General features: G+C 36.5%; 1 protein-coding gene across 1 annotated transcript; it reads right to left on the bottom strand.

Annotated features, from left to right (window-relative positions):
* Positions 1 to 29427: 29427 nt before the first annotated feature.
* Positions 29428 to 119558, bottom strand: ksr2 (kinase suppressor of ras 2). The gene is made up of 21 exons (XM_088935892.1): positions 118820 to 119558; positions 103100 to 103240; positions 101680 to 101830; positions 92154 to 92189; positions 91336 to 91840; positions 73825 to 74006; positions 61566 to 61635; positions 59360 to 59443; positions 56384 to 56451; positions 55090 to 55110; positions 54660 to 54778; positions 53478 to 53646; positions 52703 to 52744; positions 52188 to 52254; positions 49444 to 49492; positions 48668 to 49035; positions 42517 to 42613; positions 42222 to 42355; positions 34237 to 34371; positions 32416 to 32545; positions 29428 to 31708 (listed from the first exon to the last, which is right to left on the bottom strand). Exons 1-21 carry the CDS (start codon positions 118994 to 118996, stop codon positions 31562 to 31564), a joined length of 2892 nt encoding a protein of 963 aa, XP_088792018.1. The 5' UTR covers positions 118997 to 119558; the 3' UTR covers positions 29428 to 31561.
* Between the last annotated feature and the right edge of the window lie 1043 nt (positions 119559 to 120601).

The following is a 120601-nucleotide window of genomic DNA, read 5'->3' as shown; positions in this document are numbered from 1 at the left end:
CTTTTGTCACCAAAACCCACACAAGTGCCTAAAATCTAATTAGTAACAAACCTTTTTTTTTCATTTGCTTTTTAATTTCACCTGCACACATCTACTCACAATAAGCAGAGATGTGTTGGAACTAGACATACAACATTAATTATTGATATTATGTTGTTTGTTCAGATTATATCATTCAAAAGGGTTAAGTTAGCAAAAGCATTTGATGAAAAAAATATTGCCCACATTCAAGCTATCTAATGCTACTACACCCCCTCATTTTTTTCTGTGAATTACTCTCCTTCATACCGTTCCAAATTCTCTTTCAGATCTTTTCGGATACTGAATTTAAAGCCATAGTGTTAGAGTCTGGCGTCTGTTTCACAATCTCTAAGCCAACCAATCATACAGCATATTATTGAATGCATTACCTTATAATAAAGCTTTCTGTGTGAATTTGTTATATTTGTTGAAGTGTGATATCCATGTTCAGAACATATTAGATCATTGTTCCAAAAATTATAAGATTACAGAGATCTTCGAAACAATTATTTTAATGTGAGAAAAATAGCCATTTGTTGAAAAAAAAAACGGAACATCAGATAGAAGAAGGCTGGAAATATATTGTAGATTTCAACATGATACCACGCAAACGAAACATGCTAGAAATTGCAAACAGTTATCAAGTTAAATTCTGCCAGAGGTGATCTGCCAGTTAGAGATAATCACGTTGTATTCAGTCGATTCTGAATTTGTCATGTTTAAAATTGCCAAGGACGTTTTTCTTTAATAAATATTCCCAACTTACTATATTGCTGTAGAATCGTCCTTGACTACCCATTATCGTAAAAATATAAAAGAAACACGTTGATAAATTCAGAATTTTTAACATTTTCTGTTAATTTAATTCACATTACTTTTACAGACTGCAATGCAATTGTTGCTCGAACCATACTTGTAAATGTAATGGGAGCACACAGGTGTTCAGCGGTTTGTGGTATCTGAATGCAGCAGGCTTAAATTTTTTTCAATGATATACATTTTGTAGACAACTGCCATTCTCCTGCACAAACTCAGTGCAACGTTCGAAGTAATTACGAGCTAAAGGACTGAAGTCGGGAAGAGCCGTCAGTCCAAAGCTTTCTTCTTATCTTCAGAACAGAGGAATGCGACCAAAAGTAGTCTACTTAAAAAAAAAACGGACAAACGCATGACAGGCAAAAAGACAAGAACATCAGCTAAAGATATTAATACCTCAAAACATAAAATCATAAAGTAAGAGAGTAAGCCAGTTTCGAAGCAAATCCTACTTTCAGCAAATTAAGTCAGAATAACTTACCTTTCCTGAAGACAACCTCTCTAGAAATAAAGGTTTCCTGTTGCTTTCGTAACTCTTCTAGTAATCTTTATCAGAATTAGGCTGGTTTGTTTCCTTGAGAGAGATCTCGTTATCTGTTTAGCTTTTCCTCACTTCTTCGAACTGTCACATTAAAAAAGCGGCGTGTCTGCGCGTCTCTAAGATGCAGGGTGCAGTATAAATATGTAACACGGGGGACTATGATGAGCTCAGAGTGGGTCGTGAGCAGGAATTTATTCTACAGTGTACAGCCTTCATTCCTGTCATCACAGAGACGAATTACCCCCTAACGTCCAACCAGTGTGATGGGTGTGCATAGGTAATATTGCAAAGATGTTTAGCCAGTTTGTCAAGGAATGGTAAGACTTTATGAACAGGTAGCTGTTTACAACATTCTCTAATGTTTTCTGTTTTTTTATTACTACCAAATCATAGTTATAATAATGATTCTAAAATCAATAATGAATGGTGACACACCAAAATCACAGACATTCAGGTACTGTATAAGAAGTGCAGAAAATGGATAAACCATTACCATGAAAACTATTCCTCATCAAGTTTATCTCAATGTCACTTATGTGGCTCTATTGTAAAGGTAATATTTAATTAAAGTTTGTATGTTATAACTTTAAATTACAGTGATGGTGTGAATTATTTTATTTATAATAAGCTTCCCATAGTACTATGTATTTTCATATTCACCTTTTTTGTTCATAAATACACAGATGAAGTTCATTTTACCACTGAGAGCATTGAGATATGGGTGAAAGGCTGTATTTATGAAAACAGGGAGTGTAGGGTGGAAAAGGGAAAGAAGGAAGAAATGAAGAGATGGCAAACATTACACGCAGCAGTCTTATTACAAAGAAATTTTAAAATGTTAGTCATTTCACTGTCATCACCTCCTTCTTATGCTTTTTCTTCAGGTTTTCCATTGTCAGTGTTTAAGGAGTTATTTTTTCTATTCGGTGAACAAAAATATGATGTTCATAGTTGATTATTTTGCAATCCTTGGAAAATCCCTAGAAAAAGCCTACATTATTCTACAGGGAATTAAATAGCACCACCATGGACAAAAACTGTGTGATTTTCTTTCAATTGACCCTCATGTGGAAAGGTCACCTTATAACCTCAGCAAATGACATTCCCTTCTGCAAGCTTGTGCAATATGGAGAGGGAGGGGGTGTTACATTGAAATAAAAGAAAGAAGAGCATTGCTTAGTTTGAAAAGCCTGAAGTACTAGTATGTACATTATGAGTGCAAATACTTTACCTTTCCATTTTTACATACAGGTAATTTAGAATAACACCAAATCTGGAAGAGCATGAGTGACCTGTGTTCAATGTCTGATCAAACGTCTTGGATTTATTTAATCTGGAGTACAAAATGCACACTTCAGTGGTCTGGTCAAATTCTAATTATGGCAGCATGAGCTGAAAAATGTAATAGGATAACATACTTAATACTTTGGTGTTAATTTGCTTGCCTAAGGAAATGCTAGTGCCGACTTAAGATCAGTGTTCACCCCTTCACTTACGAGGAATGAGCCAGGGAGGCAGTACCAAGGGTGCAGCTGAGGTGGAGGGAGGGGTGCTAGAAAAGATGTGTGCAGAGTTGTGGTCGGCCAGAGCAGGAGTACATAGGAGTATGTATGAGAGGTGTAGTTTGTAGTTTGACTTTTCTTGTCTATGTAGTGAGCTTGTATTGTATTTCTCTCTAGGCCTTTAAAAAAGTCCAGCATGAATTCTTGAATAATATTTTGTATCTCTCGTTTTTGCAATGCTCCATTAGTGTTTTCCAAGGGTGTTTTTCTTAATTCAAGGAAACATTCATTATTGTAAATATTGTATCTTTGATGTGTGCTTCTAAGAAGTGTGCATTGTTTGGGGAGGGTTCCACAGAGGAAAACTGCCTCCACCTGTTTCCACGACAAAACCTTCTGCTCCATGCCTATGTCCTTCCTCAGTTAGTTTTAAAACTTTCATTGGTTATTTCTGCACAACCTGAGCAGCATATTTAATCAACTATAGATCACCAGCTCCATTAACATACTGTATATGGCAAAACAGAGATGCACATAAGTAATTGAAGATTTTAAACAAGTGCAATATTTGTATTTGTGTCTGTACCAGGTAAAATGTAGATGTGTGGGTCTGTTTGAGACATTAACTGCACTGATGCTTGCACTTCGAGTGCAAAAGCCTTTTGTCCACTAAAAGCCTGAGGAAATAATTCCAGACGATGTCTTTTACTGTATCAGTCATGGACAACCTGCTGTTGTTGAGTTTTAAAAGGGAAAACAGCATGCTAAATAACTGCCAATAAACCTAGATTTTCAATCATATATTTTGTGCGCTACCATGTCGAAGATTTTGAATATATTATGTCTTTAATATATTTACATAATAGAAAGATTGAGATATCAAACTTTTATCTATAAAGCATCAATACAGTAACCAAGATGAATTTTCCTCATCCAAAGTCATCCAAATCTTAGAAAAACACTATTTGAATGACTGCTATTTAACATTATTTATTGCAGTTATAAAGTACTGAAAAGATAATAAGACTGAAACATAATAAAGTATAAGCATTTAATGGTTATCATATTGCAAATCAGTGTATTGCGTAAACCAAAGGAACAGACATAATATGAAAGTCTCCCCAAATTTTGAATTAGTATACACCAGATTGTTTATAAATAGAAACTAAAGTGAAAAATCCTGAAGGTTAAGATACTAAATTATGCATTTCTCAATCATATTATGAATAGAGATTAAGACATTTTTGATACTGTTCATTGCGTAGACACAGAAAAAATGCTCTGGTTATGCACGTAAGTCTCATATGTGGAAAAGAATAGGCTAAATTATTCTTATAGGAGATGACAGGGAAGTGGAACCAATTTTTCAAATGAGATCAATTTCTAGGCTTGATGTAGATGTATGAGCACTGTCAAATATAGTGGCCAGGAAAATCTTATTTGCAAAGGGACTTATTTAGTTTTAGCAAATAATGATGTAGCCTTCATTGCTACTTCCAAGGGAAACATACACACTTTGATGGACTGCAGAAGCCCTGAATTATCCCAGAGCCTCATCCAAAAAAGCAGAGTCTTATGAATACACACTCCAGTCAGTTGCCAGGACAGAAACCCTAAAGCGAAATTAAGATTTTTGAAAAGAATTTAGGGAAGTTTAATGTGAAAACACCAAAATACATCTATCATATCTCATAATCAATGTGATTTCATTTCCATGCTCATTGTTGTAGAACTATCTGAAAAACAATTATATCTTAAGATAAAGGGGATGCTTTTTGTCTAATCATGCTTATTTTACTCCGTATTCTTCATTATTTGTTTATCACAATCTCATTTATGACTTCCTGCATACAAGTATGAGATTACGTACAGTCTAGTCTGGCTATTTCTTCACTCAGTCACAGTAAATACTCTATGCAGTCAACAGGTTGCCTTCTTTCTTGTACTGTAGGTGACCCACCTGGTCCTTTGGTAAAGATTTTCATTTACAGACAAGCATATCTAAGAGGGGGGAGAGGTGTAAATAGTTAAATATACATCAAAAAGCTGAAAAAAAATAGATTTATGATGGTACCATTTTATAGCTGACAATGTGAATTTTTCAATCAGTTTATTGGTAGAATTGGCATTACAGTTTATATTTCAGTTTTAAATACCACACAGATTCACAAATCTGCTCACATAATTCTAGGGGCAGTAAGAGTTAACAGGAAATTCACAAATTAACCAATTATATGTATTTCCATTAAAGAGTGATGGCTTAATAACATACCAGCCATTTGTGATTCTTTAAAGATGTGAATTGTAAGGAGTATTGCATTTACAAGGGACAAGTTATTGATCTGATTACGATTTTTATTGATCATATACAGCAAAGCAGATGTAAGATTTATCATCTAAAAAAGGTGCATCCTAAGTTGTTGAAAAGTGTTCAACAGGATTTAATTCTAAAGACATCAAGGACCGCTAATCATCCCTTGCATATATTACTTTCAAACATTAGTGTACCTTATAACTCCTGGGGCATACTGCAAAGTACCTTATAAAATGGAACTGCCTTCTTTAACAAATCACAGAAAGAACCATTAGCAACAGCAAAATTAGGGATAGAAAAAGGTTAACTTAGAGTCCACAAGCAGATGATCTGTTAGTTATTTGCCTTTTATGGCAGATAAGTGATTTTCAGTAGTGTTTTTCATTTGCAAGTTCAGCAGGAAATTCATTCTGTAACAGATTATTGGAGATGAGAGTATACTTTCATCATGTTGAGATCCTTCATATAAAGCATGTTTAATTCTTCTAGCAATGTGGGGTAGCAATTTGTCTTTGCAGTTCCATAGTTGTTTTTTTATTAAAACAAAAAAAAATTAGAATGAATAGACTTTTTACAGATCTTAATTTCTTGCCTCCCAGAATATAAAGTCAGAAACCACAAAACAACAGAATGTCACAACACATATTCCATAATGTATGAAGAAAGTATTCTGTAAAGTATAGAATCTAATATTAATTGCTCTAGTCATCTACAATTAATTGCTCTAGTCATCTACAAATACCTGGAGAGAAAAGAGGCTTTAATTACAGATGTTTATGAATATTCCTCATCATCTAATATTCCGACACTGTCAGCACTGCAGCGTAATTTTTCCAAGCATGTGTCAGTAGAATGCAAGAAAGTTATTTTTTACACGCAGTTGGTGTGAATTAATGCTTTTGTCTTTGGAAATCAAAAGAGACTGAGAGTTCCCTGCATGTTTACTTTTCAGTACATGTGTGCCTCCCATCCTGATAGTGCTCGACTCTTAATGTTCTGGTCAATCAGGCACTAAATACACATCACTTAGCTGTTTACCGTAGGTATCAATTTTATTTAGCACTTAGGATTTGATATCAGGTTTCTATAGCAACTTTTAATTACATGTACTTAACATACATGTGCACTGGCCTGCCACATCAGTGAAGATTACTTACATCTGCAACACAGATCTTTGCTGTTGCGGTGCTTAATTAACCTGGCAATGGAATAAGTCTTACTTATTCAAGTACAATTGTCAGTGCAAAATTGATTTTATTTATGAAAGAAGATAAAAATAGAGTTTTCTTCCTAATGGCATACCTTTTGAGCTTTAAAAACAGCTCATTGTGGTAATAATAATATTCACCTACCCATTTCACTCTCTTCACATTCTATGTCCTAAATAAATATTAACTTTATTTGATGTTTTGTGCACTGATTTATTTGAATGTCTTAAAATTCTACCTCTGAACTGTTTAGACCACATAATATAAACTTTGATTGGTGACTGTCCAGAGTTCACATATCTAGATATTATTTCAAAATGTATGTTTTGGTTAGATTTATTATTACAAACAGCAATCATTTTCAGTCTCCAACTAAGGACATTAATGCATACAAGGAAGATGGAATTAATTTTAGGGACTTTAGAGATATTTTTGCACAACACAATCGTCAATACTCCTAAAATTGGATAGGATAATTGGGAGAATCTGTGATAAGGTCTGTGAAACCACTGGTTATTGGATCAATTACATGATTAAGCTACGAAATGGTAAAAATCTATTCAAGGTTTTTAAAAAAAACCCAGAGCAGCTACTGAGCGATGCAAATGAATGTTTTAAATAAAATTAAAAACATGAATCCATACAAGCACTCACATTAGCTGGCTGCCTTCTCACAAATTGAAGGCTTGCGTTCTCATTTGTATGATGGTACCGGACTGGAATGCTGGCAGGTTTAAGTGCTTCTTGTTTATTTTTTTTTATATGGCATGGGCTTCAATTTAGAAGTTTGCTGCGTGATGTTCTTCATGCATATAAATAACTGATTGAAATCATAAACAAGTTCACTCACAGGAAAATCAAACCATGTGAAGTGCCTTTAAGTGGGAACAAAATAAAAGACAGAAGCAAATTTAAAGAAACTGACAAATGTTCACATGGGTTTCTGGTACTGTAGGTCTTTGTTTTACAGTGTACTGTATGTATTATGTATATTATAGTACCTTGCCATTGCAGTGTCTTATTGATTACGCATTAAGGCTTTTTAAAAATGGTAAATATTCTTCTAAATATTTCCTATTCCTAAGGCACAACAGAACTGTTGACAATACTGCTGAACTGTAATCTAAATGTATTTTATTTTTTAAGTGTCTTTCAGGAAAAAAGCTATTTTTATAAATCACTGCCAACTTATTAGCTTTGACATAAAGTAAAAGTTTATTGTTTTTTTTTTCTGTAGCATATGTCTTTATGTCACTTAGCTTTTATACGTTTTGCAGTTATATTAAAAAAACATACTTACATGCAGTATCATACCCCTTAAAAACTACATTTATTAAACTCTGAGGTGAGCATTCTTCATCGAAACCAGCTTTTAAAGTTTGCTGGCAAGGAATGCTAAGTGATATATCCTTAAATCAATACAGCATTAGTTTGGACAGCCCAAGGAAAATGTACTGAGAAACATGGGATATCCAAATAACTATTATGTTTGAATAGCAGCTGACAGTCCACTTTTCCTCACATCAAATTAAAGCCTTTTTCTGTGACATTTTGACAAAGAATCATTGGAAACGATCAGAAGAGGACAGAGAAGGTGGGGTGTCTCGTGAGAAAACGCAGTACCAAATAAAACAGTGACTGCGGATAGTATATTAAGAAAACAGGGTGAGAAAATCCATTTACGCCTGCCTCCTTCCTTGCTCTCAGACACTTTCACTTCAGCTGCTTTATGGCTTTATTTTGATGAGGCTTTGCTTACACAGTGCTCATGCTGAGCTCAAGTTATCATTTGTCCTAGCCTCAGAAGGCCACTACCAAGAAATCACGGAGTTAAAAGGTTCTAAAGAATAAGTGAGACTTACAGTAGGAACAGCTTAAAAGTTTGCACGTCTCTGCTGAGGTGCTGTATTATCCTTATTGGGCTCCTGAGAGTCTCAGCGAGTAAAGGTCCTGGGTCACTTTGAAGTATTATATTTCTGATAGAGTCAGGTCTATTTCTCTAGGTGACAATGACTAAAGTTCCCCAAGAAGCAGCACACAATTGGCTGCCCTTTGCTGGAGCTGGATGAGCTACTGTTGGTGGGATTATCTTTAGCTGGCTACTCCACAACCACCCCTGGGTGTTGCCAGGCACCACAGAGCTTGCAGTGCTGTGAATTGCAAAGTCACTCCCCCTGGTCTTCAGATGTACAGCTGAGTTGACCACATTAAAAAAAAGAGGTACTCATAGCTACTCACGCAGAAAACCTTAAATAACTAGAAGAATGAAGACGAACTTGCACAAAAGATTTTTGGTTTCCTATAGGTTTTGCCCTTTGCTAGAATGTTAAGTTGCATCACATTAGAAGAGCATTAATCTTAAACCAGAAGGCATACATGTGTGCCATTATAAGTCGGCCTCCATTCTCTTCATTTCTTTGGAACAGGCAGATAAATGCTGCACGGAATATGATTCCAGCACAGCCATCATCACCCCTGCGGGTAACTCCTATGTGGATATGAAACAGAAGACACCGAGTGACAGATAGCGTTCAAAATGCTAAAAGTTATATAAGGTCACACTACAGATATCTTTTGTTCCACAAAAAAACATCAAAAAACATTCTAATCAGCTTGTGTGGTTTTAAACATTCAATCCAATTGACTTTGGGCAGCATATTAGCATACTGAATTTGGCATACAGTGTGATAGAAAATAAAATCATTGCATGTGTAAAGTGTACACTTCGGAGGTTCGCTGTGTCAAACTGCTTTGTGAAACATTTCCTTTATATCTTCTCATTCTCCATCAGAATGCAAGTAAAAGTCCCCACTGACCAATAATAATTTCATTTCAGTAATCAGCCAAATCCTAATGAATATAAAGTAGAAGCATTATTTGGATTAGTTGCTTTATTGGCTTAACTCTCTTGGCTGAGGGAAAGGCAACATGACTATAAGGACGAAGATGACAGACTCCCCCTCCTTTCGCAAGGAATGAGCCAGAGAGCTGCTGCAAGGGTGATGATGGTGTGGAGGCAGGGCTAGAGGCTGTGTGAGTGGGAGCTCTGGAAGTAAGATTTTTATATGCAGGAGGCTGGAAGTGGGTGAGATTAGGGTTTGACCTTCTTTGTGTAAAACTGGATTAACCAAAGCTATATTTGAAGAGACCCTGACTTCTGGTTTCATTGTCCATTGAATTTTTGCAAATGAAAGTTGCAGTTGCATACTGTAGCATGCAAGTTACAATTACAAAATTGTAAATTATCGCCCTGCATCTTTGTTCTGCTCTGTTGCAAAACTTAAAAGTTTGCCAAAGGTTTCTCTGGCCTCATGCCCCACAACAATAATTGCTTAAGTTGAATTTTTGCATGATTACCAAAATAAAAAGAATGGAATAAATGCATGATGCATTTCTCTCCCCGATATTAAAAAAGATCATTACAAAAATGTTTTCATCATGAAATTAATTTGAAAAATCTTTCAGGGATTTATATTCTGATTGTTTAAACTAGGAATGGGTGAATGCACAAGCTTGTATTATAGAATCACCAGTCTGAAGAGTGGGCATTATCAGAGACTTAAAAAAAGATGTGTATAAATTCCAGAATATGTCAGGACGACACATTTTTACATGCTATATTTAAATGGTATTGACCATTATCAATTTTCTAGTCATTTTAATTTTATAAGCCGGGGTGCATCTACAAAGCAATGAGGTAAGGAAAGAAGCAATATAAATAACAATGGGAAATTTATACACCACAAACAATGGTTCAACATCATTGTATCAGAAAAGGGCACATCATTCATAGTTGGTTGCACCGATTAGGCTGATCTTTAATCATAGCATTATATTAAGTGATAAGTTCTGCTGCTAGAAGTGTGTAGTGTTTCTGAGAGTGGGTGGAAGGTGAGTGAGGCCTCCTGCAGTGTCAGAAGCTGTAACAAATTGCAACGCACCATTGAAACAGAAATTTCCAGTGTTACAGGAATGAGATTATGGAAGGCTGTTACCATATGAATTTAAGGGCCAGGTTCAAGGTTCAAGGGAAAATGGCACACCCCAAAGTCCCAAAGTGAATGAATAGAATGCACCACAGGGAGAAAAAAGCACCTGGCATGTCTCTAGGGCCTTCAACATATTGCATTTTCTTGCTTTCTAAACTCCTGGAATTTTAAAAACATTATATAAACATTATTAGCACCTGAAGTCTGCTAAATGAGAATATTGTAGAAAAATAATAAGATACAATGCCATTTGTTTTTATATATACAAAATATACAGTATTCTGCAGTCCAGGTTATTTGGGAATTAAAAATGTATTCACTTTAGATTATTGTATTGGTATATATATATAATCATATTCTGAGAAAATGTAAAGTTTGTTCTAAAATCATATCTTTATATGATACCATATCTTTATATCATATGCTGTCTTTTCCAAGAGGGTGTGTTTATGATCACTAATAGAATTTTAACTCTTAGAGGTCTGTCATAATCGTAATACAAATTAAAACAGTTATGAAACATTCCATTATTTACTGTAGCCCTTCAAAAGAGAGAGATTTAGAACAGAGATTCTGTTATCATGAAGTCAGAGGTGTGTCTGTGGATTTCAAGCTTTTTGCATTTTACAGTAATGACTAGTATGACGAACTGCACACTGTTTAAATTACAAGACTGTAATTTCCCAAAACTACGAGCACTGGGCTCTACTTATCAGCGGTTCTCAAGTAGGCTGACTTGTGGGGTCATCAGCTGCTGGGGTTGAAATAAAAGCCAAATGTGATGCAGGCACCTCTTAGGAAATGTGTGGGTTCCGTTGTGTTGATGAGCATCTGGGAAGAGCATGGGTTTTCCTCTCCAGTATAAAGTTACAAGGCCTTTCAACATGGGTTCCTTTTAAGACAAGCAGGCTACGTAATATGGAGTGCACTAGTTCTGTTTATCATGATGCATTTATTACAAATAATTACCTGTATTCAAAATGTCAGTCTGAGTTGAAAACTAAAAATGAAGATCATATTTTATTGCACATGTCTGCTCTACATCAAAATACTTTGAACACATTTTACCATCTCCACAGGGGATTTCTTATAATGTTTTTTTTTTATTATCCTATTATTTTGTGAACAACATCGTATTGTATGTTTTAGTTGTGTACGTATAAAAGCTTAAAAATGCAAATCTGCCTTTTTTTGCATTCTGCCTTTACAAAGAAGAAAGAACATGTTTCTCTTGAGTTAATCTGGTTGCTGAGCATTCGTTGTTTAAGTCACTTGTATTTTATTAACATTTTTTGTACATAGCTTCCACCCATACATCTCTTCTGCTTCCAGTAACCTATAGCTGGATCCTATACCACCAAGCCATTTGCTTGATTCCAACATTAACATAGGTTTCCTATAAAACGTGTTATGTTCTTTCATGATAATCCTTTTAGATTCTGCCAAATAATTTTACCTAGGTGGAGGAGGGGGGGGGGCTTATGCAGTAGATACTGTACATGTTTCTTGCTTGGGCATTTGTTGTTTGTAGGACAGAACAACAATTTATTCTGAATTATTCATACAGTAGTTTGCTTTTTAATAAAGTCGAAATGATGGACTTTTAGTCTAAAGTCAAACAAAAGTGTGAAATTCTTTAACACTATATCTATGCAGTTTTAATTATTTTGCACTTAATAACAGGCCAACACTTGTTTTTTGCAATTGTTTTTTCTAATTGCAAAAGGTTTATTTCAGGCATAAGCCATTAAAATTGCTGAAGAACTTAAAAAGGCTTAGAATTCGACTACTCAAAAGGTAATTACTCTAACAGCATGTTTTAAAATCCCTCTTACAAAGTTACATGACAGACAACCACTTTGGGTTTGAGCAATGTAGTGAAAAAACAGGAATAATTTTCTTTTCTTGTGAAAGGTCAGACCTGTCTGAACTGTGAGAGCTGTATTGTGCTAGAAGTTCCCAGAAAGTAAAGGCTAATCACATTGAAGCTGAAAACCAGTGAAACCACTGAAAGAGAAATGTTCAAGGGCCAAGTTTGTGATGATCTATCAGCCAAGGTGAGAAGTTCATGTTATTCTTTCTGGGACATTAATTCTGAAATATTTTTGTATTCACATGAGAAACATTTCATGCAGGCAAACTAATGTCAAAGAACATTGTTTTTCATAATACATTGTCCAATTATGTTTAATTTAAGCAAGTTACTGCCACCACTAATGGCTTTGTGGAAATTAATTCTGGTTTTCTATGTAAATTTCAAAGGAGTGCTGACAGCACAAGACATATAAAACCCCTAAAAATACCCCATACATTTACCACTATTTGTTTAGATTTAGGACAACTGCAATGCAAAAGTAAATCTTCAAGGAAAAGCACGGCCATCAGTTTCTATAAAAGCAAACGAATAGAAAAATTTAAAAACTGCACATTAATCTAATAATGATTAATAGATACTGGGGAATTAGAGCAAATTCTAACAGATGTTAGGACATGGAGGTAAAATAATCTGCTGTAGATAATGAGTTGCTTCTAAGCATTAAGGTAGCATTAAATTTCCATCCAACCATTCTCTAACCACTTTATCCAATATACAGTGTAGGTTTGCAGGGCGGCTGGAGCCTATCCCGGCAAGCAACATTCAAGGTAGGGTACACTCTGGACAGGACGCCAGTCCATTGCAGAGCACACACAATTTTCCTAGAAACCAATTAACCTACGAGTATGTCTTTGGACTGTGAGAGGAAACCTGAGTACCCTGAGGAAACCCACAAGAACATGAGGAGAACATATACAGTATACTGATGGAAAAAAGAAACACAACATTTTCTGGGATGAGAACACTATAGTTATAGCTTCTGTACTTTCACAAAAAGTTGTCAATTTGTTTTAAGCCCTCTGACCAGCAATACAGCTTGTGCAGTGAGGCATTGCAACTTGCCAATTGCACAAAAGCTCATTAGGTGCACTTTTACCCAACGAGGTCCAGGTGGAACAATGCCTGATCAGGTCACCTTTAAAACGGCCTTAATTCAAAGCTTAGGTCACTGCAAGAAAAAGGCCACACTTAGTCAGTTTTCTGTGAATTCCATAATGTCTCAAATGTCACCATAAGCCAAGGAGAGGGCCATTGGCATGCTGCAGGCAGGCATGTCATGTGCCAGCATTGCCAGACACAGATAGAGTAAACCACTCCACTGTGAACCAACTGCAGAGAAGGTTTCAGCAGACTGGCAGGACAGATGACCATCCAAGATTCGGTTGCCCTCGAGAGACCACACCAGAGCAGGACCGACACATCAGACTGGTCCATCTGAGAAATCGTTCCAGATCTGCCACCTGTACTGCTGCTGAAACTGCCGGCAGACACAATGCCCACATCAGTGACAGGACAGTGAGACTCCATGCTGCTGGCCTTAGAGCAAGGCGACCTGTTAGTAGACGTCACACCTGGCTTTGGCCAGACAGAGGCTGCGATGGACTCATCAGCAGTGGCATCAGGTCCTCTTCAAGGGTGAGTCACTCTCCAGCTTGTTCCTCGCAGACGAGAGGGCCAGAGTCTGGAGGAGAATATGTTGCGTTTCTTTTTTCCATCAGTATAATTCCATGCAGATACCCAGCAATTGAGCCCAGAGCCCCAGCACTGCAAGGCAGCAATGCTAACAGCTGCAGCACCATGCCAACAAGCATTAAGCTTCCAGCAAACAGAAATATATTAATTTTATACAGTACAGCGCGGATAGTATATGGAATACCATTGCAAACAAAATTTATATTTCATTTTTTTGTAAACAAGAGGCTGCCAAAAAAAAAGACAATTACATTTCACTGCGTGTCACTTATTTTTTTCTGTCCAATTCCCATCAGGATTAAAGGAAACAGATTTTTGTCATCAGGTTTCCACAGTGACCATACTGCAGGAGTTCAATTTTAGAATATGAGCTTTGAATTGTACAGTATAATGAGAAGTAAGAAGCTTGTAGTGGGTTAATTTATGCCAAGGTTTTAGGCAGCCAGTCAGAGAACATATTTTTTAAAAAGATGTGAATTATGTAAATTGCCCTATTATTGGGGCCACAAGTTCAATTAGAATATAATTCCTATTAAATAAAATACTACCAGAGGAACGATTTCTCATGCGAATTGCTGCCCTTGTTTGCTTTGATTCAACACAGTATTTCCTTTCACAGTAATTACTCCAGAATTCGTGAATCACGGTTTTCAACTCAGTGTGCTTTTAACTTATATTGTAACTGTGCCATATAACGTTTGCAGCAGCATAACATATATATGTTGTTCTTTTTCGTAACATTTTAAAAAAAAATTCAGCATTAAAAAGCAGCATATTGAGTACTATTTTAAATTAAAAAAGGATCATTTAACCATATTCTAAACAATCTGCTGAAAAAAGATTAGGCCAATTACAAAAATAGGGTCTCAGTCATGTTACGTATTGTTCTGTATTCAAGCAACTAACATATTTAAACATTCAAGACTTGTAAAGTTTAAATACATCAGTTTGAACATTGTTTCTTCAAGGCATTAATAACTTCCAGCCTTAAAACTCTAATGTTGCTACCGTTTAACATGGCAATAATCAAGAAAAAGGCAATGTTGTTAGTGTATCTTGAATGGTATGTATATTAGAAAGCAACAATGTGCAAACATGTAATTATTGTGTATAAGGCACCCAACAAATGAATGCACCAAACATGTTATTAAATTAAACCTTTAGTGTTGATTTAATTCATGTCAGATTGCTCTACATTTGTACAAATGCAAAGGGATAAAAAGCAAAATAAAAATATCAAAGTGTATATTTGCTTATTATGAGATAATCACCTTAAAAGCTTTTGTTTTTGTCATTTTTTTATTTTGGAATAAGAAACACTTTATATATGTAAGCTTTAGATGAGACTCACTGTACGTGTCTACTAAAAAGCATCAAAAACATATCGATTTAATTACCTAGCATGATTCATGCACAAACTGCTACTTTCTAAAGAACAGGTGTGACCCTTAAATCTCTTCTGAACACTTTGCATAAATATGTAAGGGGAGTTCAACTTGGTAGGGGGCCGTTAAAAACAGGATTTAAAGCTGTAACCCCTTCACAACTACACCAGTTTCACTTACTGTATATATAAATGCAATGATTCAGTCTTCCCTACACTTTCTGCTGAAGAAATCTTTTCATGTGTTGTGAAGCAATACACTTCATCAAAGACTTCTTGCTGATTGGTTTGTTATTGTGCTGTGCCAGACACCACACACATTCTTTACAATACCTACTGGAGACCCTGCTTTTACATCTTTTCTTACCTTGAACCCTGAATTAAGAATACTCGAATACCTTGGAGACCTTCCGTACTATTCTTCACACTATTGAATTGCGGCTGTAGCCTTTGGAAGGACTTTCTCAAGCTCAGCTTTCTTGAGATTTAACTCAGGATTTATTTAATCTTGTAAATGTGTGGAAAATAAAAAAGCTTTAAACTTTCACACAGTTGCTACACAGATAAGAACCACCACATTACATGTTTATACTTGTCACGATCGTAAGTCCCTCCTCTTCAGGGCGCTCCAGCATTTTCTGTTTTAGTTGATTTTGTGCGCCTGCCTGTTATCCAGCCCCTCCCTATATAAGCCAGTCGCTTCTACCATTTGGCACTCAGCTTTGGAAGATGGACGCCCGGAAGCCCACCTACCATCGGGTCCAGGAGAGATCCGATGGCATAGGCTCCACCATGGCGTCCTGACCGTCTGGGTCCGGGGCTTGGAGCGCCTGGCTCCGTTAACCCTTTTACTCCCCGTCCCTGCACCGGATCCCGCTCCGGTTTTTAAACTTTGTCTTGTCTGTCCTGGATGGATTGCCCGGCTCTGGACTCTTGCTTTACACCCTGGATTTCCCTTTGGACTCCCTTGGACTTGTTCGCCTGGACCACGCCCCCCCGAACACCAGCGCACCGTCGTCACGCCCCCCCTGTTCGTCTTCCAGCCTAGTTCCTAGTCATCTCATCCCCGTGTCTGTTTCACTCCCTTCCGGACTCTGCAGTCCGTATGGGGTCCCGATTTACGCTTCATGACAATACTGGTTTCTCAGGAATTTGGTTCTGATTAGCAAATGCTGATATTCTCTGAAATAACTATACTCTTCTAAAAACTGTTGTTGATCACAGACATACCATAAGAAACAATTTACATTTTCCATTAACTGGCTTTGTATCACTTTAATTCCCCCTATCAACAGTCTGTATAACCAGTTGAGGTTTCATAAATCACATCAAGGTCTGGTTTAAGTCAACTTCCCAACACACAAATTACAAGCCCAACATTTAATAAAGACAGGGAATTTCTTTCTAAGATACAGCCAGCATCATGCACCAGACTTCTAATTTTCAATTAGGCAGTAGTTTTCTTCTGTCTAAGCCCTTGTATACAGAACTACTGCTGTAAGACTATATAGCTTAGAGTTTGAATCATGAGCTCTGCTGCACAACAAAATCAGGGTTGCGTAAGTATATTACAGAAGCCAGAAGAATGCCATTAAAGACTCGATAATTGACTTCCATCAGAATTACTGTAGATTCAAACTAGCAAAATAGACCATGATTCATGACACAAACAGGGCTACTGTAAGTTAGATCAATTTCATAAGGAATAGTGATTTTTCTGTCAAGAGTCTGTTTAATTTTGCTCTTTGCACCCACATCCTCATTGCCATTACAATTTAAAATTTTTAAATAATAAACATTTCACTTCAGTCTCACTCACTGTCAAGATAGTGAAGATCGTAGTTAACAATATCCACTCATGATCTAGTTTAAGAGCCATTAAAATGTTCCCAGTACTTTTACAGTGTTAATGGTAATTAGTAAAATAAAAAATATAGCAGTTCAATGTTAATCAAAAAGGTATTATTGAAAACTATTTAAATGTGCTTTAGATCTATATTCAAATAAGTGATGTGGAGTTAGAAACCTAACATACTAAAAAAAAAATAAAGATAAAGAATTCAAAGCTAAAATAAAAAAAAACAATTGCAAACTGACCCATTGTTTTTTGGCAGTGCAATTGCCAATAAAAATCTGTTGGTGATGTTTCATAAGAGGTATTCTGCTAAATATACAGCAGTCATGTCACTGATTTCTTTGAAAAAGATGGCAGTGTAATGCAACAGGTCTCAAATTCTTTATTGGCATAAATAAGTTTTGACATCATTACCCCACCAAACGCTGCACAAAACACAAAAAGGTAACAGCATCTGCAGTTTAAAGAGCTGACATTCATTAGATTAGCTGAAATTATAAATATTTCTTAAAGTGTAGAAAACTTTATAAATGTTACTGTACAAATTTACAAGAGTAGACCCATCATATAGTATGTCTGCACCAGAAACAAGTGCTCTTTCAAACTAATTTACAATAAGTAATAGTCCCAGCTCATTCTGCAACAGTCATCAACAGGAACACTGAAAATACACAATGACCTATCAAGCTCTTTGTATTATACAGGCTAAGAGTATAAAATGTAATATTGTAGTTTACAGAGGTTGCCTTTTGCATTTGGCAAAGCTTTCAATGTCACTATTCACACAAAAAAAAAACATGCTACAGTACTTTACTGACACCTGTGACTTAAAACAGTGACTCGCAAAGCAAATCAAAGCCAATGGCATTTCTTCAAAAAGTAATGGACACAACGAAGGGAACATTGATCAATACATTATTGTTATTTTTTTTTGCTGGAATTACAATCCATCAGAGGAAGTGAAAAGTTACATGATTGGTCGTAGGAGTCAAACTATTACTATGAATGATGCTAGTTTTCATTAAGAAAATGACATCAGTGGGTTGTAGTATTCCAATTTCCAAATATTGGAAAGTGGTACTGATTAAATGTGTTTTGAGGACAAGTTACAATGATTCCAGAACACATGTAATGAAATTACCACGATGGAATATTTTATGCGTTTAGGCCTGCAGATGTCTGAATTGTGAGTGTGTACCTACTGTATTTCCATTGTTTTCCATGAAGTATTTTAGCACTCAATAAATTCACTATGTGTTCATTACAGGTATAGTGGGAGGTTTACACTGTATACTGTCCTTCCTTCAATAAGCTGTTCATTAACAAGCAGACATTTTTCAAAAATCAAAAGAGAGAAAAGAAATGTCTCCCATTTCTGAATCTATTCAAGTCCCAAAATGGTGCAGCAATGTGTATTATTGGAAAACAACGGTGCCTTAGATCCAAATTAGCATATAAAATTACACCTCTGCATTTCTTCACATTTTCTATCGCATTACAGTTTGTGACTAGTAAACAGAATTCATTTTACAAACCCTCTGTATATGCATTTAGCAAATCTAAGGAGCTGTAAACATTTCCTGATAACATTTCTGCCAATTTGCTAGAAAGAAAACAATCTGCTTTTGAAGTCCTGTCACTGGTAAAGTCATTATGCCACGTGCTTCCCTCAGTGAAAAGACAGAATTAGCAAACACAGTATCTCGGGTCGTGCATACTTTTATATGCTGTTTTCTAAATTGACAACACTGAGTTAGTAATGTGCTCATGGGAAGCAGAGGGACAAAACCTGAAACAACAAGTCTGATAAGCCTCAGGTCACAGCCCACGCTCACTCTCGGTATCAAGAATGCAGCCACAGAAAACAGAAAACATGTTTTCAACACAGCTGATGAACCTAGAGCTTTTTGGTATGAAAGGGTGCATACAAAAGTTCTGGTTGAGATTGGGCAAAGACCATTTTATGATGAAAAATTCTCACAAAAACTTAAAATTCTGTTAATAAAAAACTAAATACTTTTGGAATTTCTTGTTTCTTGATAAATATGGAATGATCAGAAAAGCAGCACTACAAAAGGGAGCTCAGTCATGTGTTTGATAAGGTTACCTATCTTGCCTTATTTCAATCTTTCTCACTTGGGTCAGTGCAACCTAATTTGTGCAAGGGGAGATGGTTTTAACCCTTCAAAATGCTAGTGCTTAAGCACATTCTCACAGCTGTACTTTGTTTGATTTGCTTTGGAACTTCTTCAATATAATATTAAAGTGAGTCTTTCACAGTAAATTCTAAAATTTATAAGACAAAATAAGTTAGTGAGATTTAAAAAAAAACAACTCAGTATCTCTATTTAGAATGGTCCATTAAAGTATTAGAAACTTTGCTTTGACAAAAAGGTTACTTTCAGTACTATAAAACTAAAAAGCATGAATTTTAGGCCATAAGCTAAAATAATGGTAACTTAAATAGTGACAAATAATATAAATTGTTTTGATCTTCCTTACTTTTTGGAATTAAGATCAAGCAAATAACAAGGCAGGTCTAAACTTTTAAAATCTCTTAAATGCTGTGATTTTAAGAAAATGGTTAAAAATGATTGTGTCATACTGAACATCAATGTGACTAAGAAAGCATTCAATGTGGTCATTCCAGTAAATGCGCTTCTCAGACTCCACAGCATGTGAAGCACAGCTCACAATGTTATAATTAGGTTTGAATATTTGTTACTATTTTAGTTTTCTTTGACCAAATTGTAAATATATGGATTTGTTGTACTGTGACTTTATTTCTCGTATTCTTGAGCAGCCAAACCAGTAAATGTAGATTTGGGAGGAATCTGAGTCTCATCTGTTGCTTCCGAGCGGTCAGTAGCTGACTGGTTCAACAGCTGGGAGACGCAAAACTGACAGCATGGAAAATGACCGACATTCCTCCATGTTCCTCCTGTGCGAGGTCTATATTGGTCAAACCAAGCTGATTAACAGCATCTGATTTCAAATTTTCGGGGGTGTATCAAGAATTAATGGCAATTCCAGCCTTGGAAAAATTTAACACAACGTGACTCAACCAGGAAACCAGCTTTGGCTCAAGTGGAAAATCTGGCAGGATAATATGGTAGCATTGTGATACAATCTGACTAAAATCTTGACTTGTCACACTTCTCATGAAGTTATCTCATCAGTGAGTGTTTGTACATACATATTGTGAGAGGACAGTAATTTCAGCTAAGACGGAGGATCAAAAAGTAGCTCTGCAACAATAGATTTATAATATTTTCTAAGAGGGATCTGTTTTCCCTTTCATTACAAAACCAGCAAATTGTTTGAGCAGCAAAAGAATGTTTTTGACCCAAATCATCTTAATAACAATTGTTATAAAGAGCAAAAGCAGTATTAGAGAATTAATTGTTTTCTTTATGGAGTTCACTCCAGAATAAAAATGCACAAGTGAAGTCCTTCAGTAACCTGCAAATCTACTGCGCAGGCTTCTTTAAGGATTTTTGGTTTCTAGAGTGATAAAAACAAACGGACCTCCAACACCACCATATGAAATATAAATCCTGAAAAATACTTTGCTTGATGTTTGGCCTGCCCATTTTAATGTATTATTTTGAAATGAATACATGGGTAACAAGTTCCTACTAATAAGGTACTTCACATGCAAGGGACTGCTAATGGTTGGCATACACTTATATGTAATTAACTGCCACTCATACTTCACTTTCTCAAGCATTTCATACGTGCGCTTCTCATTTGATGTGTAATGAATCCAAAAATCCCACCAGCTCAAATTATATCTTAAAACCAACATGACTAAATACATCTGAAGTGCAAGTGGTGAATATTAATCAACCCACTTTGAAAACAAAGAAAGAAATTAAAATGTACAGTAACTGAATGTCTTTGGGTCTTTAAAGCTTTTTTTATTGTATGTTTGCTATTCTAAATTAAAGTGTAGTTACTGCACTTGCTTTCAGTTGACGAATGTGTATTTTGTTAGTTATGTGATAGTACAACACATTAATTCTTTAGGATGATGGAAGTGCTATAACTTCAACACCAGCAAATAGGATTTTGTGACAGTCTCCTTTAGCTTATATTGAGATCCCTCTTCTCATTTGTAAGATATATAAGATGAATCATGTGCTCTACTTTACTCTTTCAATTCAGGATGACTTGATACATTCAGATTGGTCTTAATTATTTAATCAAGCAGTTCAATAAGTGCACTGATGCTAACAAGAAAATAAGCAGTTTTATGGCTCTAACGTCATTTTCTTTGTCTTTTAATGAGAGGAATTTTAACTTTACTGTTTTTCAACTGTAACATGAGCCTGTAGCAGATGAAGTCCGTTTTGTGTTCATCATCATGCAGAAAATCAATTTTTTAATGCCAATTATTTTATATCATTTCTGAAAACCTAACGGAGCCTTACCAACGTGTCAAAATAATTAAAATAAAAAATCTCTCTCCTTAAATGTAGAGATTTATTTTAATCTCAAAGTATAAAAGTTACTATCCCTTGTTTTGCAAACGAAGCCATACATCGAAGAAAAGACTCAAAGTTGTGTTCAAAACCACTTAAGAAGACACACAGGCTTTCACACTAAGACTCACATGAAATACAGTATGAAAACCAAATTTAAAAAATATGCAAAATTATAATTAACACACATTGGCAAAAAAATAAACAGAACGAATCCCTGAAATGAGAGAAAACATTCCTTTCATATATTACTGTGCTTTAATGTCACTGAAACAGTAATATCCATCTCATTCACAGTGAAGGTGCTGATGATGTCCACGAAGTTCTGAATAGTAGTGCAACGTTCATGCCATTGTAGGCACACAGGCATGCAGAGAGAACTAAGACACAGGAGAATGGAGTTAAAACAGTTTAGTAGCCACAGCTTTCTAATGAATACTAACGGAGTAGCAAAGGAATAAACTCTGATGATCTTAAATAATTCCACTGCATTCTACAGTATTCGCTTTTAAATCTGTTTAAATCTGCCCTCTGTTGGTACTTCATGGAGGAGAAAATGTCACTAAGATAGACCTGAATTCAAAATGAAAGCATGCAGAATTCATAGGAATTACATTACGTTATTCCTCTGCTATTAAGCTGGAACTGTAGAAATTTCTAGCCATGATTTTAAAGTGTCACCTGACTAATAAGCACTTATTTTCATTTAGAAAAAAAAGACTGATAAAAATAAAGCATGAGGGAAAAATAGATATGTCTATAATTATATTTAATTGGCAACAGACAGGATAAAACTGACATGGTGTAAGAAACCACACAATTTGGAAACATTTTAGGCAGAGAGGAAAGGCTTCTCTGTGCTGGAATCCGCCTATGGCACCCTTAGGTTTGAGTAAGGTGCTAGTTCACCACTTCCAGGCTCCATGCCAGATGGGGAGAGAGTAAAGTAGAAGAAGGGGGGGGGAGGGCGGGGCCTCACGCAAAAAAGGCACAGTCCCATCACTCCATCTGTCACAGCCTACAGCAAGAGAAACAAACAACATCCCATCAATAAGTGCCTTCACACTCCAGCTTCTCTGCAGACAACAGCAGCCCAGGGAAGACCAGGCAAACTAGTACCAGAAAAACGAATTGTGGGAAGAAATAAAAAATGAATACATTAAATAAAAGATTGCCCTCAAGTTGAAGGATGATCGGGCAATTGGGTTTGAAAAAGTGTCCTAGTAATACACTGGTTGAATATTATTTTATGTATTTTTTTAACCCACCCTTACTATCAACCCAGTAATCGCCTGAGAGTGCAGAGACTTGTGAACGAGGGACAGAGTGCATTGGTTGTGCACAAACACTTTTCCGACTGACAGATGGGCAGTGATAGGCAATGCTGTAGGGCAGGCAGGGTCAACATATAATTAACTTTATCTTTCCGGATGAGTGTGTCTGCCTGATGCTTGTCAAAGGCTGTTCTGTGACTCTTTAGAGGTTCACTCAGTCAATTGGATGTACTACAAAAACATGCCCGTGCACAGTTTGAAAAAACAGAATCAATTAAAAATTAAAGGCCAAATTGAAATGGTACTGAAAAGAACATGGGAGAAAAATGACTGATTCAGCGCCCATGTCATCAGCAATCATGTCTTGTCTTGGGTAACGCTGGGTGACTGATGGAAGACGGCAGCTGTTCTTGTTTTCCTGCAATCATATGGAGCTCTACTAGGTGGGTTGCCTGCAGGATAACTGAGAGATGTCCAAGGAGAGAGCTAGCCAGTGTTTGGTTCAGAACACCCCCAGCCTTTGGCCAAACCCCTTCTTCTCTGTCTTTCAGGTCGGAAGTCAAATCTAATATAAATTTGACTTTCACTTGTTTGATATGTCTAATGAGACTGACTTCTGGTGAAGTGCACATGAATTCATGTTTGGATAAAGAAATCCACACAGCTGCAGCAAGATAGCTACTTCTTTCCCAGAACTTTAACATGGGGCTTATAAAGGGCACAGAATCAGCCAGGTTTTAGTTCTCCCAAATTTATACATTTTTTGACATTTTTCCTTAAGAACCTCAATTCATTGATAAGGCAAGACTTAATATAATCAAGTTTCCTGTGGGCCAGTTCTTATAGTAAGAATCAACAAGTGCTTAATCATTCAAGGGCTATTCTCAGAGGTGCCCATGTTATTTAGAAAGTATTGCTCTTATTGGGCAGGCAGCTGTCCCACTATGGGTTTAGTTGGTGGTGCCAGGGTGTTAGTGAAGGGTGAATGAGAGCCCATCCTGTGGTTAAACCAGAACACACGTCACTCTAATTATAACACTTGTTGTGACGGGTTCATTTTTCACATTTTATGTGATGTGCCTTTCACGTTACAGGTCCCCTCTAGGACTCCAAGACCCCCTCTCAGCACAAAGGGCACCTTTTTCTTCCTTGGTTTTACTCAATTGCACTAACAATTCAAACAAGAGCTTATTGTTCACAGTTAAAATAACCTCCTTATTGAATCTGTTTACATTTCTGAAGCAGGAGGCACCAAAACTGGATATTCACCAAGAATCACTTACTCAAAGACACCAGAGCATTAAATTCAGATGAACTGTTAATATCCAGTTACCAACCTTCACTTTCAATAACTCCCTCTTCACTAAGCACTATATCTTAGTTATCAATCTGACTCTGGCTGCTCTTTTTTTGGCCGGTGACAGTGCTCTTTACATCAAAACCTTCACCTCTGGCCCCATCCACATTCTTCCCCCCCCCACACACATTCCAATGCCATCCACCTATTTGCCAATAGCATGAAATCGCCCCTTCTCTCCATTTGAGGAGAATATACAGCTACAGTACATTAAGAAAGAATGTCCAACACCTCCAGCTACTATACTAACAACTCCTACCAGCCCTGGTTGAGCTGACCCAACCTGTTCCTCCACTTCATACTTCATCCTCATTGAGCCTTACAAACATAAGCAAAGGCCACCTGTCTAGAACCTATGACACTCCTCAGGACAGCCCTAATCTGTATTTGCTTGGGTGTCCCTTACTTGAGGAGTATTACCATCAATGAGACCTGCTTGCCCTATAGCTCTGACTTTTACCCTTTTCTAACTGACTGGAGCCTAAACAAAGGCTGAAACCTCTTGCCTGGGAACTGTTCTTAAAATCCTCCCATTTTGCCCAGAGGCGTGCCCAATTATACACAGAGCCAATCTGGTCAACTCCTTTTCCCCATGTGGAATTTAGTCCTTGAGTGCAAATTACACAATCAGATCAGGTGTGCCGCATTCCACAGGTTTTTTTCCATTAACTGGTGGGTCTCTCTACCTACCTTACAGGTGTGCTTGAGCAGCCTGACCTATGCAGGGAATTGAGTGACCAGCCTCTCAAGAGAAATCAGCATGCCAGCAGCTGTTAAGGGTGGGACAGCTGCCTTAATACATTAGGCGCTTGGAGACTACAAAAACATTATTCTAGTAATACCAATGCAATAAATCTAGATGTTAAATATTGCATTATCGAAGTCTGGAATGTCATGTTTAATGTTCTTCAAAGAACTCTGGGATCATTTCCCTTGTTTGCATCTATATTCAGCACCAGAACAAACCAAGGCTAATTCCATGCTAAAAAATAAAAAGAAGAAACACAATATTTCAGCCTCTAGGGGTTCTTCAGGTGTGAAGAAGAAAGGTTAAATGTTACTTATTTTTTCTACTTTCCAGTGTGGAATTAACCTTTATTTGTTCGTTTGAAACCAATGCACCCTGATGCAGCTCTGCACTCATCAGTATTTAATAGGGTTTTATTTTGCATGGAATTCCCTGGTTGTCATGAGACTTTGGTTTCTAGATTGTATTTGTAAGATTGAGATCCTCCTCAACTTAAAAAAATCAACTTTCATTTCTATATTTTAAGAATTTTTAATAGTGTTAGTTGAATGCTAGTGCCTGTTACAAATATATATATATATAAATGCCAATACATAAACATTTAATCTCAGAACCAAAATATACCATAGTGTTAATCTTACTTATCACAACAGAGACCAATTTCTTAGTTGTTTGTTGGCTTTGATTACAGGTGCATCATCATCACAGGTGAATTTCAGGCTGAATTGATGTGATCTGACATCGTAATGACTGGGATTGAAAGTGAAATTTCTTTACCTGGAGGCTTCTTTCTCTCTGCTCAGCTCAATCAGTGTGATAAATTCATTATGAATGACAAATTATACAGAAAAGAAAGAGAAAACTTGCAAAACATGGAAGGATAAAAGGGTTTCAACAAAAGTTCAAGTGAAAACAACATCAGGAAAACCAAAGAAATATGGGAAACTTACATAATATACTGTAAGGATAATCTTTTTTAATTTTTTAATTCAAGTCTGAAAATACAGTACAAAATTATATTGAGTGATACCTAATTATGTATGTAAAGTCTGTAGTAATTGTTGTACTTATCATCTATAAATGTTTGCAATGACTATATCTGAAACGATGTAGTTCAATGCAAATTTAATGGTAACCTGCCTCAGAATTTTTTAAAATTAGCTCTCTGCCAATTAATATTGAAATTCATAAAAAAATGTTCAGCATTAAAAAAAAACACCTATCATAAAAACTTAATAAATAATTAATGTCATATATGTGTGAATAAGAACTTCTTCATACTGATGAATGCTGCAGTGAGAAATTCAATTTTCTCACCAGGCTCATAATTTGGCCTTTGTCGCTGGCAGATATACAATAGTGGTGGTCGAAAACACACTCTCATTATTATATAAAATTATTAGCGCTGCAAGTGTGAAGAAAAGACCTTTGTCATCAAAGAAAAGTAACTTATATGGTTGATAATTGTCAGAAAAAATTATGAACTTCTGAAGCTGTATTTTGTTTTGCAAAAATAGGATGTAAAAACACTTTTGTTAATTGGTTTCTTTCCCTCAAGAGGGATCTGATATAAATCTATATTCACTTCAGACAAGGATTGTATTGGTTTTCTAGTAAAGAGGAACCATGAAGTGATTGGCGTTAATGGACAGAGATATCAGAACATCTTTAGGGGACTGGTGGTCACTTCTCCGGAAGATTTTCTCCTTAGATGTTTTGTTTACAAGACTTAATTTCTTTTGGCATTGCTAAAGAGGGTCTTCAGGGACCTACTTGTGTTTGCAGGCCACTCCAATTCAATGGAGACGAATTAGGAAATGATTTGCTTCTGTTCTGTGAAAAGAAATGTCAACTGCTAATTAGTATCCATTTACAGAGAGATTTAAGTTAACTCTGAAGTTAGAAGCAGAGAATCCAATTAGAAAACTCTCAATGACAACACGAGACACAAAATGACAGGTGCTGGCATTTTGCATCTTCTGTGCCTGGTAAATTTACAAATGTCGTCATCTAGTTGGGATCATCTGTCTTCATTTCCACAACACTTATGTACAGTACTGCACAGAGGTGTATCACAGCCTGGATTTACTCTTACTTATCTTATTTGCACATTACCAGGTCATCAAGTGTAGGAATCCATTTTATCTTGATGTTGACCCCCGTTTTTGGAAGAGCATGGATGGAGTGCTTCCCTTTTTTAATCTCAACAAATTTTATAGCAGTTCTTTTATAATGGGCAACATTCTAAAAGGTTAATTGCATTGCTTTGTGGCATGTTCCATAAAAAAAAACAGCAGTCTAAAGCCTAAATCTGAAATAAATAGTTGTTGCTGCATTTAGGCTTCAATGTAGAGCTCACGAATGTAATTACCCTCAGTCACATGTGTGGTTTGGTGTTTAAGGTCAAAAGAGTGGGAGCACAAAATCCTTGATCTTAGTCCTCTCTCAACCATCTTCTTATTCATTGTTTGACCTTGTACTAATTACTTGAGCAGGGCTCAAGCACAGTAATAAGGAAGTGATGTGAGTGAAAGCAAAACATCATTTTAAGTGAAAAGGCTACTTCAAAACAAAAATAAGTTAACAGAACCTGTTATGTGAGTCTTGGTTTTTAGACCAAGTTTGTTACGTCGCCACCTTATTGATTCGAGTAGTTTCCTGCTAACTGTTACCCATGGGAGTTAACGTCTGGTGTGAATAGCGAACAGAATACAAAAGAGAGATAAGTCCCAAGCTGCAAAGTCTGGTGTCCACAGGACCCTGCATGCGAAGCAGTTTTCTAGGAATCAGGAAATACTGAAAATGTTTGGCGCCAAATAATGGTGTGTTCTAATCCAGTGAAAACACATATAATAATTTCAGATTCTTCTGAAAACTTTAACATATAATTTCTGTGATGTTTTAATCGTATCATAGCAATTGAAAAGGCTAGGTAAACATTGAAGTTACCAACACTTATGCAGTGTTTGGGAGGCAGAATTGACAGCAGCAAGGCTTGGAGGATGATTTTATCTGAGGGAAGCTGATATTTGCTCTTGTACAAATTCATTGCAAGAAACCAAACAACCCAAAACAAACTTTTCAAAGTGCAAGCACCAAATAGGCAAGAAATATGCATAACCTAATAGGTATTTTAGGTCAAATGTGTGTGTGTTGCTTCAAGGTTGAACTGGTTGTTGCTGATGGGGGGCCATGAGTTAAGGCCCTGCGGCAGGGTTTGAGAGTAAAATGGAGAGTATGTTCCTGTATACAGATTAAACAAAAGAAATAAAGCCACCCCCATTAGTTGTACATGAGTTATTTAACCCGTAAAAACTGATAACGTGACATAACATACTGAGCATACTGTATGTCCCAAAAGACATTTCAGATTTTTTCTTATGATAGAATCTTAAAAAGATCTGTGTTGTACATTTAGGTGGGTTACATTGCAACACCATCTACTTCATTTTGAGCCATTATCTTTTCTGCTCTGTCAGTTCTTTCTTTTTCTCTAAACAAAAGCAAAGTGCTCTATCGATAAAGTATAACTTTTTTTTTTAAAACCCATATGTTTGGGTCTTGTCCACCTACCTGCGTGTCAACTGCCAACACAAAAATCAAGGCTGTGTCAACTGAACTTTATAAGAATAAAGCAGGAAGTCTCTTACTAGAAAATAACTTAAAGAAAATCATTTAGTTAAATATCTACCTTAAGCCAGATTTATTCAAAGCTTTAACCGAACTGTCAACTGCAAAGTTCAAATAGTGGCAAGGGCTTTTTCTGTTGAATAGAAGAAAACGTTTGCAAACAAGGACCAGCCATCAAATACTAGCTTATACAGAGAAGGCAGGTAGAGCAAAGATGTGGTTTAATCACCTATGAAATGAACAAGAGGAAATCAAGGATAGTGACATGTGGGTTTTCTCCTTGTTAATATGCAAAATTGGTTTGCTACTTGTATGTGATTCCTGAATAAATTAAGAACCTACATTTGTTTGTCATGCACAAATGTTAGTTAAATAGGAAATACAAGAACATGTATAGTACTGTTGAGCTGTTGTGCAGGGGAAAAAGACTGAAAAGACTAATGAGAAAACTCAGTAGACTATGACAGCGAATATCCAAGGATCATTTTTAAATGTTAATATACAGAACGTACAGCATTTATCCAATAAAACTAAAACCTAGGGAGGCAGTTTTTGGACCACTCCAGAAACTCTGAGCCTGAAAGTAGAAAGTTAGGCTGATGCCCTAACAGCAATTAAAGCAATGTGTTAGTCATTTTCCAGCTTTCAACTCAAAGTTAAAAAAAACAAAATGGAAAGGGTACATAAAATGGACAACTTAAATAAAACAAAAATGGGCAAAAAAGACCTTTAGTCAAAAATGAAAACATTTTATTGTCATTCACAGGAAGAAGATGAGTGCAAATAAATAGCTCATGATCAATCCATCTGTGTCACTAAGCCACATACCATACGGCAGCTGTAATTACATGCTGTTACCACTATGCTCTATAATACATGATTGAATTACAAGCCTGGGAATTGAACAAAACAACAACAAAGAAATGTGTAAGAATCTCAACACATTCTAACGAAAAATAAGACAGAAAACGACACAATTCAAACATTGAGAAAAAAAACAGCAATCCTGTATATCAACACAAATTGACATGGAATGCTGAACAAACCCACTAAATGTTTTTAATACTTGGCACTAAGGTAGATGTTTCAATCATATTGTTACATGACCAGGTTTTTCCACCCAATATGTGGTCACCTTGCCCAGAATGAATGCAGTTTTATGAAGCTTTATATTAAGATATAGTACAAATACAGCATTACAGTAATTATTTTACACAGTCTGTTTTTTGTCTTGATTTACAAAGCTTGCTGTAGCAGTACAACAAATTGTATGATGGCTCTATGACTACAGCGGTGGTCAAGTTCTCAGAAAATACTCAAGTACAGAAACATTATTTTTTTTCACATACTTTTAAGTTAATTAATTAATCCTTTTTGCTTTTTGTGGAATACCATAGATGGATTTTTAACTGCAAGGAAACACGGTCTCATGCACTTAAAATTGTAAACATCAGAGTGGACACACTGACAAATATATATATATATGATCCACTTACAATATTTGAATTTAAATGATTTGTGAGTTGTGTTCCAGTACAGACTGAAATACTCTAAAAAGCAGCAAAATATTTCTTTATGCATGTATATATGTATAATAGAAACAGCTTTATACATGAACAGATTGTCAGATTTGACTGCTAATGGCACTGCATGTACAGATATCAAAAAAGACAGTTAAATAAGCATGACTGTGTCATTCAGAAAGCCTCTTGTTTTACTCTTGTTTTCCCTTCTTTTAAAGAGTCTTTCATTCTGTCATTTGAGGCTGACATTTCTGAACAGAATATTGTAATGTGAGTGAGAATTTATTCTTAAAAAAATACAGGACCCATAATCACAGGCAGGCCATAATTTTAAACTTTTGACACAACATTTATAAGCATGCAATAATCTGCCCTTCAGTGATTTTGGATATGTTTATTTCTAATCATAGTTGTCAAATGTAAGGCCCAGGGTCTTAACATCATCATTATTCTGATATGATCACATGTTGGGTTTTTTACACTGTATTCATAATTATGAGTTTAATTCATAAAAATGTTAACTCTATACTGTATATTGTAGAAAACAAGATCTCTCTATTAAACTGTGAATGTAGGACTGACATATTTTTCCTCATATGCTCTGTATCAATGTTTAATTAAACGTATTAATGTCACAGTTATTATATTTCATTACAAGTGCCAAAGTCATATCACATTCATTAACTTCCAGCTACCTGAACAGCAGCTTCAGCTTTTTAGTACTGTAGCTAAATTCTGTTACTTTCAGAAAGGTTTGAAGGCATTTTGGTCAGTTATAGAATATTGAAATTATTCCTTAAATTCCAAAACCTTCCCCTCCAGTGTGCAGGTAAATGCGTTTCATATGTGTGTTCATAACATCTCTGCAGGTGGATAGCCTCATGATTACATGTATGGGACACACATACATCCACACACATGGTCAACATAAATAAAACAGTCAAAAAGACCACAGTGAAAAATAGGACAGATGGTAAAAATAAATACATTGCAGAATTCAGAACATAATTACATTGATCTGTTGATAACTAAAACTACATTTTTGTAAACAAAACAAAACACTCAACTTTGCATTTAAAAATGCATTTAAAAAGATATAATGTAGTGATTTGTAACAGTAAAGAAACAATAGAATTGGCATAAACAAAAACACAAAAATGATGAAAACCAGTCAAGTAAAGAAAACCAATGTCCCAGGTATAGCTAAACATTAGTCCATAACATTGGGCCGTTTGGGATTTTAACTTTTGGACATTGATTATCTAATGCATATCATACACACAATCCAGGGCTAGGCAGTTCAGCCATTGGCTGCTTGTCTGTGTTTTCAAAGGGTTTGTTCCTAACTCATTTGACATACTCAGCTGACTTCCAGAAGTGTCCAGGGTGGGAAAGGCGACGGTTCCGTTTTGGCAGTTTTTCCAGCATCTCCACAAGCTTAGAGAAGCTCGGTCTCTCCTCCTGCTCATATGCCCAGCAGAAAAGCAGGATGTCCTGGGTAACAAGTAAAATAAATTATATTCAAGAAGAAGACAGCATACAAGTAGTTCAGGTGGGGAGCTGCGTCAGCATGCGTAGGCTGCAAAGGAACAAGTATTAAACAGGTTTATTCCATGCTGAAAAGAGAAGTGAAACACAACGTTTCGGCCGTGGAGCCTTCTTCAGGTGTGAGGGGTGTGCTCACACCTGAAGAAGGCTCTTTCTTCTCTTTTCAGCATGGAATAAACCTATTACTTGTTCCTTTGCATCATAAAACTAGTACAATTATCTCAACAGAGTCCGCTTGCGGCATAGTCCCTGTAACACATGTGTAAAGGCTAGAAATTAATTCAGTCTTTCTGCTGCGGGGCTGTTTTTCAATTTTGTACCAACAGCTAAAAGTAGGATTTGCGTGCTTTATCAATCATTTCTTTTTTTGGCTGTGAAAGGTAATTCCCATTTTAAGGGACACAATTCCAGAGCTAAAGGGCTGCAATTCAACAGGTCTTCTTATACCGTCAAGCTTCAGCTTAGACCTCCAAGGGTATCCGAGAGCTATGCTGAAGTGAATGTTTGCATTCTAGAACTGGCTTATTCCAGAACTGGAGCTGTGAAAATTCCTGGTCAGAGTGCAAACGACAATGGAAATGTGGACTCTCCCTGCCCTAGGAGAAAATCAGCTTGAACAGAAGTAGCATGACCGGCGTGTTTGGAGTACTCACAGAAATCTCTTTTCCCATGCCTATCTGAGTAAGATTTGGCTTCATTCCACTTCCAACTTGCCAAACAATTGCCTCTGCTGGTTGATTTTTGAAAGGCCACTCCCGCGCATGTAACTCATACCATATAGTTCTGAAAAAAAAACATATCCCCATGTGACAAACCATGCATGTTAAAGGTCGAGGCAGAATCCCAACTCTAGCTTTTAGCTCCTTGACAGTAAACCTGTTTAATTTTACCTGTACTAACCTACAGCATCTATACGTCCACATTGGTCAACATATCACTTCTTAAATTAATAGAACTGATGTGAAAGAACAGAGAAACACATGCCTTTCATTTTTCCTCTGGATAAACAGGAAAGCCCATAATAATAATAATTATATTATTATTATATATAATAATTTCTGGACACTCCACTCAAAGCGCTTTACAGGTAATGGGGACTCCCCTCCACCACCACCACTGTGCAGCATCCACCTGGATGATGCGACTGCAGCCATAGTGCGCCAGAACGCTCACCACACATCAGCTATCAATGGGGAGGAGAGCAGAGTAATGTAGCCAATTCATAGATAGGGATTATTAGGAGGCCATGATTGGTAAAGGCCAATGGGAAATTTGGCCAGGATGCCAGGGTTACACCCCTACTCTTTTCGAGAAATGCCCTGGGATTTTTAATGACCACAGAGAGTCAGGACCTTGGTTTTACGTCTCATCCGAAGGACGGCGCCTGTTTACAGTATAGTGTCCCCGTCACTATACTGGGGCATTAGGACCCACATGGACTGCAGGGTGAGCGCCCCCTGCTGGCCCCACTAACACCTCTTCCAGCAGCAACCTTAGTTTTTCCCAGGAGGTCTCCCATCCAGGTACTGACCAGGCTCACACCTGCTTAGCTTCAGGGGGTTACCAGTTGTGAGTTGCAGGGTGATACGGCTGCTGGCCGTAGACCCTATGATCAAAGGTAAAAGCCTCAACCCTGAAATTAGTCCACTCCTTTAAAGTTGATGAAAAAATCAATTTTTCTAAACAAGATCACTTTAAGATCACTAATTTATATGATGGCTATATTAAATGTTTATAAATATAAACATTTATGAATACATTACAAAATATACATATTATTAATTAATTTAGCATTAGTGAAATGTTAAAATTGTAAATTGTAAATTGTAGAAACAATGGTAAAAATTATATTTCTATAGCACCTTAATATTGTCATTTGCTATTAAAATGCAATCAATTGTACATGGTACAGGCAACAAGATTATTTTTCAATAAATAAACTCCACATTTTACCAACATATAATACAAATCAGGGCACTTAAAAGATCATGTGAAAACTATCTATTATTTAAAAAAAAGCACGGACATGAATCCAGAACTTCAAAGACACTGGAATAACGTGCCCAAAAAACATCTCTTCCATGTAAACACAGCTAATGAATAACATAAAAATCTGTCGCCAGGTGCCAAAGGGTTTACCTCAAGGTAAGACAGCCGTGAACAGAAATACTTGAACAGAATGTGAGTTCACTGACTCATCCAATTAGAGTGTCATTCAGACTCACAAACCTCCATATGTGGTGACATCTGAAAATGTAATTGTGTTAGAAGTCAACAGACCAGTGTATCAGTGCACACTGCCTGGTAAGCTTCTTTTCCCTGCAGTCAAACTGGCATTTCAATGCACTTGGTGTGCAGTGTGTTCAAGCCCACTCAACACTACCATAATTTGCTAAGAGTCAAGCCATGAAATCAAAGCTCTGAGGAAAGTTGAAAAGAACAAAATCTGAAACATCAGAAGTCTGAACACCAACCCGAATGCAAACACGTCAGACTGTTTAGAGAACGGAAGTTTGTCCTCTTCTGTGTCGGGTGAAAGCTGTCGAATGATTTCCGGAGCCAGATGACACAACCACCCATTGGGGATTCGAAGCTTGTCTTCCCTCCTGCTGGGGAAGCGAGAAGCCACAGAAAGAACATTTTGAAAATATAATCTCAAAGTGCAGAGCTGTGTGACTTTGGAGCGAACAGGGTCCTGTTTGGACTCACGGCTGTTGATTTAAAATGTGTAATTGAAATGATTCTCAGGTTCCTTCAAATGGATACATTTATTTTGTTAATTGCTTTAAACAAGCAGACACAGAACTGAACAGAGGAAAGAAAAAAAAATGCCACTTAACTGTTCAGGTGTACCACCCTGGCGCCTGTGAAGTTGTAAAGAGCACAATGCTTTGACTCAAAGACAAAACAACATTTTTCAATTGACCTCAGCTACTTGGGTTCAGGCAATTACTAACATCAAATATAATGCCAACGTCTTTTTCTTAAAGTCAACATTAAATGCAATTTATTGTATATTTTGAGACAAAATCAAAATATCTAAACTTATGTTAATACTGTATGTCTTCACTCTTGAGGGAACAGGCACATGAACCTTTGTACATATACAGTAACTGTTGATTTCAAACTTCTCTGAGACATCAATTATGCTTCTAATCTACCCTCCAAAATGGCTTGACATGACATTTTTTAATTGACATGTTTCACATTTTCTAGTGTGTATCCTATCAATCAAATAAGTGCAGTATGAGATACTGTACGAAACACTAGAAGAGTTTGTTGTTAAGCATAAAACAAATCTTCCATTGCCTTAACCTGGCTTTTAGTGGGAGTATAACTATCTATCTAAAAGAAGGATGAGTCAGTAAGAAATATCTGGTGTCGTGACTCATGTTAAATAAATTGGAAACTTTTAATTTTTTAAATAATTACAGAGTACTAATGTATTTATTGCCTCTTCTGTAATGTAATTGTGGATTCCAGAACCAGAACTAAGGAACTAAAAATACAATGGATTTACCTGACAATGTGCACTAGCTGTAGGTACATGGTGTTGCTTCAGTTACAGTACAGTACCTAGCTGTCATAAACATTTTATTAAAATACAAGGTTTCAATTTCTACGTAATTAGAAGTGCTGTTTCAAAATCCCACATAGCTTCTGTCTGGGAAAATGAAAAAATGGTACGGTAAAAAAACAAAGTTGTCAGGAAGTAGCATTTGCCTGTGTTTGACACAACTGACTCCTGCTGCCAGTTGTTTTTGATTGTGTGAGATCTGTTCACTTTCACCTTGTAACTTACAATTGTGCTAAAACTCTTTTTGCTGTGCTTGCCAGAACAAACAGTGATTTCAAACGACTTATCAAAGCCAATACTCTCACCCGTTGCATTTATGATGAATGATAACATTCCTAATTGACAATATATACAGTATAAAAGCACACAGATGTTTTGGCATACAAGAATAGAAAGTATGAATTTTATCTGTTTTATCTTTGTTTTTGCTTTTCTGGGCATTCAGAAGTCAGGTCTTCTCTCTGTTAGTCCTGATGTGTCAAGACCTGTTTCTTCAGTATGAACAATTTAATCAAAATGATCTGAATCTATTGGCCTTTTATCTATCCTTACTTCTCACTGACCCATGTAAAGAGTTATAGCGAGGTAGAAATTAGTGCCTAATTAAGCTAGTCCTTAGCCCACTGCTTACCTGCAGGGAAAACTTTTTTTATTGTGAGAGACCACACTATTTGGTAAAGTAAATCGTTAAAATCTGATTTATTTAGAGGACACAATAGAAAGAAACGAGAGGGGGAAGAAGTGCTCTATACCTTCTACACATCATAACTCTATTCGTACTACCACATTACTCCCTCTCAAGCCTGAATTTAAATCCCACAGTGACAGGAAACAAGAACTCCAGTTCTCCTTGCTGTTTTTAATCTAGTCCTGTGTTCAGAACAACACTTACTTATGGGATACTTATCACTTACAAAATAAAGGAAAAATATTTTAGCGAGACTGAATTAATGAATATTGCATTGTGGTTTAACCAAGTTATACTTTCATTGAGTATCTGAATTGGTTATAGATTGTGGTAACTCCATTTGCTGAGATCCTACAGAAGCTCATTAAACATGATTAAGTATCTGTCCATATGTAATTAATATACCATAACACTTCTCGTGTGAGTAAAGAACCTTTGTGCATCCAACATTCCAGGCTCTCTGACAATCGATTCAGCAGTTGCCTAGGAGAAGCCTGTACCTCATCTTAAAGGAATTTACAATTCTCTCTGAATGCATCATTATTCATCACCCCAGAAATTCAAGTGGGATTTAACATTTCAAATTACTCAGGCCTTGAGACTTTTAAACTGAATTAAAGGATGAAAATCACTATATCGTCTTTTTTGCTGGTTCCTTCTTGTCTCTATATATAATATGTATGAGTGTATATAACATAAATGCAATGACATAAAACACTTGCTTTATATATTCAAACAATTGATAAACCCAGATACAGTATGTATTGTCATCTGAGGAAAAAATGTAATGCACTTTTAGTGTGTTTTGGCCCTAGTTTTTTTAATTAAGCCAGTTTACCCTTACACCATAAGCAGCTATCTTGTTAGCTGCATTGCCCCCATCACAATAAAGGTGAGCATCTTGTTTTCAGTGTTATATTTTATTATCTTTCACTTCTCCTAACAAAGTGACTCATCCCCACTTGCCCTGCTAGAACGTATCGCCTTTTTACTGATCTCTTCACTGCTGAGTCGCAGATCAGTCAGAACGAGCAGAAAGCTCAAATCATTCAATAGCACTCCAACCTCAGCACATGCCTCTGTGTTAAACCCACCTGTAAAATTCAGCACTGGCACCTGAGCTCCCTGCAGCAGAGAGATCCCTATCACAATCCCCTTCATTACACAGTCTGAAATACTGCACTCGAAATAAGAGTGTTATAATGGAGCTTGAGAACACTACCACAGTAGCATCAGCTTCAGAACACCCTATTCACTCTATTCTGCCAAAGGCTATCAGCATTGTAATGCAAAGAACTTATTTTATAGATGAACTCAGGCATCATTTAACATAAAAATCATTTTTAATCCCTGGGAAGAATTAATAAGGGGTAAAGGATATTCATTTTTTGTATGTCTTTTTTCTCCAGTGTCCTACAGTGTTGATAGCATTTAACAGCAAAACAGAATGTACCTGTTGAGGTCTGATGCAACTGTCCTACAGTCACAGTTTATGTGACTGTACAGTAGATTGTACTATGTACAATCAAGTTGATAATAATAAGGTTTGCAGTTGTTACTCCCCATACACTGTAGTGCAAGTTATAAATCACAGTTAGCACCCCTCTTTCAAAAAGAAATGTACATACTGTACATCTGTTGCTCTCATGGTATTTAATTAAACCTAAATGCATTTGCATAACAAAACATTCCTGTCTTTAACATATAACAGTATCTTTATGGTAAATACTAAAAGTTTAGAAAAGCTTATCACACGACAAGTGCTATTACTATTGATAGACTATAATATTTCATTTGCTGAAACTTGAAAACAGTCACAACATTAAAGAGGGTCACTGGCAAAGCCTACAGTATTTGTGTTATATTGTAAATGTACATATACAGATTTCAAGAGCATTTGATTCCGAATCATGCTAACTCTAACTCCCCTACCAATTAGGAAACCATCTGGATTAACATTCATATGATTACCCTTTATACCAATCACAATTGTGGGATTTGTCTTCCAAATTCATACAAGAGTATGTGCCAGCAGTCAAACACTCATGCCAAGAAAACCAATTGTTACAATTAGTAATTACTTAATAATTCAAAACAAAATCACTGGAAATGTCAATTATAAGAGAACTCTTCGCTGCATGCAGTTTTTCTTATTTATCTAATACAAAAACATTTTTAACAAAGATTAACCCACATATAGTAATGTCCTCCAGTATTCTACAGTATGTTGTGTTGGTTGTGATAAATCTACAGCTTTGTAATAAACCTGAGGACAACAGCAGAAGGTTAAGGACTTGAAATATGTGTTAAAAATAAGTTGTATATTATGTGATTATGTGTAGCTATTGTAGAAATACTATATTTTTAATGCAGCTATTGAATTATATTATAGTGGTTACATTAGTTATGGGCACTTTAAATATACAGTACATATGAGATAGACGAAATGTTCACAGTGCACCCTGAAAGTTCTGCATTTCATATTATCAGAATACATAAGAATTTTTCAAAAGCCTTACACAATTTCAAAACTCAGATACATCTTTCTATTGAAAATTACATAAACTATGTACTGTACATGTATATGCTAATGGATAAGACACATGGACAGTAAAGGACAATAGTCTTGGAGCACTCATAACTGAGCCTTGCATAAACGTCAAATTATATTGAAATCTTTTCAAAAGTAAGCAGCTTCTTTATATTAGAATACATTTCAAAATGAATGTCATTGTAAACCACTATCAGAGATACAAACTACTCTGGACAAGGAATTGTTACATACAGTATGCGGACATACAACAGATATACCCAGTCAACTGAAATACAACAATTAAATTGTATCAAACTGATCTACACAAGTTTAGTAGGTAGGTCACTTTTCAGGCCATAAAGGCCCATCGGGAATGGGGGGCATTTCCCCCAGTACTCATGTGGAAAGCAGGCTGAGTGGACCTGGTAGCTGTCTGGAAGGAATTAGCGCAAGCTACAGTACATCGTTTGCCCCTACCTGGGAATGAACCCACGACCTCCCAGTCGCAAGCTAGACACCCTTGCCATCTGAGCTACCACGGCTTCACACAAGTTTAGTAACAATATGAAGTTCTAAAGGCTATTAAATTAGTGTCTCGCTTTAATTTATGCTATTTAAAGAAGTGCTCTGGCATACAGGTCTACAGCTCTTGTACAGTAGTTCGCTCTTAATTTCAAATTTATAACCAAAAAAAATTCTGCTTTTTTAATCAATTTAACAAGTAAGTTGTTCCAATATGTCAGAAATGAACAGCTTTAGTTTCTGTTGAAATAAATGCAAATTACCTCCATTAAAAGCAAATGTTATTTATTCCATGTCTTTGACATCTGATGATTTTTAGGTGGATAGGTGGTAAAATTACAGATTCTTCTTTTTTTATTTTGAAGTAGTGAATCCTACTTTTTATACACAAGATCAGCTGCCTTGTACTGCTGGTCAGGTCTGGCACTGCAGTTGATTTTGTTTATTGCCTTTGCTTTTAAATTGTATTATGCTGTTTTAAAATGTTTAATAATTTGCGACCGCATATATGTTTTAGTTTCTTGGCATGCCGTTATTTAAAGAATAGCCAGGTGCCCAACACACCATCAACCTGAGCTGGAAACAAGCACAACAAGGTGTGATAATGTATTGTATTATTGTAATATTGTAATACCTGTATGTGACCATTAAGAAACTGGTTCTATAAGAATTACATGAATGAAGGAAGCTAAAATGAAACTCATGATGAATCAAAACGTTCACTGGCACTAAAGATGTGAAAGTGACTAATTATGATAAATCACATTTATTGTTACATAAATAGCCTTCAGCTTCTATTAATATTTCAGGGAATTCCGACAGCACTTAAGTGTTTAGTCCATTTAACAAAAAGAAAATGCCAAATAAAGTTTTGTTAAGAAACACATTTAAGAAAAAGGCTTTTTTTGCTAGTTCTTTGAAGATTAATTCTTGAAATGTTAAGTTCAGAATTCTATTTTTGTGTCTTTAGGCAAACCAGACCAAAGCTAAAACATTTTTGCAATTGAATAAAAAAATGCCCTTTAGAACAAAAAAGTACTAAAGAAATACTGCTATCTCTCTTACCCACAATGTTTGCTCGCTATGGTTATGAACAACATCCAATCTGTTGAAGAAAGCTTGGAGCATACTAGGAGATTTCAAAATCTTAAACTCCCACTGTGTTTATAGCTGTGGGACTTTTTTGTTTTACACAGTTTAGTTGCAAAAGAGTTAAAGGAGAGATTTTTTTAGTAAGCTTTTAGATTTTTGTCTAAGCCCCCAAATAATGAGCTGCTCCATGAACTGAAATCAAAATTAAATTTGCATCAGAGGAAAAAATGTTAATACAGTATTTTTTAATGGCTTTACCAGAAAAAAGATTAAATCCTCAATTCAATTAGGTATTTAGTCATTATGCCATGAATCACTGTGATTTAATGCTCAGATATTACATTCATTATGAATCAATTAGGTTTGTGAACGCCCCTCAGGCTACATTTCATGATATAAATTAATTACAAAGTAATGCATTCAGAACACAAAAAACAAAGACCAGAGGGGCTGTAAATACCTCATTGTTCTGGTTTATATGTCTCAAAGCACATTTATGTTTTATGTTTTTCTTAGGAATTATTCTTCCTCATATAAAGTATTTTTAGTCAACTCAGCTTTGCTGCTATGATGCTACCACTTTTTTGTTCTCACCTCAACCCTCACAGAGCTCCCAGAAGTCAGTGGATATTGGAGGAGAGATGCTGTTGTCACTAAGAGCACTACAAGATCAGAGGCACCCTGACAAGTCACTGGGGTTACTGACATCTTTCTCTGTCTTCCAAAAGCTTGGCGACAGTTTTAAACCTGTTTCACAGACTACATCACTTGAGAGCCCGGTTTCTGACGTTTGGAAAGAGCTTACCTACCAGATTTGCCCATTGCCTTCATTTTGCATTGCAGAAGCATATCTCAGAAAACTTTGGATGTGTCTGATTTACTTTTATTCAATATTACATATTACTCCCTTTCCACACAGGGGGTGGGAGATAAACTCAGCTGTAAAAATTAAAAGTTATATTCTATTTCTAAAACTGAAACAATGTTGTTTAGCTGTAAATAGTAGAGATGTTTAAGCCTCACACTGCACTGTATGACATATTAAAAGTTACAGACAACCCATATATACATAATTAAACAGTTCTAATAATTTTAGAAAAAAATACATTAATCAGTCTCTTCTATTGTTTCTAAATCACTCAGTTGCTGTTTAATAAAAAATCATTTACAGAGACCAATTTTTTTTTATCACATCCTTCAATAATGTGGGAAGCCCATGGAGTATAGTTTTCAATGAGGGAAAGCAATAGGCACTGGGCCAATCACATACTATAATGTGAGCATTTTGCCAACAGGGGAATAAGCAGCTCTATTTAAGGGAAGATGCTGTCAAGAAAGGACAAAGTGAAAGCCATTTCAGATAATCATATATTACTTTTAACAAGTGAATCCATATAAAAGAATACAGTGGTATTCTCCTTCAAATACTTTGATAGTTAAAGAGCAAAACTCGGATCAATTCACTTTGTTGTTGAGTTGTCAGCAGGATATGGGTATTACTTTCTGCCGTTGAGCAAACAGCAAAAAGACAACATGTATTATCTGACAGCTCCCAAACCTTCAGGCAAAACCACACACTTCTCAACAAGGGGAGAAAATGATGATTGTGAATCCCGGAAAGAACTTCCAGGCACCTGAACCACCTTTCCAGACCGATAGTCACAGTATCGATCTTGCTCAAGCAAGATGAAGACCTTCTAGTGAGCAATTTTTGTTGTTTTACTGTCCTATTGAAGACTATGCCAAACTGTATTATTCAAGCTCAATTCCAGTGCTGCCATGTTTCTACTGTATTAACACTTAGACGGCTACTTACACTTTTTTAAATTGTACATTGACCTATGTTACGTTTTTGTGCATTTTATGAAACTTCCTGTTTTTTTAAACTTCCTCCATGAAACACTATTAGAATATTATCTGAATAGTTCACAGAAAAAATGGTGGAATTATTTAATGAATGAAATGGCAATGTGTTGAACTTAATACTCTTCAGTCATACTAAAGTTATCTATATATATTGAAAATTATCTATATATTTTAAACATACCTGCCCGCCTGTAAAACTCCAGATATAGTGAAGAGACCAAAATCAGTGATGACCACTTTGCCATTATCGTAAAATACATTTTTAGACTTCATGTCTTTGTGAAGAATTCCTTTAGCGTGGAGGTAACCCATCCCCTAAAATAAATGGGAAAAAAGTAAATTAAGTGGAACTTAATAAAATCCTCATTTGGATATTGAATCAAAATTAGGAGAACACTGTATATTAAGAGCACAATGTCCATTTAAGAATTAATTAATTTCTTCTTTAGATAGTTACAAACCAATGTTTACATTACCTTGACCATTTCCTGTGCTATCTGCCTGGTTTTGTTGACATCAAGGACAACTTTGGCATCTCTCACAACTGAGTAAAGGGTCCTTCCTTTACATAAGCTGAAACAATAAATATGGATAAATTCATATAGACAGTAATCTAATTAGATATAAAAACAATTGAATAGGTGTTATATTGTGCAAAGTAACCTTGACAAAATATGTTTGGATCCTTTACCCATTTATGATGACTGTGTAAAGTACATTATTCAAAACAAAATAACTTTCCAATTGATTTACTATATACCCAATAGTACACACCATGTTTGTTCAACAGTCTAGAGTTTCAAAGGCTTAATTACAGCAACAGTCAAAACACTTAGAATTGTACTAGAAATTGAATAACTTGTGACTTGGAATGAATTATAAGAATTGATAAAAGAAATAATTACATTCTAAGAATAGAATTACTTTGAACTTCATAAAAAAGCACAGAATATTTGTCATATCTGTTTGAAATCGGCAAATAATCTTTTCTGATCCTTGTGAATACATTATTGAAAGCAATAGGCATGATACACATGACATCATACACAAGACAATTTGTATGGTTGTCCCGAAACTCAATGGTGAAATTTTCAAGGTGTGTTTTGGACAGTAAAGGACACCACTGACATGTAATGAAAAATGGAATAAATAATAATAATTAAAGACTAATAACATTATTATCTTATGCTGCTTAATCCACAGAGAGAAATTTTACAGTACATAATCTGTAGGCCTATGAAAGCCAGCACTATTTTTTAATTTGCAGAATAACCTTCACAGGGATTAATTAAGTTCTTTACAAATGTAGTTCAATGACAGCTTCTGGAAACCTGACTGCTCAGTTTTGTGACAGGTGACTGAAGCATACTGCTGAAGTCTTAAAATGACCTCAGGATAGATTGACACAGACACAAAGAATATTCATATACAGCTGAGAAACTGTAGACTTTAGAGTACGTCGAGCTTTAGAAATTTCAAAGAATTTGTACAAGAAGAACACAAGCCCATTCGAAATTTGATATTTTGAAGATGCCCAACAGGTTAGGAAAGATGGACAAGCAAAAATAAAAAAAAATTGCAAGGGAATGTGTATACGTCATATACTCCTTTGGTAATAAGTGAGTATGTATCAGGAAGAAAGCCTATAGTAAATCATACAGTAGCTCCAAAATCAGTACTTGGCAGTGGTTTAAAATATTATAAAAAATGATAATACAACACTGCTGTTGTAGTTACGTCTACCTTTCCACTTCTTTGATAGCACCACTTTCAGAAAGACATCACCACTCCCCAAGGGAAGTAACTCTTAACCTCCTTGACTCTTGTCTTGATTTTTTGTTTTTGAAATGAATCAAAAAAATAAAAAAGTCGAGTCCCATTGAAGCACATCATGCATTTCAGTGCACAAAGCAAGACCCCAGAGCTTCAGTAATCATTATTGCGATCATTTGTTTTAGGATTTCTAAATATTCAGTTTTGTTCACAGTGTTTGAGTTCTGACATTAATTAGCAGTGAAAACACAGGTGTTACAGAACTTTGAGACGAGAAAAATTACTTGACTTGAACTGCTTAAAAGATATATTATTATAATAGCTCTGTGTATTCGGTCTCAGAAATGTTCATATTTTATTTTCCTTAGAGTGAGTCAAAAAGCAAATGATTTTCCATGCTGTGAAAATACATGTAAAACAGCCAATGCACAGCAAACTACTATAAACAGAATGTTTGAAATCAATAAACCTCAATTCAGATTTCTCAAATGCAACCTTCTGATGCATGAAAATGCAAGTTCAATTTTGCATGTTTGTTCAGACCCGTTTCAGGATAAATGACTTGAATTGAATGACTAGGATTTTAATCCCACACAAATAATGCAAGGAAGGCATTCTAATAAACAGTACATTCACCTTCTATGCTAACATCCATTATGCTTTTCGTTCCTTACACTCAAGAGTAAAAGCCACCAACAAGCTTGAGGGCAGGTACTTCATCTCCCAGAAATCAAGTGCAATGTGCTTGATGAAAAGCAGGGGAAGCTTGCCCATTCCAACAGCCATCTAACAAGACACACCCCTAAATTGTCTTGTTTATGTACAGTAAGTGCTGTACCTGCTATGGTGCAATACAATAACTCTTGAAAGCTTTGAATGCACCCTAGACAAAACTATGCTTTTCATTGTACTGTACCTGTGTATTCTGATTGTGCCCACAGAAGGTTATGCATCTGCACTAACTGCAAAGATTGATTTGCCATTTTTTACTAGAAGTAAAGATAAAATGGAGGAGAGATCAGCTAAATCACAGGCCAGGGCATCTGTGTCGACAATTTAATGGGACAGGAAAGCATCCTAAAGTCACGTTTCACAGTTAGTTTGTAACTAATCATTAACTGGTAGTGTGCCGTACAGATGCAGCTATAGTATTAAAAATCCATTTAAACAACAAATAATTAAAATCACTGATGTTATGATTGATTGCAGAGGAAATGAAACCAAACAGACCCAAAGTCCATTTCATTTAGAAGTGTTTCCAAATGAAGCGATACAAATAAAAAAACTGCTCGAAATTACTGAGAAATGCTCTGAAAAACAGCATATTATAAATCAAAGGCATTTTGTCATAAATATTGTGGTTGTGGCCAAGGTGTGGTTTCCTTAAAAACCCTTTTATATATTGCTTTTATTAAAATAAGATTGTCTGACAACCATACAGTAGGCAGCTGCAGTACTTTAAGGATTTACTACACCACCTGGCAGTTTTACAGAGCAGTGCATTCTGCATCAGATTATTTGAAAAACAAAAATGGTATGATGCGGTAGTTCATTATGCTGCTGCACTTGTTGTGGTGTGCTGTCTGACACTTTTTAATTAAATGGCTGCATGTGTAAATCACCTTGTACAGTCTGTATACAGTACTGTAGCATTGCCTGCAGTGGGCAGAGTGTGTGTGACTGTTGGTCCATGTCAGAGGAAAAACAAGTTAGAGAAAAATTGACTCCAGTGATGGGTTTTTATGGAAGGAAGAAATAACTCTGCAGAGGAGATCTGCTCACAGTGAATTCTGACATCACCAGTCATGCAATGGCTGACCCTGCGCTCTAACCCCCAGCTTCTCTCCCTGTGTGTCTGTGTCTCATGGAGAGCAAGCTGGGGTATGCGAAAAGACGAATTCCTAATGCAAGAAATTGTATATAGCTAATAAAGTGATCTTATCTTATCTAATTGTACGATAACCGGTATGCTCAATATCTATTGAGATATTTTCTCTTTAAAAAAGGCAAGATTCAGTCATGCACTTGAGAAAATGATTCATCTATGTCCTGCTGACTCACTTTTCCAATAAATATAAAAAGAAATAAACAAGAGCCTCTCAGTTTAGGAAAAACAGAATTATGTAGAGGTCTCTGAGCTCTGAGCATGTCCACAATTCTTCAGTTTCAACAATATTTTCTAAACAAGTATACAAATTCAAGTTTAATGCAAACCATAACTATTTCGAGCAAATCTGTGCTTTCAGGTCTACGGGAAAAGTGTAGATAAAGAATATATGGCACAGGTTGTTTCTTGTAGCTGTGCATTCTATACCTGTCCTCGTTAACCCAGTCTATGCTGCGTGGCACCTCAAGCTCAGTCAGGCTCAATTATACTAAATGACAGATGACTTAGAGCTCCATCAGCAGGCTCTGGTGTAATGAATAAATGGACTCTTCAGCTCCTGATGAGAAGTGACTGGGAGGAAAGCTGCCCACCACAGTGAGACAAAATAATGATCAGCACAGGGAAATTTAATTTTGCTATTTCGCAACTGCAAATTGGATCCAACTGAATAAAAAGCTCCTTCCTCTAATAATGTGCTGTGTGTGTTGCTTCCCACAGACTGATAAGACTTGCGTTACAATACTGTACATATGATTTGATATGTGTAGAATGTGCATTTCCTTGGTCATGCTCTTTTGAAGTGTGTAAAACTGACCTGGCCAAAAGGGGTAAACTTGCGATTCATTAACTCAGACATTAAAATTTGTGAATAGCAAAGCAATCTAATTTGTCCTAGCATATGCAACATTCTGTTTCTAAATTACATACAATAACTCTTTCTTCTCAACATGATGAATGAAGCAGAAAATGCAAATCGCATAGATACTTTTTTTGCAGTGCAATCTCGGAAGATGCATGCAATTTCAACCACCACAGATCTGCGTGGCCTGAAACAAATGCTCCTGGGACAACTTACCAGCTCATATTTGAATTTGAATCAAAGATAGCTGAAATTAAAACGTGAGTTTTAAAAAAGAATCGTACAGCTCTCAAGATAGCTTATTCGAGACTGTTAAGACAATTTTACTAGCATTGCTTGACAGAGAGAGCAAAGGCTTTTACATCCTATCAAGTATTCTGAGCACTGCTGGAAACATAGCCTAGTCTGACAGTCATTACTCTATATGGTCCATATCTTTCTGGAGCATGAAAACTTGATTTTAGCCTATCCTATTTGGTTCCTTGACAGTAGCTACTGACACAATCATTAGACCACAGTGACAGCAGGCACAGTCATAAGACCAGTTATATGACAATAAGCTTCAGTCAGTAATTCATAGGAAGGGCATTTCCTCAATCCTCTTCAGCTCTGAGGACTCTGACATTTTCATAGTTAACATGAAATCATTAGAACACACTCCCCCTTCCCACAAACAGACCTCAATCACACTGAAGATCTCATTAACTGGTTCTCTGTAACTCTCTTTTAGTCATCAATTAACATTTGATGGTACACGTCAATTATGTAGCTTTACATTCTCTCTTGACAAACAGATACGATGCTGTGATTTAGAACTTTGCTTTCGGAAACAAGCAGCTGCATCCGTGTGTGCATGACTGATAAGATTAAAAGATCTCAACAAAACTCTTTTAAATTGTACAATAGCTCTTTGAAATATGACATGATACAGGCAAAATGTTATGTCTGTAACATGTAATAACGTAAAAGATTATGTACATAGATATTTAACCTCTTAATATTATCTTAATTGTGACAACATAATGTGGTTTGGGACTTTAATCGTGTTAAATAAATAAAAATAACTGTTAATGTTTCAATAATTGTGTAGGTAATGATGCCACATACTATTTACAGGATGATAACAAAATAGTGGACATACTGAATACCTAAAATCAGATTTATTTAGTTCTACAGATCCATAGCCTTTGACACTAGAGGGTAAATATTGGACAGTTTTTTAAATGCAATGCCTATTAAAGTCATCATTTTTTGACAAAATGACTGTTATGTGCATCTAATTTCTTTTCCTGTCAGCCATCTCCCACTAGAACACAGATTTAATGATTCTAGTCCTTAGGGTAGAGTCAACCTTTTGCCCTGGGTACCTGCTGTGAATTCATATTGTCTCTTTAGTATTTCTCTGTTTTTGTTCAGCTAATAAAGTATTAGTTAATAGTTATTTAAATGGCGATTTGTTTAAAAATGTGTTAGCCCAATGAAAATTATACTCTGTACCTTTCAAGTACATCAAACAAATAGTGAACCAAACAGAACACATGAACATAGAGAACGGTGTTAATTTTGCTATGTTTGCAACCATGTCCATCCATCCAATTTCTAAACCTATTTATCCCATATAGAGCTGCAAGGGAAGGCAGAGACTAACCAAGCAAGCAAAGCTATAGCAGAATACACCCTAGTCAGGATGCCAGTCCATCGCAGGGCACACACAGACCCAAACAAAAACACACTCACCCCAGAGCCAATGAACCTCCCTGTACTGTATGTCTTTAAACTGTGGGAGACAACTGGAGCATCTGGAGGAACCCCGAGGAGAACAGGGAGGTAGCGGGGACAACATACAAACTCTAGGCAGACAGCACCCCAGGATTGGAAACAAGGGACCCAGAGCTGTAAGGCATCAATGCTAACGAGTTTGTCACCATGCTGTCTGTGCCTTAATATGAATTTGGGAAATGCTTAATATGTCATTGAACAGTTTCATTCTGTCGCATCACCAAAGGCAACCACATGCTGAAAAATAAATGCCCGCATGTTCAGAAGGTAGCGAAGAAATGACAGCAGAAGCATGACCATAATGAAACAGCAGCCACTGCTCTCTTACCTAGTAATAATAGCTAAATGAGGAGGGCTCATGCAGGCACCCATAAAAAGCACAACATTCTCGTGTCTGGTGTTGCGGTAGGCCATGACCTCTCTCTTGAAGGCTTTGAGCTGGTCCTCATTGTCTCTCTCGATGTCTATTAGGCGAATGGCTACCTCACCATGCCAGCGCCCATGGAAAACTTGACCAAAGCGTCCCTTTCCAATGAGCTCCCCGATCTCCAGCTGCTCAAAGGGGATGTCCCATTCCTGGAGGAAGATGCTAGTTTGACTGGCCTTGCGGGGGAAGTTGCGAGCAGAGAGGAGAGAGAGGTTCATCTCCTCGAATTCATCCTCCGAGTCCTCTGCCTCATCGTTCCCTTCCTCATTCTGCCAAAGGAAAAAAAAAACAAGGCAACTGCTAAGGAAAACTTCAATTCTTTTGCAAAAGTTGTTTATTCAGTCAAAATAAAAGAAGAATCAGTGTGTCGTCCCATAAAAATTGAGTGCTGTTTTCTAACACAGAGCTTCCAAAAATGATATAAGATTATTTTCGTTTTTTATTTTCAGCAATTAAATAGGAAACAAATATGTTATACAATGAACTGATATAAGTAATGATGCGAACAACAGCCTATACTTTTGCAAGGATGAAAATCAGCCTGGAAACATTAATAAAAATCCATTTAATAATACCCAGCACTTTGTAAATGAAGGTATATGGGAATATTTTTGGTATTGGCTCCAGACAGCCTTATTCTATTGCAAATAAAAAGGAGAGATAAAAAACGTACTCACCTCTGATGTAGGTTCAACTTCAATTTGTAGTAAGGGGTTCCCTTCTTTACTATAAATAAATAAAATTAATTAATGTACTACTGTACAGGTAAACATATGTAAATTGTATGATTAACAAAATGTACTTTTATGAAAATCTTTCAAAGTCAATTTGAATTGCAGGCCCTATACAGTAAATAGCTGTATAAATTAATAGGAATTTAAACAAAATGATCTTGCAACCTATCATCCAAATATGCAAAATTCAACCTGTATTTTTCCACTAATATTGATGGGGAAGGATTTTCTACAATTATGTGTGATTTATGTCATGAAAGTATGTAAAAAAATGTGATGCTTCCCCAGTAGAAGTGCTACACAGATTTGCTCTTTCAACTTATCAAGAACTAAAGTCAGTCAGGTCCTGAAATGAGCATTCATTAACCTATAGAACACATCATTTTGGTGGTGTAATCTTGAATCTGTCACTTTGGTCTGGTTAGTGTTATCACTAGAATTTAGTTTAATATTACTGTAGCAATACTATAGTCTCACAGTATTTTCATATGTATAAAGCTAGTGGCAGAAAACTGAGTGGAATAAATACAGCATATGATGTATAAGAGCAGCCCCTCTTCAACATTAAGGTTTTAGATGATGCACAAAACGCCAGTCTTCTATCTATTGAGTACTGTAAATAGCGAAAGGAGCACCTAGTAACTTAAAATCTGTGCTTATTTAGCTAAAAATGCATCTTAAAAGTACAGAGACACCCTTTTGAACTATGGTAATAGGGTCTCACTCCTGATTAATTAAAATAAATAAAATAATTTAAGGCCATGGTAGTTTTAGAAATAAAACTATTTAATATAAAAATAAATTAGAAATTATCACTTTGAACAGAAAAGCTTATCATTCCATTGGCCACATAGAAAGTGCTATTAACAGGTGTCAAAGCTATCTTAAAACAATGGATGTCTCATCATTGTATTTTGTGAGCAATACAAAAAGTAAAACCCCAAAAGGAGCTAGCTTATCTATGAGAGAATTCTTTAGCCAGACATGATTTTCCAATGCAAATCAAAATGTTACGAGTCATTATAATTCCGCTGTGAACAGACACATCTCAAACCCTAGCAGCAATACGATACTCTAAGGGTTTTTAAATGTCACCTCTGCTAACAGGGGCTATACATGGAATTGACTATATAAGAAAAAGGACTGTATGAAGCCTTTGTATCCTTAATAACCCAAAGACCTATTAGCTACTAGAGGGTATCATTATCCTGCAAAAATTCAGCAAAACAGGCTTTTTACTCAGAACTTTGAGCTAAATGGTAACATTTAATCCATCTTAAATTAAGTCATTTGTAAGGAAGTGTTAAATATGCAACAGTGTAGCGTGTGGGCTACCGGGTGGATGTGTAACGAGAAAATGTACAAAAAAGAGCTTTTCAACTTTTGGAACTCAGAACTTTTTTCTGGTTGGGGGGGGGCGGTGGGATTCAGGTTGTTCCAGGTGTATCCAGCACTGGTTTTACTTCCTGCTTTTAATTTCCTTGCAATCTATTGCTTTTTTGTTAATAAATCCCATATGGAACATATTGAAGCTCTCCATTCCATATGCTACGTTTTATTTCACAAAACATGCCACAGCTGCACCAGTTCAAGTACCGCATCAGCAAGTACGAAATCACATTGCTGATTTCCCTTTTGCTATGCATCCCACGGCATAAAGGCACTGTCATATGTTTTTGAGAAGAAAGGCTGATGAAATCGACTAAACTGAAGAAAAAGCACAGACAAAGAGGCTCAAGCCCAAGAAACCGTATTGCTAATTCACCTCATAATCTCAGTTCATCCGATGACTCATCCTGGTAGAGAAAGTGTTTCCATTAAAGAATGCTTCTCTTCACAAGCATCACATCCTCCTTGTGTACTATTGCGCACACACTTCCAACACCCATCTCAAGCTCTTTTGTCACGTTTTCTTCCAGTTTTTTTTAAACGGCTTTCATCGGCTCATTGAAAGATTATTTTCAAATCCGTGTCTTAATGTCCAGAGTGCAGGCCTCTGGTTTCGCCATTTAATGAAAGGCATCTTCACAGCCATTTAAACACGAGCTCCAAAAAAAGTTCTCCACAGCCAGACCTAAATTAGAAGGAGAATACTCCCACCTCCCCTGTCTCACGACCCAGTGAGCAAACACATATTTCTTCTTCTATCTATGTGGGGGTCTCACCACTTGACCTCCATCCTGTTTTTTTTCCCCTTCTTCCTGCTGACATTAGTCTTGACAGACGGCTAAAGTACAGAAGATCTAAAACAAAAAGTATTGGAACTTTTAGATTTAAAATAAGTCTCTATGTCAGCGGTCACTATCTTTTTGGGAAAATATTTTCTAAATCCCCACATTCACAGGTAAACGTGCAGACAAGCAAGTGAAACATGAATTCTAGCTCTAAAGGGATACATATTGCAATGGGTGTTTCAATGGATTTGCTGGAATATTCTGAAACATCAATCAAGACCAACCTATAGCATATTCGAGGAAACTCCTGACTGGCAAAACCCTACAAAAAAGGGTTCCTTTAGTATTCTGAGCTCAGGAATCAATAACGAATCTTGGTGAATTATAAACTGCTTGAAATTACATCACCCTTCTGTCATTTGACAGCCTAGCCTAGACCCATGCTTGGCAAGAACTGTGATTACTAGCTCTTTGAAATAAACAAAAAAAAATACAGAAGAACGTGAATCTTACGCTGAATCAGAGTTGACTGGATGCAGAATAACTTGTGGCGCACGACTTGGTGCTTCTGGTGTAACATCTGGAGGCAGGGAAAGAGAAAAGGAGAGCTGACACTTACTGTACGTCACAGTCAGGGAATTAAAAGGTAATCATGAATTCTACATCAAATGGTAAACATGAACTCTCTCAGGGGTCCTCAAAGGAGGAACATGCCACTTATTTAACAAGAATCCTTAATCCTCAGGAAATTAAACCGAAAGTGTATGAATTTATTCATATCCTCTCTAGTCAAATATTTATCAAAGAGATGTCTGTTAAGCTACAGACGGGACAAAGAAAGTCACGCAACTTGCTTCATTATCACTGCAAAGTCCCAAATGTCAATAATTAAGGAACAAAAAAACACTGACTTAAGAAAATGCTGGGACTTTGAATGTGGCTAGGAGTAGGTAACATCAAAAGAATTAGCTCTTGCTTGCTTGTAGTGCATTATGGGAAGTATTAATGGCCAATTACAGCTCACTTACCTGGAAATATGAACTGCTGCTTGTATTTGAAATAATGAGAAGCTAGAAAAAGAGAGAGGACACAGCTGTAAGCTGAGCTATCAGCCCAAGGGGTACACCACAATCTATCAGTAATCTCTTTGTGTCTAAGGTACATTTAATTTGGACTTCAATTAAGATTTCAATTATTTTTTTAAAAAATTGCTAGTTTCAGGTAAAAACATTTTTCTCATGTGGTTTGACCATATCATTATTTTTATAAATCCCAATTAATACCTCGAGATTACTTTCTGACACATACATCAGATCGAATATCAATACCGAGTTTTCTAAACATTCCTGTTTTTTTCCTATGGATTCAGAATAATAGTAAGTGAAGTCTATTTTAAAAGTTTGACTCCACAGCTAGTGAAAAAGCAACATTTAGAAGGACAATGTTTTACTGAGATGCTCTCTCAAACTAGCCCCCCAAACCATAGCCATTCTAGATTTTATTTTACATGGCACTCAGATCAAAGAACGTGACAGAGCTTAAACAGCGCTGCCTGGAAGCATTTATTTCCAGAATTTAACTATTGAACTACAGCAGTAAAATCACTGGCACAGACAAGAATTAGTATCTTCTCTCATGCTACGAATTTAAATAAAAACATGTATACACATAAGTAGTTCAGGTGGGTAGCTGCGTCAGCATATACACATAATATATAGTACACACACATATATTCCTGTCTAAAGCTACATAATTTGTTGGTAAGAATTCTTTGAGGCATACAATCACATGGGGAAGACATACTTGTTAAGTTAAATTGTTTCTGCTGGCGGGCACACTGTGGGGAGGGGTGGAGGGGAGAGGGGGGTGTAGCACTTGGAGGAAGGGGGGGTGCTGGGGATGAGGGCGTGGAGGAAGTGGTTGATGAGGGGTTGCTGCTGGAATCTGGTTGATACGGAACCGGAATGTGGTCCTGCGAAAACAAGTGTAAAGAAAGAAAAAAGTGAAAATGTTACACAGAAAAAGATAAAACGGCGATATATTTTTTTTAAATTCGTGGACTGGTTAATGTTTTAATATAGATGGTAAAAGATCTATTTATTTACAGAAAACTTTGATTAACAATTATAATTTACTCCCCGGCGCTAGATCTTACACTGGCCTCCGTGTCTATCCTGATTTTTCTTATTCATCAAATGTATTTTGCTCAGAGACTTCCAATTCATTAGGTCTCATGCACTTAGAAAGATGTAGGTAATATATTCCCTTTTAAGGCTCATTTGCAATATTTTCTCTCCAAATGCAAAGGAACAACAGTCCTTCCATGTTCTGTAATTATTTTCTGAGCATATTCAGTAAAAGAAAAAAATAAAATAAGAAAAAACAACCCTCTCATTCAAAGGCCTTTTATTATCATACACTTCTAGCCTCCCACTAGAGTTACCACAGCCTCATTACTCAGGCTTTTTTTTTTGCTTTTTGCTCTTTTCCTTCTTCATTATGAAACATAAAATGCTTGATGTCTAATGGCAAGCTTCTCTTGAGAATGGAGTATTAAAGACACCATGTTCCATCCAGCTTTCATAATGATGCTTGTTTTTCTATTTTCTGTTTTTTTCACTCTTCCAACTCTATAAATGAAGTAAAAACTTGTAGAAATTGCTCCTAATTAGTTAAACTAACACTAATTTCCCTGAGAAGTTTTTCTAAAAGTTGGATACCAGTTCACAGTATTTTAATCGACCGAAAGCTATATAATATGCAAGTTAACTGAATATTATTACCGTACATGAAGTATCACACAAGACCCAATGAGTTGATTTAGTGAACTTCACAACAAAATTAACCAATTCTAACCTGGACCATACATGAACAATATAGCTTTAATATCGTTTGAAGTATGGAACAACATACTTTCAAATTTGTTGATAAAAAGATACAAAGAACTATCTTGTTAATTTCTTTATAAAAAAATGAAAGATTCACCTTATTAATTTTGTTAGTTTTTGGGAGTGTTTGGCTGATATGCAGGTCTGAATATCTGGGTGGTCTCCTGAGAGGGTTATTTATGTCACATGGCACAGATTCAGTCCGAACAAGACGAGCTGCGAACAGTCAAACAGAGGAGACATACTCAGTGTACAAATGTAACACAACATCCCTGAGATCTCTTTATAAACATTCAGTGATAGACTTATTAGTATTATTTTTTTTAATCTGTACAAACTGGAAACAAAGCATTTTACTGGGTAAATAGGTATTTTCAATGTGCAAAAATCTAGATTAAATACAAATACTTGATTTACAAAAAAATAATTATGTCAGTTCTGATCAATGATCACTCTGAAGTATATTATTTTATTTCCTGCAAGTGCAATGTGCATAAGCATTCTCTTATATTAATTTATTGCATTACCTTGGGTTGTTCCTTGGTGATCTTTTAAGCCAAATGAAAAAGAAAGGATTAAAGAATGCACTTCAGATGACGGAAAGCCTGCATAATGTAATTAATATTACTGTGACACAGGTATGACCTAGCTTGTCAAAAAGCATTAGCCACGGCATACTCTTTACTTTGTTGCATTATACAAAAAAATATATTTATTTTACTTTACATTCTGGAGAAAGCTTGGGCACAACTAAAAAATGTATGGATTACAAAAATATGCGCTCAGCTGTAACAGGCTAATGACATGCTCACAATTAAAACGATGTCAGACAAAATAAAACAAAACTGACATTTAGCATGACATTTTAAATTTATTTGACATTCAGCATGACTTTTAAACATAGCATTGTATCAGTGTTTGAAAAAAGCTGTGAAAAGAGGTCAATTTCCTTGAAAGTCAAATTGACATCATATACAGCATTGTAAAGGCACAACACATAGGTGATCAAGCTAGGCATTATGGTTTCCAAGTGTTAGCATCAGTTTAATGCTAGCTTCTGATAGCCAAGCGGATGAGGAATGCAGGTGCGTCTGAATGTAATTTTCAATAATTGTTTTTCCACCCACTTGACCGTTTTTACTTGCACTTATGCTTTTGGCACATAACTGCGTCTGTTGGTTAAAGCTGATTTTGAAATGTGGCATAAAGTACTAGACACAAGAGACAATAAGTCCCAACAACACCAAACAAACCAACGCTTGCTCTTTTACCAGCGGTTATCAGGCCGTATGCTATAACATCAGAATTCATGACGCACATCCATTCCTTATGTCACTGTTCACACATGACTGTACGGATTAGTACAACACACACATTGCAAGATTAATTTTGTGTACAATGTGCTTTTACGTACTGGCAATAAAAATTAATGTCATGCTTATGTGGTTTCTCCATTGAAAGACCTGTCTTAAAAAGCTCAATATTGGCAAAACTAAGATCAGGCTTAGTCCACAGGGGTTACAAAGCAAGACTAATTAGTTCCAATTAGATATCATAGTGGGTTATTCACATTTGGTATCTGACACTTTAGAACTGCTGTTTACTAAACAAGGCAGGAGTTACAGTTCACTGTAATTGATTTGGAGGAAGAGTTTTTAAGAGGAATTCCCTGTCAGACCCCTAACAGTTTGTTATCACATCAGTCACTCTCTCCTGATGAGAAAAACACTTGAAAGCGCGGTGAGCTGAATGTTTCTTTTCAACCCTAAAGCCAGAAACCCGTGGTGCTTATTTGTGCTGTATTTGAACAGCCCCTCATACCTCCACGATGAATAATAAGTAAATGACAAGGTGGGGCTTCTTTGGTGCATTTGTTGTGGCACTTCAACCTAAAAAACAAAATTAAAATATTACTCTTTTTATAACTAAGCAAATAAACATTTAGAAAGAATTGTGGTTTCTCAAAGGTTATTAGTGGTAAAGGTACAACCGTTTTTTTACAGTTTTTGCCATAGCAACAAAATATAACTTAACAGTTATGTGCCTGAATTACAGAGCTTAGGAAACAAGTATAATTACTCTACAGTAAGAAGATAGCATAATGGTTACAAAACTAAAAAAGAATTAAATTGATAAATGGAGGCTAATCAATAAACATAAAACTAAAGATGATTTTCCAAATACAGATTATAAAAATACTGATGCTGACAGAAATGTTTGCCTTTATAACACTGTGCAGTGAAGTAGGAACATGTTCAATCTGTTTGAAAATGTGACTGTGCCTTAAGCCAAAAGCTGTTGCTCATTAGGTAAGAATTATGAAAAGCTTTTTCTCTGCAAGATAAATAAACACAACAGACCCAATAATACCTTTACTTGGAAATTAGTATTACCAATTCAGACGGATGTAACTATAATATAATATCTCTTGTTAAAGTAATGACAAAATTATTTCCAGATTGTAATTAGCATGCTAGCAATATTTATAGACTCTAGAGGGCAATACCAACTATAATTCTAATAAATATATGACTCCTCAAACACCTAACTTGTGCTTTATTAAAACAGGATTTGAGAAACATCTCCTTTGTAACGGCTAATTTAATTTATTACATTTTCTATTATTGAAAAGATATGACTCTCTCAATTTAAAAAACATCACACTGTGTGTAAAAGGTATTTTTCCACTGATTGAAGATCCAGCAAACTGTATTATTAACCATGGCCTATATCTAATAACAGATCCATGACATCTTTTCCTAATTTGTTTCAAAGTTTTTATTGTATTGTAAGATAAAATTGCTTTAGAAGAGTTTTAGCTCTTGCTGAAAAACGTATTAAACCCAAGATGACGCTGGTTTAATGTAACACACACAAAAGGGAATACAGAAACTATTAGCTTTTGCTTTTCAGGGGATGGGTCATTTATTCAGTTAATTCGTTTTAAATTGTGTAGATATATACGGTGAATCAGAAACGCTTTGAAAGTTTACTGCATTGAATATTTCCATGTTACTTTTTGAAATTCCAAGTCAACAGTGGCACACTAAAAAGCCATTATGCTTCTTCTTTACACTGTTAGACCAAAACAGGCCTATGTTCCTACTTATTTCACGGTACTTATTCCACTGCCAACAAGACAACAAGAAACATCAGTAATATCACAGCTGGCTCATCTACACTTGTGAGAGCACAGCACCGATAGGGAACACACTCCACAGATTCCTCGCGGGAAAGAGGTGCTCTTCAGTCACCCAACCAGTTCAGGAGGTGTATTGGTTGGCCAGGACCTGCCTACATTACGATATGCCCATGGGCATGTCACAAATTATAATGTTGGGGATGTCACTGGAAAGGTTGTGCTGCTACATTATAAACCAAAAGAACACAACTTCTGATGCTTCACCTTAAAACTAGAATATCTTAACAGTTGATCAAAGTCTTCACCCTTCACCCTAAAGTTTTTTAACATGAACAGGCACTCCATACGATGGAAATGAAGATGCTGCGATGGACCCTCAGCTTGACAAGACTAGACCATGTCATGAATGAAGGGGTGCGAAAAACACTCAAAGTCGCCCCAATCACTGAGAAAATGAGGGAATGGCGCCTGCGATGGTATGGACATGTGCTCCGCAGCAATGACACATCAATGGCAAAGACCGCCCTCGAATTGAACGTGGAAAGCCGCCGGCCCCGTGGACGACCATTCACGCGCTGGCTGGATCGGCTGAAAGACGACACGCGCCTCGCAAAAGTCACCTGCCGAGACGCCGCAGACCGTACGAACTGGAAAAATCGGTGCAAACAAGCAGACCCCACATAAGTGGGAAAATGCAAAGAAGAAGAAGATCAAAGTCTTCACTCATCAAAAAAAAAGCTCTCATCTGGTTTTTTATTCCATCGGACCTTTGACCTATCAACTTTTGTTTTCTTTCCAGATTTTTTCCAGTCTAAAACTCATGTTGGAAAGTGCTCGTGAGAAAGAATGTGATAAAACCTGATGAAATGTGACACTCGACGGAGCTCGAGGCTCTATGCCCTATAACATCACTCATATGAACTAAAGAAGAGCACGAGGACTGCTATCCTTCATGGAAACTGTAAGGCCCTGCTTTGCATCCTTTAACATGAGAATAAAGGCAGCCAAGACAGTGGGAAACTAGATCCAAGCATGAATGTCACCTCTGCACCTAGGAATACATGAAACAGGAAACATTTATGCCATCTAGTTGGCTTTAGTATCATTGCATGACATGAGACTACTCGTGCAGGTGATGCTAATGAATGCCTTTCTTCAGCTGCCACCTCTTAGAGAGCAGAGCTAAGACGGAGGATGAGAATATGACAGGCCATGCATGCATGGATTCTCTTCAAAATGATGGTGAATGACCCTCAATAATAGCCTATCAGTTAGGGAAGAAAAGAACCCTTCATCTTTGTGTTAACCTGCACTTCCACACTTCAGAGTTTGTATCCATCAAGGGCATTTTTACATAAATTCTATAATCTCACATGCATGTCATTACTGAGATACCTTAAGGTCTCATTTCAATTCCTTCAGTAAATTTTCATATGTAAAATGTCTCAACACAAATGGAAACATACATAAAGTTCTGAAAGGAGTGAATGCCCAACATTTTTGTCTTTTCATAAACTTGCAACAACTTTCAGAAGACAAAAAAACACAGATTTGACATTTGAAAACAGCCTAGGAGACTGTCTGCCTAATAAAACAAATCTTTTCTGCTGAATTATAGCTTTCCATTCAAGACAGGAAAGAAATTAGGGACATACTTGCAGTTTTTACATTTTAGTCCGAACAACATTCCTTTTCCACATACTGTGCATGTCTGAGACATCCAGTATTTGGTGGAAAATCTGCAAGAAAAAGAGAAACAAGAGAAACATCCAGTCAAGAGGTACAGCTGAAGAAGTGTGTTAATCAAATTCAGTAATATGTCATCAGACGTATTTCACCAAAACACCAAACTACTGTATCATGTGCAGTTGTGTCCTCTTTCCTAATCCCACTACATTGGGTAGAAAATTATTTCTGCAATTTGACACAGAGTGACCCGGAGTGAAACATGTTTTAGCATTTTACAAAACATTATTTTCCAGTACATGGGCAGAAGATGATGTAAAAGTCAAAGATATAAAGTCAAAGATAAAGAGATACCGAGCTGTGATTATATAAAACATAATGCAAATGTTAATAATTGTTATTATTATGTAAAATACAGCAGAGGGAGAAATAAAGAAACATAACGCCATAGCTTTAGTTTTATCCTCAGCAGATATCCTTTTTAAATATTTAACTCGCTTGCTTTCAGCATGATAGTTCATATCTGGTTTACTATGTAATTTAATTCCAGTTTTATCCTTAAACTGCACGAACAGTCCAATCAAAGACATCTAATCATAATTTAGGAACAATCAGCAAGGGCAACTGCACAGGCTAATAAACAAAAGTAAAGGTCTTTCAAAAGTATTTACCATCCACGCACAAACTCCATTACAAACACATTTAAACTGTGCTCAGCTATAAACTACATTCAGCACCTCAGTTCAAGAATGCCTGAGTGACAGCACAAGATTCTAGTGTATTTACCATCAGTCACCTAAATGCTATTTGAGGCCAGCTGGTAATAGAGAATGACAAATGTTGTTTGACAGAACAAAGTATCTTCATTAGACCCTCCATTTCACCTCTTCACAGTTATAACAAAATTTAAAAGTCTTTATTTTTTTCCTCGGAAATGATATTAAAACAGATGACATGACAAAACTAAAGTGAACCAGACCACTTTTTCAACTTGCGCTTATTTCTTCTTCCCTGCTAGTCTGGTTTTGTATTCAGTACAATTTCATCCAAAAATGAAAAAGATATGTTTCTTTTGTAACAGCCAAAGCAGTATGATGTGTGCAATGCAATCCATTAAACTTGTTCAACTTAAATGTCAATGGATTCCAAAAAGATTCAATAGCACTTGGGTGTAGTGATGTCATTATCATGGGGGTGCAATACAATAACATTATAAATGGACCCAAATTATCTGTGAACCATACTTATAAATTCAATTTTACCTAAGAATGAAGAGAAACATACAAGTATATAATTGTACCTCCCCTGGAAAACAGAATTTTCCCCAAATAAAGAAAAAATAGTACATAAGTACTATTAAAAGTACTGTACATATTATATTTTATTTATTTGGCATAGTATTCCTCACATTCACGATCTAACTTAATTTAAAATTTAATTTATCTATTGAAATATTTACAAGAGCACCATAGCATTTAAACTAATTGTAACAATATTACACTATAAAGAACTTTTTATTCAACTGATCAATTAATCAATTTTTAATTTTAATCATAAACAGCATTGATCTGGCGAAATACACTATGAAAAATGCTGTACTCAATATTACTATCATAAGTATCCACACTCTTCATTTACTTTATCTCACTGAAGAAACAGTTAAACAGAGCATATAATTTATTTTCATGTAAAGATAAGACAATCTAAATGGACATCAAGCTAATAGAACATTTTATATTTTCCAAAGAAAGAACAAAAATGTCCTTTTTGTCCCACCCTCAACCTCAAGAGTCTGACCACAAACTGTTCCCTGAATTCTACAAAGCATGTAAGTGGTACAATTTAATGGGAATTACACATGTGATTATTAATACTGGCCAACAACTGAGGCAGCAGAACAGCCTCAATCCTCTGCTTTCTGAACTGGATATCTGTGGGTGTAGGATGAAAGACTGTCAGCAGGCAACACACCTAAAGGGAAATTTACATATAGCATATTAGTGGAAAAAGAACCACGCTCTTTTCTTCACTGTAAAATACTTCAAAACTGTTCATGTCCATTAAAGTCATTTGGAGTCACCGAACTGAGAATAGAGAAAAACAATGAACCCAAATTTAGCATTTAAATTTGCTGACATTCTGCGTGAGGAGAGCTCGTATTAGGTAGATTTTTACCTGTGTTTAATTGAGTTTCCCAGATCTCTGCGGGGTATCTGTGGGGACCATCGAGGCACTGAAAGTGTGTCTGCAGAAAAGATAGTAAGGAAATCGTTAGATCAGAGAGGGAAGAGATTCTTTACCTATTTGAAGAAAATGATGTCTTATTTTGAAATGCATTAGAAAAATTATTAGATTAGGCTCCAAATCATTCATACCCCGTCACAAAAAGACTGATTTAGCAAATCATCATCAGGCATCATGTATCATTAATACAGTACATTAATGTCTGGATGATAAAATATATTTGTAAGTAATCAATGTTCAAATTGTGTTCATACTTTGTACATGTGTTTTAAATAAATGTTGTAAATGTATTTGAGTTGTTTATCAATCTTTACATGCTTTTCTCATTGTACTCCATTAATAATAATAATAATAATAATAATTCCTTAAACACTCCACTCAAAGTGCTTTACAGGTAATGGGGACTCCCCTCCACCATCACCAAAGTCCAGCATCCACCTGGATGATGTGATGGCAGCCATAGTGCGCTTGAACGCTCCCCACACACCAGTTATCAGTAGGGAGGAGAACAGAGTGATGAAGCCAATTCATAGATAGTGATTATTAGGAGGCCATGATTGATTGGTAAAGGCCAGGGGGAAATTTGGCCAGGTCACTGGGGTAACACTCCTACTCTAGAGTTAATGACTGTTAATGACCACAGAGAATCAGGACCTCGGCTTTATGTTTCATCCAAAGGACGGCACCTTTTTTCACAGTGTAGTGTCCCCCTCTAGGCTGGGTCATTAGTACCCACACAGACTGCAGGGTGAGCACCCCTTACTGGCCCCTCTAATACCCCTTCCAGCAGCAACCTTAGTTTTTTCCCAGGAGGTCTCCTGTCCAGGTACTGACCGGGCTCACACCTGCATAGCTTCAGTGGGCTGCCAGTTATGAGCTGCAGGATGATATTGCTGCTGGTATTATGCAACTCAGGCTATGCCATTAGCTCAGGCTCACTACTTTCTCCATATTGCCATATGTATCCCATTCACAACCTTGTCCTTGCCTACCGCTGTCCTACCCAGCTTCAGTCCCATCCACTAGATTTCCCATACCCCCTCACACCCTCTCCTTCCTTTCCACAGAAATCGGTTTTACTCATTCTCTTACCACCTCTAGGGGCCTGCTCAAGACTGAGGAAGAAGCTTCAACCAGTCCACTTATATTTAGTCTCCAATTACAGCTCAGCTCACAGTATGTGCTTGACTTTCAGGCTGGAGGTGTGATTTGCTTTTTGCTCCTGTTCCCCCTGAGCCTGGAATACATGCTACCTGACTCATGTCTTCACTGACTGTTAAATCGCCCTATTTCAATTGCTAACAGTCGCACCTGCATTGTGCTCCCAGCTTGTGCTAGCCTTAATTTTCAAAGCCTGCACTAAGCTCAATGTGCCAATGTGGTTAAAAGAAAGCACAAAAATCAATGTTCCTGATATGTAATCACAGAACATTTAAGGTATGAACTGAAGGAAGCAGATCACAAGTACAGACCTGGTGATATGGGGGACCTGAAGAGGTGCTGTATACAAGATACAGGATACTCCTCCTCAAGGTTATCAAAGCTGAAAGAGGTTTCATAAGTAACCTACTGTATAACTGGCATTCATCTGAACATCCAGTATTTCTCAAACATATATATTTTGATAGGTATTCTATTTATGTATACAATATTCTATTTATACTGTACATACAATATTGTAAGTACACAAATCTTAAATTTAATTTATTGTTTAAATACAAAAATAAAACATACTGAACATGCAGTACAACTGGCTTTTGATGAGCTTTAGTTAATTTTTAGTTGATAAATGAATTTTAGTTGATTTGCAATAGAACTGTAATTTACATTACATTCTCACGATCTAATACCGTAGATCCTGACATATCCAAATGTATTAAATTATTAGATTTCTCCTAGGTTTTAGGCACAGTCAAAGCTGAAATTGGTGTACTAAATCTCTCATACAGAAACTGTTTTCAAGCAGCCACAAAACACTAAATTCCTGCTTTTCAGTTATAAAATATATATTCTTTTTGATATCTTACATTCAAGAAAAAGAAGGATCAGATGGCGATCAAAGCCACTGCACAAGAATATTGCAGCTTCTTAAAATTACTCCAGTCTTAATGCTTATGACTGAATAGCAACAGAAAAAAATGTGACTGACACAAAATCACATTAATATAAATGATGTGTGCCAATATAAGCAGAGTACACTTTGCATTACACTTAATGGAACTCTCAGCACTGTTCTGAAAAACAAACACTATTAGGAGTTCACCTTTCTCAGTGAAAATATTGTCAGTCAAGAGGGTTTACCACAAATAAAAACAGAAACATACTGTGAGCATTTCAAAAGCATTTTTCTTTTTTTAGACAAAGACTTTTGTTACACAGATGTGAAAAGGGTAGGCCAGAATTTGATAGCCAGGGTGCAAGGACAAAGACCCCATGCAAAACATTAGACTAGCCCTGGAGATGGAGGCTTGCACAAAGACCAAAATCAGTGCCCTGTACACCGAAATCAGGTGTTTGTGTGAAACCAGTAACCGCAGAGTGGGAGGTGATACACTAACTTCACAAACATTAGCCACTTTATGAAGCCAGTTAGTTGTTGGGCATTCATCACTCATGAATGAGGGGGAAAAATGCTGGTAGCCCAATGTTTAGGAGTCCTGAAGCAATATTGAGGAGATTTTGATAGTACAGCATTAATCTCAAAAGAAAGGAATCGTTCAGCTCACAAGAGCATAAGCTGTAGCAGTGGGAGGAAGCTAAGAAAATAGATATACATGATACACCACATTGCTCTCACAGCAAGTCAATGTTTCATTTGATCCTTATTAATACACACCTTTCTTACTTCTGTTGTAATATTTGTATGATTGTTTTTTTATTGTGCATGAGTGTTCGTTTCTGTCCATACGGTTTGTTCATAATGAATGCATGATACATTTGTGTATACAATTGTGTAATGATAATAACATTTAATAAATAACTAACCCTTCCTAACCCTAACAAATAATATTACATTGAACAACAATAATAATACATGCAAGTTTGTGTCTTCACTAGATATCCTTATCCATTGAATATAAATCATTACAAACACTTCATCACACATTAAAAAATAATTAGAGGTTAGAGTGAATGATTCATGTTGAAATTGTCTTATTATATACACAAAAACAATAGTATACTTATAGTATGCACTTTAACAGAATGAATTATTTAGTATTAACATAAACGTAATGAGTCTGAAACAGTGCTTATACCTTCAAATTAATGTCAGTAATTGCAATAGAGAGTCTAGGGAAACCAGGATTTTAATGAAACTCCTCCCTGGTTAGGATATGCTCTTGCAGTTTTTAAATATTGTCCCAAGCCCCTAACCACTGGCTGCTAGTGCTGATGCTGAAATACTGTGCAAAGTCTGATTCCCAAATTTTATGCGTGATTATTGGGCACTAATATGTTTGGCACTGAATGCCACCAGACTTCCTGACTCTCCATTAGTTACTGGTAATACAATTTGATAAAACCTTAAAAGGGCCTTGCTGAACACTAGCCCCATTATAATTATAATCTGCTGTACAATTAATTGTTAAAGGCCTAGAATACAGCAGCAAAGGGATGTCTTGCAGTAGTTCTTAAAGCTTGCTGGGTGTTGAGTGTGAATGGGGATCTCTTTAACCTTTGTTGACAAGATTATTTAAATTAGATCGCAAGTGATTCCCCTAAAATTCTTTAGAATGGTTCTTTATTTTGCGTAGGTAGTGGCTATAAATCACATTTTTTAATAGCTGGGCTCTAATGGGATTTGACTCACTGTTTATGCAGAGCCATGATGTTACCTTGAAAATAGCTCCTCTTATTGCACGATCTTCAAATGCGCCACCACTAACTCTCACCAATATACATGAAGCGACACCTTAAATTATTCATGTGGTTTATCACATCTATTAGTTTACCTCCCTTTAGAGCTCCATGGGTAAAGAAAACACTTGGAGGTTAATAGACCAAACAAACAAATTTTCACAGGCCTTTGTGTGTGGGGGGGGGTGCAACACAGAGCTCTCTGTATATTTACAAAGCAGTTGCATAAAAGCTTTCCCACACACATAGGAAAGTTAGACATTTGTTCTCTGTATTTCCTTCTATCCATTTTCTAGCTGCTTTATCCCATTTCAGGGTAGCAGGGGAGCCAGAGCCCAGGAATCTACCCTGAATGGGACACAGGACACAAACTTCAGGCAGATAGTACCTCAGGTCTGGAACTGAACCCAGGGCCCAAGCACTTTGAGGCAGCAATGCTGACCACTGTGTTGTCTACCCTGTCTTTCCACTTTGTTGGACTAAACTTACTCTGTGGTTGGATTCCAGGTGACAACACATATTTTGTATGAGATGGAGAATTTCTACATGAAATTAAATTAATAAAGTTGACTGACATTTCAGAAAACAGTAAAAACATACGGTACATGTTTTGTCTGACAGATAAATACAAGGTTTGGTGCAATTATAAGCAATGTTGTCTTATGTTATGTATCACATAAATTGTAGTAAGTTATTTGAAACTACAGGGTGGAGTAAGGGATTTCATTATTCTCTTCCAATCCTCCACAAAATCTCATATTTCTTTTACGCCATATCAAACAAGCATTGCTCTCAAAAAATAATAGCATGACTGACTGTTAATTGCTTTAATTAAGAAAAGAGATTGAAAGAAATTAGCAATACCTTTTAGCTGACAGACAAAAAGAATGTTCAAGCCCTATTAAGTTATTTTGTTTTCTCGCTAATTGAACCTATGACTAAGACCTCCGTTGTCCATTAGAGAGGTAGTATTTTGAATTTTAGATGAAGGTGGATTGTTATCATCTTTCTGAGAGCACTTGAGCTGAGGAACAGTCCTTTGAGAAACCACACTTCCCATCTGCATTGTTTTCCTCTCTTGAGATATGCTCGATGACATTTTTAAATTCATACTCACAAAGCCATATCAGGTGACGTAACCAGTAGTGCATGATTTACTATTTATTTTCCCGCAACCTTGCATTATTATTATGTGACACATAGCACCTAGCCTAACCCAAGCCCTCCAGTTTGTAGAGTTTCTATGGAAACGCACAGAATTCAGTCAGTCCCATCACTTTCTGCCTCTCATGAATCTTCAATGTGAGCAATTCGGATACATCCAGTGCATGAACTATAATCATCCTGCAAATTAGATATTAGAAATATATAATCATGATAAAACAGAGAAAGAAGCATATAGTACTTCTGCCATGAATAGTGAGTATCTACAGAATTTGGCAGAATTTGGTGAACCATTGCTCTTGTATAGGTACTTAATTGAGCATTATACTGTATGTGCAAGTATAAATTGTGTTTGTCTATGAAGACATTACTGGACACTCAATATACTATAAATGCTCTTTTGCTATTTCTAAGCATTTGTTGTTTGGCACTGAATGCGTTATTTTCTAGGATTGTTCTTTTTATTTTGCTTAATTTTCTTAACTCCTGGATTTTCTTAACTCATTTATTTTGCTAAATGAATTAAATTAATTCACAATATAAATAAAGCAACCATGCAAAAACATAGTTTGAACTCTAAGTGTAATCTCAAAAGAATTTTGAGTGTTTTCTAATATTTAGAACCTTCTTTCACAATAACGTGACACCTTAAAAGTTAACACACTTAATGAATGCAACAGTCTGTTTGCTCAGAGTTCTTTGAAAATAGACACATTGTGCTTTTAACATGCCCAAACATAGAGGAATTCCAGAAGGATTTCCATATAAATAAAAAAAGTATTTTGCATGATATTTTCTAAAGCAATACACCTTCCATTTTATTCAGGTTGGTAAATTTCAATATTACAGGCAAATCAAATTTTCTTGTCCCTGCATTCCAAGAGGAAAGGTTTTTTAAACCTTGAAGATTCAATCACATGTTGCTCAATATGACAGCACACTATATGGCTTGTGTATGTTTTTGCAACCATGAGGGAGCAAAAGCAAAATTATTTGCACAATCACATGGTTACTACAGCGATGCATACGCAACTCAACTGGCAACACATCCTAATCAGCAAACCTATCATCAAGAGGCTTCTTTCTGCATAATGCCAAATTATCAGAAATAAATCTTTCAGCTAAAAGCCTGCTCTAACTGAATTCCACCTCCTATAACTTAAGACTATATCATGGCCGAATGGACCAGATTCAAAATTAACATATGGTAGCTGCAGCAAAAAATGAAGACAAAAGAGCATTTTTGCTAAAAGCAAGTTCAGAAGTTTGGTTAGATCCTAATAAATGAGACAAAATATGTAGAGAGTATTTGGAGTGACTTGCCTAGCTGAGAGAATGGCAGCCTAGCTGTGAGGATAAGGATGTCCAAACCCTCCCTCACTATTGTGAGGATTAGTGATAGATTTCTTTTTAGTAATGTGCATGACTTCTGTGAAAAAGTCATGACCCACAACCCTATCTTCAAGCACAAAGACAAAAATCCTGACATAGCCTATAAATGTCTTTGAATTCTCCAGATCATGACTATGTTGGCATATTAAAATAAGACTGATCAACTGAAACAAACCTACAGTAATCACAAACTTACAGTTTAGTCATCAGCAAAAATAAGCAACACTAATCCACTCTCTGCGTCCAGTGGCTGCCTGCTCTTTCTCTCTCTGCCTTCCTTGCTCCATGATTAACACGCCCCACTTGAAAAGGGCAAACAAACTTTCCGTGCACTGGTGAAGTCGTCTCCTGCCTGCCGTTCGCTGAGCTGCTGACAGAGATCCTAGTCTGTTGCACCGTTAATTTCAAAGCTGCAGTTAACAACCTTCAGCTCGGTTTTGTACCACTCTCCTTTTCTTCCACACCAGAGCCCGTTGGATAGACCAATTTGCAAATAAGCAAGTTTGTGAATGTTAAATTTCCCGAAGTCCCGACCCTGCTCTACTGACAATGGGCACAGAATGTGTTCCCCAGCGATGGCACTTGAAGACAATGCAGGTATCATTATTTGTCTATCATTCCAAACCTTTTTTCTCTTCTTCACTACGGGCAAATGACAGCTGAGGTCATTTGTCAGCTTTCCTGACAACTTTCAACAATTAAACTTTAGTTCAGGATACACAACATAGACTGAAAACTGTGAAATATGAAATGTGAAATATAGGTAAGAAAACAATAAAAAGATACACTGAGCTCCAGAATACTGAAGATGCTTAAAGGTTAGAAGAGGAAAATCACAAAAGTTCCATCAATGTCTTTAATAAGACCAAATAACAATACAAGATGCTCCTGGCAACGCTGTTAATTAGTTAAAGTTAATCATGAAACTCAAAAAGGCAAAATAAAGAGGCTAAATCAGCTGATCTTATTGTCTTTATTCTTTTATTAACCAAGACTAAATACAAATTCACAGATTGATCAGATTTCATTTCTGTCTCCAAGTACACATGCTCTTTTAGATGGCACAGTATGATAGTTTACGGCTTACACAGAAGTGCTCAGTCTTGAAGAAAGGCCCATATATTTTCGAGTAATATCTAAGATGGATATTATGAATGTCATCTTATGTATTAAACTGTTCTTTTAACTATTACAAGAACTTCTTGGGTGATTCTTCTGATAAAGGAGCTTCAGCAGGTTCTGTCACTATGGTAACCATACACCATAGGGTTTTTAATCTTTCTGAAATACAGAGACAAGTAATTTTGAAGAATCAGTAATCTTTGACACAAGAAATTAAACTGACTAGAATTTAAAGCACATAAGTATTTGTTTTCTGACTCGCCTCTCATACAAAATAAACATCTGCTTTGGCCTTTACAAATGATCAATTTAATCACAATCTAAGTAAATGCCACATTAGAGTGGTGGCTGGCACTGCCTGTCTCACAGTTTATGTGCTCTAGATTTGATTCTGGATTGGGACTCCCTGTGTGCTTGTTTGTAGCAGTGTGTGTGTTTGTAAGTACAGTACTCTGCCGTGGGCATTCTGACCAGTATGTAGTCCTACCTTGCATCCCTTACTTCTGAGATTTAATCATGAGAATCTGCAGGCATAAATTCATATTTTATGAAACAAAGATTCCTCTGTTGTGATACTTTCTACTGTTGAATTTGGTTGATTTTACATCTAAGATGCTTAGTAGTTTCCTACTTTACACAAAAAGCCTTTTATAAGATTTACTGTTACAAATGAATCTTTCTGTCGACTAAGTACTGAAACATACACAATATTTTTCTGATAACACCGGATATACATTGTCATTATTATTTATGTGAAGAGAGAGAATGTTATAAAAAAGCAGTCTCTTAAAAAAGTGTGTAATAATGAAGTTAATCAATGTCCACTTATTAAAGAATATGAGATCAAAGGTCACAAAGATGTATTTTGATAGCCAAGGAAAAATTCCCAGGTTAATCATTTTCAATTTGTCTCAAATGCAGTTGTGTGTTTATTAAGACCTTTGGAATCTATATATTGGATCAAATCTCAATAACATGTATAAGCCCAGAAAAAATATAAGGCTTGGGTCAATAGTTGGGGGAGTTTTTCCAAACAATGTAACCTGTTTCTCAAAATTGCATTTCTGCAATGATTTTAACTCAAACATGTTTGCAAAAGCAATATATTTGTCTTAACTCACTTTACTGCTGCAAACAGTTGTTGGACTGTTTTCTATTAATACTTGCGCTAGATAAATCAGAAGCAGATTTTCTCCCTAGTTTAGTGAGAGATGAAGATGCACCTCTACAACCCACTTAGTTGAAGTAAGACTTTACATGTTCACAAACCTTTTACGTTTAAAAAAAATAACATTAATGTTTGTTCAACATTTTTATTTATGCATAAAATGTCTTGCTCCTTTTGCAGTCTACTAGTCCTTGGAAGCAAAAAGAAAAAAAAATATTTAGACAAAATTATTCAGAAGGAAAGCTTGATAATGCAGTCAGGTGTCTTACTTGTAAAACTGAAAAATCAGCCGATTTGTTGTTTGATCTGACAGCTACACACAAAATGCAACAGGTGTTCTTCTGTCCTAAGGCTATCCAGCCACAACAGGTGCTCCAGTGTCTAAATCACAAAAGCAGGTATTTCTCATTGTCAGTGAAAATTTAGATTTAAACTATTCAAGGCCACCTGTACAGTGTTTCTGTCTCCCACTGCTGCGACTGAATTCAGTTTTGAAGTCAATCCCATCTAAACACAGAACTAAAAGATTGTGTTTAGTGGCAACAGACAAAAGAAAGTGCCCTTGTCAGAAGATCAAAGGTGTTCTTCAGTGATATTAACAATGTATATTAATAGTAACGAATGTAAACAATGTAAATGAATTTCTAAAATAAATTAAGCCCAGACCAAATTAAGTGTTACACTCCACCTTCAAATGAAAGAAATGTTAGATCTTGATGGCAAGAAGCTTTCTTCTATCCAAAGGAAATCTGTCAAATTGCAAATTATGATGGGGTTTGTAATTTGTAAGTGTATAAAGATGGTATGGGGCTTAAATTACAAATAATAAAGGAAACTAAATACTTGGAAGGAATATTTCTAATCCATAATGTACTGTATGTTGGCTGAAATAAATACATAGGTAGGTGGAATCTATACATTTAATTACATGTTGAATGACATAAAATACATACATAAAGTGTATATAAATACATATACGCACGTGAAATATATACATGAAATCTTTAAACAAATGATTCTACCAATACTTTAAATGTTGTCTGTGTTATTACGAAAACATTGAGAGTAATGTTGTTTAAACACGTCTGTTGCTTGATTTCAAACTTAGCCCAGGCAATCATCTTTAAAGAATGATGCGCGGTCCTCCTTTTGCACATTTTCACCCCGTTCATACTGACAGAGCGGTGCCAGATGAATACAATTTTTGAAAATGGGATTGTGAATGAAGTTAATCATAATCCCTTGGCTTCAATGCATGTTAATCACGCACTCGTTAAGCATCGTAGGCAGGGTAATGCAAATCAGAATCGATTCCAGACAGACATTTAAAATTGTTTATTGGGCCAAAAGGTTTAGTAGATTAAGGGTGTTGATGTCTTCCATGAACAGTCCAAGCAGAGACAAATTATACGCTTTGATGGGACAAACAGGGCTGGTAAATGCTGTTGTGAATCTGACTGGTACCCAAGAGAAAACTCCTGCAGTTCGGTAATGTTATTTAGAGTACTTACACTGCTGAATGAAATTATTCTGCTGCTGGTCCCTGTATCAACAAGAATTCATCTTAATCTCTATCTTCATAGTTTTCAACAGAAGGCTTTTCAACCACAGCATGTAAAAGTGCTCCTAAATGTAAAACAGTTACTACTAATACAATTTGGCAAGTAACATAAGTTACTAACGTAAACTCTTCTTTTACCCTAAAATGCATATGGGGGGGTTGCACACTGGGGTAACACTTGACTTACAGGAGGATGTGTTTTACAGGCATTTCACAATACACCATTCTTCTCACTTTTAGGAAGAAGGTCTTTCACAACGTTCGTGATTAGGTCACAACTACTTCTGCTTATCTTCAAATAAATATCACCCTTCTTGGTTACCCGCTTGTGTTTGCTTTTTCACGTCCACCCTTACAGACTGGCTCGTCCCTCATTAAAGGGATCTGGGGGGTCCAAGAGCCCGATCTTAATGGTGGGTTGTCATTTTCCTCAGCTAAGTGAGTTACCCGAATAAAACTCAATATGCGAATCATACCCCTTCCACACCTTAGAGCGTGGGTCCATACTGCTGAAATAACAGTTATTTGCATTTAGGGAGGGGGCTTATAGATGTGGGAATTGTATATGATTTATTAGGTCACCATGGAGGTGACTTAACATATAGGGAGTCTGATATTTAAGGCTTCCTTTGTTTAACATTCAGAAATATTTATTTTACATTGAGGGGCAATTTTCCATATTATGGATTGTACAATGCTTTGATAGTCATACAGAGGGCTTTGCAGGAATTTCATTGACATCACTAAATATATTCAGTGATGATTTCTTAATAAAGAAAGCTCAGACAGGCTTACTGCATGTAAATTAATATCAGTCTGCAAGGCTGGAATGTATCCTATTAAAAAGATGAAAATCAAGAAATAAATGGATTGACACAAGTTAATCAGCAAAGCCTCTTCTCAACAGAGATGGTTAAAAATTAGATTTTGCAAGTGCATTTCCACTCTCTTGTACTTTTTTTTTCCGTATGCTTTTGCAAGTGTTATTGCTATCAAAACTTGGCTGCTTTCAATAAACAGCATCATTACCAACACACTCACATCCACGTGCGCGGTTGTGCTTCTTGTCTTGTGAAAGATTAATTGCTGAAGTCGCTCCCTGGTTTGACGGGGGGACGTGTGGGGGAGAGGGGGGGAAGGGAGGGGGTTGGTGCATCCAAAACTGGAGTCATCACATGAATCCAGATGGTGAGATAAAAATACTGAGTCATTTAGAGTGTATTACTCCAGGTCTATGACATTCTACTGTTACTGAAGAATCAGTGACAGTATTTTAGTTTTGATACTGTCTCTATCATTCAGAGCCGGCTCACATCGCCTGCCATCGGAGCCTGGTTCTGTGAGAGGAAGATATTTTATTGTTTTCCGTAGTGTAGTAATAAGCTTATGCCAGACTAGCAGGTTGGACGCGGTGGCATGCTGCCACAGAAAATGATTAGAAATGCAAATGTGTACAAGTTTTCGCATACATCAGAGCAAGTCATTCAGAAGAGTGAAACATACATTCGGGAAGCATGGTCCTATTTTTCCATTCATTTCAGTAGTCCAATAGGTCCAAGATAACATCTAACATGTGTAACATTTCTGTTTTGACCTTTGCCCTTATTGAGACTGATGTACACTTCAGAGCAGTGGTCTAAAACATACGGTTATAAAACTTTAAAAATTCCTTCCTCGGGGACTGTTTCCCAATAAAATTAACCCCCATGCTTGATATATACTGTTTTCCTAAAATGAAAGTAGTGCACAATTGTCAAGTATTTTTAGTTTCCAGGGAAGAAAGCAGCACATTTAGCCTAAAAGAGTTCGAGAATTACAGTTTGAAGAGTGAAATCTTTTTTTTTATGTAAATACCATTCATCCAAAGGTCTACTGGACAAGAATGCAAAGAGAAAAGAGAAGACAGGACTTCATCGGGGACTTACTTGCAGAGAATGTGGTTTCGGTGTGAACAGGGGGAGTGGAGGGAAGGAAGGATGGGTAGCCAACGAAGAAAGAGCGCAGGGAGCGCTCAGAGAGCAGAGGAGAGCGCTGAGACGGGATGTTCTCACAGCTTCCAACAGTGTTGTGAATCTTCAGGTTCAGGGGCTTGTTCTTTTTCTTCGCTCTAAACATAGAGAATCAAACAATGTGTCAACCACATGACTAGATAAACGCAAGGGGGGACAAGAAAGTCTTCATTGAACCACATGAAATATCGCATGTTCTTTTTCATAAGCTACTGTACATGAACATCACAGAACTGAATGCAGGAATAAAGCAAGACTGGGGTACAGCAGCTATAAGGCATATAAGGTTGTGCAGTCGTTTTTGTAAGTAAACAATCTGCTTGAAAACCCCAAAGCTAAAGAGTTAAGCAATTCACTATCTGAGTAACAATTGGTAAAGATGTAACATTTCATGTTTCAGGTGGTTAAGAGCTGTTATTTCATATCGCCATGACTCATTCCAATGTGAAACACAACAATGCTGAAAGCTTAATTAGCGCATGGCCTGCAAGAACAGTTTAACCTGACTGGAGACGGTTCAGTCAGACTGTCCTTGGCCATATTTACAATGCCCTGGCCCTGTATCACTGCTTGCTTTTGATTAGCACTCACAATCTTTGCTGACCTTAACATTGTTCTTTCACAAAAGACCGTCAAGACCTTAAAAAATTCAACTGTTAGGAAATATTTTATTGCCATATTGTACAAATCCATAGTACAAAAAAATCACCAGCCCATTTTCCACAGCTCTTGGAAGATAATTATTTTTCTCAGCATTGTAGGAGATGGATTTGAAAGACCAGGTTTTACTACTATTACGAAGAACTAGTATTACTATTATTACAATGAAGCAATGCATTGTTTAATTAAAGTACATCAATTAGAAACAAGTATCCGTTTTCAAATACACTACAAGCACTAATAATAACCCCAAAAAGAAGATGTATATGGATGAAAATATAAAAGCCTGTATATCTCGTACATTACAGTATAGGTTACCATGACCCAGTCTCACTGTATAATTATGGAGCGAGTACGAATAGTTTCTGTCACAATATGGTTTGGAGGTGCATCAAAAAGTGATATATGTTGGTTTTGGAAAGTTACAGTACAGTATATAAAAAAAGTATATAAAAGTTTAGATTTTTTTTGTTTCAAGAAATATGAGGTATTTATTTTTTATTTTTTATTACATTACTACTTGATTGTAAAAAAAGTTTGTGTGTTTTAAGTGTATATACAGTAGTATAGGATAGTACCTAATGTTCTAATGACTACAATAATGTAACTACTGTACCACAAATGAGCTGGAGTGTTGTTGCTTTTCTATCTATTGTTTATGCATTGGTGACCTTAAGCATGTTACTTGAATGACTAATCAGGAATGTGCTATTTTCATACTCAGATACTATATACTGTGCTACTGTATATTAACATGGGGTTTGGGCATTTGAGTTCTGGAACTAATCAGAGATTATTACAAGAGAAGTAATGGGAATGTAATTTCTGTTATACAGGTTTTCACCTTACCAGCAGTTTTTGGGGAATATATTAAGCTCATATAACAAAGAATTACTGTATAATTGACAAGCCAGGGAACCTAAGTTTACTGTTGATGATCAGTCTCTCCCAGGCTGTTTGAGCTTCTCCCATCTGGAAGACTGTACAGGCCTATTACTAGCTGTTTCAGGAATAGTTAGTATCCTTCAGCCATGCAATGTTTGTCTTGCAGACGTTTACGTAATCATGTTTGTAACAGTCCGCACGTATGTGTAATATCCTTGTATGTTGTAAAGTAATGGTTGTGTAAGAATCCTAATAGCGATTGTGCATTCTGTCACTTGGCAAATAAAGTATGTTTTTCTGTAGATACTGAAATTATACTGTATTATTGTACTGTATACTTTATTTGTATTAACAAATATTTTACTTTCTCTCCAACAGTAGTTCATACCTTGGTCTGTCTTGCACCTTATGTCTCTCATAAAACTAGAGAAAGCACTGTTTGTCTTTTGAATTTAACAAAGCATATTCACATTTTTCGAAAAAGACTTCCTCACTAATAAGAACATTTGTTTGTTAGTAGTTAAATGATCAAAAGTTCTGAGCTAGCTGTTTCTTGAAATAAGATAGGGGAACAGCTTCAAGAACATGACTGGGTAGAGACTGTTTGAGACACCAACAACTCATTGTATAGAAAAGTACCTCTTGTTCTCAATGTTTTTGCTTTTATATTTTCTATATGTGTCTATATGGTTTCTATATGTGTCTTCCAGATTGTATTTCAACATCAGCAGCCATATCACTCTGCAGCTCACAAATGACAACCCACTGAAGCTAAGCAGGTGAGAGCCTGGTCAGTACCTGGATGGAAGAGACCTCCTGGGAAAAACTAAGGTTGCTACTGGAAGAGGTGTTAGTGGGGCCAGCAGGGGGCGCTCACCCTGCGGTCCATGTGGGTCCTAATGCCCCAGTATAGTGATGGGGACACTATACTGTAAACAGGCGTCGTCCTTCGGATGAGACGTAAAACCGAGGTCCTGACTCTCTGTGGTCATTAAAAATCCCAGGGCGTGTCTCGAAAAGAGTAGGGGTGTAACCCTGGAGTCCTGGCCAAATTTCCCATTGGCTCTTACCAATCATGGCCTCCTAATAATCCCCATCTTGAATTGGCTTCATTACTCTGCTCTCCTCCCCACTGATAGCTGATGTGTGGTGAGTGTTCTGGCGCACTATGGCTGCCGTCACATCATCCAGGTGGATGCTGCACATTGGTGGTGGTGGAGGGGAGTCCCCTATAAAGAGCTTTGAGTGGAGTGTCCAGAAAAGCGCTATATGAGTATAAGCAATTATTAATTATTAGTCTATTTGTCTGATGTAATTAATGTACTTGAGGAGTTTAAATTCTTGAATCAGGTCCCCTGATAGTCTGCTGTGTTCAAAACCCAAATTCAATATTCAGTTCTTTTGGCCTACCAAGAATTTGAACCCATGAGGTATTTTATCTGGCTGCTTTTCTCTGATGATGATTCCAGAATTATTAACAGAAATATCTTTTTTCAAACCTGGTGACCAAAATTAAGCACTATTACATATTGTGTTCCATCCATCCATTTTCTAACCACTTCATCCATTTCAGGGTTGAAGCGAAGCTGGAGCCTATTTCAGCAAGCAACAGACACAACTAACTAATAATAATTGTTATTTGTATCATAATATCCCGCAATTTAAATTCTGCACTTTGACCTACTGTATTTATCCTAATGTAGATCGACTTTTTAATTGCTTCCCCAGATTCACTAGAAGAATAAAATGATGTGTCGAAGTAAGTTATTTTCATATGAAGCTTCTTCAGGCTCTGTATCTCCTGTATTATATATATACAGGTATAGTTCAAGTTTTTGCAACCTGCAAAGAGACAATGCTCTGTAGTTGTAAAATTTCCATTGCCCTACAGTTGCCCAGTATATTGAATTGCTATTACCTTCAAATTTAACTTAAAAATATACAGGTGATGCTCACTACCCTTAGTAGAGTGGGAAAACTAGAAAAGGGAGCTTTTAGAATACAGACAGGATCTAAAATGCCTTGCCTTTAGTTGCATTTTTCATATGTGTAGTCTGTGGTTGTGTAGATAATGGAGTCATTTCCTCATTTACTCTTTAGCATTTTAACTTTTAAGGGTTAAGGTTAACATTTGTTCTACATCCTATAGTCCCTTAAATAACAAATTCTTAGATAAGCAAGCTTGTTTATTTGATCCTGATCAAGATTTGAGGTTTAGCTCATCCTAGACAGCTCATTTAGGAATCCAGCATATTAAGTCTTTGTTAGTTTTATGCCTCTGGGTTGTTTCTTCAACTTTATTCATGCAATTATACTTTGTAAGTAGCAGACTCATTTTAAAAACTAAGACAATAAGGAAGTAGGCTGAGGTTATCAGTTTTTTTGGTAAATTGTTCTGACTACAATTCAGATAAAACTGCATTACGTAAATTTTTAAATCTAATTTTGCCCATTTATCTTTCTCCATCTTTCTTTCTACTGCAAGTGATGGATAAGTACCCTGATAGAAAAAGATAGCATGATGGACAAATTTATTTCATTGTTTGCCACCATAAGAGAAAATATCTCTCCCTTACCGGAACAAAACTGTCCTGTCAGATTTAAACAAATGAAACCCCAGTATCTGGAGACCATTTCCTTGACTGACTGTGAGTGTCAGGAAGCATTGAGTTCAGATACTTAAGAACCCGGCCAGCAGAATCAAACAAACCCCAATAATGTGATCTGATCAGGAAGGTAATGTATTGTTATGTTTGGATTTAACCCACTTATTTGGGGCTACGATTACCTGATCATCCTCTGAATGAGAATGTGAGAGTCGGACCCCCCAACTCTAAACCAACGGATTTCTGCATAATGTGGATGATAGTAGAGTGTTAGCATGATGCATTCTGACAAATGCTGGTCTGCGTGCCTAAATTTACACACTAGGGTGGAGTTTGTGATTGGAGTGAATTGGGGTCTGTCCTTGACCTGATCTTAAGAATTTCAAACAAAGAAATCACAAAGTCTTAGAAGTATCTATAAACAGTAAAGACTAAGCCTGGTCACTGTATGCTCAGTTAACAAGTAATAATTTTATTAAGTGGATGTCCAGATACCTACATAATTGATAGATTTTAAACCCATCTGTGCCAACCCAGTCTGTGGTTTTAAAAACGTATAATAGCACCTGTATGATAACAATGTTTGTCTATTAATTATATTTTCCTACCGTAAATTTACCATCTTGAAGGCTTTCATAAACACCTCGCAACACTTTAATTCTCAAAGTAAAGAAATGGATAACAAAATAAGGACATACAATGCTTTCAGAATTCTTTGTTGACATGTGGTATAAATGATTCAGAGCAATTTCAAAAGAAAACTGAAAAAAAAATCAATCCCACAATATCTATGATCCCCAAAATAGGAAGCCCATTTGGTTTGTATATCTACCTAAAATTCCAGATATCTTAACAGAATTTCAAATACTGCTGATATTGCAATATTAATATAAAAGGCGCCATGTTTAACAAAAGAAATTTCCATCAAAACAAAACTCTTGATTTTGAACATAATTCTGCCACACTCTCAAGAAGACCTAAAAATAAAAGCATGTCAGTAGCACATGGTAGTGGTAGTTGTCAATCTTCTAAATCTATAAGTGTGCTTTCCTCTTATATATTCAGGGAAAACCTTTTTAATGAGGAGCCTGGCCTCTGTAGTTAAACAATGTGTTGAAGTACAATATTATCTAGTGGTACTGGACAAAATAAACAGTTCAATAGGACATTTCTATCCCTTATTTTACTATTCTGTACGCTGTAGCTAAGGATGAGACATTTATATTAATTGTTCAACTCAACTATGTAAAAAACATACAGAAGTCACTAGCATTACAAATGCCAATACTACAGGAGTACCTGGGCCATCTATTTAAACATGGGGCCTCTTACCCTGGGAGGGCTGGACAAAAAAAAGCAATGAAGTGGACACAGACCACCAAGAGATAAAGGCAAACCCAGGTGGGCAAAAACTTGTTTGATGAGTGAAATGTATCAGAGACAGATAACTAAAATATCACAGACAATGATGTGTTCCCGCCATGCTCTAAAGATTGCGAAAACTGAAAAATTCGAAATCCCATTTTTTCACTGTGGATGCTTAACGATAATGTTTCATCCCAGCAAAAGTAATGTCACGTCTGAGACGTCACAGCACTCATTTGGAGTGGCACGTTATCGCACACAGAAACCAAGAGCTTTGCTCTAATGTTCTAAAGTCACCCACACTGCCATGGGTACAAAGACAGAAACATTTTAATACTGGTTTTCAATGTTGGGAGTGGTAATGCTGTTAAATCTGTCTAGGCACCTAAACATTGTAAATCTACTGTAGTTGGCTAAAAGCAGGGCACTATCCACTAGGGTGTTCAATATAAAAGGAAAGCAAAATGTATTTCAATGCTGAAAAAGTAATGTAAGCTTGAATTTTAAGTTACGGTCTGTAGAATTTTAACTTCTTTCATAAAAATAATGTTTTCTTTCTGTACCACTGGCGTTACAGCACAGTACAGTACCTGTTTCTGCCTTACTGGTGTTTGAATGCCATTGCTTTGGGTGTCATGCAGGGTTCAGTCTCTATTTGCCTCCCTAAACGCATTTGTCAAACTTCATGAAGTACTCTTAGGGGAAAGCTAATGGGATTTTGAAGTCTTAGACAGGAATACTTAGCAGAAACCCTGGGCATGCATGCATTCAGGCTGCACTTGAACTCACCACTCCTTAACATGATTCTTAAAAATTAGCATTCTAAACAATTGAAGACAATTTAAGCCCCAAATCAAGACTATAATGAAAATAAAGGTATTGGTCACAAGCATTGATTTATATTTTTATCTTACTGCACAATACTCTTTATTGTCTTCTTTAAAACCTTTTTAATCTACAATTAAATTTCATGTACAGTAATTGCGCCTTTGGTTGAGGCTTTAAGAAACTGTTCACACTTTACAGAAAATATCTGTATTGCATTTTGTATCCTTTCATATCATGCCATTTTCAGCTTTAATTGCACCTACTGTGAAGTTTTTTAACACTTTGATGTAGCTTCTTTAAATACTGCATGTAAAACATGTTTCTTTTAAATACCACTGCAGAGTAGCAAATAACAATTAGGGGTGAACGTTACAGTGTTGAATTCGCTTTTACTCTTCCACTTAAGTGTTCTTTCTCCATAGAAAGCTATTGACATTCAAACATTGAAGAAAGAAAAATCTCATAATGCCATGTTTATATTAAAGGCCAGTGAGAGGGCTGCAATTGACTTGGAATCATCAACTCACCAAAATAGTGTCCATTAGCTTTGATCAAAGGTTCACAGAAATGTGAAATTTCATTTCAATCAAGTGAGTCATCTTGCAGGCTTAAAAAAGCCTACAGTAAATGCTATGAATTAGCTTCCTGTTTATTCATGTTACATTGCATTACACTTTCATTTCAAATTATTCCCTTGTTAAGCTCAAAGACCTAAAAATAACAACAGGCTGTAGTTACTGACACTGACCGAAAGTGAGTGAAAATAACCATTTGTAGCCTTGAGTGAAGGAATTACTTTCCTGGAAGAAACTACTCCAAAACAGAATAACTATAACCTTATATAATATCATAATGCATCATTCAAAAATAATACAATTATTTTTAAAATATCTAAATGTTAACCTACTTTTCCAATACATTCCACAACATTTTTAACGTGTCCCACAGTTACTTTAGTAGTATTTCTGTGCTCAAAAACACAGTGATTCATGTCCCAGTACCCATTCTTCAGCTACTGATCAATTATCATCAGTGATTATCTGATATCCATACTTTACTTTTGCAACTAAATTAATTAAAAACATTGATTCAAGAAATAAAGGAGAATATCTTTTACTGAAAAAAGTCACTTCAATTCCTTCATGCAGATTGCAAATGGAGAATGTCCAGTTCTCTGCTGGGTATAATTTGTGGTAATGACCAATTGAAGAACTATGGAAATTAGGAATTATTGAATCATTTTTTCTATCTTTATTTTTTTTTTAAATGACTGGCACCGTTTTTTTGGGGGGTAAAAACACACTTCCCATGGGATCTCTTCCAATGTCAAAACTGTCAGAGAAAAGGGCAATTTACAAAGCTTTCAGTTCTGCTTCTGAATGTATTTAAAGCTAAACATCTTTGAAAGATGACAGAAACTGCTGCCACAGGAGGTTGGCTGAGTGCTGGGTTAGTGCTTCATGATATGATGCATTACAGTTACAAGGGTGGCTTATACTCGTCTAGTGGCTCAGTAAGGGGTCAGTTTATTAAATGTTTCAGCCACGGTTAAAGAGAGGGAAGTAATTCAAGGGAGGAATACATTTTTTTATTCACACACATTCAAATTTATATTCATATAGGCTTAAGTTACTAAGCCCTTTCAATAGGAATAATCTCTTCTGGACATTGTTTCCATTAGGCCTTAACACGATGTATTTATAACCCAACAATAACTCTTTGGGTCTTCAGATTAACTATCCTAATTTTTTATCTATCCATTTGGCTATTTAGACATGCTGTCTTGGGTACACTTTGTCTTGCACATAAAGATTTCTCATGTAGTAAAGAGGAACATGAGCTTGGGTGATGTTTGAAGTTTGATGCCCATAATTGGCTCTTTGTAGCTGAGTGCTTGTGTAGTTATTTTTCAGAAGGTTCATTTTGAAATTCTGTCACATCTGAATGAGCTGTGCTGCCGTCAGAAGTGAGTTTTTTCACAGATCCCTGCTCATCACTTCGTTACAGCTGAGGGACTCAACATTGAAATTTAAACATCGGGATTACATGAGCTAGAATACAGAAGCTGCTTTTAGATTTTTGTACTTTTCATGATGCTATGGTGACAACTTTTTTATATTTTTTATTTTTTTCAATAAAGCTGCCAGCCAGTAACCAATTTACGTCCTGTTCCACAATACATTAATATATCAATATGAAGTACACCTTACACCTGAAGAAGGCTCCACAGCTGAAATGTTGTGTTTCCTTTCTTCTCTTTTCAGCATGGATTAAACCTATTATTTGTTCCTATGTAGTATATAGTATATGGTACAATGGCGTGTAACAAGATGTAATAAACAACACAAAAAGGAGGATTAGCAAACACTGTGAAAGCTGCACAGGAAATATAAAAAGACTCAGACCAAATTCAAGACTGGGCAAACACCTGGCAGGACACATCTAATGTAGATAAGTGTACAAATACAGTACATTACATACAAACTTTAAAAAGAAAGTGGGATAGCAGTGTGATTGAAGAGGTTATTTATGAAAAAGGCATACGTATTTATAATTTATTTTCTAAAGGAATAAAATGCCAGACAGATTGTATAAATAGAAGTATTTTTTCTGTAAATGTGTTAAATCAAAGGATATTACTGAATGTCAAAATTGCACAGTGGTACAATGCAATACGAGTAAAACTTTATTTAGAATAATGTGTACAATTTTGACCACCATTTCGCAAAAAACATATTGCCGTTCTGACATCTGTCTAGACAAGTGTATATATATTTGCAGTATGTACCTAGGCTTAAAAGAATGTCCTACACTGATAGGCTGAAGGAACATAACCGTTTTAGTCTTGAACACAGAAGATTAGGAGGGGACATGATACAAGTACTCTAAATCCTCAAAGGCATTGACAGAGTTACTCAATTAACTTCTTTAGAACCAGCAGTGTTATGTGAATCAAAGGGCACACATGGAGACCACAGGGAGATGCATTTCAAACTCAGAAGAGGAGTTTAACAAAAGGTCTGAGAGTCTGGCTCCAGTTACCCAGCCATATTTTTCCATTTTCTGTCTTCTTTCATTAAACACCTGAATGTTCCTCAGACCTATTACCTACTACCAAGCAACAGGCTAGATCAGTCAAATGCCATCCTCGCTTTTGTGCCCGTTCTTATGATTTTAAGCTCAACGTCTTGAGCTACATAAAAGTAAAGGATGTTTGGATGGAGATTTGCAGTGATACAATATTTTTAGTCTGTCTACAAATTCTCAACATGCTAGAAATTAACATGATGTTTTATTTTTTTAATTGCATGGGGTTTATTAATTTTGCCTCAGTATCATAGCCACTAAAACTTTGACTAATTTTATGCATAAGCAGCATCATGTATTCATAAAGCCAAAAAACAGAAGTACATTCAGGGAAAATGTGGCAGGTGCTCTTCAAATCTGGGTTCACCAGGGAGCACTGTAATAATTTAGATGAGTAAATGCTATGCTGACATTTTTCATTTCTGAATATATGGGGATTCAGGTAAATGAAGCTCATATTTTCAGCACACCACACCACTCTTTAATATAAGCAATAGGAACACTGCATATTGTGCAGAGAGAAAATGGTTTTTCAGTGGAGTGTCAAATGAGTTTTTTATTATTTTAAAATATGATTACTTTCATTGGGTCTTAAAGCACAGTAAACGTGTGCTTTCAGTGTGCATGCTGGAAATCATTAAGTTATGAAAATGTGTCTGAGAAGCAACTACAACTTTTTAAATACTGAGAAAATGTTACATGTAAGAAAAGAGGTAAAAATCTTTTTGTGGAAAATCTTTCTCTCTCCCAAATACAGTCAAGTGAACAAAAATGTACGAAATACGGACATGTACGGAACTACAGATGTATGCAAGTGGTATGGATGACAGGGGCTTTAACAACATTGGGGTAACTAAGGAGTAGCTATTGGGTTTGCAGAAAAACGGAGGGGGGGTGATAGAAAAAAAGAACAATACTAATTTTTATTTAAATTCTCAAGTTGCCCATCCAAAGCTATGGATGACTTCACTGTACCCACTTCAGTCCCTCTGGTTGCATATTTAACAACACATCTGTCATTTCCACAGGCATTGGGGCTTAATATATCAATTACGCACAGGCAACAAAAGAATTCCAGACACTGAAATTGCAGACACCTAAACACTCATATAAATTCATAATCATGCCTTCAATTTTGTAACCGTGCTGAGGAGCATTGCTTTTTATTAAAGGGAATAGAGTGTGTTAGGCATTAGGTTCTTTGTAGCACATGTTAACACCCCTTTACCCAGCCTTATTATTAAAGACTGAATGCCAATGCAGTAATTAACATTGATGCGATTCCTTAGGAGCATCAAACACGACCAAGTGACTCTAACTGGTATGAAGTGTCATGTTGCTGCAGACTGCGTGCACTCACATCATTCTGCTAAATGGCTCTCCCTTCCAAAAATGTAACTATTTTTTATGACCTGTCTGACAGCCTGCATCTATTCCTGTAATTCCCCCAGAAGGAGGAAACGAATATGTCAGGTTAAAGAATCCGAATCCTTCAGTAAAAACTGTCATGTGTCACTCTGTTGTGGATTTTGCAGGGAAAATAAGGTCTGTATTAGCCCCCAGGAGGCATCCTGGTGTGTCTGAACATACGCTTGTCTGCTGCTTTTAATCTTAGTAAAGCCAAAGTTTAGAAAGTTGATGATGAACACACAATTGAAGCAAGGATAACATTTTTAAAAATCTATTCTGTAAATCAAACTCAACAGGGGGAGATCTATTTGTATTTTTCCACTGCATTTAGTCTTTATCCAGTCTTATTAGCACGAGTGGATGTTCTATCTCGTTTCAGCAATTATTAAGGCATGTGAGACAATGTGTGTGAAATGAACCAAAGCCCATTTTAAATTTAAGATTTAGTCCACCCACCAGTCATAAACTGTGAGACCAGTTCACAATGGTGGCTCTCCAGTGGGTTAAATAGGAAATAAAAAGTCACCATCATATACAAAATAGGTGATTAACAACAGAAAGGTAGGCCAAATTTTTTATTTACTCCAAGCCAAAGGCAGATCTACATTTAAAGGGCTTTCAGTACCCTTGTAATACAGTAAATATGGGAACATTTTTCATGACTCTTGTATTCCACAAAATTCACACCTGAAGATATATAAAGTACGAATCATACTTAGGAGGATATTATCAAGATTATATACAGCAGCTATGAATTGCTTGTAGGAACCTGGATCAAAAAGTAAATCTATTAAAGCTACCTTAATCTCTTCCCACACTGCTTTGAGATGGAACTGAGAAACTGAGAATGCTCTGAGAAACTACCCAGGAGGACTGTGACTGCATTCATATCACCTCGTAGGCACTTTAAGGAAAATGTGATCTGGGACCAAGGGAAAGATGTGTACTTGTGACCATTTGTTTTACTCAGTTAGGGAAGATTATGCTACACTATAGTTCGTTGAACCTAATGTGCTGTAAAAGGTTTTCCATGTTTCTTGAAGAGCATTAAAAATTGTGAGACTTGTGTGAACTTTTATTTTTTATGAGCAAAATAGGTATTTTTCTGAGAAAGATCAGTATTTTGTGAAATCACTAACAGTGGCTTTTATATACAGTATATATATATTATTTTTCTCTGGAAGTATTGGTTGAAGTAATTTCTGATCTGTTTGTTTTTTCAATTAATACCAGCTATTTCCTGCCTTTTAGCGCTTCTTTGCTGAAAATCTTATTAGCAGTAGTTGATAGCTGCTTTGTAGTTTCCCTGAAGCTGAATTGAACAGATGACAGAAAATATATAATGTGTACCTGATTAACCCAGGCCATTCCAAATGAGTTTCACTTGGAATAATGACAGATGCATTTGAGGATGTATATCTGAGTATTTGTCCAAAGAACGAGGGGGATGCAACCCCTTGCAGAGAGAGGAGGTATCCACATGGAAGCTGCACAGGTGGAGATGGAGTGGAAAAGGGGTGAATCAGACAAAATGTGAAAAAGAGGAATTTGCGTATGATATAAGTAACAACAGGTTTATTCCATGGTGAAAAGAGAAGAAAGAAAACACAACGTTTCGGCCGTGGAGCCTTCTTCAGGTGTGAGAAAGACAGGGCAGTAAGCAAAGGTAATGTAGCAGAACAGAAGCCGGGAGAGGAGGGGCGAGAGGCGGGAGCAGGGGACAGACGGAGAGACCAATCAGGTAGTGTGAAGTCAGGAGAGGTGAAGAGAGGTGTCAAATGAAGCCTGCAATGAATAGAGAGAATTTAGAAGAAAATGAGTCTGTTGTTGAGGGAAAGGGAAACGTGTGATCCTAGCTGCAGGATAATTTTAGTTTCTGTAGTCTAAATATAAGTATATGATATAAGTATTTATATGATATGATATATGATATGTCTATGATATAAGTATATATACTGAGAAATTATTTAAAACAGCTGGGGTGAAAGTGGATTGATTGTCGTCATCCCTCCCAAACTTCACTTAAAAACTTCTGTTTAGTGTACACTCCACATATAACTCAGGAAATTAAGAGAATACTAACGGAGTCTATAGTAAGCCGCAGTTGGGATTCTGTATATTGGCTTTACATACTGTGATTCATGGGGCCCCTAACCTTATAAATATTTTAATAGCTTTGACGGAATGTTATTTAAACAGATGCATTCTAGGATTTTTAGGGATGTATAAACAATTCTAAAAATGACCAAACCTTACCAAAGGATTCTGAGGATTCAGTTTCCTGCCTAAAGACATGCACAGTTGTAAAGAAATAAAGCAACTATGGTTTAAAAGTGCTATGTTATGCGAAGGTCTACAGTATTTCTTAATCAACAGGACCTTGTTGTGAAAGGCGCTATATACACATAAATTGAACTGAATTGAATTTAATTGACTTGAACAATTCTTTCTGGGCATCATATACAGAAAAGCTTTAAATCCTCATACAATGCAAGGAGAAATTAAACAGAAATTGCCTCTCAGATTTCTATAAAAGCAGGACCCCTAATAAACTACAGCTCCCTTCATTTTGAAATGACTAAAAAAAACAGAAATCTCAATTTTTTAATGAATCATAATGTTACAGGTTAGGTGTAGCTATGAAATGTATTTAATTCCGATCAGTCTCTCTCTCCTTTGAAGAGGAGTAAAAAGAAAACTAATGAGTAAAATTCTTATTTCATTAGACATTGCAGGTTTCCATTTTCCTGTAGGCAGAAAACCAGATAAAGGCCTTTGTTATCAGTGAGCAAAGAAAAATTTCCCAAGTAAGCACTGTTCTGCTCCAAGAATTCTGCTGTTGCTAAAAGAGTAATTGTGAAAGAATTTACAAAAACGGGCTATTCCTTTTTCTCAGGTATTGCACATTAGAATCTTATTCCTTTTAATGTAAATTGTTTTTGGTTTTACATTAAACGCAGTTTAACTTCAGTTAAGCATAAGATGTTTCATTCCTTGAAAGAAGAAAATTAATTCAATTGATAGAATGCAGTGCAGTGATCTAATATTTTTCTGGTGATTTTTTTACATTGTCACCATGACCGATACTGAAATAACTCTAAAAAATCACCATGCAGGATGACATTTCACTTCAGTAATGGCTGAGGAGAGCAAGACAGAATATTATGCCTTAAATTCTTATATAAAAAATTCTTAAAAGCCACAACCCCTTTAAGAACAGCAAATAATGAGCTGGAAAAGAATGCAGTCTGTGTTATTTGAACACGTGGATTTGTGAGATTTAATACTATGGTTAAGTAAATATTACATAAATATTTGTTAAGTTTCCAAAATCTATTGAAATATTCTCATTTATAATGGGAATGTCACAGACCTGAGTCTATCTTAGGGTTTATTGTTCTTGATAGAAAGTCAGAATGTGAACACTGCTATTAATTTAAAGAGTCACAAAGTTGAGTTTTGAATGTTTTACTAGCTGTAAAAAATGCTGATGTAGCACATTTTAAAAGAGTTCTGTATACGTGAATTTAAATAAACAGGTATATGAAAGTATGATATTTATATTTACAATGTTTATCTGGACTGGAAGCTGTTTAATTTTGTGTTTAATGTTGCATTCAAAGTAACTAGAAAATAAAACGCCCCATTTATACTAATATTCTGTGTGCTTTTATTGTAATAAGAGACCTCATTATAAAGAAATGTAGATGCCAAAGGTTGACAAAGGCTAAGGGAGACTTGCACATTAGTCTTATTAATTAAGAGACGAATGGAGAGCTAGAAATAAATGCGGCTTTGTTCTGACGCTACATATGAGCATCTATTCCAAGAATGCGAAGATTCAGGCAAAGAATCTAAAGAACAGTATGTATTGTTGGGAGAAATCGGGTTACACAAGCACAAAGAGACTCCTGTAAAAAATGGAACTAATTACAGCATGAACATAATTAAAAAAAACATTGGCTTTTCTGAATCTATGCCAAAGTTTTAGTTAATATGAATCTTTTCTGCTATACTGTATAAAGTAATTTACTCCAGGACTCAAAACGTTGCTTTGTTACAAGTTTATTTTGTTAAACCTTCAAAGGAAAGTAAAAGGTTTTCTTTTTCTTTAAATTTAATTTTTAGCAATGTATGAGAAAGAATTACAGCAATTATTTCCCCTGGAGTAGAAATGCATTAATTCACATTAGCAATGTTTTCTGCAGTAACACATTATTGCTATTACAAATATATGCTTTGTGGGAACACTGTGAAAATTATATTAACTGAAACCTATCATGAATGAAAGAGCAAAACATGAAAATGATGGGGCTCTTTAATGATATGTAGGTCTAAAGGGCTACCTGTCTAGCCTCATTGAAACATCAACCTGTAGCAATGCATAACAAGAGCTTGTCAGAGGCAGGGAAATAGTATTTTGTACACTGTACTATCGAACCAACAAAATTAATGTTGAATAAGTTAAAAAAAATATTTTTGTATTTTCTTATCACACTTCAAGAACCCAAAACATTTTCAAAAACACACAGGAGGAAATCTAAAGAACTAACAGATACCTTTCACAGGAAAATTGTCAGCAGATTAAAGAATTCAATGTTATGTGCTGCACTTGAATACAAATACGTTAATTTAACAGAAGGGAAATTATTAAATTATTGTTCATAAATTTAAAATAAAGAATGGGAAAAAATTATCGAAACTGTAAAAACTGTCCAGTCTTTTAGTGATTAATTAGATTTTTAAAATGGTTTGGATTGAAAAGAATAAGTAAATATTCACATGGGGGTTTGTGTGTTTGCTGTGAATTGGTAGTATATTGGTATATACTGGTGCTTAGAATTTGGTAAACCAGAGAGCAGGGAAGTCTCTTTGGGTGGGTAGCCACTATTATTATAAATGTCCATAGTACAGACAGAGGTCAAAGAGAGCTGTGATTTTATTTATTTTTTATTTCATCTGGAAAGCCAGGGAAATGGCAAAGAAACTCATAATCACAAATCATCGTGGAACACTGATCACATCCATGTCAAGAGTTTATGCACCAAACTCCCTGAAGCAGTACCACAAGAGTGGATCATCCACTTTACTTACCAGACAAGGACTTTTCTGCTTTGCTCACCTAAGCAAAGATATTTGTAACTTTTAAGTTCTCTTATAAGAAAGGAAACAAAATGTAGAGCTTCTGTAAGAAATCACCCTGTTTCGATCAATCTTTCACTGTTTTGAGGCACATAACCTATATATAACCACATATATTTTTTTATATAACCATATAAAAAATTATATGTTGTCAACTGACTTTCGTCTCATTTGTAATGTGAAGAATATATCTTCAAAGTGTTATCTGTTAAGTCACATATGACTGTGCAGAAACGTTTGTCTGTAGTGTCTTAAGGCACCGGGACTGGTAATCAATTTTTTATGTGGCCTGAGTTGTCCCAGTGCATCTCTTCAGGACTATGAATGGCAGCACTCAAAAAAAACAGATGGCTGCAACAAGGGATGCCTTGTTTCATGTGGGCATTCTTAGGGCAATGTCACTAATGACATTATAAAAATGGCTTCCATTCCTCCAGGGCCTGTTCTCTTCACCTGCGTATCTCACTCAGCTCCCACTCTGGCCTCTGGCACACTTGTAGTTCAATCACAGACAACAGCACTTCGGAAACCAGGAGCTGGTTACTGCATTAAGTCCTTTTTTCCATTCGTTTTCACACTGCCTTTTTTTAAATGTAATTTCTCCCATTTTGAAAGAGAAATATGTACAGTATCTACATAATCCTCTTCTGAAATGAGAGAAATTACATTTATATTGATATGTATTGATATTGTTTTTTTAAATATACATTTTGTATATTGATGTCTGCTAGTTTTGGATGACCTAGTATTGTATAAAGGTTTTAAAGTGAAAATACAAGCAGAATGATGGCAAAAAATTATTAAAGGTTAAAAACCATGAACATGCCACTCTTTAAAGGGGAACTGCAACGCTTTTATATTTATATACAGTATATATATTATATATATATAAAACCTCCAATTTACATCACAAAATAGACCAAATTTCCAGATATGCGCAGCGCCATATTGCAAGCAGGCTTGTGAATACATCTCTTTTAATCCAATAAAAATACTGCTCTTAACTTTGAGACAGTTTTGCACACAAAAACGTACTTGTTAACTGTGTATGCAGATCACATTGGAACATTTTTTGCAGTGAAATGCCTGCTGCACAACCTTTACTTATTTGCTCGTACATCACATTATATTAGTCATTACAGGGACTAGTGAGCAGGAAGGGCTACGTCTCATTATAATTCGCACAAACTCTTGACGAAACCGGCGGTTCGCGACAACATGGTGACTTCCACTATCTTCACAAGTTTAATTCATAATTTGTCAAATTTTGTGATACTGTCAATTAAATAATTTTGTTCCCAAGTTGTAATAACCGGTCTGAGAAATTGGTTGCAGTTCCCCTAGATGTTCGAGATGCCCGTGCCTGTGTGCATCTGCCTCAGTAGCGTGCATTGGTGAAATGCAGATGGGCGCAGATGGGACGGAGCAGACGGGGCTGCCTTACTTTGGGGTCTGTGCATCGTCCACCTGGTTCCCGAGCTGGAACTCGTGGGATTTGCTGCGGTGCAGAGCCGTGAACCCTGGGAGCAGGTGGATCAGCTTGCGGGAGGCAGGAGGCGGGGTCCCCGGGGCCTTCATTTTGTTCCGTCTCCTGACGGGCGGTGTGCCGGGGGGCGTCATCGTCGTCACGACGGGGGGGGTTCTCGGGGGGGTGTGGGCGAAGTGTCTCTGCCGAGGCGAGGGGGGCAAAGAGCGATGCCCTGCCTCCAGGGGTGCAAAGAGTCCAAGGTGGGCCTCGACTGTGAGCCGGTCTACGTGCGTGTACGAGGTCGCCAGCGTCTGAGGGCTGTGGCAGTACTGCTGGTTGTACTTGGACTGGACCTTAGGGCTCTGGGAAAGGTGAAAGCGAATCCACTGGCTGGGCTCTGGCTGGCACACAGGGTTGTTCTCTTTTCCCATTTCAGATGCTGGCCACTGGATGATCCAGTCCTGCTTGGAGTGGCTACTTCCTGTGAATGCAACGGCATAAAATCTGTTCACTCCTGAGCGAACAACTGTCGCTCAAAATTCACACCACATGCAATTGCAAATGGAAAATGACAGAACTGCTGGAGTTTGTGTCAAATGTGTCAAATAAGATACAGATAATAATGAGGCTGTGTGACGTTGAGAACAACTACCATCCAACAATCTCGATGAATAAATGAACAGGTAACGGGAGATTGAAAATGGGATTGCCGACAAGGAACGCTACAATCCCGATGGGAAAATGCCAAAATAGCAAAAAAAAACATGAAAATCGTCAAAAAAAATATACATCACCTCCGTTTTTGTGCAATTTGTCGTCCTCAAGTTGTTCTCGAAAAAAAAAAGAAAAATACATTTTTAATATTTTGAATTTACTTTGATGTACTCAGGTAAAAACATAAAAAGAAAAAGTAAACAAATAACCAAAAGGGAAACATTGACTTCAATACCAAGATTCGACTGGCACAGTGTGAACATCATGGGCCAAGATAAATTCTAGATATAACGCATTCATGGTTTGACACTAGGAGAGGAACACAAAAGTTCTAACACAAGTAAGAGGGTTTCATTCTTTTCCATGAAAACATCAAATTCTAATTTCTTTTAAAATATGTTTATTTCCGTCTGTATGTTAAGCCTGAATGACAAAATTAATCTACTTAACTCTGTCATAAAGCTAAGGAAAATATTATGATTCTGCAAAAAAAACGTGTGTGATCATTGTAGGAATTGGAGGGAAAAATAAAATCATATTTTTATGTTTCAATCATCAGGATAATTTCAAAATGATCAAAATAAATCCTGTTAATGTTTTGATTCATATTCTATATGACAACAATTATAGCTTTCTGTGTTAATGTGAAATTGGAACACATGTAAATTAATGTAAAGTAGGCAGCGGATTAACACAAATCACATAGAACTAATTTTCTTCAGAAACTGCCTTGTAAAACAATTAGTTAAAAACATTAGTATTTACTGATACAATTCTGTGGGGTATTAATTTACAACAGACTTCACTATAATTTTACAGAAAGCTACTGATTAACATAAAGCATCCATGTCGAACCATTTAACAAAGCATTATTCTATGTTATAGGAAAAGTCTGTTGAATAAAAAAAAACGCATGAACCTGTTCTTAATCCCCAGATTCTCAGGTGGGCCCCTTGCAAAATTACTCTTCAAACATTAAGAATTTGCTTGAAGCGAGTAACCCTCCAGAGACAATCTTAATGTCATCTCGGCCAGGAAGATGCACAATTCAAATAATAGGCCTACCTAGCACAATCAACAGTGAAGATGACACTGACAGCTGAGATCCCCAACAGCACTGGATTTTGATCTTGGCAAGCTTTTACAAGAGGAACCCGGTCTACATCGACTCTCATTGGAAAACAAGCTCTGTGATACTATATAAAGTGAGCTGATACTTGCACTCAGGGACTAGGTAATTCTACCAATTTTGTCGTATATTATTATATTGTGGACTAGGCTGTACTTTATACAATATTAGGGTGAGAGCTCTACTGTCTGTAGTAAGACTGTAGTAGTACTGTAATAAGACAATTCTTTTTTCAGGAACCATGTTTGAAAAAGGCAAAAGAAAAAGCATTCTTTCTGTGTCAGAGGACACATGTTCTTCATTAATTCATGAATACACCAGGCCAACTGAAGTTATAATTGTTCACCTTAGGATTACCACTTAGTTTACACTAATTGTGAGGGATACATTTTAAAAGGCTTGTCAGCACTTATTAATAGAATAAAATATTTTATCTAGCCTGTTCCCATTACAAAGGATTTCTTACTGCGGTCTTCAAGAATATACTGATCCTGAACACACTGATGTTTCTTTAAAGACTATGGGCACTTCTCTGGTGCTGAAGGAGTGTCTCTTTGAAGAACAAGTTAGCAGGCTGCAGATGGAGAATTGATATGCGTCCTCACGAGGTGTGGTGATCCTTATGTGCCTGGCCATCACCGTACTGGTGACAATTCATCGGCTGACTCTCCCCTGTGAAGCACTGGTGTGAGGTGACACCTGTGACCTTTCCTCAGGCTCCACTTTCGCAGGGCCTACTCCAAATCCTGCATAAAATCACGACGACTCTCTGTGGCTTCTCATTCCAGCGGTCTCCAGGTGTACACCTTTCCCTCCGCTCCACGTTGATTAATACGCTGTACGAGGACATCACTGTTTAGGTCTCCTGAATAAAACATTTTTGAGGGGGTGACTCATGTTGAACTGCAGAGGGAATTTTGTGGGTACCATTAGGCCCTAATGAAGCACTCTCGAGAAATGAGTTGTGTTTACCACTAGGACGAAGCAACACTCTTGCAGAAGACGGCTTTTTCTCCCCCCCCCGCGCTGAAATAAATAAACTCAAGTGCCTGATGTCTTGCCCGTGCAAAGCAGCTGGAGAAGAGGCCCCAGACATGCTCCTAACTGGTTGACTGTTCATAATTGATGATGCTTATCTGAGCATTTTAATTAGCAGCAGTGAAAAAACAGAATACTTGAAATCCAAGTTGTTTTTTCTCGTTTAATGACAAAGTATGTCACCCTTTCTCTCTCCCTCAACTCACCCCACTACTTTCAGTTCACATTTTTCTGACCCCATCATGACTTTAAAAGAAAAGATTGAGAATTCTTCACATTCTCAACATTTCATGTAGAGGTACAGTATAATTAGCAAGTGTCCAGAACTAATTTGGCAATCACCCTTGATATATTGCCACAAAACTTTGAAAAATATTTGTTGAACAAAGAAATTTGCTGTGGGAAGTAACACTGCCTTCTGTTCTTGAATTGTTTATTTTTTATTATTTTCCTTATGATATTATGGCACAACTCTTTTGAAGTTTTCACATATATGCATGAAGATGCTGCTCCACCTCATTGCACAAAATTTCTTGTTTTTCAATACACTAAAATGACAAATGGCAAGATGGTGAATGATATTGCAATACCCAGTCTTACAATGACTGCAATCAGAATAAATGTTGCTTCCAGGCACCCATAAGTAAGGACTGTGGAGTTCTAGATTACAGTTGGCAACTTGAAATATTCTAGCCCCTTATCTGTTTTTTTAATCTATAAGATCACATCAAATTTTATTAAAGCATTTGACAAGTTAACTGCCCATTTACACAGCCCTGGAATAATGTGCAGACTTGAGGGTTTAATGATGAAGAATTTTAAGTGTCTGAGCCATATCATTTTAAGAAGTTTGAGAGATAAAGCAATAAACAGACATAACATGCAAAGTGCCTCATTTTTTCCTCAAGACAAAAGATGTCAAGGAGAGAGGCCATTTAAGCTAAACAGTTTAAACCAAGAGTTTCGAGCAATTGAAATGTGATCAAATTACATAATCAAAGCCATAACTATTCTGAATAAAACATCAGATACTTCCAAAGAAGCTTTGGAGGAGTCTGACTGCAAGTCAGACCTGTTTTATAAATACACACAAATATTTATTTAAAACAATTACACTGTGTCCATGATTTCATTAATTAGAGGTGTACTTTGTTTCATATACAGTAGTTCCTTATTTCACTACAAAATACAAACAATATCTCTACAGTTTGTCTTCTGTTGTTCAGGTTTTTTAGCTGATCGTTATAACAGAAATTAGCAGTATAAGTATATCAGTATATAAGAAGCAGTACAAGAAGATCATAAGGACTTGTCTTGATTTAGAAGGTTCATCATGAGCCTGCACAAGTGAGCTTTTATTTTATGGTCCAAAGCATGGTCCACAAGAGTGCTTGGTATTATTCGTTACACTGGTATAAACTGAAACCCACCGGTTAAGTGTTAAGTTATAAGCTAAGTCTGAATTTAACAATAATGTAGTCAAAAAGATTTATGGTTACACATTTATAGAATGATTTATGTTAATTGCTACCAGGTACACTAAATGCTAATTAGTGATAAACTCTATAAATACAAGAAAAAGCCCAAAAGAACAGCTTTGCAACAATGATGACACTTAATTACTCTACAGCTGACGCCATTGTTCCTTTATCGGCAGTGAAATGTCTTGGACCTTTATCTGGTTTAATTACTGACGTGATAAACAAGGATTACAGAAAAGGTTACAATGCGACCACTTTGAAGTAATCAATTTAAAAGCTGTCATTTTAATGGGCTTGCCCTTCACCTCGCAAAAATGCAACTAATGCCTTTTAGAACTCATAGGACAAAAATCATTCCAACATGTATTCACCAATTTTAGACAAATGAAAAGGTGTTTCTGTTTGTAAACTTTGCCATTATATGGTGAAAATGAACAGAATCCACAGAGAGCTTGATTTTGGTATCGACTTTTCTGAATTAAAAACTGGTTTCTTTGAAAATAACAAAGAATCTAATGACCAAAGTTAGAATCTACACAGACTGATTTCTTTATAGAAGTAGGTAAGACAATATAAATATTATTAAACTACAGCACAACACGAACCAAAATTCACTAAAGGTTATGTCTAGTATGATTTGTGATTGATGGAATGTGAAACTAACTATCCAACTTTTTCAAGGAAAGGCTGGATAAAATCCTTTGATCATTTATTTACTGTGTTCCAAACATACTAGATGGGCTTCATTTGTAACCTTTCTTATGGTCTTAATTTAGTTTTATTACTGGTTTCATTCATCAGTTTCTTAAGCTTTTCTTTTTTCTCCCATTGTGTATTACATTAATGCTATTGTACTACTGCACTTTTGAGTTTCTTAATAAGCACTTATAAATTAAATTCTAATATTGGTATTATTATGGTTATTATCACCCAGAAACTCCCAACTGGCAACCCACTGAAGCTAAGCAGGTGTGAGCCTGGTCAGTACCTGGAGGGGAGACCTCCTGGGGAAAAACTAAGGTTGCTGCTGGAAGAGGTGTTAGTGGGGCCAGCAGGGGGCGCTCACCCTGCGGTCTGTGTGGGTCCTAATGCCCCAGTACAGTAATGGGGACACTATACTGTAAAAAGACGCTGTCCTTTGGATGAGACATAAAAACAAGGTCCTGACTTTCTGTGGTCATTAAAAATCCCAGGGCTTTTCTTGAAAATAACCCAGTTGTCCTGGCCAAATTTCCCAATCATGGGAAATTACTATTCATGGCCTCCTAATAATCCCCATCTATGAACTTGCTTCATCACTCTGTTCTCCACCCCACTAATAGCTGGTGTGTGGTGAGTGTTTTTGGCGCACTATGGCTGCTGTCGCATCATCCAGGTGGGGCTGCACACTGGTGGTGGTGGAGGGGATCCCCATTACCTGTAAAGCGCTTCGAGTGGAGTGTCCAAAAAAGCACTATATAAGTGTAAACAATTATTATTATTATTATTATTATTAGTGGCAGAAGAGGTGTCACCTTGCAGCCATATACGGTATAATCAGCAGTCAAGTTGCTTTTGTACGTAGTGTTGGGGGATCAGTAGGTGGCACTCTTTGCTCTGGACAAGACACTATGCTGTATGATGGTCATGAAAAACGCCACATTTTTTTGAAAGGGTGTTAAAAGTTTCCTCTTAATTAAACTGGTGAAACAATTTATCACCTGATCTCTACCTAATGTGCTGTTTAGTGGAGCAGCTGGCACATAATGACCCAGGTACTGGCTGCTCTTCCATACAGGATATTTAAAGCACTTTGAGGTTCTTGAGAATGAAAATGCTATATATGAATATAGAGAATTATTATTACCACTACATAACAGTAGAGACTGCAAGATTGAAAATTGACACTCTAGATTGTAGAGTATTATATCTACACTGTTATCACTGTAGAGCATGCTTTAAAAAGACTGTAAGAATCTTACATTGCAGAAGATTATGTCAAATTTCAGAATGCTGCCTTTTCAAAACTGCATGGCTTTCAGAGCAGATATAATAAAAGAATGAAGAATTTGATTTGACGCAGTTCTCCATCTTAATTTTTTAAAACATTTCATTGTGTTTGTTAGTATTGTTAGGGATCACGTACAATTAGTTCTTTTGGTTAGTACTGAAGTGTCTGGGATGTTAAAGCTTTGAAATATGAGCAAGTCTGACATTCACTAATCCCTCATTAAACCAAATTACTTGGCTATGCATTAGATGAATGTTTTTTTTTACCTAATTACATTCAGATCTTCAGGAAAGGGGGGGGGAAGATGAGGCACATTAGTACTGACCGACTCCACAAAGTCTATAAAGTTGAATCACAAGGCAAATACACTACAATGTCATTAGTGCAGATGGCAGGATCTCTGCTGTGAACACCTTCAACACTGGTTCAAATAAAGCTCAAATATTTGCTCATCTGAAATTAGGCCTAGCAGCTGTAGAGATTTATATTTCCACTCTCAACTAACAGCATGGCTTAAATCCAGCCCTTCCATCGACCTCATACACAAATTCCCCACTGAGGGTAAACCCATTATAGATGGTCATTTTTGTCAATTAGTTTTAAAATTAAAATGTTTGGGGGGATGTTAAAGGATGTTCTGGGCTTCATGAGGAATTTTAAAGACAAAAAAATTAGATGAGAGCATTCTTTGAAGGAATATGACATTCTCCTTCAATTTACTACAGCAAAAAGAAAGACTAATAATTATGGCACTAAAGCACAGCGTTTTGCAAGGAAGGTAAAAAAAGACCATAAGAGGTGGTGTAAATGTCATGGGTGCTGTTTGTGTCTACAATAAGGGGACAATATTTGCTGCAGAGCAGTAACTGATTTGTAGGTAGCATCATAAAGAAGGTGGAAAGACACATAAAGGCTACACAAACTTATTTCACACACTCCAAGCTACATTTACTTGAAAATGTTTTTTCCATCCATCCACTTGCAACCCACTTCATCCAATTCAGGGTCGTGGGAAGCCGGAGCCTATCCTGGCAATAATGGGGAAAAGACCCCCTGGATGGGATGCCGGTCCATTGTCGCAATTCTTTTTTTCAAACAAACACAGGGTCACAAAAATACAGACATCAAAGCCTGGAACATACATCCACTTATTCTGAAATATGCAAAGCACGAGTAGGATTTATACCTTACTGAAGCACATGGGCTGTGGCCCAGTTTTGTAAAAAAATATTGCAACTGCTGGCCGAGACTTCAAAACTCTCCCAGAGCGTGTCTACATCAATGATCATCGTCTCCAAGCAGGGCACATCTTTATCAAAGATGGTGCCCCAACTGTCACATTTATTCTCCAACATGCCAGTCTTCTAAGGAACTTGGAATTAAGGTGAGGATTTTTAAATACCCCCTTTATTCTTAGCGTCTTATATTGCCATAAAATATCAAGACCTTCATTGCAAGCTTAACATTCGTGACATTTATTTGTTTGCAAAATTGAACCAGTGAGGAAATACAGCTTAGACTTTAGTTAGAAAAGTGAATTGGTTTGTATAATTTGGAAAAGTACATTATCTCTTTCAATTTTATTAATTTCTATTAATTAATAAAATCAAAAAACAATTATTTTTAATCCACATACTGCATTAAAAAAGGCCGCATATAAATATTTAAAATGTATTCAGTTGAACTGAAGTCATTTTGCATTTTGCATTTTTCTAGGGATGATTCTTACTACAATGAAATAAGATTTCTTCATTTTTCTCCCTCTGTTATTCAAAAAAAGCAGTCTGTGGTGCAGTAATAATGAAATATGGTTTATTATTCAAACACATATAACTGGATTAATATATTATATTATTGCAAGAATATTATGTGAACTTGAACTTTAAGCATTATAACATGTAAAGTACTTGTTCAATTCACAAGAATACGGTGTGCATTTAAGGCATAATGACAAAATACGTTTGAACTAGGACAAGCTGTTGGTAGCCAACTTGTATTAGTTGTCGTGAAGACAACATAATGCACAATTTCCCCTCTCATATCCAATGTTTAGTTTTTTTACATTACTTATTCAGGCTGTTGCCATTATTAACAACACCTCCTTCACAGTGCTGTGTAAAATAAACCTTTAAATCACCTACCTCAATCATGTTAGCATCAAAATTAGCTTATTATAATAAGCAAAGCAGTAAAAAGACAAGAGATTTAATTTAATTCACAATGAGATATAGAAGAACAGGTTATGAGAAGCAGACTGCAGTGATATTAAAGCACGCAGCTGTCCAATTTTATTTCTAAAAAAACATAATACACTTAAATTCTCTTTTTTCAATGAATACACTGTAAACAATAAATGATCAAATTGAGTGGTGATTTGAAATCACAAATAAGGTTAAATAATGCGTAATTCTTTTTCTGAGACCATGTAAATAAAGCATTTTTTATATTTAAAAGGTTACCCTTCCATCTGCTGGCATTATGGGGGTATTGCATCAGAATTATAGTTGTATCTATTTCAAAATACAGTACTAAACGGCCTTCTAGTGATACAGTTGTCGCTTCTGCCCTCTGCTGTTATGAAGTATAAATACAAGCGATGATTCCAAGTACTGGTACTGAAGTGAACCTCTCTACATTCACGTTTTCATTCCTATTAACCTCTTGATCGATTAAGCTTATTGAACCTTTGATTGAAACTATTTTATTCGTTTTCTGCAATCAGGATATCATCTCACAATCTCTTCATGTGGGACGTTTTCAAGCAATATAGTGAGTAAACCTGTTTCAACTTGGTATCATTCCTACTTTTTAAAGAGCTCTTATTGTTTATTAAATAAAGATGTATAGACATAGGTGGGAAAGACACTGTCATACACTCATAATAAGTGTTCTTAGGGCTAAAGAAGCCCATTAGTTAAATTCAACAAAGTCATTGAAATTGAACATACACTGCACAGTGACAGAAGCAGCTATAGCATATCACTGTAACTCACAACTGGCATCCCACTGAAGATAAGCAGGTGTGAGTAGGACCTGGGAGAGCTAAGGTTACTGCTGGTAGAGGTGTTAGTGGGGCCAGCAGGGGGCGCTCACCCTGTAGTCTGTGTGGGTCCTAATGCCCCAGTATAGTGACGGGGACACTATACTGTAAAAAGGCGCTGTCCTTCAGATGAGATGTAAAACCCAGGTCTTGACTTTCCGTGGTTATTAAATATGCCAGGGTGTTTCTCAAAAAGAGTAGGGGTATTAACCCCAGCATCTTGGCCAAATGTTCTGCTGGTCTGCAACAAACACGACCTCCTCATACTAATTAAAATAATGATTAAAATAAATCATATTTTTCTTAAAAACATTGATTAAAAGTGTACTGTATGCACTATGGCTGCCGTCGCATCATCCAAGTGGGGAGGTGGAGGGGAGTCCCCTTTACCTGTAAGGCGCCTTGAGTGGAGTATCCAGAAAAGGGCTATATAAGTGTAATATATATGTATAAGTGGAATGAATTGTTCTTATTCAGTTCATCTTATTATAAAGAACTGAAAAAAAATTAAAACTACAAGTAAACAGTTCTATTTAAGGGCTTGCTGAATGGTAAGAATATGTACCAGGACAAGTTTCAACATGTAAACCATGTAAACAAAAAACATTTTAGCCAGGAAAAAATCTATAATCCTCTTAAACTAGTCCTGCAACCTTTTGACAAAAGACACAAAAATGCAAAACTTGAATATATATATTATACCTGTGTGCGCACGAACAAGATTAACAGGAGATAATTTGAAATTATCCCCATATTTTGAAAACAATGCAAGAAAGGGCAAAAGATGGGCTCCACTGAACCTCCGACAGCATCTTCATGTTCATCTTCAGCACTCCTCATGTTGAATCTTCTGTCCTTAAGCCCTCCGTTCTCCAGCCCAAACATTCACAACTGACTCGTGAACACACAGTGGCAAAATATTTCTTACCTGATTTATGGACGTTCCTTAGGCAGGAGAGGGACGCGTTGAGCCGAGCGCACTCTTCGGGGTTTGCGCCATATTTCTTTACCGTCTCACACACCTGTTCGTCGCTCATCTCCAGCAGAGCTTCCAACGTCAGCTGGCCAGGGGTGATCTCCTGCAGCCGTACAGGGGAGAGGCAGTGGACAGAGCCCGTCATTCACGCTGGCCCCCAAACTCAGCCTTAGTGTCCACCAGGTAAATGTCAGAAAAGCTGTGGTGCTGTTATTCCAACAGGACAATTTTGTTGAACCCTTTAAGAATCAATGGAAATGTATGTAATGTTCTCAACCTTGCAGATATTTACAGCTGACCACTACGGCAGCCAAAACCACAGTCTTGGTTATCCTTGGAAAATTCTACAAACATATGGAAGGTTTTGTTTTGAATGACGGAAATTCCCAGGAACACATAATCTTTCGTCACGAGTTCTGGTATGTATCATTAATATCTTTTATTGTAATTCCTCTGTTTTGAGTGTTGTGTTTCTTTAAATTAAGAGGCTTAACCGAAAGGAGTGGAACAGGGATTCCCCCAGACAGAACAACATGGGAAGTCCCAAACTGAAGGGGCTTTACTCTCCTCACAGTGTAAGAGAGGGCAGAGAAGTGTAAGAGAAGACCTTCTCATGCAACATGGGGAACACAGGAAAGCGTGTAAATGACTATAGTGCACATCCATCCTGTACAGATATACAGTGGATATCAAAAGTCTACACACCGTTATTGACATTTCAGCTTTTGTTGATGTAAAGGCTGAAATCAAGACAAATCATGTCAGACCTTTTTTCACCTTTAACAAGATCTTGTAACCAACAAAATTTCAGTGAAAAACAAATGGATCATTTTTAGGAAAATTGTAAAATCCAGGTGGGCTAAGTTGCTAGAGACCTATCCAAACAGACTTACTGCTGTAATCAAAGCACAAAGTATTGGCTAAAGGGTGTGCACACTTATGCAACCAAGGCATTGGAGGTTTTATTTTATCTTAAATCATTATTCTTAAAAGTGATCCATTTGTTTTTCACTTAAATATTGTTGGTTACAAGATCTTATGAAAGGTGAAAAAAGGTTTGACGTGATTTGTCTAGATTTCAGCCTTTACATCACAAAAGCTGAAATTCCAATAAGGGTGTGTAGACTTTTGATATCCACTGAATATGAGTGAGAACCTGTTCAGCTTATTCAAATGGAAAGGGCACAGCTCTTTGTATACCAAAGCTGTAGACCGCCATCTACAGCTAATGAATGGGACATCCTTGGCTCTCATGATGAGTGAAACAGCACTAGAACGAGACAGCTGCAATGTGCAGGTGTGTAAAAGCTGGTTTTTGTCAAGAAAATGGAGCAAATCTGCACAGCAAGCTGGGTGATTGCTGCTCCATTACCTCCATGACCTCCTTCCGCATGTCCACAATGCGGAACCAGTGCAGGAGGTGAGGGAACCCCTCCAGCTCAGCACTGCGCTCCTGTGCGGCCACCTTGCGCTTGCAGGAGAGCTGTCGGCTGAAGTACTTCACCAGCTTGCCCTGAAATACACAGAAATTAAGTGTGGGACAAACTCACTGATGCAACACAGCAGCAACATTGCTGCAACATACGTCAGCTCTGCATTTCCAGGCTGTATTGTGTTCTCCCATTTCCATTCCCAGAACATATACTCTACGTGCTCTTCTTTAGTATTCATCAGCTTTTTATGTTTTCAGCTGTTGTGATAAGCACTTCCTTTCAACACTGCTTGTAAAGCACCCGGGGGGAAAAGACTCTTGCAGCAGGTCACATTAAAAAAAGCATTTTGGTAAGTGCAAATCAAAATATTGTAAGATTCAAGCCTTAAAAAAAATTGCATGCAACATCTTGGTTTGGGTTTTTACGGCTGTTGGTAAAGAATCAGAAAGCACTTGTCATATTGTAACCAACTTTGTGTGAAGTCAAAACTGTATGGAAGATTTCCAACCACTAGAGGGAGCCAGAAACCCTAAAAGAATACAGGTTAATTCTTCCCCGACTGAAACAGTATCAAGGCTACCACCAACACACTGGCACACACAATATACACAGTATGAACTACTTTATAACAATATCTAGTGAAATTAATTTATCAGGAGAAAAAATTGATTAATTATAACATACCAGTTATCTTACAAGTTTCAACCCTGTACAATATATGAAGTTTTCTAAGAAATGATCTAAAAAATCAACTACTTAAACAAAAATGGTCAATTTACCATTCTAATCACATTCTTACCATTCCAGTCAATTAGTTTGTTTTTCTTTTTATCCTGTTTTTAAACATAGATTTTGTCAAAAAATGAAAACATCCAGACAACAGCGAACTAGTCTGTAGTAAGGTAACCGATACACAGGAGGTGAGTTTTTCTTGGATTCACTATGTAATACCAGTCTTTAGCCAGAAATGCAATGATGAATTACTAGTTTATGTCAAAAGGGGCTTCTTTCTCTTTCTAATGATTTAACCCACAAACAATTTACAAAAATAGACAATTAAAGACAGAGATCGAAAACAAAAGACTGAAATGGCAAAGTTACTTTTCACTGGAACCGAACGTTGGTCACTATAACTTGGACTTTCCAGACTACAACTTCTAACATTAAACTCTTGAGCATTAAGACATGTACTAACTGATATGGTGTTTAGCCTTGCACAATGGAATTAATATACAAAAGAGGAATATATTATTTATTTACAAAGTAAGCTTCATTTTGGAATATACCTGGTTGTTGTGCACAACAGCTGGTATCGAATCTTGAAAAAAGGAGAGTTAAGCTATAAAAAGAGCAGCCGAAACCTCAGAGACTGTCTTTCTGCCATCTGGATAACAGTGGATCTGATATTGTGTAAATGAGTGAAACATAAAGTACCCTACTGCTTGCATTCTACAGTCTCAATATTTTTGTCAGGAAGGTAAGGTTTCAAATGTAATTTGCTGTAAATGCTTAGAGTCAGGACTAATTTTACTTTCCACTGCAGTAAATACATGGCATTTCATACACAGAATACAAAAAAAGACAATCAATCCATTTCTGAATTTGGAAAAAAACTATTGTGGCAATAATAAACTCACATGAGTCAGAGGGCAATGCAATTTGATGACTAAATATTTTTCATTTTGTTCTATTTTTCCTAACAGATGACAGCTGGTCTCTTACTGTAGTGCTGCAGTCCTTTATAAAACCTGTGTGGATCTGCTGAGCTTAAGATACAGACCATAATACTCTTGAAATTGTTCTTTAAAAACTTTTGAATTGTCTAGCATGAGTGAAGAGCTACCGAAAGCACAATAGTTCTAAAGTAAAAAAACACAAAAAAACATGTTTTGCCTTTTTATCAGCATCACATAACAATAGTAAATCAAAAATATTAATTAATTTGCTTACAAATCATCATATGTTCCTATTAAATAAGTCACAATCCAAAAGAGGATAGCAGAATTACTTTTAATTTTAAAAGTCATATATCCTAATTAGATTTACAGAATGCCTGTAATTTTGGTATTGAGGAGTCACAAACCCCCCAGATCATTTAATAATTTGCCAAAAATTTAGTTCCAGTATTAGGCACCAAAGACAAAAACTCTTTCTTCAAAGCTTTGCTGAACTATTACAATTGAAATGTATTGTAAAAATGGATCACATACCCCAGTATTATATGTGCAGGTATGTCACAGACAATAAAATGATGCAATAAACTACAGCTGTTTTATTTTTTTTAAATCGGTACTAGAATATTTTTTTCCTCAACGACAACTTAAGAAGTACAAAATAATGAATATAGCTTATATTTGATTTTTACTGTGCATGATTTCTTGCTTGTTCCATACATGATATGGACCTGTCCCAGGGTCCTGTGTTCATTTCTAGGCTGGGGGAATGAGGTCATTGAATTTATTTCGTACTTTGGGGGGCATGTGATGCTAGCAACAACCTGCAATAGCAGTAAGACAAGAGAAGCAGACCCAGGTGAGTTTTATGGCCAAATATCCTGTTGTCATCTGTGGCCTTTCTGATGTTCTGAAGAAAGCAGCTGTGTGAGATCTGTGCTAGTGAACTACAGTAACACTACAAGGACTAGAGGGGACAGTGCCTTCACACACTTTGCTGCAGTCAGCTGCGAGAATGTTTTGAAGAAACAATTCATGCTGGGACAGTTCTGTATATTTTTGGTGACATTCAAAGCAGACAGAAAACAAACACCCCAGACAGAATCAGCATGTCATTTTACACATTTACCTGGCATGGGCTACAACATATTTCTATGAAAGGACTCCTAGAAACAAGACACTTGGACTACTAGGCGCCGAAAGCCGTTTTTTCTACATTTCACGTGAATGTATTTTTCAAATAGGCACAAACAGGGGAAAAACAAGTAAACAAGTTTGTCTTCCAAGTTCACATTTAGTTCCTAAATACTATGGATAAAGAATACACCTCCCCTTTAACTCTTCACTTTAATAAATACAGTACTAGAAAAAAGAGAAAGTGGGGTTTCACAATCAAAGGTACTGTACAGTAGCAGACTGAATAAGAGCCCTTTGGTCAGAGTGTAGTCCCAGCATCTAGGGGGAAATGCACCTATTACTAAAAACTAATCTTTCCTTGTTCATATTTTATTTTCTACATTCATTTTTGTTTTTTGCTTAACTGCTTTAAAGCACATTAAAATTTAACTAGAATGGCACATGAAAGATTAATAAGCTTCAAGCAAAAGGGAATTTACCTGTAAGGCTGTTGACCTTTTCCCCGAAGATATAGATAATTCGTGACTGCAGAGCTTGTACATACAAAGGAAACAGTACTTACTAAAGTACTTTTTTTACCACCATTAGTACTTCAAGATTGATCATGAGGCCATATCTTGTAGTACAAATGTTTATAGAAAACATGTAAGTTGGTATATCACTCAATACTACAAGTCCAAAGATTCAGATATTTTTTCCACTCAGTAACGGTCCTCAACTTATTCCCAAAACACTAATTTCAAGCCTGTAAAATTTTTGTCTTCATGCAAATGTTCCATTGCAAAGTATGAACAAGAAAATGTCAGTACGCTTAAAGAAATGAGCAGTGTTCAGTTGCAGTTTGGTCTTTTATGTGTATTGCATTTCCAAAATAAAACATGGTGCTCTGAACTAAATTGACTATCAAGAACTAAATAAATTAATAATGTGGAAAGACTGGAGCATTCAGATTCTGACATTAATAAATACTCTCTATATTGTTAAATACCACAGATATTGTTTTGAAACTTCCAAAAGAGGCAATCCTTTTTCTTTAAAAGCACGCAGGGAACAAAAGGTTGTTGTTTTTTGCTGTTGACATTTCATTAATATTAATTTTAATTAGAATATTCAGGCCCCTCGTTCTCTGCGTAGTAAACAAAGTTATTTTTACCCTGAGTATTCAGATCCAGTAAATCCATGATACTAGTTTGAGACCTCTGAAGGACTTGTATAACACAAAACGCAAATTCAATCTAGTAAACTGCCTAGAGTCAGAGATGAAAACAATATTTATAAAAACAGGAACTTTTATTAACAGTTATCATGTTGAATACACATGCCGGATTTGAATAAATATACTATATACAGTAGTAATGTTTTTTCTGTTTTATCCTCCTAGCATTAGAGTAAGGAAAATGTATAAAGGCCATGGCAGTTGTATCTGACCAACCTGAGGCTTAATTTGGAGTTGAAAAAGCAAATGTAAATCTCAAAGGTGATGGGACCGATCATTGTACTTTATATTATATTAGTCAATTCCTAATGTCTCTCAACAGCTAGAATATACAACATCTTAAATTAACAATACACCTGAGCACACCGGTAACTTGAGCGTCGGTGGTGTCTTTCTGGCCTAAACGTACATTATCAGGCCTGGAAAGGTTACTTGTCTGAATATAAGGTTACGATAGAGTCTGCTAGATCCACCTACTTCTCTCACATCATTGAAAATCACCATAACAACCCTAGACACCTTTTCTCCACCATCAACAGTGTGCTCAAGCCTAACTGCCCCATCACATTACTTGCCTCATCTCAACTTTGCAACACATTCTTAGATTTCTTTAGCTCCAAGATCGACAACATCCGGCATCACATTCTTTCCAAAATGCATATCATTTCCACACCTTCTCCCTGCTTGTCCAACTTTTCTGGTTCCCTTCTCTCCAACTTCTCTCTTCTTGACTCTGCATCCCTCAGTGAACTGGTTTCACATATGAAATCCACCACCTCTATATTAGATCCCATTCCCACCATTTTATTTCAGTCCTGTTTCAGTTCTCTCTGCCCTGTTGTCCTCAATATAATAAATGAATCCTTGAGCACTGGTGTTGTACCAACAGTCCTCAAAACTGCTGCCATTACCCCCGTGCCAAAAAAGCCTAAGATGGCTCTGGACAATCTAAAAAAAATTTGCCCCACCTCCAGCTTCCCCTTTCTTGCAAAAATTCTAGAACGTGCTGTCACATTTCAGCTACATAACCACCTCATTGCAAATAACTGTTTCGAACCCCTCCGATCTGTTTTCTGACAACTTCACAGCACAGAAACTGCCCTGGTCAAAGTCACTAATGATCTTCTAATAGCTTCCGATTCTTTTTCTCTTTCTATTCTCAATCTTCTTGATATCAGTGCTGCTTCAACACTGTTAACCATGATATCCTACTTTCTCATCTTGAGACTGTGTTTGGCGGATTTAGGTCTGAAATTGGTCTCGTTAAGTCTGGTGTTCCTCAGAGTTCAATACTGGGCCCCCTACTTTTCAGCATTTACATGTTTCCACTTGGTTAGCTTTTAAGATCACATGGCCTCAACTATCATTTCTATGCTGATGATACTCAGATATACATGCATACCAAACCTGACACTAATGTGGCTGTCTCTATTCTTTCTAATTGCATCTCTGACATAAAAATTGGATGACTCAAAATTCCTTCATCTTAACTGTGACAAGACTGAAGTCAGGTTTATTGGCACCCTCCATCAACTTTGTAAAGCCAATCCTGTAACCCTATCTGTAGATGGTTCTGTACTTGAGCTTCAGTATAAATTGAAAAACCTTGGGGTGATATTTGATTCAGGTTTGACATACAATCCACATGTGCAGCATATTGTCAATACATCTTTCTTTCACCTCAGGAATATGGCTAGACTATGCCCTATGTTATCACTAACTGTGGCTGAAAAGTGGCTGAAAAATGTGATCAACACATTTGTGTTCTCCCGAATTGACTACTGTAATGCTCTACTCGCTGGGGTATCTAAATCCACATTGAACAAACTCCAGTATGTCCAAAACTTGGCAGCCAGAATCCTGACCAGGTCTAGTGCAAGTGATCACATTACTCCTGTCCTGGAGTCCTTGCACTGGCTTCCTGTCAAGTTTTGTGTCGACTTCAAAATCCTCCTGCTCACCTATAAGGCTCTGCATGGCTTGGCACCTCAGTACCTGTCTGAGCTATTATCCCCCTACTCCCCACCTTGCAACCTTCAATCTTCTTATTCTGGTTTCCTATCTGTCCTCCAAGCCCATCTACACTCTATGGGTGACAAGCCCTTCCCCTGTAATGCCCCAAAGCTCTGGAACTCTCTCCCTAAGGATATCAGAGAGTCACCTTCTCTAAACTCCTTCAAATCCAGACTTAAAACCTTCTTCTTTAGAAGAGCCCTTACTTAACTGGGTCCATTCTTTACCCCTCTGCACCTACTGTATTTAGTACCACACATTCTAATTGTGTTTATCTTGTGTATTTTTTTATCGTAGCTGTTTTTTTCATTGTTGTTGTTGCTGTTGTTTTTCTGTAAAGCTCTTTGAGAAGCCACCTTTAAAGGCACTATATAAAATAAAGTTTATTATTATTATTATTATTATGATTATGATTATTATTACTATTACCTGAGCTTCTACTCTGGACTTGGGCCTGGGCTTTTGCAACTAATATCAATGGACATAGTTGCAATAAACATATTTATGGCATCTCTTTAAGGAGTGCACTTTTTATTACATCTGTATTTTTTAGGAATGTACAGTACACCTGGATGCTAGGAGATACATACATACATAGTACTGTATACAGTTTGTTCTGATTAATAAAAAAACATAGTAAATATAAAATTGCTCAGCTCATTTATCCACAAAGACAGTCACACTGAGTAGCAAAGCACCAACCTCCATGACTCTCTCTCTCTCTCACACACACACAGACACACAGACACACTTCTCAGCAGGTTACAGGTGGAACAAACTGAGTCCCAAAGGGAGTTCAACCCTCAGAACAAAAAAACTTTTCTTACCAATTTCCTGTACAAGATTTATTTTGACAAAAACAGACATAACTGAAAAGAAGGCAGTGATTTCACAATTAAAATGTGTTTGAACTCACAAACACTCACAAACACACAGACATTGTTTTATAATAATGAATAAGAGGTAAAACAATGAACATGGGAGAGTCTGCTTGATTTAAATCTCTTTTGAGTCCTAATTAAAGATGAATTTGGATGAATGCTCAGATGGTATCTTTATCTGCAAGTGAAAGACAACCAGACAGAAGCTAACTCAGTAAGTAAATGCACTGCCTGATGTCTCTGGACATTGTGCTTACATTTATACTCCCAGAAACAGATAGCTCAATAAAATGCCTTTTAATCTATTCCCCTTTCATAATTTACTGGAAGGGGAACATCCTTCAATTTAAAAATATTGCTATATACAGCTGCACAACTGCCAGGGGTCATCAAATGCCTTTTTATTGAAATAGTATTGTACATTTGTGGTTTGTGTTTACAGGGTAAAGAGCACGCATTCATCCACAAACTGCCAGTAAGAAAAGACAAAATCCGAGATTCCCTGGATCTGTCTAGACACAGTAAAAAAACATTTGCAAAGGACACTTAAAGTTAAAAATGAGTTATGCATACATTTTTGTATGCTGTCCTTTTACTTGATATGCTTATATGTTTAAATTGAACAAAGTGTTCAAGACAGGGAGCACCGCTAAATGATAATAAACATTCTAATTTTTTTTTAAATGTTACACATATACAAATTCAGTCAATATTTTAAATATTACATGAATTAATATAAATAAACACTGTCTCCAGCTACAAATTCTGCAAAACAGACTTAGAAAACTACTTTCAGAAAACACAGCTTCTGTGGGAAATATACAACAAAACGTTTTTTTAGAATTTCGCTACACAAATTAAAACTGCCAGCATACGTTTTCTGACATCAGAGACATAGTGCTGCTGGGATCATACTGAAAAACTTAAAAACCTTTGAACAGTAAAAAACAATTCAAAGACATTGTTGTACTTACTGCAAACCAAAATAGTTCTCCCTAACCTTTGAGCTTATTTGCTATTGTTTAATAGAGGTAGTGAAACATAAATATTTAAAAATATTTATTTCCTAGAAATAATTAAATAAACCTTGTATAACAAAGGAAGCATCCTTCCTGAAAAGTCAATGAGTTTATTCATTTTCAGTAACAACCAATGCTAGAGACTGGTAGTGAGACAGTAGGGGCAAGTGGGGACAAGATGTGACTATTTCCTAGACAGAGTGACTGTCCACTTCAGTGCACCTACAGTAGATGCAACTTTAGATAATAGATTTTTTTTTTACAAAAGTCATCACTGGCATTATATTTGTATTGTCTTAGAGTATGAGCAGGACCAAGGGTCACAGCTACCGAGGGCGGATTCTAACAGTATATTGCTTTTGATTAAAACATTTGAGTTACAATAAAATATATAAACAACAGCTCAGGTCTCTATTTAAACACAAAATACAAGATTAAGTTACTGAGTACATGAATAGGAAGAAACACATAAAAAAATGATGTATTCAAACCCACTGGTTGATGGTCAAAAATAATCCCCAAGATTTAAAGCAGCTCTTCAGGAAATTTAAATATTGCACATATTTGCAAGTTTAAATCTCAACATGTTGATTTTATTAGGTGGTCAGCAAAGAAGGCAGGGAGTGCATGCTTCATAAAACACAAACATTCTGGTTACTTATCTCTCTCATAAGCATTTCAGGCTCCAGAGTGCTCATGTCTTTTGATTGGCAGCATATGTAAATTATATAAGTAAGTCTACACTTACGTAGAACTCTCCAAAGACTTTTAACGAGTCAATAATAAAAAAAAGAAATATAATTTTTAGTGTCATCTAAGTACATCCTTCCATTGTTTAATATTTCAGGAAATACTGCCATCAGAGGCACGTAATCCTTGCCAGGATTTTAAAAAAGAATATGTGCTGTGCAAATTGGATTGCTTTTCTCCCTTGATGATGATGTCATGATGGTGCTTTTCCAGAGCAGAGCACTATAAAAGGGTTGGCCAAGCACAAAGTCAGACTAATTTCATTATAAAGTTAGCTGCTACCAATCCAGCTTGTTTAACTTTAAAGACGTGAACTAGCACCAATCAAATCAGATTGAGATTCTCTCTATAACCCGTGCTGCTTAAGTGTCTGCATAAATAGAAATGTAATTTATTCCTTGTAAGGGTTACAACAAGCAAGTCTACCCAGAGGCCACATAGTGGCCACTTCACACACACACACACACACACACTGACAGACAGAAAATTAAGACTCACTAATTTAACCAAGCCAACATGTCTTAGAAGTTGACTGGAAACCGGAATGCCAAAAGAAAACCCACATGGAAAATAAGTAAACTCCACACAGAAGATGCCTCAGCCTTATTTCAGACTCAGACTCAAGTACTGTGTAGTAGCAGCACTAACGGCTTGCCATTGTGCCACCCTGTATAGAACAGAACTATTTCTTAAAAATATCAAACTCTACCACTGTTTCATGGTACATTAGGGCTATGTTTTCCACTTTCTACTTTATAATAGTTACAAGCTGATAACTAATGAAAAAAACAGTTGCTTAATCATGGGACGATTGCTCATCAAGACCACAGATAACTTATAATCTGTTATACAGTTTCCTAAGCACTTTTGCAATAAAATGTATTTATTGAACATGCATGCCTGGGTCACATACTGTAAGCTTTAAAATTTCTTTCAATCACAGCAGTGCAGAGGAAGGTGATGCTACTAGTCTCAGAACTGGAAGATTGTAGATTTAAATCCTGGATAGGGACACTGTTGTTGTACATTGCTGTGTTTAACTCAGATTACTTGCCTAATAATTCCACTTGTACAAATGGGCATAAATTAAAGGCAGATTGGGTATGAAGAAGGCTGATGAAGACAGGCCAGTATGAAACATATGCACCTTAAATATCTGCACCTGTTTGAAATTAGGAGACTTTTAAAATAAATAATAAAATGATTAAAAATGAGACAGGTAAATTCATCATTAACATCTTCAAAGATTTGCATACGTAGAGATATGATTTTCCTTGCTGTTGCATTATCTTGCACCCGGGTTCTATGATTTTTTTATTGCGTTTCATTATAGATAGTTGACAATAACATCATTCTATGCAACTGTTTAGTTTAACTCTCTACTTCTGAAGAGAAAGTACAAAACCTTCCAGCTTTGAGCTGCTGCAGCATTTTGAAGGTAGATCAGAAGTTCAACAGACAGCAAAACACCCTCATCTTACTTGACCACTGTCTGCAGCTTTGATCTTCTTCCCCCTTTATATTAAAAGGTCTGCTGCCTGACAGCACACACAGTGTTGAGCCTGAGAGCATTGCAGGGTCTCAACCAGAAAACTAAGCAGAAAACACAACCAGGCAAGACTTTTCTTTTAATCGCTTAACAATTTAAAGACTCAGAACAAAAGCTTAAAGTGAAATCATACACATAGGAAACCACCAGCCAACCAAGGTTGCGGTGTCTGCTCATCATTTCACAAATGTAACCAAGCATAAATCCAGTCATCTGCAAAGAGAAAACAGCAAGCTTGATTTCCTATAAAATACATTTACAGTAGTTACATTTCAATAGGAAATGCCTGTACAGTTGCATGACCAACCTTGTCAAGATTGTGCTCAGAGATAATTACACGTTGATGCCTCCCTTTACAGTTCTGCATACACCACAGCTTAATTGAAGTAAGTACAATTCGTTTAAACCGTTTTCTTTGGCCATTAAAAGCTCTACAAGTAAGGTCCATAAACAGCTCAAAAGCACCTCTCCATTTGTGAGAACGGCAGTACAGATAGGACCATTACAACAATGCCATCTCACAGATAACACATTCAAACTCACAAAAAAAAAGAAAAACACCACAAAGATGAGAGGGCAGACGGGGCTCCCAGTCATACCTTCCCGACATCCTGCCTTATAAACACTTAATTACGCAGACTACAACTTGATTTTATGTGACTTGCAGGATGATGTCCGCAGAGAACTCAATTTTCCAGTTTCACTGACCATGTTAGAGAGGTTTGCACTCAGGCTTCTGTATAGGAATAAAACGGAAGCTCGGAGACTCATCTTGTACCTCCGTTGTGGGACCATGTTCGGACAGTTTTGTCTTTTCGAGGGAGAAATTCAGAGAGGCTCGTTGCAGTCACTGGCAATCATTATATCATTGGTGCAAGCTGGGTGACATACTGTATGCAGAGTACCCTGGACCTCAGGACAAACACAAATGTCTTGGAACTGGGGCAGTGCCAGATCTGTTTGGCTCTTGGGCTAACTTGGCTCATCTTTTCTCACATAAGCATTTTTAAATTATTAAAAAAGTTCGTATGTAGCAACCAATGACATTTTTTTTTCCTTTTAAAATCTAAGCTGAGAGAAGTTGAGCACATGCTTTGGTATGACAAGTGTGATCTTGGTCCGCAGTCCATCTGTTTATTGTACTTTACACTAATCGTTTGGTTCATAGATTTAGTTGTATAATTATAACAGAATGCAACAGAAAGCACAGATCAATTCCTCGTGTGTATTTTTAGACTCAGGGATGCAATCTTCTTTTTTCCCTTGACACCCGCTTGACACAGGTCTGCCACCTAACTCAAATCACCATCCTACTGCAAAATGAAAACTCAACAGTGGCTCTGTTACAGTATGTATCAGAAATAAAATGGGAATAAAACATAGGATCGTCTAAAAATTTCTGCTCCCTCAAATGTTTGTTCTTTAGTAATCATACTTTAGGCATATCAACTGGTGACGTTGGTAGGCAGGATACACCCTGGACAGGACACCAGTCCATCTCTTGATAAAACACAGTCTCTCACACCTAGGGCCAATCTTCCCAGAAGCCATTTAACCTACAGTACTAGTACTGTATGTTTTAGGAGTGTGAGAGGAAACCAGAGCACCTGCAGGAAACCCATGCAAACATGGGGAGAACTCCAAGCAGATACTACATACAGAACAATACTATACACAAAACCAACAACTTGTTTTGAAGGAGGCCCTGGAATGTTAATGTATTATGTTTAAATACCCTTGAGTGTTTATTAAATTAATATCTTATAGTTGGAGCTATAGTCAATGATGTCCAAAGCAATACAGTCCATAATCTAACTTTGCACAGTCAACTTCAACAAGCTACAATGTGTACATATATGAGGAGCAAACTCAAAATCAGATAACTCCTGCCATCTGAAAATCAGCCTGATCAATACAATTAAATGGTCATAGGAGATCCTCCTGATGAAATTCCAGTGATTTCACTTGACTTTTCAACAGCCTCAGTTCTCGTTTTAACTTTGGTAGCACAAGTTATGGCTTCAATATAGTCTACATATACATGATCAAGACCCTATAGCTGAACAATTGTTTGCCAACAATCACTACAACAGGCTGAAGTCTAAAAGCTCTATAATAATAAATGTGTTTTCTTCTACTGTGAAAAGTATATCTTAAAACACTCATGGGCAGGGGACTCTAAAAGGCTTGTGCCATTCAGCAGTATTCATTATTCCTCCCTACATTGTCAACAGCAGCGTGGTTTAGTGGCCGGCACCTCAGACGTGTAACCTAGGAGACTGTGGGTTCGAATCCTAGCTGGGGCACTGCTAATATACACTACAGTATTCTCATTTACAATATGCAAACTGGAAGATATAGGTGGAAACTACAGGGCTGTGTAGTTTGAAACTGTGCACATGAGGTACTTTTTTACACAAAGGGGGGATCTGCAATAAGCTAGCCAAGACCCTGGCTTCTTTCAAGAAACAACTGAATGAGGTCTTCAGATTGATTAGCTTCTAGGAACCAAATGGACTCCTCTCAGTTGTAACCATTCTTATATTGCCATGATAGCACACACAATTTAACACCAGCAATTTAGAAGGAACCATGGTCATCATGTCCCGGCACCATCTTTATCGCTGTAGCACAATGAATCCTGCCTTTCATGTAACAACCTGATTCTCCACAGTGTGAATTTCAAAAGGCTGGTTTCACTTCAACACAAACACACAGAAAAATAGAAATCCGCATCCTGTTTCAAAACAATTAAGATACCTTTTATCTTATAGTAGCTTAAGTAACACAACATATTGCTTTATGCTTTCACCAACATTGTGTTGGACCTTTGTGTGCCCAATCCAGGTTCTGTAGAGTCACGAGGACAGTTGGACTTTCCTAAAAAAAATTAACAGTTTAAGACAAGTGGATGGGGGTCAAAGTGTGCAAATTTCTCTGTTATCTGGAACAATGTATCCCTTTTCCTCAGTTCGGAAGTTGTAAAAAAATTTAAGAGACCAGTAAAACCCTTCTTAAATGTGGATATCAGGGCCCAGTTTTGTGACTCTGTGATTAATTTTGATCTTGTCATGGTCATATTTTGAACATTGAGCTACCTGTTTTGCGAACAGTTCTGAACTTTCTTGAATTTTTTTTGTTCTCATTTGTTGCTTTGATAGCCTGAACCCTTCCCTAAGCTTTTCAGTTTCTAATACTGCTATTGTTACTACTATAAAAATATAGTCAATGGCTCTTTTCGTTTAATGTTTCTACAAGAAATAATCATCAGCTACAGTGAAAAAAATCTCTTATACTATCTGTGCAAACTACAAACTATTGTTATATACTAAGCATTCTGTGCAAACTACACAAAGCAGGAGAGTTTAGTGTGATTAACTATAAGGTGTTAACTAAAATAAAGGTGTTAAATAACTAAAGCACAAAGCAATACAGTGAACAACCTCACTGTGCAACTTAAACACTAAAACATGTACATGTACCAGGAGAAAACTCACAAACAGGTAACTTCTGCCATCTGAAATCAGCATGAAGAAAATCAAGCAAAGAGCATAAGAAAGGACACATACTGTAAAATTCCAGTGATTTCACTTTCCTTTATACCATCTTCCTCCCCTTTGTTTCATAATTCCCATAATAACAACATATTAAAAGTACATTAATAAGCTGTAAACAAGGAAAAAAACACCCTGGAAATGTATACCTTCACAAAAAATATTCTTATAAGTTTTATCTTTGATAACACAAATACAGTAACAGTGGATGTTGTGTAAACTACAAATAATTAGTGCATACTGTGAGGAGTGTTGGTTAGGACTCTGTATTTGACACTGGAACATTGTGGGTTCAAATCCCAGGCCAGGCACTATGGTTGTAGCCTTGATCAAGGTACTGCACACAAACTGAGTAATAAATACCTGCTGTAGATGTACTGTAGATGTGAAAATGGGTGGAAAACATAAGTCACTTTGGATAAATGCAGCCAAATAAGTTAATGGCATGTGCGCAACTGCAAACCTTGAGAATCGCAATCCAGCCGTTGAAGTTGAACTTCTTCCACAGATGAATATCCTTGATAAATCGGTACAGTTAAGATGATAACTACTGTACTTAAATTAATACCCCAAAGCTGGACCACAACCAGAGTGAGTCTGTACCATTACTTTAGAACTGTATTCTGACTAAATTAGCAAACACTCTGTCTAATGAAACGTTTTTTTTTAAATAATTCGTGGAAAATCATAAAAAGAGATGAGTTTATACGCTTCATAACTTACTTAGTATTACTTCAGAAACGTATTTGTGTAAACCAAGTCAGCCATGTAGTTTACAACATGAACATGAATCCTACTGAATGTCACTGTGTTTGGCCAAGTGTCATTTATGATGAACATGAGCTAAAAAGTTCGCAGTGTGCATGAAAATAAGTTAAAGTTATTTACATTTCCAAGGCATTGATTAAACGGGGCCCGTGGGAGGGTACTACCCTCTGCTACATCTGAAAACGGCCAAACCTGTGTCTTGCGTGCAAGAGAACAAGAGGAGGTCGGTAAAAAAAACTAAAAACATTAAGAAATATTTCACATTGTATTGATAATTAAAATATCTGTTGCGTTTGAAAAAATACAAGAATGTTTTTTTTTTCTCATTTTTGTCCAGCTGTGGTAAAACAAATGCACTCAAAGTACAGAGACACACGACCCCGCTTCAATCCTTGATTGCGAGCCTCTGTGAATGTTTTAAAATTCCCCGCCTACAGACGTGGCCATAAGGGAATCGCAGGTTTAAATAACAGACAAGAACATGTGTAATATGAATGCATCACTTCTTTAATATTTACAAAGCCTTCACGAAACACATAGCTTCACAATTATAAACACACAAGGCCAGTAGCCACATCTATTACGCAACGCTGGGTTTTTGTTAGGATTCCCTCTCATTTGCTACAAATGGGTCAACGACCATTTAAAAAAAAAATCAAACCTTTCAAAAGAAATACAAATGGAAAAAAAAGCGTCGCTGTACTGGGATCGCTGCCACAAATCGTACTGTACAGCCAAGGTAATGCGGTCGTCTGTGTAGCTTAGAAATGCTTAGAAACAATTCAGGCCTCAGCGTTTTGCAGAGAAAATCTGCTTAGAAATAAAACGCTTGAGCCACCTTTCTCCACCACCTGCAGAATGCGCAAGCTCATATCGGCTGACTGCAGCTTCTTAATTTATTACACTGCACGCCAACCCAGATAAATAAACAAATATCGGCACAAAAAGGCGAAAACCGGGATTTTAAAAGCCATCCACTGAACTATTTTACTGGAAAAACCGCAAATGAAGAAATTAATAAGCAGAAGCACCTCCTGTCTTCAATGCGCACGAATTTGGTTGCAATAATAATTAAAACACGAGTTAATTTCAAGCTTACCTCCAGGGTTCTTATTTCTTTTTGTGTCAAGTCGTTGGATGTGGCACATTTGGTCCTCAGTCCCTCCAAACTGGAGATGCTGATGTCTATCATATTTTGCACCAGTTCGCACTGCTGCAAGGCTTTTTGCAAACTCAAATGATGCTCTTCGCTTTTTGTCATATTTTCCTCATCCATAGTTTGCGAGCACGGATCCCCTTGTCTAACTCTGGTTTTATTTAGTCTGAATTACAAAAGAATCTGATGGGAGGGGAAAAAACCCCCACAAATGATAAAAAAAATACAGTAAGAATTCCAAAATAAATTAAATCGGAAATAAATTAAATTAAACTAATTTTATTAATCAAAATGTTTTTTTGTTGTTGCTGTTGTTTAAAAAGATATTATTTTGACGGCGACTCCATTGTAGTCTTCCTTTTTTATCTCCTGCCGAAGTGGAACTGCTTGGTTTCATCAGAGCAGTTCAGGTAGGCAGCGGTACTGATGTTGAGGGCTCAGTCAGACACAATATAACAGAAATTCAGGAGAAATACATTTAAAACAGAGCGTCTGCTTCAGCTGGCTCCATGGAGCATTTTGGAGGCTTAAATAAGTAAGAGTTAAGTATTTAGCTCAGCATTGCACAATGGACAGAGACGAGACGGCGTTTTAATATTATTGGTGTAAGCACTGTGTGCAGGTGCTCTCTGTCTCTCGTGCCAACAGCTGCATCCCGGCTCTCTGCTTCCACACCGACATGTTGCCTGTCAATCAAATCCACAGCAATAGCAGCAACGGCGACAGAGGCAGCAGCACCGAGCGAGCTTGGAGAGGAGCGGGGTTCTCGCGAGATATAAGGCTTCCCTCATCGCAGTGAGCTCACTGTTTCAACTCTCCAACCTTTGAGCTAAATTTACTGTAGTTGTCAAGTGATTTTTTTGTGGACAAGAATAGTTTTATTGGCACATACTTCTGTCTCCGAGGGGAGACTTCAAGTTCATTTGCACGCAACCTTATTAATGTAATCAATCCGGTGTTTTTTTTTAATTCTGCTTTTCCACCTACTGTATATCCAGTGAAGTTTCTTGTTTTAAAATATTGTTTGCTCTCTTTTAGATGTTTTGACATAACACATCCAGCTGAATACCTACGGTGATATATTTGAAATGTTAGTGTGGTAGTTAAATCGATTTGCCATTAAGAATTTAAATATGTTGTGGCGGCTTAATACATACTGTAGCAACATATTTAGCCAGATAGTCTAGATCAAAATTAATTTGGACGCATTTACAAAGCGTGAAGTGGCATCTCTCCACGCTGTCATTACGTTTTGGAAAATAATAGTAATTATACATTGCTTCATACTACAGTGGTAATTGATATTGACCTCATTATAGCTACAGAACTGATTGGACTTGAGTTTTTCTCTGTGAATGTGGTTCTGTTGATTAGATTGAAAAACTAGGTGTCACGTTTATTTTGATGAACTTCAAAATGATTCACTTCTATATGTATATGAAACGTTATGAGAGGGAAACAAATACTGGTAAAACTACAGGGAAAATAGAGAATGTGATACAAGTATTGGTTACAAAGACAAAATCGTATATAAACAGTCTTAACCCTAGGAAAATGTCTTATTTTAAGAAAACAAATAAGCATAGAGTATGTAATGTTGTGTGTTGGCATTCCATTGTGCAGCAGTGAGGAGTAGCGTTTAGGATTCATAACTGGAGTGTTGTAGGTTCATATCCCAGGAGTATTTCCATTGCACCTTTGAGTTACATATTTCAGCTGCACACT

The sequence above is a fragment of the Atractosteus spatula genome, chromosome 17 (genome assembly GCF_055471065.1).
Source record: "Atractosteus spatula isolate fAtrSpa1 chromosome 17, fAtrSpa1.hap1, whole genome shotgun sequence".
Classification (NCBI taxonomy): domain Eukaryota; kingdom Metazoa; phylum Chordata; class Actinopteri; order Semionotiformes; family Lepisosteidae; genus Atractosteus; species Atractosteus spatula.
Note: the sequence above shows the minus strand (reverse complement) of the source record. Positions and strands in the feature narration are given on the sequence as shown.

Coding starts and splice junctions, on each gene's coding strand:
- ksr2 (XM_088935892.1), bottom strand. CDS start 118,996: ATGGATGAGGAAAATATGACAAAAAGCGAAGAGCATCATTTGAGTTTG. Junction 59,444..61,565: donor GGAAACTCAATTAAACACAG/GTAAAAATCTAC, acceptor TTTTTCTTGCAG/ATTTTCCACCAAATACTGGA. Junction 31,709..32,415: donor GCATGGGAAAAGAGATTTCT/GTGAGTACTCCA, acceptor CTTGTTACCCAG/GACATCCTGCTTTTCTGCTG.